General features: G+C 51.3%; 2 protein-coding genes across 2 annotated transcripts; one reads left to right on the top strand and one right to left on the bottom strand.

Annotated features, from left to right (window-relative positions):
* Positions 1 to 8,351: 8,351 nt before the first annotated feature.
* HS3ST2 (heparan sulfate-glucosamine 3-sulfotransferase 2) lies at positions 8,352 to 17,767 on the bottom strand (the record flags this gene model as incomplete). The annotated part of the gene is made up of 2 exons (XM_079542836.1): positions 8,352 to 8,970; positions 17,295 to 17,767. 2 exons carry the CDS (start codon positions 17,765 to 17,767, stop codon positions 8,352 to 8,354), a joined length of 1,092 nt encoding a protein of 363 aa, XP_079398962.1.
* Positions 17,768 to 75,680: 57,913 nt separating this feature from the next.
* On the top strand, positions 75,681 to 120,310 carry HS3ST4 (heparan sulfate-glucosamine 3-sulfotransferase 4; the record flags this gene model as incomplete). Its single annotated transcript, XM_079542656.1, has 2 exons — positions 75,681 to 76,294; positions 119,674 to 120,310. 2 exons carry the CDS (start codon positions 75,681 to 75,683, stop codon positions 120,308 to 120,310), a joined length of 1,251 nt encoding a protein of 416 aa, XP_079398782.1.
* Between the last annotated feature and the right edge of the window lie 23,054 nt (positions 120,311 to 143,364).

The raw sequence follows: 143,364 nt of genomic DNA, 5'->3' as shown, positions 1-143,364 counted from the left end.
CAGCCCATGGCACACGTTGCAGCTCCCACGTGCCCTTTGCCTGCGAAGAGCCCCATTACAGCGCATTAATAAACCATGACAGGTTACCTTTCTTCTCTAAAATAGTACAACAGCTTTTCAAACACACAAGTAATGAAATTTTTATTGCAGCCAACCTGATCTCCTGCCAGCCTGTTGTTTGAGGCAGCTCGGAGCACACCCAGAGCCCACTGAGCTGCCATCAGACTCTGAGTGGCCGCTGAGAGGTAGGGCATGGGCTCTCCAGTTCCTCTGTGGGGCTTCTCCAGCCCAATTGCTTTCGTTCTTCAGCCTTTTGATGCATGCACATGCAGTGCCCTTGCATGGCCCTGGGTTCCCACCTTTGCAGATGATGGTGCTCCTGCAGACGTGGTGTGGTGCAGAGGGGAGTAGTGGCTGCGGGATGCTCTGTGCAGGGTGCCAAGTGGCAGCTGGTGTCCGTCATGAGGATGTGTCCAGAGCCCTGCAGTAATCCTAGGGCAGTGCTGGGCTGGGGCTGAGTGCCAGGGCAACACCCAACTGCCCAAGCAGTGTTCAGGTATGCAGTGAATAATGCTCGGATTTCTCTTTCCATGGGTTGTCTTATGTAAAGGCAATGAAGCAGCACAGTGTGCCTTTTACTAACTCCATCCAGGCAGTGTTAAGGCATGTAGCTAAAGAACATGTAATTCAGTTTATCTGTGTTACTTATGCAGAGGAAGGTAAGGAAGTAAGGCATGAAGTCCTCCTATCTCTGCCTGGAGTCAAGACTGCCTAGCCCTGTGTTGCCTTGGGCCTGAGCCACTGCTCATTATGGGTTACACCACGACACCATCCAGCCAGAAGTGCCCGTTAGCTGTGCTTGGGATGCTTCATTACACCAAGGGGGAGATGATGAGCACCATCCCCAAGTGGGGATGGTGGATGCTGAGCACCCAGCGGAAGCCTCCAGCTCTGTTTCCAACTCCTCCAATTTCCCCTGGAAATTGCTTCTGTCAATATTTTAATTTCATTTGGGCTGCACAGGCAGAGGCGGAGGCAGCGCATCCTCAGCAGATCATCCGTCACCCACTCAGATCTCAGTGGGCGCCCGCCATGGGAAATGTCTGCAGCTCGGGGCTGGGGCAGAGCAGTGGGGCAGGAGGGGCAGTGACAACAGAGCCATCGGGCTCCAGCACAGCCCCACTGAGCCCAGCACATCCATGCAGCATGTGGGGCTGGGATGGGTTTTGACTGCTGCTCCCATTACTCATGTTTCCTGCAGATGCCATTTCTGTCAATGAGGAACGTTTAACCAGGGGAAAGAAATGAAGTCCTAACCAGATGGCAGGGCTAATAAATTGCTCAGGAAAAGCAAGCTAGTGCTTGCAGCATGTGCCTCCCCTGCGCATCTATTGCAGAGTGCCAACAGAAATCTGTCTCAGGAATTATTTCAGAGAGGGTAATTTCTGTTTCCCGGTTGCTTTCATACATTAGAAATATCTGAAATGCCTACAGTTGGTTACCAGCGGTGAGGAGCAGCCAGGGGCTGCCATGTATGAGGAGCACTAAAAGAAAATAAATTAGCCTCTTGCACTCAGCCCTTCCTCAGCTGCTGAACCACAAGTGTTGAGCGGCTGTTGCTTAAGTAACGACCAGAATAATGAGGAGAAGAAGCTCCACCAGGGAATATTAACTTGGAGCAGCAGCATTTTCTCTCCTTTTGAAGCTGCTCCCAGGTGTGGCTGTGCTGGGTGCCGAAGTCTGTCCCTTTCCTGCTCCGACCTGACCCCATAGGTCCTTCTCCTCCCCATCATGAGCCCACATATCCCACACCATGCTGGGCTGTGCTGTCTGCCCCGTACTGCTGGGTCCAGCTGATCCCAGCAGGGACATTTCCTACTGTTTTTGTGCTGCTTTGTACACAGTGCAGGACCTGTGCAGCCCTGTGTCGCCCTGCCAGTGCCCACTGGCGACATGTGCGAGCCTGTCACATTGCCAGGAGCACCTAAGGAAGCGAGCCCCTCCAACAGTGTACAGCAGAAGCACTGACAGTGCTCGATTCCTCTATTTCCTCTCCAGCTCCTCTATCTCTCTTGGCTGTTTGAGTCACCTGGGGAACATTCCCCTGACTTACTGCCGTTATTAGGACCCACTAGCGGTTATATGGGGGGGCAGACCTCAGAACCGCTTTGTCTCCCAGCATGCGATTAATGATGGAGTTCCCCTTCCCATCAGCAGTTTGTTGGGCACCTGTTGCACTGCAGCTGCCCGCGGGAGGATGTGTTCATTTAATGTGACATCTCAGGGAAAAACAGGTGTTCCTCTGCCAAAAAGAGGTAATAAAGCAAACCTAAATGGGGCCATAACTTCTCTTCGCATTGTTTCTCTGCAGTGCCCTTCTCCATCCCTTCCAACACGTGAGCAGTGGGTAGGCAGTCACCTTGCCACATTCTCTCCAAGGAAGAGCAAGCTCTCTGTGAGGTGAGTCTCAGCTCTTTGCCCCGTGATAAGCATCGTGGGAGCTCCCAGCGCTGAGTTTTGTAATGCTTGGCTGCTAAGGAGGGATGCCAAGGGCTGGGGGATGCAGGGCACCATCGCCCACATGGATGAGCCTGACTGCATCAAGCAGCCTTGGTTGGGCAGCAGAGCCTGATGTTTTGCAGGTGAAAAGAAAAATGACAATACTCTCCATCAAAATTGTTATGGCACTGTCCCTCAGAGTCAGCAGTCCAGAGCTGTGCGGGAGATTTCTGCCTTGTTTTTCCCTTCTAACAAGGAGTCTGAATGCCAGGCAGCGCAGCTCTGGCCACCAGGCACCCGGGCACGGCTCTCCAGCACGCAGGCAGCCCACGCTAATTGCAGCACAGCTCATGTCAGGACTGAAATTGCGTTAGCAGGTTGGGGGCTGGGGGACGGCGCTGGCATTAAGAACCCTCCGTGCTCTGATTATTTCTACTGAGATACACGTCTGAACGAGCTTGTCAAGTGAAATTTTCTGTCTGGTTAGAAATGGATTTTCGAGCTTCTTGCTCACATGTAAACATTTTTAGTGGTCCCCAGCCAAAGCAGAGCAGCAAAGCAAACATCAGAGCGAGCAGACCCAATCCCTTCAGGGAAATCATCAGCCGCAGAAGGAAACAAAATGCACGATGGCTTCAAAAGACATCCATTAAACTGTGTGCTGGAGTGATTCATGGCGCTGGTAGTTAGGGTTTAATTAGATCTTAATCACGTAATTTTATCTTTGTTTTAGAAATTAGAGCTTAATGACTGCATTGCTCTCACAACAGTGCCGTAACTAAACATGGTGATAGCACATGGCAGCACTGCAGCAGGCAGAGATGGGACGGAGATTATCTGCGCTCTCAGATCATTATTTCTTAAATAAAGTGTTTGGATCCACAAGAACCCAGCATTGCTGAGAGAGCGGGGGAGGCTGAGGGCTGCTGGGGGAGGAGGGGACGGTCTGTGGCCCCATCCCAGGAGCAGCAAGGGGAGATGATGTGTGATACCGAGGGATGGAGTGAGGCTCGTCCTTCTCTGCTGCTGGGAGACCCTGTGCCTCCCAGCTCCATGCCCCCACTGTCCTTGGGCCCTGCCGTGCCCCTGCCGCAATGCCTGCCCCCTCCCCCTCCTGTTTGTTATGCCACATCAGCCATTGAACTCATTACTGTGGCAGATTATAGGTCCCCAGGTAATCACGCATATTCAGATAATTACTAACAGACCCTCTAATAGGAATGAACTCAGCTGAATCCAGTCAATCTCTAGGTAAATATTTGTACCTGAGCCATCCTTATCGCCAGCACTGCAGCATGCGGGTATTGCTGCCGTCACTGCTGCACGCAAGGGCTGCAGAGAGCAGCACTGCCATCACCTCTGTTCCTGTGCCCCTGGTGCCGTGCAGCTGCTGTTGGGTGGGCTGGGACCAGCCCCATGGCTTTGCACTGCAACCTGTGCCTTTGGAGATGGTTTCTTTGCAGGGGATGAGGCACAGCACTGTGCTGAAATGCTTTTGTTGGGAGCATTCACAGCTGTCACTGAGCTCAGAGTCGACCACTGGCTCAGCATGGCAGTGCCCTGGCTGCAGGGAGCCGTCCTAATTGGGCATCTGGCTAATTAGCTGTCAGGTGACGAATAATGCAGGGATGCCCAGACTTCAGTGCAGTATTGATACCATCACATCCTCCCATTTTCACATGCTCTTGTTCAATGGAGCATGGAACAGAGCTCGTGGAAGAACTTGGAGAACCTTCAAAGTGAATTAACTGTGCCCATTGGTGTGCGGAGTGGCAGGAGGTGCTTATGTCATTGTGGCTGTGCCTCTGGGGGCTCACGTGGCTCTGCTCTGGCGTTGATGGGGATGGTGGTACCACTGGAGATGGTGGCACCGTGCAGGAATGCTCTGACAGCACACTGCTGTTGGCTGCTGCAGCCTGGTAAAATACAAAGAAGGAATCCTGACCTACTTGAATGCATTGCCATCCCAACTCTTGCCTGAGCGTTAATGATTTCCAAGGGGTTAGAGGTTCCTGTTAATGAGCACATTTATTTGCTGCCTGGCTCCTCTTGGGTGGAGAAAAAGGTCGTTAGAACTCTGTGTAATTCAGTTTAGAGACACAGGTGGGTAGGAGTGGAAGCAGTCAGTACCGGGCTTTGGGCAAGCACTGTGTACTGAGAACAGAGCACAGGGGGACTGGAAAGCATGATGGGACCTGGAGCTGACATCCTGCAGGGTAATTCCTGAGAGAATCGCAGGAGGGGCTGTGGACTGACCCAGGGATGGAGTGGATGTGGTTCCTAAGTGAACACAACTCCTCAGAAGGCCTGAGCTTCAGAGGAGCGTGGTCAGTTTACACACTATACTTTACTGGCTCACATAAAATAGAAATCTGATTGACTTCTGCAATAGGAGAGAGCAGCAGGTCTGTCCGTGGGTCTGTCTGTGGTTCTGACCGTGGCTCTGTCCATCACTGGGTCCATCCGCCTGGCCCAGCAGCAACCAATGGCCACAGAGCTCTCAAAGGGAGAGGGATGTGGCTGAGGTTCCCCCCGGCTCTAAGGCTCTCACTTGGCTCCTGCTCCCTGCTGCAGCCAATAAACACGGAGCCAGCAGTGAAGGTGAACTATATTAATTAAGAAGAAGTTAATGTAATTTTCTCACCGCTTACGGATACGTGATCCCACTTCAGTCTGAGAGACAAACGATGCTTCTCAAGCAACTGAAAATACTGCGGTGTCATCCAACACACAGCCCAGAGCTGGGTGGTGCAGTGTGGTGCTCATGGCTGGGACATCCCAACTTCTGGTGCCACTGAGCAGCACCACAGCAGGAGAGCAGAGCAGCCGAGTGCCCGCAGCCCTGTGCCTGCAGCTGCACGCTCACAGCCACCTTCCTGCCTTTGCTGGGGTCTTGCCATGAGAGGACAGTTTTCCTCCGACCCAGCGTGGCTCAAGAGCTCTTCAGCATAAACAGTACCAGGGACCACTTAAGTCACATTCATTACGTTTAAGTATTTATGAGCTGATAAATATTAAACAGCCACTCAAGGGACTTCAAGCCTGAGTGATCCGATCACAACACAGAGCACGCAATGGCTGCAGGGCTGCAGCACTGGGGGGCTGTGGCAGTGTCCTGAGCCCTGCAGCCTTACAAGGGTACACGGCCCTGGTCCTGCAGCAGCACGGAGGGAGCAGGCGCCCTCCTGCCCCAGGAGAACCTGTCCTGAGCTGTACTACAGGGGCCGTGCAGTCTCACTGTGCACTGAACGTGAGTGCTGACATCCATGGCTGCAGCCTGATCCCTCCTCGCGTGCAGCTGGACTCAGTGCTCTGAACTTGGCACGCATGTTAACCGAGTCACCCAAAGGTTGCTGTGCCATCCTGTCTGTGGACATTTCCATCAAGCCGTGATGCACTCTGCAGCACAGCATTCTGCCGCCCTTAACCAAAGCATAGGGGACAGGAAAGGCATACCCATAAAAATTATACAGCGGCTGTTACGATTTACATGCTGGCTTATCAGGTTCACTCCTAAAGCTTTTTCCTACCACCTATTATGACTGTTTAATCACATGGATGCTGCTCAGGACCACAGCTGTACAGCACAGGAAATACATCTGACAAAGGCAATTACCTCAGGCCGCTCTGCATGTCCCTCTCTTGGGTGCCATTGGCACTGACTGCCCCTCCTGTATGGATGTGGGCCCAGCACCACCCCACACTGTGACCAGCCCTGCAGGGCTCCAACCCTGCTGCCTGCTGCTGCATGGGAGCCCCGACCCCCATGCATCTCCTCCTCCTTGACTCTGCACGTGCTTACGGCGCTCCCAGCACTCACTAAGCCAGGGCTTTGGGCTGATTTAGCCACTGGGAGGGGATTAGTTTCTCTAATCCGGGCTGCTTGAAATCGTGCTGTGCACCAGAGGGCTCTGTGCTGTGTGCTCAGGACCCAGTGGCATTTGGGAGCTTGGGAGGACACAGCTTCATGATGGCACCTGCTGTGGCACCCAGCTCCCTCCTGCAGCTCCTCTGCACAGCACTGGCATTGCCGTGCACAGGTTGCCTGCTTGAATGCCTTTTAAGCCTTGTTTTAGGAGCTTCCAACATGATTAGCATGGTCAGCACAGCCCTTCCTGAGCCCTCATTTGCCTACCTCTTGGAAATTTAATACCTGATGCAAGCCCATTTCTGCTCCCTACATTTGTAAGAACAAATGTAGAGTAATTGTTTGATATTGCTGTGGTTTCCCCAGCCTCCAGCTCTAATTTCCCACTAATACGGTACTGCTGGGGGGATCAACCTAGCCCAGTACCTTCTGCTTCCTTGGAGTGGATTGGAAATGGTTTTTTCACTGCAAGCCTGGGATTTGTGAGTCTTGCTGTGAATGCTTTTTTTTTTTTTTTTCCTTTAAAGGAAAAAATCATATGAGAAGATATCCCATCTTCCTGATAATCCCCCCTTGGCCACCGCCTGCCCACAGCTGTCCCTGGGGCCACACTGCTGGGTGCTCCCCGGCTCCTGCAGCTGCTGCTGGGCAATGGTGGGAGGGATGTAGGGAGGGTGCTGTAAGATGGCCATGAATTACCTCCAAGATCAGAGTTCTTTGCACAGGAATCAGCCCTAGGAAGGCTCAGGAAGAGCAGTCCAGCACTGGCACACGCTGCCCAGGGAGGTGGTGGAGTCACCATCTCCGGAGGTGTTCAAGAACCGTGGAGATGTGCACTGAGGTACACAGCTGGGGGGCATGGTGGTAGGGGCTGGGGTTGGGCTTGGTGATCCCAGAGGCCTTTTCCAAACTTAATGTTTCCATGATGCTATGTATGGTTCCATGGGCACAGGGCTGCCTGCAGGCAGGGCAGGCTGCAGCTTGGGCTCTAGCTGGGATTTAGACGCTAGTGGTAAATTGCAACCTCTGACAGAAACGCCTGAGATTTACTGAGAAAATCAATAGATGATTCAAACAGTCCAACACTCAGAAAGGCAGATAACATCTCTCCAGCAAGAGCTGCTGTTGATATGCACGACCAGTGGTGCTTGTTACTGTGACTGCTAATAGCCTGCTGAGATGGAGTACTGCAGGATGGGACAGGACCGTGTGAGTGCACAACCACAGCACAGATCTGCCCCGTTGTGCCCGGCCATGTCAGTGTCATTCCTGGTGTCATGACTGGAGCAGCTGAGCCCCATGCCAAGCTCTGCAGGGCCTCCTCCCTCCCTCTTGTGCTGTCCCTTGGTCTCTGTTTGCAGCACCGGCAGCCCAGCGCCACAGCTGGGAGCAGGATGCCACGGGGCTGCCCCAAACGCAGAGGAGGTTGCCCTAAGAAAAGCCCATGCGTAAGGAGCGGTGATAGCCTCTTTTATTTACACAAGGGATCACATGCTGAACAAGGACACTAGTGCCACTGAAGTACCCGTAACAGCAGGATTCTGTGCTTTATTCACAGGACAAAATATTGGTACAACACGTTTCAAAGACGTTTTGTTTCAAGCAGATACATCTCACCCTCTTGATAGCCACACTGCTCTGCAGGGACAGAAGGCAGTGGGCAGCAGAGCCCTGCCTGCCCTGGGCACATCCTCTGTTCCAGGTGCCCCGGGTCCCTTTGGGGTGCTGAGGAGGGACATACCCTGGAAGTGGGGCCATCACCACAGCACCGACACACAGGACTCCACAGCTGTGCATTGGGATGGCAGCACCTGTGACACCTGCGGGCACTGTGGTCCTGTCCCTGCTCACCCCGCAGCAGCCTGGCCCCCTCCTGCCATGCTGCGGCTGCAGGAAGAATGGGGCTGTGCAGGTCCTGGCCCTGCCCCCCCATTGCCCCATGGAAGACTGCAGCTCATGTCACCGCAGCTCTGCTCCCGGCTGCTCATTCCCACCTGAAATCCTGCCCGACTGTTTCATAGAACTTGATGTTGTAAGGTCTGTAAAAGTCCCGAAGCTGCTCTATCACCTCGGGGTCTATCTGCACGTGAGTCCTCCCCTTGGATTTGCCCAGGCAGCGCGGTGAGCTGTTGCTCTCTGTTTTTTTCAGGCAAGGAAAGCCTTTTGTCTTGTTGAAGTAGAAGTGCTTGTCGGTGATGACGCGCCGGATGCCCAGGAAGTCCTGCACCTTGCCCATCTCCCCAGCTGGGTCGGTGATCAGCTTCTCCCCACTGACAAAGTGGATCTGAGAGAGGGGGAAGTACTGCAGCCAGCTCTGCAGGTGCACGGCGTACATCCCGATACGGATGGCGTTCCAGGAGGTGTCCACCAGCCCCAGGCTGCGGTTGCGGAAGGACAGCCCCTCGAAGGTGGGGATGTCAGGCTTCTTGGAGAGTGTCTGCGTGTAGTCCGAGATGGCGCGGGTGACGGGGTTGCGCACCACCACGATCAGCTTGGTGTCCCGTGACATGTTGAAGATCCGCCGTGGGGCCTCCTTGGTGACAAAGTAGCTGGGGGTCTTCTCCACCGTGATCTGGCTGTCAAGTGTGCGTGGCATCAGGCTCCTGCAAGCAGAGAATGAGGTGGTGAGGAGCAGAACCAGGCTGGCAGGGTGTCCTTTCCCAGCAGGACCGGAGGATAGGAGGGCACAGCTCTCTTCTGTAGTACTGCAGGGACTGCCCCAGCCACGTCCAGTCCCAGCTCCTGCAGGGGCTGCACCTACCTGGGATGCTCAGCCCCAAGGGCCCAGAGCCATGAAGGACAGAGGTGAAGGCACTGCCCTGGAGAGGTGCTATGCAGTAGCTGTGGCAGCTCCATCTCCACTGGTGCTGAATTCACCAGCTTCAGGGCAATGTGTGAGTTCACCCTGCAGCCATCTGCCCTGACCTCTGCCATGGCATTAACCATGAGAAAATCTCTGTGGAGCCTCCAGTCCATTCATCACATATTGCTACACTGGTTGCCATTCCCAAAAGAAATTACAGCTGCTCCTTCTGGAACTGTTGCAATTCCCCCTGCCATCATTGCTCTATGATTCTGCTGGTCACCACTAGTGTGAGCCAAGTGCCAGCCCCAAGTGCAGCCCCACTCCATGGGATCACAGCTGTCCCCACCTACGCCTGGCCCCCAGCAGCCCCACACAGCCCTGGTGCCCATCTCTGGGTGAAGGCAGAGCCACAGGGCTGGGGCAGGCAGCCCCACTTAGTGCTAATTAAATCATTTGCTTTGATGCGTGAACATCCAAATCAAATAAAATCTAATGGGACGGAAAGATTTATAAATTGGCCTTGTACTACCAGAGTCAACCATTAGATCCATTGCAGCAGGAGAGCAGGGTGCCTGCATTGTGCCAGGAGCTGGCACAAGCCCCCTGCGGGTCACTGCCACTGTGACAGCACTGGGCATATGGCAGCACTGCCAACAGCAGCACCGCCAACAGCAGCACCGCTGGGATCGAGGAGAGGGGACCCAAAGTCTGACTGAGGGGTCTGGGACAACACCTGTTCTGATGGCATCCTTTTAGTTGGGCTGCGAGCAGAATAGCTTCTCCTCCACCTTCAGGGCTTTGGAAGGAACAAGGATATAATGGTGCTGGACACAGGTGGCTGCAGCACTGCCCAGTGCTCTGAGCATGCACTGGGGAGTGCACCCCAAGGGCCTCACTGTGCTCACAGGCACTTCATGTTTCAATTATGTTTATTGCTCTGAAGCATCTGTTACTTCTTCCACTGTGCAGTGGAAGTTAGTGGCTCGCTGATTACAATTCAGTTGTGAGCTGTAAGGCACAGATGCTGCCTGGGGAGAGCTTTACCATGAGCTCTGAGATGTGCATCCAGGAAGGCTTTGCTGGCAACAAACCCTGCATGCTGCAACCAGGGACCTACTGCAGCTGCTCGGTGTGGGGGTTGTGAGTCCCTGGGGCTCCTGCAATCGAATAGGCAATGTCATGTGGCTGCACAGGAGTGCAAGGGAACCAGGGCAGTGAGGCACAGGAGGAGCTGGTGCAGCAGTCATCTTAATAGAGTTGGCTCTATTGATGTGTGGGCTCGCCCAGCAAAGCCTCAGGACAGGAGCAGTCACAGAAAGCAAACATCAGAGCACTGCCTGCAGCCGTTCCGCTGGAGAGCACAGGCACTGCTTTATTCATGGGATAACTCTGCATGGCCATGCCTCTTCCTGGCATACTGCAGCATGCATGGAAAGATGCACCCGCCTGCTGGCTGCAAGCAGAGACCTTCTGGGGGGGGTACCTTCAGCCCAGCACCCACTGCAGGGTCCCCAGTGCAATGTCCTCAGCCCCTGGCACTGGTGCAGCTGCAGACAGAAACCCAGCAGCAGACCCAGCCCAGAGGGGACTCATCTGGGCATGGTGCTGCTGGCCTTGCAGCCCTCACCTGCTCTTGATCAGTTCTTTTGTTTGAAAGAGAACTAATTCGCTAGCATAAATTAATAGAAATGTTTTACATAGGTACCCGAGCACAGCCGTGGCTTAATTGGCCTTTCTGACTGCTCTGCTCCAAACCCCATAAATCCAGATTATGATTCCCATTGTTTAATGACTGTCAGGAAGTGCTAATTTAGTGCCAGGCACCACTGCTGCTATCTCCATATCACAAACAAGTTTTGGTGTAAATCAGTGCAGGACAGCTTTATAAGCGAACTGCCGTTACAATATATTGTTGGAGAATCATAAAACTGCTGTTTCATTAATGGCTCATCTTCAGGCTTGTTAGACTTTCATTACGTGAGCTAATAGGTCCACGTATTTAAAAAATGAAATTACAGGTTCTAATCAATTATGAAAAACACAAAATCTCCGCATAATAAATTACGGAAATGAGACAGGAGTTGTTTTCTTTTTAAATGGACTCCCAGTGTTCGCTGCTCCTGAACAACAGAGACTGCTGAGACAACAAAACCCAGCCCGAATAGATAAATAAATCACCAGCAAAACCGTGTGAGGGGGAGAAATGTCATCCACACATTCATCTTTGTGTTAACGGCGGGATCCCCAGAGCTGCAGGAGCTGGGAAATGCATTGCAAACTTAATTACAGTTGACTTTAAAATGATATTTTTGGACTTTTGCATTCCGAAAGTTATTTGCATACAAATAGCATGTCACATAGTTTTAAGCCCAGGGCTGGCATGTTCGGGTTTGAAGGCTTTCAGCACCTGCACGGTGCTGTGGGTGCAGTGGGCTCCTTCCTGGGTGCTCCTTAGCCAAAGATGCAGCAGGTTGCAGTGCCGGACCCCTGCCAAAGCCAGTGCCAGTGCAGTGACATCCTGGTGACATGGAAGGGCCAGGCTCACTGCAGCACTCTCAGGTGCGGGATGTGCATAGGTGAGACATGAATGCTGCTGGCTCCAGGGCTGCTGCTGGGTGTTCAGGGGTTCACCTGCATGGCCAAACCTGGGGACCAGGATGATGCCACCATCATAACTGCTCACAGCACCCTGGGGCTGCAGCAACCAGACTGGAACTGTCCCTCTGGCGGCGTGTGCACGATGTGCTTTGTCCTGGTGAAGAGAATCTGCGACGCAGCAGAAATGCAGGAGGTTAAAGCTGTTGCTGAGTGAGCAGCGGGGCATGGACGTGTCTGCGGACGTGGCAGGGCGAGCTCCACAATGGTCTCACTGAAGCAGTGTGGGCTGCAGAGCAGCCTTTCCCCTCACCTGCCCCGGTGATCAGCTGTGGGAGCAGGGACAGGTCCTGGGGCTGTGGGAGCAGTCGGAGGGTCTCCTTCCAGGAGGCACTGTCTAGTGATGCAGCTCCTTTGCCACTCCCAATGCATTCCTTCAGCTTTCTCCTTCATTTGCTTTTAACTGTGCTTGCCAAAAAGGCTGGGAGTGATCACCAGGAGTATCTCATCACCAGGGGTATTGCAGCTCTCCATGCTCTTGGCTGTGGGATGCCAACATCCACTCACCAGTGCCCTTCAGTCACCCCGGCACTTCTCAGCCCTCCCTGGCACAGTGCTCCTTGCACACACATTCTGCTTGGCTGACAGTGTGGGACAGCTGACAGCCCCTTCCCCAGGACACAGCAGGGCCCTGCACAGCTGCAGACACATGGGGAAGAAGGCAGAGCCTCCGCAGCAGAGCACAGGGCTGCACTGCCAAAGTTGCCCCACTGCCACTCTGGTTGCCCAGGGTGCAACCCAGGGATGTGCATCAAACCTGCTAGGCATCCCCAGCTCCAGCAAATCCCCTGCTCACTGCACTAATCTGGCTGGAGATACAGCATTAATTCCTCTTGAATTAGAGATTATTTTTATTGTAGTTACTAAATTCTTAAAGCCCTTTAGTACACTGCAGACAAGCATTAATGCTCTCTCCCAACCTGTGAATCAACACCTGCCTGGAAGGAGTTAACTTCTCTCCAGCACCTTTCCCAGACCTGAATTATTAATTCTCTCATAATCTGCCTTTGGGCACCCTGCAGTCCCTACAACACTCCCACATTAAAGAAACATACGCTCCCTTGCTGGCTACGTTGCTTTGATGTTGAACATGCGTGAAACACTCTCCCAGGGATAAATTTGTACAAAAATTCATCAGATGATTGAGATATTGCGGATCAACATGCACGGGGGGAGCATGTGCTCAGTAATCCCGTTATGGCTCTGCCTTCAGCCCGCACAGTGCTGCACGAAGCACTGCCAGCTCCAGGCAAATATTTGCTGCCGCCACTCGCTGTGTGCAGAGGATTTGGCGGGTGCAGCCAGAGCTCTCCTCGGAGGCCACAGACTGATGTGTGCACAATCCTGGACTCGGCACGAAACCAAACTGTTTAATTTGGACAAAAAAAATCCCCCGTGCTGGCTCTGGTGGGAGGGCTGAGTGTGTTCCTGCGTGTAGGCTCTGCACCTGTAGCTGTGATATGCTACTTCGACACAGAGCGAGGTGACCATGGCTGGGAGGATGCAAGTGCTGTGCTGTGCCCTGTCACACCATACCGTGCTGTGCCATGCCAAGCCATGCAGTGCTGTGCCACCCCATGCTGTGCCATACCAGGCATGGCGGGACTGCAAACAGTGTCAGTAGATGAAAGCTCTAGCACAGCTCCACGAAGATTTTAGCAAAACTGGGTCAAGCATGCGAGAAACTGAGGTGTGAGGAAGATAAAAGAAGCTCTCACCAGCAGAGTGACATTGCAGCAGACTTTCAGGACACAGCCTACAGCAGCTGACACCAGAACAGCTGCTGCTCATGCAGGGACATGACGCTGGGAGCAGCCACAGCCCCGGCCCCAGGTGGGGAATGCGGACGGCAGCACTGTGGGATCTCTGGCAGCAGGGCTTTGTCGCTGCTCAGCCCCGCGGGGTGGGCTCAGCACCATCCCCTAAAGCTGTATGGTTCAGGGAATCTGTCCCCACTGGGAAAGTGCTGTGCTGAGAGGAGACCCAGAAAAAGCACAGCCCAGCCCCAGGCAGCGCGGGGTGTTAATGACAGAGCAGCTCCCTTTAATAAATGTTTATGTTCAAAGAACTTACACCAGTGCTCACAGACAGATAATGAGGGACATTTCAATGCATAAAAGCAGTGTGAACACAGTAATTAACTTTGTTGCTGATTCATTTTTAATCATTCAAACGCTCCAGAGATTTGCGGTGTCCTTTAAGTCAACACAATCTTTTCCAAAAGGCACACTGCTGCTGACCGTCACGCACAGAAGCACCGTGCAGCTCCCCTCTTCCTGAACATCCCTGCCCCAAATCCCAGAGCTGAGAGCTGCTGGGCTGGGGGAGCTGCAGCTCATGCGGATCCCTCATACAGCCACACACAGCACCCGGGGGCTGGGGGCATTGCAGCACAGCAGCTCCCATGGGCACTGCAGGCTATGTGCAGCCCCTGATAGGTGCCAACAGCATCCTTCGCATCTCAGATTTGGAGCCCACAGCCGTGCCGGGATCCGAGCATAATCTCACACCAAGAAATGAAGGTTAGAACAAATTGCAAGGTTACAAACAAGGTCATGGAAGACAGAACGGGAACACGCATCATTAACACTGAAGACTCAATGCTCTGCAAGGAGGTACATTCCCGTGCCTTCCCAGCACCCTGGAGGGGAAGTTCCCATGCACTGTGGTCACTATTGGGGTCAGTGCCTTGCCAGCAGTCCCATGCTTTGGTCTGGGGCGCTGCAGCCCCTGCGAGGCCATGCACCCGTCCTCTGAGCCACGGCCCTGTCTGAAGTCAAGGAAACTTCAAAGCATCCTTGAAGCTTGCTGCCTTCCTCTCTTCTTGCTAATTAACTTTAGCAAAATGCACTGTCAGTCAAGCCCACAAAACAGTATGTGTCGTTGGGCGAAACCTAATGGGCTCCCATTTGTGTGAGAGCCAACGTGGCCATTAGCAGAGAGCAATTAGTGAGGCGGAGTGCAGGAGCCAGGGTTTGCAGCTCCCTCCTGCAGGTGCAGGGGAACGTGAGCATTTCCCTCTCACCTGGGGTTCTGCTCCCCCCCCCAGGGAAGGTGCATGGCCCATAGCTGGGCAGTGCCTGGGAGTCCCAGCTGCCACAAACCACTACAAAGACAAGTGCTGGAGCATCCCATGGGGGCACACAGGAATCCTGGAAAGCTGCACCCCAAGCTGCCGTTCAAAGTTAACTGCAAATTAAATGACTCCGCTTTCTCTGTGTTCTGGAAAATATTGAAGGTTATTGGCACACTGCTGCAGCAGGAAAAGCTCCATATTGTGCATTGAGCCCAGAATTGGTGATGAATCGATCCTCCCCAGTAGCTGGCCGGTTGGTTTCGGTTGTCTTAAAACAGATCTTGCTAAAAATACCTTTCCTGTAGTGTTTCTCTTGCTAATGAGGAGGATGAGAATGGTTGATGGGTACTGGGAACGGCAAGGGTGGGTTTGGTTGGCCGCTAAGGAGGCAGCGCCTGGGCAGCACGGGGAGCAGAGGGGTTGAGCACTGGCTGCTCACCGAGGACAGCATTCGCCCTTCCACACAGCCCACGTCTCCAGCGGTCCTCGTGTGTCCCCTCTCTCCCATGGATGACAGCTGCTGGCTGTGCTGCCATCAACCCCTCGCTGGGTGCCAGCGCTGCCTTTCCCCTGCTCCCTGCTCTCCTGGCAGGGCGACAGCAGCTCATCGTGCTGAGCATTAGACCTGCTCCACATTTAATTGCTCCACTTGCAAGGAGTAAAATCAATTCCACACTTTGTACATTAGCAGCCGCCGCGCTTAAGTTTTGGCACATTTGTAAGATTAAAAAAAAAAAAAAAAGTAATAAAACCCGGGAAGTGTCATTTAATTGTTTTATCTGAAGTAATTTGGAGACTCCGCTGTCCTGATGTGATCTCTCCATTGATCTAGACACAACTCCAGGCCCCGCAGCACCCAGCCATGCTCTCATCACCACCATGAGTTTCAGTCCTCCGCTGCCAGCGAGGCTCTCAGCCCTGAGCTCCCCTGCCCCATTGGAACCCAGGGGGCCTGCAAGGCCCAGGACAGTGCCACTTCCCAGCCAGATGCAAGGCACACAGATTTCCTACTGGGCTTGGGGCTCAGCATGACCCTGCTCCTCACCCACCCTGCTACACCAGGGCCCTTTGACCAAACTGCTGCAGCTCCTGTCACTGTCTGCCTGTATCGCAGAATCATCCTTCATGGCTTTTAGACAATCTGAAGTTCCTTTAGGACAGTAAAAAAGCTTCAGAGCTCTCCACCTGCACCCATGTTAGCTCACCAGTCACCTGCCAGCAGAACTATTGCACACAGAACAGCACACCTCTGGTTACACAGCTCTTTATGATTCTGGCTGCCCGCACCCCCTGACAGCCCTCCTGCTGCAGTGTTAGGGCTGGCACCCTGGGCAGGGATGCTGCAGGACCAGCCCAGCACCCCAGTGATGCACAGAGTGGCTTTGACCCACTCGCAGTCAGCAAGCAGCATCCTGACGCCACAGGCATGACTCATGTCTGGCCTGCACAGAGACAAACACAGGGATCCCAGAAGGGCCAAGAGGGAGCATCACATCACACTGCCTCCCAATGCCTTCAGGAGCCGATGAGCATCACTCTGCTCAGGAAAAGGGGAAGAGAGCAGAGCTGGGTGCACAGCCCCACAGCCAGCTGCATTGCTCCCCACCCACCTGTGCCGGGCATCCTCCCCTGTTGCACGTTCACAGGCATTGGGTCTGACCAAGCCTCCTCTGCTTCCCTAGGCCGATGCCCCACGAGCACCCAGCCCTGCCTGAGAGCTGCCCAGGGCTCCCGCAGTGCTCACCGCAGCACGCTGAGCAGGATCCAGCCAGCATGCAGCCAAGACTGTGGGTCCTCTCTGAGCATCACCAAACAGTCCACAGAAGCCTTTACTTAAATTAAAATCTCACCATCTCCTCCTGGAGATGCACTCGCTGTTCTCTGCGAATTATGAGGGATCGCGGGCACACGCTCGCTTATCTGACTCGAGGCACACGGGGCGCAGGAGGACGTTCTGCCCTCTCACAGACCCTGAGATAAAAGCTGTCGGCAGGGGGGCTTTGAGGGACGCCGCGCAGCGCAGCAGTACCGGGGCGGTCGTGGTTCGGAGACCGCTTCTCAGCGGTGCGTGCATCCCCTGATGAGGCGGAGTCGTTGGCACCGCCCGGGCTGCAGCGGAGGGACCGGCTGGGCACGGGCTGTGGCCGCCGCGCCGGGACCTTCCCAGCCGCCTGCGCTCAGCCTCGCCCCGGGGATGCGCGGGAGTTGAAAGGCTCCGCAACCGCTCCGCGCAGAGCCGCGATTCCCCCGCCCGTCGCCCGCACCGCCGGCACGGCCCAGAGAGGTGCGGGGAGCCCGAGCTGGGCGGGCAGCGCGGGGTGGGAGAGGCGCGGGGCAACGCGGAGCGACGTCGCTCCCGGGGCCGTTCCCGTTCCCGTAGCAGCGCTCACCTGTACCACTCCAGCCCGCGGTCGTAGTTGCGGTCGAAGAAGTGGGGCTCGGTGCCCAGGGCGCGCACGTCGGGGTGCACGCGGATGAACTCCAGCACGGCGCGGGTGCCGCCCTTCTTGACGCCCACCACGATGGCCTGCGGCAGCCGCTTGCTGCCCGGACGGGCCGGGCCCGGGGCGCTGCCGGCGGGCGGGGCCGGGGGCTCCCGAGGGCGACGGGCGGGCGCGGCGCTGCCCGGAGGCTCTGCGGGAGGCCGCCCGCACGCCCGCGACTTCTGCAGAAGTTTCTTGGCGGCGGCGGCGCTGCGGGCGGGCGCGCAGCGGGCGCGGGGCGCGGCGGAGCCGCCGCAACAGCAGAGGAGGCTGTAGCAGAGGTAGGAGCAGGACAGCGACAGCGTGAAGAGGAAGAGCACCCTCCGCGCCAGCCGCCGGGATGGAGCCACGGCCCGCCCGCTGGGCGCCCTATGCGCCATGGCTCCATGGGGCCACGCCGGCGGGCATGGCGCGGCCCGGCGCGGCGCGGCTCGGCGCGGCTCAGCGCGGCGGCGGGGCGAGCCGCTGCCCCCGGGGCCCCGCGGCGGGGCCGGCGCCGCGCTCCCGGCGGGGCCGCTCGGGCACGGGCACGGGCATGGCTCGCGGCTAGGCGGCGGCTCGGTCGGGCCGCCCCGGGGGGCTGCACCCTCCGCCCCGGCCCCCGCGCGCCCGCGGCCCCGGCGCCGCCGCTCCCATCCCCGGCGGGCGCGGCTGCGGCTCTCGGCTCCGCGGGAAGTGCCGGGGCAGAGGCGGCTGCGCTGCTATTTAAGGGGCCGCCTGACGTCAGCTCCTCCCGGAGCCCCCGCGATCGCACGGCGGCCGCAGCCTCCCCCGAGCCGCGCCGCGGGGCTCCCGCCCGCCCGGGACGGGGACGGGGCTGCGACGGGGACCGTCCTCGCTCCTCCGCTGCGCCGGGCCCCGGGAGAGGTGCGGGCTGCCCGCCCCGCTCTGCCCGCCGCGCCCTCCGGGCTCTGCGCTGCCCGAGCTCCTAGCGAGCCCCGCCGACGGTGTGGCACTGAGAGGTCTCGGAGCTATAGCTCTGTCCCCACGCCCGACACCGCTCCAATAGCTCTGCCGTCTGAGCCGGGCGGGGATGGAGGCAGCCGCTGTCCCGTCGGGCCCTGCACATCTCTCTGAACCTGAGTCCTGAACTACCCAGGGGTGCAGCACGGGGCGGAATTCCTCTTGCCCCGCACAAGTCCCTGCGCTCGGAGCACGACACGGCGCTGGGTCCTGGTGGACCAGGAATGAGAAGGTCGGGAGTCGGGAAGTCAAAGCTGAGGAAGACAAGGCAGCACGGCACGGGGTCCTTCCTGCTCCCGGGCTGCCTTCACGCCGGGAGCCTGAGCAGCTCTTTCCCTGCGGCATGCACTGAGGGAGGGGACAGAGCGAGGAGGGGCCTCCCCGCATTCAGCAGTGATTTCTGTCCTCAGCAAGGGCAGAAGGAGCAGCCATCGGCTGCTGCGGTATCATCTGTAAGAAGAAAAGTCTTGAAGATGCAGGTATTGCCAGTTTGGGGATGCTTGGCCTCAGCCATTTGCTTTGTGATGCCCTAAAAGCAGATTGACCCAGGAAAACCACAAGGATTTTGCAAGATATGTATGCAGACTGTTGCTTCATCTCCAGCCCTCCAGCTCCCTCCACTTGACACGCTTCTTTCCCTCTCACACCCTTCCATCCCAGTCTTCTGCTTGGCTGCTCATGCCAAAGGACTGTGTGCAGCACCACTTAAACATTAAGAGTCACTCTCCCTGCCTTCTCAGCACAGAAAGCTTGTTCAGCTTCAGAAAACTACTTGTCGCATTACTTGGGAAGAGGGATGATAATAGAGTGAGACAGGCACAAGGTGCCAGCCCAACACAGGCAGGGATGCTGCAGGCTTCCTGGCACCAAGGTGGGGAGGAGATTTCCTCTTGTGCAACACCTGGGAACTCGGTGCAGATGTAAAGAAAGACGGAAAAGATGGCTGAAAAGCAGTGCTCTCTGCAGCCTCTTTTGCCTGCACTTGTGTGGGAGCAGTGAAATTGGACCTTGCTGGGAGTTTAAAAATAGTCACTTAAGCAACAAAGAGGCTGATGGCTCAGGAGAGCTCTGGAGTGCCAAGATGGGATTGAGCTCTCATGGGACTGGCATCACTGTAGTGGGTGAAGTGACCCAGCTGGGGCACTGGGTACCGTGTTTTCCTGAGAGTAGAGGATTGACTCCAGTACATCCGTGCAGATCAGTCAGAAACAGCACCATGTCAGCCTGAAGGAGCCCACAGGCTCATGGTGTAAACTCAGCTGTGCTTGGTGCTTCCCTGAGCTGGGCATCTCTCCTTCAGCTTGTGTGGTGCTCAGCAAGGAGGGAGGGCAGACAGAGCCCTGTCCTGGCTGCAGCCCTCAGCAGGAGCTGCCCGGGCAGAGATAGGAAGAGGAGTGTGGGAGCAGGGCAGTGAGCGGCTGGGCACCGTCAGGTTCCCTTTCTAGGGCCAGAAAGCATCAATCACTCAGCTCTGCTGCATGACAGAGTGCCAAAGGAAATCTGTGGGAAAGTTGCTTTATCCATTTTTAGCTGTTTTATTGCTTCCACGTGGTGATCCAGCCCTGGCTGCAAACACACTGCTTAGGCATGAACATTAGAGGTGTCTGGATAAATAAAGCTGGTGTGGATGCTTAGACACCCCCAGGTTTCTCTGCTTGCAAGGGAGGAATGTTTTGTAAAGCTGACAATTTGGCTTTCAGTCTCTCTATCATTGCAGGGCACGTTTGCTCTGTGACATGTTTGCTGTTTACACCCTGCTCCACACAAACAACAGCTTCCTGGTGCTTTTGGCACTCCGTGGCCCTGCTGCCTACGCCAGCACAGCCCCATGGGCCTCTCTCACCATCAGGGTTGGAAGCCACAGCCCTGGGATAGGGGAGAGCCACCCCCAAATGGCTGTGGGAGGGCCGCTGGTGCATGCCCCAACAGAGAGAGAAGCCTCAGGGAAGGCTTTCCCATGCTGCCCCTCTTATAGGGCAGCAGCAGCTGGCAGGATCACAGTGTGATCAAGGGTCATGGAAGGATGTTGGACTCAGCTCCAGCCCACAGCCGACACTGCTGGGGTCTCCTGGTGATGTGCCTTTGTCAGAGAGGACCCTGTTGAGGGGCTCATCCCAAGTGCAGGCAGCTGACAGACAAACAAAAAGAGAAGGCTGCAGAAATGTTTGGATCATTGAAGATTATTACAGAAATACACAAAGAAAAAGAGTGCTGGGAGCGCATAAAATCTATAGGAAGAGAGGAAAGCAATAAAATGCATACTGGAAATAGCAAATAAGATTAAAGGTGATATTCTACCCTTGATGTCTTCAGGTTGTAGGCAGAAGAGATCAAGGTTAGAATTTATTTCCAGAGCCCAGAAAAGCCCTTAGGGCCAAAGTGTCGTTGTTAATCCAGTTTTCTGTGTCTAATATGTATGTCATTAACAACCTTTTGATTCTAGGCTGACAAACTGCCACCTTTTCTTGTGCTGCAAATGGATGGCTGAGCAGTACATCTACCTGGACAGGGATGTTCAGTGCCACGGGGCAGATGGGGCTGAGCTGCCCCTCCCTCACAGTGTCCTTGAATGCCTGCATGGAGACTCCCCACGTGGTCTGCTGCTCCAAGTGCCTTCTGGCTCTCCCTGTTTGATGGGGAACATGGAGCTGGAATAGGGCATCCCAGGGTGTGCGGCCAGGATGCAGAGGAGCACAGCTAGTCCAGGTCCACAGTCAGCAGCCCACACGGGGTCAGTGTCTCTGTGGTCCCATTAACAAGCGCTGTGTTGGCTGCCCTGGTCTCTGTGCAGCTGCCAAGAGCTCATCCTGGTCCTGCATGCAGCCCTCTGATGTCACATCATCACCAAACTCAGCGCACACAGCAGGTCCCTCTGACTGTAGGATCTCATGGGGTCAAAGGGGGTCTCAAAGTCCCTCCAAATAACACACGGGGAGTGGAGGCCTTGGAGCTGCCTTCAGCTGAAACTGCCGTAAGCCTCATTAGTCACTGGTAAATGCACTGTACTCCAAAAAAGGTCAGAAACAATAAATTTAATTTTGACTCTGACTCGAGCTAATTCTCAGCATCTCTCCCAGCCGGAGCAGCCAGACGCGGCCCCGCTGCACAAACTCATTTGATTCTGAAATGTATTTTTAAGCAGGCTGGAAGGGTGCTTAAAAGCTAAATGGCTTCCCCGGCTGTAATCACTGCTAGCGGAGTCCTGGAATGAAAGGGATAAAGCCTGGGGGCGGGGAGAAGCTTTAATCTCGCTGAGTAGATTACAGAGATTACTTCAATTTAATCCTTAGGTATCTGTCACTGACGCTGCAAAGAACATAACGGGACATGGCCGGGTGCTCCCAGCCTTGTGCCCAGCACTCTGCAGGCACCGGGTCAGTGCAGACCCACAGGGTGAAGGCATCGTGGTCCGGGGGTCAGCGGGTTCCTCTTCCCCACCAGCATCCTCCAAACCCCTCAGAAAGGGACTGAATCCTCTGCTTTCAGAGGTGGCTGTGAGTGTTCTGTACCCTGGGGAGGCTGTATGAACTGCGTTGTGCAGAAAATAATGCAGTCAGAGTTCATCTGCATGCTGCAGCAGGCAGGGACCCCACAGCCACAGCTCCTCATCATTGCTCCATCATGCACCAGACTCTCTGTGGTGGCTGCTTAGGTTAAATCTCGTTACTGCTCCTTGGGGATCACAGGGGCAGCAGCTAGTTCTCCAATAACTAGAAATAGCTCTTTGGCTCACAGACCTTCACAATTATATTTAACTTCAAATGAGGAATCTGTACCCAAACACAGGCTGGTACATATATATATTTTTAAAGGCTTTTTTTTTGCCTTCAGTGTTGCCTCATCTCCAACCTAGCTCATGTGTAACTTTAAACCCTATCTTTGCCTTATGTAAGCCCTAGAGTAGAGAAGAAAAGGAAAGCTGCCCCATTCACAGGCATGGGGAAGAACCAGATGGTGTATATTCATCCCACCACAGCTGTGTTCTCCAGCTCTGGCTGAAGCAGGACCTGTCCTTCTCCTTGCTCATTGTAGACTCTCCCAGGTGTTGGTCAGGCTCTGCTCTCCTGTGTAGGGCCATGAGTGCATCCTGCCTGCCTTATCTTTGCAGCTCCAGCACTTGCAACGGAGGTGACAGAAATGCCCTCCGTTGCAGGACTTTCTCAAGGTCTTCCAGCATCAGGAATGCCCCACATGACCCCCAGGCCATGCTGGAATGCTGCAGCCCCAACACTGCAGTTGGCTCCAGAACCAACAAGACGGGTTTGACCTCCTGCACCAAAGGGGCAGGGGATGCTGCGTGGCCAGGGGCTGCATGTTTGTCCATGATCATCCTTCAGATCAGAGGTGCTCTCCATCCGGAACACTTTGAAACACACAGCTTTTTATTTTTAATGGGATTGAAAAGAGAACAAAACCATTTAAGAACCTGAGGAATCAAAGCAAGTGTCCCCACATCACACCCGGTGCTCACAGCTATATCCTGATTAATGACAAGCAGGAGAGGGGAAACAATATTTAATCACACCCTGTTTATACTGGAGCCAAAAATCAAAGCGCTGCATTTCTCTTTCATGAGAAAAACGAGGTGGGCATTTACCCTCTGGTGATTAAGTTTCCCACTACAAGCACATCAATTTCCGTGCCTTGGCATGGGGTCCTCTATCACACCACAAACGAGGACTTCCTTAGCAACAAAATATTACAAACACCAAGCTGGATCCATACACAAGACAGAGATGTACATCTATCATTTTGCCTGGATTATCTCAGTCCGCTTCTACTCGAGGAGCTGGAGAGAAAACAGTTGCAGCCAAACCACCGTTAACGATTGGCACAGCTACAGCAGCCCTGGGCCGAGGACACGGCGGTGCTCTGGCCCCCAAACCCATGGCCACGGACATGTGGCCTCGCTGGGGTACTGCTGCCCATGTGTGCATGGCTGTGCTCGTGCAGTGTTTGGGGTACTGCCACAGCCAGAGCCCCATGCATGGAGCGGTGCCACAGCCCAGAGAAGTGGGTCAGACAGCACATCACCCCATGACACCGCTCCCTCCCTCCCTCCTCGGCTTCCCTCCTGCCCACATTGATTTGCTCTGGATTCCTTGATTAATTAATCTGAGAGAAATGCAAGGTCTGTTAATTACCCCTGATTAATTAGGGTGAACTTTTAATTGTATCCCTAAGCTGAGACGTGCCGTTCAATAGACTCTGTAATTAGTGACCCAGCAATCTCTTTTAAACCAATTAGCTCTGCGTAACGAGCAGACCAGGCTGGAACTGCCTGGTGGGCAGTGGTACACCCAGGCATGTGGGCACAACTCTGTGGCATGGCAGGGATGTCCCCTTCCCTCCTTGTACAGGACCCGTGAGGCAGCCCTGCCCACACAGAGCTGTGCCCACCCTGCACATCCCGCATCCCAGTGGGATGCAATGTGGGGCAGACCAGTGCCCTGCTCACTGCCCCATCATGTCCCTCTGTCCTTCCTTCTGTCCTTCTGTCCTTCTGCCTGAGCTTGCTCACTCTGAGTAGAAAGGCTTTGGCAGGTGAAAGAAAACTTTCTTCCCACTGACATATTTTCATCATCTGCTGCAATTTAATATCCAGGTCAGGAAGCAGATGGAAACCAGCCCGGTTGTCCTGGATAATGGGGACAGTAACAGTTGTTTATGAGCTCTTGTTTAGCAAATCAATTAACTGTGCAAACAAAACCAGCCGCTCGCCTCCTCGTGTTCTTGCTCCCGCGTCTCCTGCTGGAGCTCAGCACATAATTACCATGTGCAGCACAGTGGTGCACAGGACAGCAACAGGCATCCAGGCTGCACATTGTCCCATGGGGCAAAAACTCATGGGGAAACAATGTGGGGAGCAGCAGGGTCTGACAACAGTGGACCCCCCACCCGCCCCCCCAACCCCCAGCTAAAATTCCCTCCAGGCTGTGGGAGTCTCATTTCTCAGGTACATCTATGCAAATCCAGCAGCTCGAGCTTCCCAGAAGACAGAGGTGAAGGCCTGCAGTGTGAGCACTGCCAGCACTGCACACTGCTGTGCTCAGGGGAAGGCAGCCCCAGGTCACCTCATGCAGCCCTGAGTGCCGCCCCGCTGCTGGCAGCAAGTGTCCCTGTCTGTCCCCTGCTGGCGCCAGGCTCTGCTTGCTGCCAGCCCTGGAGACTCATGGCAAAACTACCCAGGGCCCAGGGAAGTCATTAGTAATTAATTTGGTTTCTAATCCTCTAATCCAGCTGCTCCTTGATTTGATAAGCGAAAAATCTGCTCCAGCCACATGGTCCTTGTTCCATCTAATATTTCCAGTTGGAGGCACTGGCACAGACAAGTGTCACCCTGCGCTCTTTTTGTTGCATTCCCATGTGCAAGGGCCAGCCTGCTACACAGCTTGCCCAAGGTCAAAGCACTCCAGGGTCCTGCTCAGCCATGCTGCACCATGCTGTACCATGCTATGCTGTGCTGCTCTATGCCACGCTGTGCTATGTTGTGCCATGTCATGACACGCTATGCCATCCCCACTGCCCATTTCATCTGTCACCAAGGCTCCTTTCTCTCTAAAGCAGTGCAGAGCAGCAGGGCCGTGTCCCTGCAGTGGTCCCTGCTCCCAGAGGCACGGAGCCGCACACCGCCCACAGGGATGTGGCCTTGGGGAGCGGGGCTGTGGCACACAACGGGATGAGGGAACATCACAGATGAGAGGCTAAATCCTTCATTAAATCCCACATTAATCTCTAAGAACAGTGATGTCAAAAATCTTAGCAGCAAAATTAAATTTTGTAGCTATATTTCAGCTGCACAAAATCAATATTAATTACAGTGAGAGAGACATTGCTGAGAGAGGGCCTGACCCAGTATTTCCCCACTGCAGTAAAATCCCAGCCTGGTAACATGTTTATATAAAATTACTGTACATCTTTCTGTGGCACACAGCGTCCAACCTGATGGACTGCTGGGGCTGAATGCTAACTGGAGCTGGAAACAAACAGCAGCTTTGCATGTCCGTGTTTGGGAACTGCTCAGCTCCAGGGCACACTGTGGTGCTGCAGGTGCCCCATGGCACCGGGTTGAAGCGGCAGTGCTCAGCAGTGCAGGGCAGTGGGTGTGGGGCAGCTCCATGCCTGTTGGAGGCAGTCTGTGTAGTATTAGGAGGTGATCCAGAGTGGGGAGGTTGGGGCCAAAGGAATTGAAAAGGGAGGGAGAGTTTTAATTAGAGAAGGAAGTCGGAGCCCAAAATCAGCCGGGTGAGTGACTGCCTGCTGTGGGGAATTCTGCGTCTGTCAAATGGCATCAATCAGAATCCTGCATCTTATAAAACTGCCTCTACGTGGGAGGAGAGGCTGCTCTGTCCCTGCACCCAGGGCTGTCCTGTGCCTTGGGCAGCACATCCCCCCAGCACTCCATTATGGCAGCAACATCCTGCAGCCAGCCCTCTGCCCAGGGCTCCATGGGGAAGGGGGAACTGGTGGAGGGGAGCTGGAGAGGAGCACTGGTAGTTCTCATCAGGCTTCTGCAGCCAGATCAAGGTTGGGGACCATGGCATGAGGAGTACAGCTGCACCCCCGGCCCCCAGCCTTGCTTGGGACTATAGCCACCTCCTGTGCCTATCTCCAGGCTCGTCAAAGATACATTAATTGCTGCAAGCTTTTCCAGAGGGCTCTCAGGGAATCCCTGGGTTTTTTTTTATGGCTGATGAGGCCCTGAGAAGGGAGGTGGGTGCAAGACAAGGTAAGCTCTTGTTGTGTGCAATAAATCTATGTAATGAATATGGCCTTGAGGAAGAAGAACTGCAGTGAGTTGGAGTTTCATAAGGAATCACAGAGCATCACACCCTACTCATAGAGAGATGCTGCCATGGTTGCTGCTGGGTGGGAGTGGTCGGCACAGAGCATCATCCATGTGTCTGTCCATATGCAGCTGGAAGGTGCAGGAGGATGCTGCTGGGCAGTGGGTGCCATCAGGCAGAGGCAAAGGGCTCCCAGGTGTCACTTCATCTCACAGGATAATGCAGCCACTGTGCTGCTGTCCCAGCCCAGTGGGAGTTGGGGGTTGGGTGGACACACTGCTCAGTGTCTTCTCACTCTCTGGTGCGTTGGTTCCACTGACCTCCTGCCCACTGCTGGGGTATGCTCAGCTGCCATCTGCAGGGGTTCCTATAGAAACATGTTTCATGCACCAGTTATTTAACAGTAAGGAGTTAAAACAGTTCATGTCCTGGATTTCTCCGAGAACACAGTGGTTTTCTTGGAGATGGAGCTGTTGGAAATTGCATGCTGCCATGCTGTGCCAAAGAGAGGGCAAAGTTTGCTCTGGGTGCACATAGGGCTGAGAAATGCTGGTAAGGGGCTCACGTTGGCCTTCAACCATGGGCAGGAAGGGGAGGGGAGAGAAAGGGGCAGCAAAGGGAGCACAGTGTGGGACCATGGCTGTGGGCAGAAGGCACAGTGCACGGCCACGTCCCAGCTCCTCACCAGCTCTGTGCCGGCTTGGGCTCGGTCAGTGCGGGAGTGCAGTGGTCTGGGAGCTCTCTGCTACTTCTGCTGCCTGGGGCTTCTCACCCCATGTGCCTGTGTGCAGGGCACTCGCACCCTGCCAGCAGCTGAGCTAAACACTTTTGACTCTATTTATTACTGAAAAAATTATGCAACTGGGTCGTGTGCTTGCTATTTTTTATGCATGAGCCAAGCAGCAAATTCCATTATTTAAAAAAACTGTTTTAGCTAGTGATGCACTAGACCACGCAAGTAAATGCCCAAAATAATTCCAGCTGACACCTTTATGAAGGCAGAGTGAAGTTTAAAGTCTACACAAGCCTTTCATTTGTAATCCAACATCCCTGCTAACATGCTGCCGGGAGCCCCGCTCTCACCCTGCTCTCATCCTGTGGCAAAGGGTGCCTGTGTCTCCGTGAGGTCGTTCATTGCCCCGGGTGGGGGTCCCAGCCTGGTGGGAGGTGTCTGCAAACGTTTGGAACATTTCCAAACGTTTGGAACATTTGGAACATCTGCAGACATTTGAGAACGTTGGCAAAGAGTTGGGAAAATTTGGAACATTTGCCTGCAGCATCCCGGACAGAGACACCAATCAGGAGGATCTTTAAGGGCAAAAATGTTATTTTGGTGACTCCGTGAGACAGCGAGGCTGAGCACTGCGGGATCCTGTGGGATGGCTCCAGGTGCTGCTGACGCTTTGTTCTGAGGCTGGCTTCACCCTCCTTGCTCTGTGGGGAGGTGAGGCCACTGCTAATCGCACCCACCTGATCACTCCCAGCAAAATTCCACCCTTTAGAGTGACCTTGCAGCTTTAACGAATGGGACGCTGAGGTTCTTCGTAGCATAAAAAATTTCAGTTGACCCTAAAAGTAACAGACGACAAACAAACTGTGGCATAAATAACCTTGCTCCTGGAAAAAAGAGCATTAAAGGTAACTTATCAATTAGCCCTTTTCTCACCAATATATCACTGTACTGCTGCACCTGACCCTGAATAGCTGACGTTTCTATAACCCATTTGCCACTGTTCACGTATTAAATGACTTCCAGTCACCCTAAATTTGGAGATTTTAATCTCTTATATTAAGTCAGTGGTTCTTAGTAATTCAGTGAATCTATTTTTATTGGCTTTGTAAATCAGAGTTATCCATGTCAGTGACCATGGTCAGGGAGAGAAGCGTTTGTCTGTGAAATTGGGTTGACACAGACCATTGACTGCAATGATAACAAGTGATTTGCAGGGCTGGGTGGACAAGCTATTTGCACTAAGCAGATTATAATGTAACAATAAAAAAGTTTAATTACTGGAAAAACAGGATAAGCTGTGGCACACCTTGATGAAGGTGCAGGAGAAGTCAGTGTGGGACAGACGGAACTGTGGCCAGGGAACAATGGGGGACATTGGTCAGAGCTGGAGGGAGAAGCACCGCTCTGCTCCTGCTGCAGGACTCACACAAACCTGCCACATGCTGAACACATCCAGACCCAAAACAGCATGGACCTGGGATGGAGATCAGGGGGCATCTCAAGAGCATTTGTGATAATTTAATCGACTTCAGGCTACACATTGATGACTGCACAGCACTGTAGCACTGTCTGAGGCACCTGTGGCTTCAGGAGGCTCAGGATGCCCTGGCATAGCTGCAGTGGTGCTGCTCAGTCGGTGCTGATGCTGCAGGTGCAGCCACTCCGTGGCACCCAGCAGGAGCAGCTCCCTGGCAGCACTGAGTAATGCCATCAGCTGCTGAACACGTGTCGGGTGACCTTTCCCTGCACTCTCCACAAAATCCCATTAATCAGAAGAGCTGAGCAGAGCTAAGAACTCTTTAACAAAATTATTGTAATCTCTGGGTTTCTCATTCATCATGCAGCAGCGTAGAAGCCTCTGTGCTCCCTGGGGGTGTTACTGGATCCCCATCCTTGCTCTGAAACACTCTTTCCCTTTCTTCCCCTATCCTCCAGTTCCATGCGTTCGTGGCTCCTTTCCCAACAGGAGCTTCCCAAGCTCTCTGCTCCTCAGGCAGGAATCGCATGGCCCCTCCTGTCCCCTTGCAGAGCAGCAGCATGCAGGTCAGTGTGGGCAGTGGGAGCGGGCAGGGGGGCCATGTTGTGTGCACTGCTGCATTGAAGCAGGAGGGAAGCAGCCCCTGAGTCCTGGCTGCCCTGGTGCACTGCAGCCCTTTCTGCAGTCAGTCCCATGTATGCAAGGTGCACAGTTGGGATATGGGACTCAGGCTGCTGGCTGCTGGTTTTCCAAACTAACAAGAAAAGGACATCAGCCAATGTAACTATTTGCCTTCTTAAAGCTTTGCAAGCAACAGAATGCAGCTCAAACAGAGAAGGGGCTGCTCAGGCTGTGGCTGCCTGTGTCAAAGTGCCAGGTGTCCTGTGCTGGGAAGTTGTGGGGAGAACGAATGCAGGAACTGTGGAAGGTCCCCATTGAAACACCTCAGCCTGATAACATAACCATGATAATATCTCATGGAAGAGGCAATACTAGAGGAAAGCTGGAACAAAACAGAGAGGGAGAACTATAATGAAGTGTGGCATTTATACTTCAAATCATCTCAAGTTTTCCCATTGAGAGTTTCATCAGTGCTGACACGTTCCTTCACATCCTCTCAGTGTCAGCACACGGTGTCCTGGCGGGAGGAACAGTGCTGATGGGAGCTCCCATGCCAGCCTGGCCCTGTGCCCACAGCATACCTGCACCCAGAGCACTCCTCTATGGGGATGGTGCTGCACGCACAGTACTGCCCAGCCCCTGCCCTGTGGCACATTTCCTGTATGCACTACAGCCAGGCACAAGGCTCTGGCACCCTCGGCTTTCCTCTGGTGCCTGGCCATTGGGGCAGAGCTGCTCCTTTGGACAGTCCTTGCCTCAGAAGCAGCTGCTCTGTGGGTGCCACTGCAGACCCAAATTACCAGCACTGCTTTGCCCACACCTTGAAATTCACACAGCATCTCAAAGAACTAATTTTTAGCTGTAGACTGGCATACAAAAATACCTGCTGGCATCTTCCTTTCCAATAAGCTCCATCTTGCAAGTTCTGCGCTAATTAGTGAATTAAATACTCCAGACCTCAGACTGCCTTGTTGTAATTCACATCCTCTCATGGTCCGGTTTCACTGCACACCACCTGCTTAGGGCTCCCATTGCTCTTCCAGTGGTGGCTGAACTCACAGCTGAGGGACAGCCCCAGCCCTGCACTGCACCACGCCAGGCACCAGCACTGCTCCTCCTTGCTCCCATCTGGTGGCAACTCACCTTCCTGCTGAGCTCCAGATGCAAAGAAGTGGGATGCAATGTGCAGAGTGACTGCCCACAAAGTGAAACGCCAATGACTCAGATCAAACAATTTTGAAAAGCATATATCACAACAGCCCAGTGTGAACTCTGGCCCTCAGCAAAGGCCTCTTCTTCATGAGTAATCACCAAGTATAATGCAGTACATCAATAATGCACGCATTGATCGGCTCCGACGCTGGTCCACATACGTGCATGAATCGATAACGCTGTTTAAGTACATGTGCCACAAAACTCTCAAGAAATACCACTCCTACACTTTAGCAAAACACTGGCTTGTCCCTTGGCAAATATATTACCTGACAACACTCTCTATTTTGGGACATCTGTAAAAGGAAATCTTTATCGATGGAAATTACTTTAATACAAACACCATCAGGCTCTGTATTGGGGTGAAAGGATGACACGCATCTTTTCTTTTACCACACGGGATGAGCGCACAGAGAGCTGCACTGTCTGCATGTTTGCAGCATCCCAGGGCTGTGTGTCTGCTGACTCTGCCCAGCCCAGTGCTGAGGGACAGTGGGAGCTGGGGGTGCCTGCGGGCACATGCTGTGCTCAGCCCTGCACACTGACACCTGTGCAGCCAGGGGAAGCGGATGGGATTAGCTCCATGGACCACAGAGTTCAACAGTTTATTTCAGGGCTGTTAAACACTGTTTTACATATTTATTAAATTGAGGATGGTTTTTTTTTTTTTCCTGTGAAAGCATACCAACAATTACCCTGCCTGACAAGCAGCCTCGATCGCTGGGAGTTGACCCGCACCACTCTCACATCCTTGTTATCTTGCAATGAAGTTCCTTCAGCTGCTCACAGAAGAAGTAAGGAGAGCTCAGAAGCAGCGTCTGAAGGAGAGATTTAAGGGGAAAAAAAAAAAAAAGTGATGATCCTGGCAGCAGGGCGCAGCGCTCTGCGTGCCCGACATGGCACTCTGATGGATGAGCCCCGCGCTCCAGTCCAATCTGTTCAGAGTTAGGCAATGGCAATCATTTTTTTCAAGCCTTGTCATATATAAAAGCAATTGAGTCAGCAGCACCAGTTGTCTGGCACAAGAAGAGATTATATTTTTACAAGGTTTTGCAGAAGGTCTATAAAAGTTTGCCTCTTTCTTTAAAAAATAAATACAGATATGTCAACGCCTCCCTGAGGAAAAAAAAAAAAAAAAAAAAGAAAAAAATCAAGCTTGCAAATTGAAACTTTATGTCTGCAAAAGATATGCTTAAAGAGCATTTTTATCACTTGTATTAAATGACAAGGATTTCATGTTTAAATTGTATTTTGGGCCAATTCCTTTGGAATTTCCCTGGTGTTTCTGGCTGCAGATTGTGGAAGAAGCGCTGCTGCTGAGTGCTTGATGACAATGGCCCTGGGGACAGCTGGAGGAGGCAGCAGGGGAGCTGTGGGACCTGGAGCCAGGGGGAGCCCCTCAGCCCACGTAGAAGGAACGGTGGGGATGTGCCCCTGGGGAGAGGAGCAGCACAGCAGAGCTGGGACCAACAGCACCCATGGCACCAGTAGCACCAGCAACAGCAGAACTAGAAACTAGAATTAGCAGTACAGTTGGCAGCCCGGCCCCAGGTGAGCAGCTGCTCCTGCCCTGCAGTGTGGGTCCCAGGGGCTGCGCAGCACCGGTTCGTTATCACTGGCTGCTGAAGGGTTGTTAGAGCTGTAGGAAACGCCGACATGAATCTGCAGCTATGGATTTATTTTTTGACAGAAGCTGACCCCTCGGGATTGCTGTTCATTACATTTGGAGAAGGAGCTACTGTAGTTATAGCAAATCTTTTTATAACGATCTTTCATTGTGGATGTGGAGTATTAATTATCAGAAGGTATTAAAAAAAAAAGCATTAGCCTTCTGACCCCAGGAGATTCACGTGGGCTTACTGAGTGCTTCCTGCAGATCTACTGGGGCTGCGGGTCATGCATCAAGGCACACATGGGTGCTGCAGCTAATGGCTGACCAGCCCCAGCAGCCAGACAGAGTGGCCAGAAGTGCCACCCGTGCCCCAGCATCACCATCAGGAGGAGCCCGCAGCTCCCCCTGTCCACCTCAGCAGAGCAAGGTCCCATGGTGCCCCAGGGGGGAGGTGATGGGTGCTGCAGTCGTGGGGCAGCTCCATCCCCATGGCCGAGTTCCACCGCAGCCCAGCACACTCCTGCTGTGCTTTGAATGCATGTTAAAAATTTGTCTTCACCTTCATTACTGCCAGTGTTTATTGCAGAAGAGAGAATTTCTTTATTTTAAAAAACCTGTAGGTGGAACACAGGCAAATTGCTAGCTTTTACTAGCATATAAACCGGGAAAAACCTTTGAGATACATCTACATTACACTAAACTGCATCCATAATTCATACCTAAAGGAGAAATTTTTAGCTCCCTTGGAGGTTTGCTGGTATCTATTATTGATAGGACCATGTTAGGCAACAATAGGCTACTTCTTATTCACACGCCATTTATTGCTTAAGTCAATTCCAGAGGAGGCTGCAGTACCTTTATTTGGCAGAATGAGCTCTCAATTAGATTTTTGTGAGGATTTTGAGGGGATTTAGTTAAGAAGCTGAAGTAATGTGGACTGAGTTCGGAGAGTACTTCTGGAGGGATTCCTGCTCCCAGGTTAATCAATAGATCAAGAATGTGAAAGCTACTCCAAACAATTAGCTCCTGTTCGGATCTCTGAAAGCTGCATTTACACAGCAAAACTCTGGAGATGTCTGGTAGCATCTTCTGAGCTGGGAATGCTGTAATCCATTAATCGCAGGCAACTGGGAGGCTGCTGGCCTGCAGCAGAGCAGGGACTCAGGCATAATCACCGAGCATTTAACCGTTCATAATGCATGCAGGCTGCAGCTCCCTGTCTGGTGGGTAATTACTGACATGATTGCACTATTTGCAGCCCTTTCACAGTGGGCTGGATGCAGCCCAAGTGCTGCAGGAAGTGTTTGTCTGTATGTGCCTGGGCAGGGGACGCAGAGTCCAGGGCTGCTGGGGGCTCGGTGGGCACTCGGTGCTGGTCTCCCCTTCACGTGGATGCTGCCCCCCATGGGCTCATGGCGGGGAGCAGTCAAGCTTGCAGCCACCAGAAGGCACTGCTCCAGTGCCCAGGTTGATAGGAAACACTCAGAGAGAGGAGAGGAACAGGCATCACTTCTCACTGTTATAAATTAAGGAAATGTGTCGAGCACATGCGCGTGCTTACGGAACACGTGGCACTTTGTTTAAATGTGAGATAAAAATTGCTGTTAGCATAAAATTCCCGTCCTTCCAAAAACGTCAATTCTGAATTGAAGTAGATCCAGGCACCACGATGCAAATCTCAGGGTTACAAATCTCTCTGACAATATGTTTTGTGCCAAAAAACAGATGGAAAGCCAACTATAAAACCACACAATGATCCTTATCTGACAGATTTCCCTTTGATTAGCTTTTAATTGCTCATTAAGATTTGGGTGACTTACATCTTGTTGATGAGGGAGCATCACTGCTGGACCTCAGGGCCCACTTGCCTGCAGGAGCAGCTCTGAGCCCCAGCCCTCGGGGTGCTGCTCTCCTCTCTGTAGTTTCCACTCTCTGGGCGCTGCTCTTTTTCTCCCCATATTTTCTTCTCTCAGACTCAGTTCAGTGTTGGAAGGGGATATTCAGCAATGATGGAAACAAATGGTTTCTGAAGGAGCTTGCAAAACAATATATTGCTGGAACAAAACACATCAATCATGGCTCAGAGCCAAGTTAGTTATTGAAGAATTTCTCCAGCATTACCCAGATCTAAGAGATTGTTATTTCCTTCCATTTGGTGCCCCAGTTGGAGAAGTGAGCACAGCATGTGGCAGAGCAATTGACATGGAGTGCTGGTGCCCTGCTCAGCACTGCCCTGCCACAGTCCCCTCTTACTGCATGGGACAAGTACCCAAAGGACTCCTGCACACCGGTGGGACTACTGCAGGCATGAACACAGGCTGAGGGAGGTGGTGGTCTGGTTCCACTCTGTACTAGAGCTGGCATCGGGATTAGAAGAGACAGCGTGACAGGCGTTCTGGTGTTATTGTTTATGAGAGGTTTGCATGAAATTTTAGGATTTACAAAGTAGTCGTATCATTTAATCCTCTTTAATGAGGTTTAGGGATTTATGGGCCAGACATTTTCATTTGCAGCTCGTACAATTAACCTTGGTTAACCTATAAAGAAAACTTCAACACTAAGTTTGCTTTCCTCAATTATTAAAGCCGGGGATCCGAAGAGCGACAGGCAGCCCTCAGCGCTCCCGGCGTGCTCCCAGCGCTCCGCGACGGCGCCGCGCCGCCGTCAGCACCACGGCCCGCGGACAGCTCCTGTCCCCGCGCTCAAAGCCGGAAGTTCAGCCGAGGGACGTCGAGCCCTGAAAACACCGCAGCGACACCAGGAGAGCGGTGACACGAGGAGCACGGCGATGCGAGGGACATGGTGACAGCTGACACAACTGCAGAGCGAGGCACAGCGCAGCCCCTGAGTCCCCGGGCGCTGCTGCTGCTCCCTAGGATGCCCTTGGAGCTCGTGCACTTGAGCAGAGCTCTGTATCTGCTCCCCGCCACCCCCAGCAGTGGTTTGGCAGCAGGTGCTTTCCTGGTTGCCATCACAGGAGCTGACCTGTAGCATATCACAGTGCTGTGGGAGGGGAGGGAACATGCAGCTCTGGAGGGAACATCTGGGCAGCGGCTCCAGCCCACAGGAACATCTGGGCAGAGCTGGCACCCTTTTAACTTTCTCATAATTCCACCATAAATCAGTATGATAATTTCTCACTGCAATAAAACCCCTGTTCCCATTGCAAGCTCTCATAACCTGTGCCTCGATCTTTCCGTGCTCTTTGCTCTTTATTACCTTTCAATGACTTAAGTCCCTGAACTGAATAACTTCATCAAGGTGTCAACCTAAACAGATTTTTCCCTATAATGGCCCAACTCTCACAGGTTCTTAATGAAAAATATTGATTCTGAAGGATTAGTTGCAGATTTATGTGGTGGATGCTGATCCCTCTGTCACCTGATACCTTATCAGTGGATGAAGGAACTGATCCTCCCCGCATGGTTTTAAAAAAGCAATCACAGACTGTGTCAAGCAGAAGCTTATTCCCAGAGAAATGCACGTGTGCTGTGTCTGGATCAGATACGGCCCTAACAGGCAGCTGATGGCGATGGCTGAAGGGTCACTGCTGTGGCCATGCTGCAGTTCCCGTTGTGCTGGGCAGCTCAATGGGCCTGCTGTGTGCCCACAGTGCCTCCGTGCCCTGCCAAACCCCCACTGTGTCACCATCTGGGGGTGTCAAGAATGCCTGGAGATGTTCAAGAACCATGGAGATGTGGCACTGATGCACATGGTTTGGTGGGTGTGATGTGGATGGGCTGACAGTTGGACTTGGTGATCTCAGAGGTCTTGTCCAACTTTAATGGTTCTACGATTCTATGACCCTATGTACAAACCAGAGAGAACACAGGGATAAGTGAGCCCTCTGCCAACACACACTCAGCAAGTGGTGCTACTGCTTTCCTCCTCAAGTTCCCTGGAGACCCCAACCAAAGCCCCCAGCCCGTGGCCCCAGCAGCAGGACCAGTTATTTATCTTCTTTTTTTCCCCTCCCTTCAGAAACTTGGAGCTGAAATTAATACATAAATTACAGCCTGGAGTGAGTTGTTATAAATAACAGCAGAAGGGCTTTGATTATTTACATTTTTATGGAATCTGAACTGATCAAATATATAGAAGTCACCTGGCACATGGTAGAATTATGTCGTGTTCAAACATGATTTAAAGGCCACAAGGAGGGACCCCTCTATGAGAAGTGATCAGGCAGGGCTGGTGGCTCCAGACAGATGAGCAATGTGTGAGCACCACAGAATAAACGTACACCCTCTGAAGCTTTGGGAGGAGCAGGGAAGGCAGCAGCCAGTTGTGCCACCAGCACAGCCCTGCCACCGCCCCTTTGTCTCCCTCTCACTTTGCTACGAGCAGGGCTGAGGTAATGGATGTTTTGGCAGCAGCCTTGCTCACAACCTAATGAAATTATTCAGGGTTCTGTGAGGAGCCTTGGAAATGGAAGCTGTCCTACAGCAGTGCAACACAATGGCAGCGAGCTCTGCATTTTGGGGTTGATTTAAAACCTCATTCGTTTTTCATTAGCTCGGAATTGCTGCAGACGAAGGTTCATTTTCACTACGTGTGTGGAACACGAACGAAAATCTGGATTTTATTTTTGCCATTGACTCAGAGCCTGCAGTCACTGGATGCCAGGGCAGGGACACCCCCTGCTGTCACACTGCTTCCCACCCTGCAGCTGCCCCTGGACCAGCACGTGGCTGCCCGCCGCTGCTCCTCCCGCTCTGTAATTCGCACCATAATCACACTCCATTCACATTTCCAATTACTTTACAGTTCAAGGCAGAAAAGACCTCCTCTGCTGATTAAAACGGCAATAATTAAAATTGAGGCTTTGTGCTGCTTCTGACTTTTAAATATTTTACAAACTCTCCCCCAAATTCCCGATTTCAAAGCTTCTCTCAGGGTCCCAATTTCATGGCTAATTTGCAAGGCCATTGCCTGTGTAATCACGCAATGCAGGCGCTGGGCAGGGCTCATGGCTGCGTTCGGCTGGCTCACACCACTGCCATGCACTCATCTCCTCACCTTCTGCATTACAATCCCGCAGGAATCAGCTGCAGTGAGCACTGCACTGGGGGTTGAGGGCCCTGCTCACTTCTCACCCATTCCCTGCTCTTGCTGGCCCTCCCCTTTGCATGCCCCTGGCTGTGGATGGAGAACGAGGCCTGGGGAAGCGGAATGTATTTTGTTTGCAAGAGCAAATGAGAATGGATTTTAATTATTTCTAATGGAGCCTCTATAATTTAGACAACTTCCACATTACCACCAATTAACATTGAATATCTGATATCCCAAACATTTAATTAAACCTCTTAAAATAAAACCTGCAAAGCTCCCTTTCCAGCTTCACCAAGATGATCCTTCAGATGCTGCACCTTAAAGGTATCTAGATGAAATCCCATACCAGCTGCAAAGCTGTTTGGTAGAGCTGAGCAAGGCCACGGCTGCCCCTGAACACCCACAGCATTTGGAGATCTGCCCAGCACCCATCACCCTGCAGAGCTGCCCAGTGAGTGCCCCCCACACCTCACTGCTGCCCAGAGAATGGCCCTGGTGCAAAGCAGTGCATGAGCACAGTGCCCACATGTGGATGTTGTCCCCTTTGGCCTCACGCTTATCACATTGCACCGCCTGAATGCCATCCATCTGTGCAGTACACACATTAGGTGAGAGCAACTGACAGGATGTGGCTCTGGGAATAAACGTCTGGTTGAGAGGCAGCTGAATAACTGCTAACAATTGGTGTTTTTCTGCTTGTCGCCATCCCGGATCACAGCCCTTGTACATACGAATCTCTGCGGGATGCACATTTCTTGTCCCTAACCTGCATCTAAGGCAGAATCCAGCTGTGCTAAATCATATTTCACTATATTTAGTGTCATGGAAACCTTCACCTAGACAACATGAGGCACAATGCCTGCTACATGGTACAGGCACCAAGAGCTGTGCAGCAGAGCACGTGGCCCTGCAGCCTCCCATGCCCCCAAGGTTCTCACATCACTGCCCTGTGCTGCACCTGCTCCAGTCGGTTTGGGGTCTGAGCCCCTGAGGGGGGCTGGGGAAAGAGGAAGCTGTAAATACTGAGTAACAGAGACCGCCCAGTGTGCTGTGATGGGCTGGTGTGGCACCAACAAATGAATGGCATAGACATGAAGATCTGCCCTCCAGCCTGCCCTGCACTGTGACAGGCTGCTGGCTTCCAGCTCACAGCTGCAGCAAGTGCCAGGGGATGAAAACAGCAGAAAACACCAATTAAATATTAAAGCTCACAAGTGTAACGCAGACCAAGGAAGGGGAAGGGAGCAACCAGCAGCCTGAAGGGGAGGGCTGAGCACTGGTCCCAGAATGAATAGGTTTTCACCATCTGCAAGCAATAAGGACAATTTGTATCAGAGATTAAAGAACTTTGAAGCTCATATATAATGAAAACATTCAATGTTAATGACAGCATTAAGGGTGCAATTGAAATCCATTTACCTTTGGGAGTTTCTTATTCACTTCCTTTTCACATCTGTCTGGCTTCCTACTCCTCCCAGCCCCATTCTGCTCCCCAGCAGATGGAGGCAGAGCCCTGCAGCCCCCATAGCACTGCTGGCACCAGGCACCCCTGACCTCTGGGGGCAGCCCCAGTGCTATTCACCCACCCAAGAGCAGAGCTGTAGGGGGACAACACCTCCAACAAACCCAGTTAACTCAGAGCTCCCTGATGGAAACGAGGCTTTAATTAGGCAAGGGGGAATAATCCTCCTCATAGACAGGGGGAAGTCAGAGGCTTCAAAAGCAAGATTTGGCTGGGATGTTTGCCTTTTGAGCATGGAGATCAGAACTGCAGTGAGGAGTGAGCAGAGGAGAAGACTCACTGAGCCCCGCAGGGGTTGGAGGTGATGCCAACATTGTGCTCCTGGGGCCATGATCCTTCTGGGGGCAGCCCTATGCTACATGGATCCTGCAGTGCTCGCAGTGGGATCTGAGGCAGTTCTGGGGCATTTCCATCTCTCCCAGGGGTTCTCCCCACCCCCATCCCTGTGTCAGTGTGGACTTAGGAGAGGTGAAGCAGAGAAAGGGCAGTGCAGTGTGGGGCGGGCACAGTGTGGGACCCCCACGAGGTGCTCGCCAGCAGCAGAGTGTGCAGACAAAGTGCTGGAATACCATAAATCAATGGAGCACTCCACTCTGTTTACAGCTTTCACAGCGCTGTGTGCCGCGCTGCTCCCCAAAGCTGCTCTCGGCCAGACTTCAATGGATGCTTTTCAAAGTGATTTAAAAGGTGATTTTTAAAAATCACATGGCAACAAGGGAAGTACTTAGGAACAAAGCCCACAGCAGGGCTGTGACAGAGTGCTGTGGAGCAGCTCCCCCTGCAGCGCTGCGTTCCTGCCCGGCTGGAGGGGCTGCGGAGACAGCCACACACTGCTCAGTAAATACAGCGCATCAGGACAACTCCACTGCTCACATGTCTTGGGGATCAGTGCTGCCTTGGAGACTGCTGCTGCCAGGGGCAGTGCTGGGGTTGAAGACCCACTCTAAAAACAGGGCTAACAACGGGTTAGATATCAGAAGAATGAACACTTTGCGTCCTTTAACCATGGACATTGAGGAGGATGTTTACCAGGATGCCTTGAATGATGTAGCCAGCTTGACAAGAAAACCCAAGTTTCGTGTATCTTCAGCTGAACTGCCTTCATGACAATACTAAAGATGACATCCATAGGTCAAAAAGACTCTGCCCAGGTGAAGACCCCTCCACTGAGCAGGCACTGTGTGGGGCAGGGGCTGTCACTGCCCTGCAGGCAGTGGGGCAGCACTGTGGGCACAGATCAGCAGCAGACGCCGCTCCTGGAGCAGTGCAGCACATGGCTGCTGCGTGGCCTTTACAGCCTTATCGCACCTCAGAAACAGGCATAAAGGTCAAAACCATTAGTGTTGGAGTTCTGAATTAAGCCCGCTGCAGTTAGCCCTGAAAAGAAAACTGGAGATCGTGCAAGATAGCTGTGCAGGTATCTCCTGTAATTGATAATCACCTGGTGTACAGACATGTGCACTTGCTTTGAAAAATGTAATTGTTTCTCATCTGAAGAGACTGCTTTATTTTAATGGTCTGCAATTATTTTTATTTTAGATGTACCGATGCCATCTGCAGCCTCAAAACCGTCCCATTTCTGCGGAGTATTGCTGCAATTTGCCACTTTTCCCCCTACTATCTTTTTCTTGTTTTAAGGGACAGAACTGGGGCTATTTCCCAACCCATACAAATCATTCCGACATCAAACAGGCATTTGTGAGTATTTGGATCCAATTTTGCTTCTGGTGTGCCCAGAAACATGGCAGCAGCAACACTTCTGCTTCCCAGGCTGCTGGCAACGGGAAAGAGAGGCACGGGCTGATGGAACGGGGAGAGGAGCTCCGTGTGAGCAGTGCTGCATGTGGCGGGGGGGCTGCCTGCACAGCACAGCCTTCAGAGCTGTTTCATCACCATGAACAGGACAAGCTTTGTTATCAGTGCTCTGCACTGTGATTGCCACCGATGCTGGGGCTCTGTGCAGTTGCCACTTCGGCTGATAGTATCCTGATATTATGGCCTTAAACAATCAGTGAGCATTGATCGTGTCATTAGTGCACAGCCTGATCAGAAAGGAGCCCGGGGCTGCGAGGTGCCTGCATTTCCTACGGCACGGAGCTCGTCTCCCTCTGTCGTACAGATCACTCATTGCCTGCACCAGGTGTTACAGCTTTCCCCATTTAACTTCTCTCATTTTTGTGTTTGCAAGTCCATAGGCTGAGCTTAAAAACACCCAGAGTTCATCACAGGCTTGAAATCACAGTGCTCAGGAAGATGGAACTGAGCTGGAGCTCCGTAGGTCCTGTAGCTCTGTGCAGAAGGGTGTGCTTTCATTCATCCCCTGCAAAGTGAACCACCCCAGCTGGGTGTTCTGGCAGCAGGACCTGCACCTGGCTCAGGGTGCACTGCAGCATCAGCTCCCAAACGAAACTGGAGTCCTGAGAGAGTCAGGGAATCCTTTGGGCTTTTCACAACAGCTCTCCAGGATTTCACATGGACAGGACAATTTGTGTCAGCCAAACCTGAAAGACCCATCCCTTAGATTTCCTTTATTTCAACTGTCAGAGGATTCCTTCTTTTAATCCTGAGGATGCAGGACCAGAGCATCTCCATCCTGCAGTGCCCTGTTGTGGTGCAGCACCACCTGGCCTGTTTGCCATGTGCAGCAGTCAGGTCTTATTTAAATATTTGTTCTGCTTATGCCAAATAGTTGTTCAAAATCTTTGGGGACATTAATATTTATGCATGAGTTTTGAGTAAATCTGTTATGATGGAAAGGTCTCGCATAATTGTGGCTGCCCAGGATCTTGCTGGGCCCACACAGAGCTGGGATGGAGCTGTGCCACCACCAGCCCTGTGCTGACCTTTGCAAGAGCGCATGTAGGGCCCTCCATACCCGCAGGCAATGGAGCCGCGTGCCAGCAGTGCTCCCATCTGTCCTGCTCCTGTCCCTGCCAGCAAGCAGTAGTGAAAGTCTCTGGGCTGGTGGGGACCAGCATATCACATTGACCATTCCCTGCGTGCTGCAGCTCGGCACAGGGAGCTGTGTCCATCTGCCTATGATGCAGCCCCATGCAGCCCCCAGCTCTGCACAGCTCTGCCTCTGCAAAGCCCCACCAGAGCTGCAGGGTGAGATGTGTCCGAACGGGTTGTGGGTGCTCCATCTCTGCAAGTGTTCATGGCCAGGTTGGATGGATCCCTGGGCAGCCGGATCTAGTGGACGGCAACCCTGCCCATGGCAAGGGGGTGGAAGCAGATGACCTCTAAGATCCTCTCCAACCTAAACCATTCCATGATTCACACGATTCTGCGAACGCTTCCAAGCAATTGCTGCCCCGTGCAGACAGCCCAGCTGTGCCGCAGCCTGGTGATGGGAGCCGTGCTCTTTGCCCAGGGTAGGCTGTGATTAAAGAATGATTCATGTGTCACACGGAGGGTCCTTCCAGCTATCCGTCTCTTGAATTAGTTTCTCCTGTGAAGAGGTAACTAAATCACAGTGCTGGCAGTGTGCTGGGCCGGACGGTGTCACGTGGAGGCTCCTGCCCACAGTGGTGATGGAGGGCTCTCATCAGCGTGGCCAGTGGGGCCTTCCTCAGCCTGACGGGGATTTATCACGGTGTGGTGCTGACACAGTGCAGCTGGGGGAAGCAGTGCCGGTGTAATTATTCTGCAAATATAATTAGGTACAGATGTACTGAATAAGTAATACTAAAATATATTTCTTTCCCCCTATTCTCCTGACTGCTGCAGCCCATTAAAATGCATTATTATGATAATTTGTCAGGAAAATGACAACATTTATTAATGCATTAAAGCTAATTCCTAGTAAATTAGTAATTGGCTAAACAATGCCGCTCAGATTATTGCATTGGTGTTCACAGTGAAAGAGAAAGTCAAGAGGAAAACCTTGTTCTCCTCGGGATCTCCCCCTCCTGGCACAGGCTCTGGATGGCCAAGAAGGTGCAAATATGTATTTGCATTGTTGCTGTCAGCTGCCTGGGCCCGCAACACCGACAGAAATGGGATCTTAAGCAGGGCTGTTTGGGATTTAAATGTTGATACCATTTCTGTTTGCATGCAAAGAGCTGCAGCTATTTGTTATGTCCAGCTCCTCCCGCCCCCGCGCTCCAGCTTGTTTATTATACAGAACATAGCAGTGATGTATGAGTCATCTTCCCCCAGCACCGGGAAGGGAATTTCAATTACACTCTTTCTTAAAACATTCACACAAAGTAAACTCAAATCCTCGGAAACATTTGTGAAATGCGGCCAGAAAAAGCAGCACGACAACGGAGTGCCAAGGGTTCCTCGTGCCGGCACCTCGTTTTGCAGCTGCAATTAATGAGACTTTGAGAACAAAACGCTTTGTCTACTGTCAGTTTGTCATGCAACTGAAGCATCCATTTGCAACACCAACGTGAACACTGGAGCACTGCTTTGAGCACAGCTGTGACTTCACCCAGGGGTTGGTCATGAGCCTAGTTTTGTTTGACATCTTAATCAGCAACCTGGATGAAGAGGTAAGAGTCCACCCTCAGCAAGTTTGTGGATGGGACAAAGCTGGGAGGAGTGGCTGGCACACCAAAAGGCCGCGCTGCCATTCAGTGAGACCTGGCCAGACTGGAGAGTTGGGCAGAGAATGACATGATGAGGTTCAACAAGAACAAGTGTAGAGTCTTGCACATGGGGAGGTGCATGCATTGATACAGGCTGGGAACTGAGCTGCTGGAGAGGAGCTCTATGGAGAAGGACCTGAGTGTCCTGGTGGACAACAGCCTTTAGCCTTTAGCCAGAAGTGTGCCGTAGCAGCCAAGAAGGGCAATGATATCCTAGGGTGCATTAAAAAAAATAAGGCCAGCAGGATGAGGGAGGTGATTTTCTCCCTCTACTCTGCCCTATTGAGGCCACATCTGGGGCACTGTGTCCAGTTCTGGGCTCCCCAGTTCAAGACAGACAGAGAACTGCTGGAGAGATTCCAGTAGAGGGCATCAAAGATGACTGGGGGCCTGGAGCGTCTCCTGCACCAGGAAGGGCTGGGAGACATGGGGCTGTTCAGTCTGGAGAAAAGAAGGCTGAGAGGGGATCTCATCACCATTTATAAATACCTAAAGTGCGGGATTCAAATCAGTGGGAGTGGACTCCCTTCAGCAGTGTGCAGCAATAGAACACGGGGCAATGGGCACAAACTAAAACACAAGAAGTTGCATGCTAACACAAAGAACTTTTCAGCTGTCAGAGTGACGGAGCACTGGAACAGGCTGCCCAGAGGGGCGGTGGATTCTCCTTCTCTGGAGATGTTCAAGACCCACCTGGATGTCCACCTGTGTGACCTGCTTTAGCAGGGATTTGGCTCAATGCTCTCCAGAGGTCCCATCCAACCCTACAATTCTTTGGTCATCCAGCAGCAGTCCTGCAGCACAGTGCCAGTATGAACACCACTGCCCTTCATTCCCCCCAGCCCCTGTGGTGCAGGTGGTGCAGCTCCCGGGGGCAGGGGCTGTGCAGCCCAGGTGTCTGCCGATGGATTGGGACTGACATTTGGCTCCACCACAAAATACAAATTTCTGCTTATGACCTTTTCTACATGTTTTCCACGTGCTGTAAGATTTCATTCAGAAAGGTCACCAACGCCCTTTTATCAGCAGCAGCAGAGTGCAGATGCCGTATTTATCACACAGAACAGGCACTCCGGGCTCAGGTGGTGCCAACCTTCAGAGAGGCTGAATGACCAAATCACAGAGGTGGCTTCAAAGGTGAGAAGACTGCTCACTGCAAATGACTCCTGGCTGCTCGCAGACAAACGCATGAATCCCAGCAGTGCAGAGGGACCAGGATGGAGAGCCTCGGTCCAAGGGAGCACAGCTCTCTCCTCGGTGCCCCCGCACACCCTGCACTTCAGAGGAGCTCCTTTCTGTCTGTAGCTGCGGTTTGTTTGCTCCCCAGGTCTCTGCGAATCACAGAAATGTCAGCACTCTGCCTGCAGAACATGACCCAATTATCCCAGCCTCGCACACAGGCACACTCAGTGCAGCCGAGCCTCCACCGCGCTCGGAGCCGGCAGCAGGCGGGAAGAGCAACAAGCACAATCAGTGCAGTTAATCAATTTCCCTTAATGAAAGTGCCAGTCACAGAGCAAGACTTGGGCTAAATAACGATTTCCTCCCTCTCTCCTTTCCTCTCATACACAGGGGTCCCATTAAAAATCCACCAGCCAGGGGGAGAGAGAGGGAAAAAGAGAGGTTTTCAGCAGCCGACGTACAAAAAAAGTTAGTGGAGAATCAAAGGTGACAAGGAGGGAGCTGGGCGCCTGCTCCCTGCACAGGGGAGGAAGTGGGAGTGTGGGCAGGGCAGAGAGAGCCGTCCCTGCAGAGATCCCTGGTGTTCAAAGAGCAGAAACAATTCCAAGAGCAGCCCCTCGTGCTCCTGTAGGAACACAGCATTTCCTCGTGTCTCTGCCATCCTGCACGTTTGGGGGGATGGAGTTATGGCAGCAGGAAGCCTGGCTGGCCGTGTCAGGCATCAGCGGCTTTGGCAGTAACAGAGAAGAATAAAAAGGGTTGGTAGATGGAAATAGAAATCGATAGCCCTGAAATATTTCACCCAAAGCCTCCTCCAGGTGACTTCAGAAAATGTAATGTCTAAATCAGATGGCCCTCCCTGTTAGTTCCTACTAACACAGGTTGCACTGTTTGCTGCTCCTTCATGCTTTTAGACAAGGCACGAGTTGAGGCACTGGGACTCGAGGAGCCCACAGGGAGGCGGGAGAGGGGCACCCCCAGGAAGAGGCTGCATGGCCAGGGCACGGCATGGGACACCCCCAGGAGGAGTTTAATTGCTCCCACTGGTGGCCATGCAGCATTACACTGCCCGGCTCCAGTACCACTCTCTCCTTAGAATCATAGAATCACCAACGTTGGAAAAGACCTAAAAGATCATCCAGTCCAACCGTTCACCTATTACCAATAGCTCCCACTAAAACATGTCCCTCAACACAACATCCAGTCTTTCCTTGAACACCCCCAGGGTCGGTGACTCCACCACCTCCCTGGGCAGTCCATTCCTCTCCTTGCTACATGCTTCTCCCATTGAATTTCATTTTTCAGTGTATTCAGTGCTGCTGTTTTGCTTCCACTGTTAAAGTTTCAGGGCACGTGTCCACATTCAACACAGAGAGCAGCACTGCCACTGCCTCCCTCTGGCCTCGGGGAAGGACGGAGGTCACACAGATGCCATCTTGCGCCCTGCAGGGCTCCAGCAGGCAAAACGTTTCCTAAGTATCTCTCAGATCCAAAGTGACATGGAAATGTTCTTTATAAGAATTGTTATTTTTCTCCAACTCATTCAGCTGAAATGTGGCAAACACTGGTTTCACGGTGACATCTGGTCCCCCACCCCCAGCACCCAGAGGAGAGGGCAGCAAACCCTGAGCTGTGGGCTGGGGCACAATGCAACTCCAGCACAATCATGTGTTGGCTCATCGCACAGTGTGAGCTCAAAGCTTTCCAAGCAAGGCATTAACAAAGGCTACAGGTTCTCAACACTCCCGTGCGTGGCCCTGGGGAGCCAATTCTTGGTTGCAGAGCTGCCCACATCCTTTTCTGATCAGGCACTGAAATGTTGCTGCAATCCCACATGCTGAAACTCCACCGCTTCGCTGCTATGCCACAGGCAAACACTCCAAGAAGGGGACAGAGGGACTGGTTTGTTGAAGAGTCCCAAAACCATGGAGAGCACCACAAGCAGTGCCCAGAGCTGGTGGTAACCCTTGGGTGGTGGATGTGGGCCTTGAGGTCTGGGCAGGCTGTGGGGTGTAGACAGCCCCTCCTGGGCTGCCGCCTCAACTGTTTGGCCACTGGATGCCTTAACCCTGTGGTGGATGGACCAAATGTTTGAGAGTGAATTATGGGCCTAGCATGATCTAAATAGTTACTGACTGTAAAATAAGTCTCTGTCACTGAAGCCTTCAGAAGTCTTCAAGGGAAGAATGAAAGCTATTTCTTAAATATTAAGTGATCGATATATTAAGTGATAATGGATAACTGTACAGGGCAGCCTGCTGCTGCAGAGCAGGGAAGTTCTGCACAGGACACAAGAACCCCGCTGGGGGGCAGTGACTCACCCTCACCTCCCATCATTAATGCAGACAGTGACAAACTTATGGTACAGGAGTCATAGATAGTAGCAACTGCAGTCACATTTTTTTCACCATTCAAGCAAAACCAGTTTTTAATCCCTCCCTATGAAAAAACACTATGCTTTTTGCATAAATAAATACCTATTTGCTTAAAGAAATATGCCGATTGCTCTTTTTCCGTTAAATGTGATTAACTGGAGGCTTTTAATTCTTGACCCGGAGGAAAATCGTTTCTCTCCACCCGCACCCACTCCACGCACCGTACGGGGCTCCGAGACCCCGGAGCGCACAGCAGCGCGTGCCGACAGCGCCCCCTGGCGGCCGCGTCGCGGAACTGCCCGGCCCCGGTTCCAGCTCGGGACGCCCCGGCCCCACCGGAACCCCGGGGAGGGGCAGAGCCCGCGGGGCTGCGGGTGCGCCGGGGACCGGAGGGCGGCCAGCTTCTCGCAGAGCCCCTCGGAGCCCAGCCCGCGCACGGCCCCACTCTGCCGGACCGCTACTAACGGCAGAGAGCGCTGCGCGCCCGCCTACGGCACTTGGAGATAAAGGCTGAGAAAAGGAAAGTTTGGTGTTACCTTTTCTCTGCAGCTCTTCGAACTGAAGTTCATAGAACCGTAGAATCGGTTGAGTTGGAAGGGCCCCTCAAAGGTCATTGTCCAACATCATTAGTCCAACTTGCACTAAGCAGGGACATCCACAGCTCCAGCAGGTGCTCAGAGCCCCGTCCAGCCTGACTTCGAATGTCTTCAAGAATGGGGGACCACAACTTTTCTGGGCACTCCGTGCCACTGCCTCATCGCCCTGACTGTAAACAACTTTTCTTTATATCCAGTCAAAATCACCCCTTCTAGTTTGAAATCATTTCTCCTTACCCCATCACAACAGACACTCCTAAAAAGTCTGTCCCCTTTTTTCTTATAGCCTTCCTTTAGATATTGAAAGGCCACTCTCGGGTCTCCCCAGAGCTTTCTCTTCTCCAGGCACCTTGCACTTGGATTTGTTGACTCTCATGAGGTTCACCTGGGCTCACTGCTTGAGCCTGTCTAATTCTGCTTCCCTGGAGAAAGTCTGGTTGAAAGAAGGCAGATCTATCCCCCTCTTTCACCAACCCCCTCCCAGCAACAACACAGCAAACTCCATCCAGCCCCCTCTTATAGCCTACTGTTGCAGGTTTTTATGGGGCTCACCTGGACCAACACAGTTCTCCTCCACACAGCTGGTTGCATGGAGCTCCTAGTGCTGCTGCTCATTAGTTCCCAGCCCCAAAGCAACACAGCCCTGTAGCTGCAATAGCAGAATCCCAGAGCCGCAGGGGTTGAAAGGTATCCCTGGAACTCCCCCAGTCCAACCCTTCTTAGGCAGATTCCCCAGAGCAGGTTACAACCTCCTCCCATAAACCAAACAAAATATTCATGAAATCACCACAGTGTACTTCTCACAAAGCTATTTCAAACCACGTAGACGTTTTCTTAGGAAAGGGAAAAGAAATACAGCAGTGAGACAGCTTCTGTTGAACCCTGCTCAGTGATGGGCTGCACTGAAGGTCATCAGATCTATTCAGTTGCTGTCACACCTACAGAAACCCAGGGGCTGCTGCTGTTGGTGTGGGCCTGCACTTGGCCCATTCCCTCTGTGATTGAGTGTGGTGGAGTCTTAGCTGCTATCATGCTGCCTGGCTGTATGGGTGCAATATACTCCCACAGAGCAAAGGCGGGTTGCAATTACATCTCCTTTTATATCCTCTACCCCGAGGAACAGAAAGAAAAGCAACTCTCTGCTCTGGGCTTAGGTGCTCCTTAATTTTGTGCAGCATTTTATGGCTGTGTTGAAGGTACTTCTTAAAATCCCTCTGGAGACAGATGGAGGCTCTCAGCCCCAGCAATACAGGTGCCTCTCTCCCCTTTACAGACAGCAGCAGCTGCAGCTTTTAAGGAGGGCATTGGGGCTGCAGGCAGAGTGCTCCAATGCCCCTCACCCCCAAGGGCTATTCCTGAGTGGGAGCCCCACGTCTTGGTGGAGAAAGGGAAGGATTTTGCTTGCTTTGTGTGTCTGGAGGAAGCTCCACTGGTTGTGCCTGGGGTGTTACATCAAGGCAGAGAATCCAGCATCACTCTGTATGCTGCTGTTGGCTGCTGTCGAGGCTGCCTGTGTTTAGGATCAGCCACTTGTCTGCTCTCCTGTTTGATTCCCGAGCAGCAGGCGACGATCTGCCCGCTGTGACAGTTCAAGTTGTGTTTGTTTCTGCCTTTCTTCCAGCTGAGAAATTCACTCTGTGAACTTTTCATCCTCCTCTCTGGGGGAAGGTGGCGGTGAGGTGCTCGGTGTGAGCTGTGCGTTGGATGCCATGCAGAGCCCTCCCCAGCAGCGGGAACCCCCACGGGTAGCAGTGCTTCCTCACTCCTCATGGTACCCGGGACTCCCTGGCTGCACGTGGCACAGGGAATCGTGCTAGAAAGGTCTGGGGGCTCAAAGAAGAGCAGGATGTGCTGCGTTCCTGCAGGGCAAGTTGAGAGAGCCTTTCAGTGGGAGGATATGATGTGGGTATGGCCAAGCCACGCTGGGCTCAGCAGGACAGCCCCCACAGCACTCTGCAGGCACCCAGAAGTGTGGGCACGGCGGCAGGCGGCCCATCAGCATCCCTGTCCTTCCTGCTAAAGGATGGGTTTGTGAGGCGCGCAGCCCGCACCTGCCGCCCCATTCCGCCTGGTTAAGCACCCTGTAACTATGACCGATGGCATTTCCCTGGGCAGCTGCTGCTGTGTGCGTCTCAGCCGTATTTTTGCTGTGCTGGCAGCGTGCAGCCAAGAGAAGGACAAATGTAGTTGTGTAGAGACATTGACTCAGTCTCCTTAAGTAACACCGAGGGAGCTGCAGCAAGAAAAGCAACAGCTTTGTAGGGAAATTTGGAGGTGGGGAAAATATCTCGCAGCAAAGCTGCTGTGGCTCAGCTCACTGGGCACTGGATGGAGCCAGGTTCCTGCTTGGGCACTGGCCCTGCCAACAGGTCTTCCATGCTGCACCACCCAAGACACCCTGGCCTGTCCCCTGACAAGCACCAGCGTGAGGTGACCTGGTCCCCCTGTGCACTCATCCTTCCTGAACTCTTCTCCCCATATGGGCAGGACCACTCTTTGCCCCATGGCACTCAGTTCCTTATGCCACAGCATCCCCCGCCTGTTGGGATAAGGGCCACCCTATGATAGTGTGACCTTGGGAAGGTGCCATCCATCCCCAGGGCCCAGAGCAGAGCACCAGCCCTGGCACAGTGCTGGCACAGCACTGGTTCTCGCAGGGGTGGGCTGTGCTTAGAAGTTCCAACCTGCGGAAGTCTTCATCGATGATTAAAAGGGGAATGGATGTCTGGTCTCCCCCAGACAGTCACTTGATGGAGTGCTGCGAGGAGGTGCTGTCCTGATAAAGTGCCTCAGGGACTTTGCTGTCTCCCAGTGAAGACAGACAGTGAAGCACCCGGTAACTCCATGCACACCAACACTTCCGTACAAGAGGAAACAGATGGTGGTTTGCATTCACACAAGGCGAGAGGAGAGAAGTCTCTTCTGGCACTCAAAGTGTGAGCTGGGAGAGGAGCAGAACTTTTTATCTTTGGAGAAAATCTTCCCCTAAATGTGCTCATGTTCTGGCAAGAAATTAAAAACCAAATCAAATCTTGGCTGTCCTTATTGGCGCATCAGTCTTTGCCATGCATTCAGCATGGAGCAGCAGACACCTTGCTGGTGCAGGGTGTGGGCTATGTGGCTGTGGGTGCCCGGGCAGCTCCAGCCATGCCATGCCTCTCCAGTGCCAAAGGAAACTTGGGAACACGTTGCTGGTTTGTTTTCTTTGCAGCAGCCTGCAGCCCCAAAGGATGAGAGCAGGAACCTGCAGTGAGAGTCTTCAAGTTGGCTCTTTGCAATAAATCAGCATCTCATTGCATTTGTAACTTATCTTATCAGCTTAATACAATCCTTATCCAAAAGCCACTAATCCAATTCCTCTAGAGAGATGCATCTGATTAGATTAATTAATCCGTTTGTACCGGAGATTTTCCTAACGCTTGAACATCTTTGGGGCAAACTCCTCTCCACACCCAGAGCTGGGGAATAAAGGGGGAGGAAGATTTGGTGCTGGGCAGCTCCTGCTGAACGCAGAGGGGAAGGCTGCAAGGAAGGGATCTCAGAAAGCAGCAGGGCTGCAGAGCACCCAGTGCACTAAAACACCGTGGATTCAGACTCCTGATGTTTTAATTGCCAGGTGGGATGGGCACACCTATTTTTAGCCATTATCTCCATAGCTGCCAACATAAAAGCTTTGGAAAATTAATAGTTTTCGCTCAAATACTGGCTTAATGACATGGTGCTTACTGCACTGGTCCACGAGGAGCAGGGTGCACAGGGGTGGGAGGGCAGTGCTGAGTCCCCTCCTACAGCCACACCACGGGGAGCTGAGCACAGCGATACGGGCAGGCTGTGCCACAGATACCCTGGGGATGGTCCTTGGTGAGGAGCCCCTGCAGCCCGCTGCCGTCTCTCTGCAGAGCCTCTGCAAGGGGCTGAGCTCCAGTGCAGTCACAAGGCATGGGGCGTCCCTGTGGGTCTCAATGGAGACACATCACTGAGCATCATTCCCAGAGCAGTTCCAGCTCTCTGACGAGGGCTTAAAGATATCTTTAACGTTTGTATTCAGGTCGGCTCTCGCTGCCCCTTCTCACATACAGCAAAAGAGGTGATTTAGAATTTATCAGCAAGTGTCAAGATAACCTATGCAATTCAGAATCAAAGTGCAAAGACTGGCGCAAAATGACAGCCGCAGCATCCATGGAGTCACATGTTTTGTACAAGTAAGTACATGAAAATTGCAGTGTGCTTTTCTGCTATTCAGGCTGAAGGGCTCCTTTAACACAGACCATCTCCTGATATCAGAGTGAATGATTTCTTTCATTATTCCTGGTTATGAAACCTATTTTCATGTTATTTGTCATTTGTGAAGCAATTTGATTTAAAGATGGCTCAAAGCTTTTGTACTGAGCAATCAGGGAGAAAGTAGGGAAGGAATAACTAAGGGGAAGATTGGGATTCTTCATCTGCTCTTGCATAACCAAATGCAGGAGAGCTGCCCTGTTGCAGAGCAGGGATCCATTCCTCACCAATTGCATTATGTGAGCACTCCGGGCCCCAGTGATTTGCAGGCACGTGGGCATACAGGAGAGGGGACTCAGCTGCATGGATCTCAACTTGCTGAGAACTAACAGCGCCTCTGGGACACGTGGGGGAATTTAAGTGACTTTGGCACCAGCAACTTTCTGTAGCTCACAAAGTTGGACTTGAGAGCCAATCAATTGTGTGGTTGTTTTCACGCCATGAGAAATGGAGCATGGATCTGCCAGAGGAAAGTTAGAGGGACTTTTCATCCTCCCCTCTGTGGCTGTTCCTCACGCTGAAAGCCGTCCTGAAGCCCAGCCCTGTGCTGCCACTAGGCTGATATATCACTCACCAAGGAGCAATTCCATGGCACCAACCAGGGTAGAATCAATTCTCCAGCAAGTGTTCTTTGATTTTGTCATGAAAAACTAATATTCTATATTCCATATATGTTCAGCCTTGAGATGAAAGCAGTGGCACCAAGATGCCATGGAGGGAACCTGCAGGCAGCAAGTGCTGGTCCCTGGATGCTGCCAGGAAGGCAGGAGCCACATGCAGCACACAGTGCTCTGGCACACAGATGGCACCTCCTTACCTTCCGCTTGCAAAACATCACAGCATCGCGTTGGGTTCTGAGCCCATCTGCCCAAAGGGTCCATGCAGCCAGACCTGGGCTTTGCCCATGCATTTTGGCACCAGAGAGCCAGAGGCTCTTTGCACCCAATACAGCAGCATGCTCCAGATGCAGAAGAAAGGATTGTGTGGTTTCCAGAAGAATATTTTTGCTGGCCACTTGCAGGGAAGTAGCACTGTGAGTCTAAAATAGCAGCTGATGTAAGAGTGACTGTAGGAAGTTTGCCTGCACCTCCTAGCAGAAACATGGAGCCCATCTGCTCCAGCACCAAACGTGTTTCAGAAGTCTCAGTCCACTTTCAAGGATTTTGTTCTTCTGTACTTCATATTTCCTGACTGCAACAAGACAGGGTGGTGTGAGCGGGGCTTTAACTGCTGGGGCAGGTCAGGCTGAGCCCTGTGCCCGGAGTGCAGCCCCACTGATGTACTCGGTGGGGCCATGCTCCCAAGCACCCTGGCTGTACCTCACCTCTGAGGGGGGTCCATGAGCAGCTATGGGGAGCATGGAGCTATGGGGCTGACCCAGCGCCTTCCCCATCCCAACCTGCAGCCATGGCAGCTGCAGGCAGAGGAGCTCTTCTGCTCTTAACGTGGCTCTCTGCAGCCCCATCTCTCCCTCGACCCTTCGCTGTCTGTCCCAACCCCACCTGCAACATTTGCTGAGAGCAACACAAACATTACGGCCCCTTAGAAATGTGCTTTGTCAAACTCAGCCTTTCCCCAGCAAATCTGCAATTAATTCTGTGCTGATTAGAAGTCACTGCTAATGAAGGAAGCTGGTGGAGGTGGGCTGGGCTCAGCAGGCAATAGCTGCACCGGAGCGCTCCACAATTAATTGTAAAGGGAGCAGAAAGGTAAAAGAGCTGCCGTAAGCATAACAAGCCAGAGAGCAAAGCACCAGCTCCAGTGCTGCCCCAGTGGAGCCAGTGTGTCCCAGCCTCAGCTCCCCAGAACTCACTAGAACCCTGCTGGCCTTGTGGCACCCTGCACCTTGGCACGTGTGCTCAATGCTTCCCTTCACGCTGGGTCCTTATAACAGCCCAGAGACAGAAAGAAAGCCCCATCTGTTGCTGAAAAATAAAGGCACTATTTCCTGATTGTCATAAAATTCACTTCTGGAATAAGACACTTAATTAAATGTATCCATTCTTCTGATACTGCTCAAAAGAGTTAAGTCCAGAAGAGATGCAGAGATACCACGGGTAATGTATTCGTGTGGATGGTTATCTGTCTCATAAAGGCATTATGAAAGTAGCAAAAGTAATTGCATTATATTTATGTCAATTCTCTTATTTAACTTGGCTGCAAATGAAGTATTCTGTACTGAACTGCAACCCATTTTAATTTACCAAACCAGCCCCGCTTTGCTCAGTACTATTGCAACTAATGAAAAATGACTCAAAGGAACAGATCTTTTCCATATGAATGTTGGAACGGACCTCCAGCGGGCAGACAGACAGAGACCAGGTTCCAAGGGCTGAGGAACAGACCCACACTGAGGGGACACTGCAGTGCCAACCCACTGTGCTCTGTGCTTTGCACCCTACACGTGTGCTGATCCATCCCATGACGGCGAGAGGTGCCATGCCAGCTCCATGCAGCAGCACTAATCCAGCCTGATGTTCCTGCAGCGTTTCGCAGTGTGCTCAAACACGGTGATTTCTTGTTATTTTTGTTTACAAGAGGCAGAATGCCTTCTGACCTTTGGGTCCCTGCTGGGCAGGCTCTGGAGCAGCTGCTCTAATATCTTCTTGCACATCCAATGAATACAGAAAGAAGTGTTTTGGCCACATCCCGCTGGCACCCAAGGGCTGCTGTGTTTGCTGTAGCCGAGTGCAGCGCTCACCACACGGCCACAGGCAGCTGCTCTCATCTACTACAGGGAATGCTCCACCAATCCAGGCAGCCCTGCACTCCCCCTGCCCAGCTCCTGAGTGCTCCATCCCATCCCTGCATCCTCGGGGCCTCGTCAACCAGCAGTCCCCATGTTTTGACCAATCTCACAGCACTTGGTGTGAGCTGGTGGAGAGCAAACGGCCCTGCGTGCAGCATGGGCTCCTTCTGCCTCAGCGTCTCCAGCACCTGAAATATCTCCCTCCTGAGCAGCTCAATTCCTCAGTGCTGCATCACTTAGTTCTACCCTCCCACGGAAGCTGGGGAAGTGGGTGCACATGTCTCTGGCTCCCTGCAGACTCAGTACCTTCATCCTCCTCCTTCCCCGTCCTCGTGTGCTCTGCTGATTCCTGACACCTCAGGGATGCTCTGCCATGCTCATTGCCTTCATTTTGGTGGAGCAGATCATGGTGTGTGGGTGGTATGGGATGGGGCTCTTTGCTCTTGAGCAGCCCTTGCTCAGGTAACCCCAGGAGTGCAGCTCAGAGCCTCAAGTAGTTGTGGGTGCTGTGTCCGCTCCCAGCACCCTGCCCAGCCCCATGGGGATGGCACAGGTAATCCCCACACATCTCAAGGCATCATATCCCCATTCTGCATGGGGTTCTTCTCTCCTACTTTCATTGCAGCACAGGATTCTGGGTGCTTATTAAGCACTATTTGAAGGCCACCATTTGCAGACAGATGCACAGATTTTCATTGCCAGTGACAGTATTAATGCTGCGTGATTTACAGTCTCCTGAGTGCCTGCGATTCTGGCAGCAAAGTACCTGTTCCAGACCCAGTTTGGGTGTTTTAGATCTGTCCTTGAGGCTGTAATAGAGTTATTGAGAGGGCACAAACACTGATAGATTTGTATTGACTTGTTCGGCAGACAGCCCTGCATGGCAGTGCAGTGGGAAGCAGCCGGACCTGAGCTGACTGGGTGCTGCCCCACATTCCCACACACAGCAGAGCTGGGGCAGGCAGGGAGCTGGTGGCTGCAGGGCCCATGCAGGGCTATGTGTATGCGTAGTCAGCCAGAAGGGAAGGACAGCAACTTCCTCCTTCCCTGGGGCAGCCACGTTTTTCCACCCTCTGTCTCTGTGCTCCTCTGGCTGCCTAACACTCTGGAGACATTTGGATGAATAGAGATGAAGAGAGGAAAGAGATGTCCACAACAATTCACCCTGCTCAATAAGCTGAAGCAGAGAGACACTGAAATCCATCATCTCACAAAGCCATCTCTATTTTAAACCTCGCAGCATCCTCAGGTATCAAGGCCTGTGGGATGCTGCACACACTGGGAAGCGGGGCAGGAGGCTTTCAGATGGAAAATTCATGCAAATCCAGCCAGCCAGCAGGCAGTGAGAAACCTCCTTAGACCAGCCCTGTGCAGACACATCTCAGAGCAGTGCTGGCACCCAAGGTTGGTCTGTGGACACACTGTGAGGGTGGGCACTGCACCCAGGCAGCCCCAGTGCCCATGGTTCTGGGACAGTGTCAGCTCCAGCACCTTGCACCCCTGGGCTATCCCCACTCACCCCTGTCCCCACTCTGTGGTGGCTGTCACACCAACCACCCCCTGATTTAACAGGCTCTGGAGCCACGGCTTCTGCCATCCTAGAGGCTCCCTCCAGCCTGGGCTTCTTGGAGAGATTAATGGCCAGGCCCTATTCATTAGGTGTCCCTCCTGTGAACTCTGACAGCCAATCCATCCCCATTTTAATGGCATGCTTTCCATTGTTCCAGCCAGACATCCAAGGCAATTATGGATAAGCCTCCGGTGTGCGAGCTGCAAGGGGCAGCGCTAGAGGAGAGGGAAAGTTGTGAACATATTTCCTGCCAGCATGACTGACTGAATGACAGATGCACCACACATCCTGTCCTCTTGCCAAACAGCCCTAATAACCCCGTGCATACAAAGCTGTGACCGGTGCAGAGCAGCAAAATAAGGGTTGGGGGGCTGCAGTGTTGGGGTTGGCTGCTTGCAGGGGCCTGGTACTGAGCACTGCTGCCCACAGGTCCCCACTGGGCTCCCCCCCATCACCTCCACCTGCCTGCCTCCCCTGGGGACCAGGGCCTCGTGTGACCAGCAGCCGGCCAAGCCTCTCCATAGCCCACTCTGGGCACAGCTCTGTGACCCCCCCCAGCCCACAGCTCCACTCCCCTCCTGCCTGCCAGTGGCTGCACGCACTGCAGCACCCGGAGACGTAATTGAATTCACACTCTCGGATTTAACTTGTTATCCTGTCAAGATTTTGGCGTTTCGAATGATTCACAATTGCTTCGATTACAAGAATTGGGGTGTTGAGACAATCCTGCCTGTCCTGCCTCCCACCCCTCCCCGTATCTGTTCCAGGCTGACAGCAGTGCCATGCAGGGCTGCCCACAGCTCCCAGCACAACTCAGCCCCACAGCAGTGGCCCTCTCTGGCCCCACATGGACAAAGTGCAGCGGAGCAATGAGAGCCCCCAGCCCCTGCGATGCATTTCACTGCCTGTTCTGAAATGGGTAAAATTTACTTAAGGCAGCATCCATTCTGCCAGCGCCCTGCAGACTCGCAAGGAAATTAATAGCTCTGTTTCCTGCCTTTGTGGTGCAGAATTGTAATTCTTCACGGCGCTGTAAAGAGCTGCTGAGAGTGGCACAGGGAGGGATAAACAGGAGCAAGCCCTGCAAGGGAAATGCAGACCTGACCTCGGAAAAGTGTTTGTTATCACAGTGGGACTGGGCAGAGCAAGGGGCAGCGTGCTGCAGGCACAGGAGCTGTGTGGGAGCAGCGGATGGAAGTGCTCCAGCAATGCTGAGTGCAGAGCCCTCCTTTGCAATAACATCTTCAGACATCCCATATCCGATCAGTACCCCAGGTCTGGCTGCCCCAAATAGACATTAAATTGCACCTCTGAAGGCAGTTTTTATACTAAGGTCTTTTGTTTGGTTCTTTCTTTTCCCTTCTCTTGCATGCTGGCCTTTCCTTTTTGTGCTCTGAAAACATAAAACAGCATTGCAACACTTGAGTTGTACTCAAAAAATCATCAGTCAAAAGTATGTAAAATTTGTGACAGGAACACCAAATTCATCATATAGCGTGCACTAATATTTCCTATTTTGAGATCCATGACAAAGCGTGTATCAAGATACATTATGCAAAATGGGCAAGTTAAATCCAATTGGATCCGTGTTAACATGGGCATTACAAACTGAAATTTTGCCTTTTCTAACTTTCTCACATTTTCAATCCACAATTTCACCGTCGAGCTAAGGTTGAAGAGATTGCTTTTGATGCTTGTGTTCCCCAACCTCCACTCAGATCATGCTGAGCCATTGCATCAAATGCGTTGCACATCGGCGCCCAGCACTCCCAGCTGTCTGCTTACTGGCACACACCACTGTTCTCTATAGGATGCATTTGTTGGATGCCCCCAGTGGTCGGATACAATTGGGAAGCCTGTGTGGGGCAAGGTGTAGGGGCACAGCGCTCTGTGCTGCTTGGAAAGTGCAGCTTTGGGGCGCTGGGGAGGCACAGTGCTGTGAGCACCAAGGACAAATATGTACAATGCAGAGGCAGAGCGTGGCATTCATTTGCTGGGAAGCATGCATTAACTATTAGCTGTATACACACCATCTCCGCAGAGTTCACTTCAAAGAGTCACGCTCAAGAGAATTGCTCGGAGGCTGTGTGGCCTGCTGGCTTGTGTATAATGTAAGAATCTCTTACATGCTTATAAATATTTCACTTGCTCCCTTGTTCTCAGCCCCTTCCCAAAACAGAACAGCACTACAACTGCCTGCTGCCTCACCTGCCCTGCCCCAGGGGGCTCAGCACCCATTTGCAGATTAGCATCCTGTGCAGAGGGGTCAGCAAGGCCAGGGCACTGTGCTTCCACCCCCACTCCCCCCCCCCCAGCCCAGAGCAGCCCTGTTTGTGCTCCGTATGCCCAGCGCTCATGGCTGCCTGCTTGCAATCAGTGTGGAGCTGCACCTGGGCACAGTGTGTGTGCACCCCTGGGGACTGCAGGGAGAGTGAGAGACCTTCCTCCAGCAGCAAAGCTGCTATCAGATCACAGCTGGGTAATTTGCCCAGAGGTCCCCACAGCTACCAGCTCCTAACCCCTGTCTGTCCCTAGCAGAAATCTGTTTATGCCCATGTCTGCTCCTCTGTTCCACAGCCAGGCTGCTGTTGTATCCCGGGGGGTTTCCAAATGCCGGTCTGCTGAGGACAATGCTCACACATGCCTGCTCATCATTAACGTTCTGCAGGTTCTTTTAAATGGTAACTGCAATTGTGGCACCGTGTTATTTTTCCCCAGCTCCATTCTGGAACACATTGCCTGCAGCATGCTCCTCCTTGCAGGAGCGCTCAGTGCATGGCCAGCTGCATGCCCACAAGCAGTCTGCAAGGAGGGGCTCCCGAGCAAGTGTCCCTCTGAATATCTCTGCCAGAGAGCAACAGCACTGACAAGGGATGGGCAACTGTGCAACTCTTCCTATGCCCTTCCTCACATATTTCAATTACCAGCACAAGAACCCAGTATCAGTGCCACAGCTCATTAAACCAAAGGAAAGAGAAGGCAGATGGTGATCATCTGCAGTTCCTATTCCACAGGCAGCACTTGGATCTTCTGACACTGAGCTTCTCCTGCAGCCTGTGAGCCCAGGGCTGACCCCAAAGAGGCACCCCAAGGCATCAGCTGCTCACAGCAAGATCTCAGTGCTGCCCTGCAGAGGAGTGCCCACAGGCCTGGTCACCTTTGGACTTTTCCATGGCACAAAGCTTTGAGTTTGTTTTGTTAACCCATGCCAGAGAGGTGTTCTGAGGTTGGAGAATGGCCCTGTTTGCTCTCAGCAGTACCAGGCACTTATTTGCAGCCTATTATTCAGAGGCTTATTCAGTTTGTTTCTCCTGCTAATGAGTCCAGAAATGTGTGCACCTGCAAAGAGCTTTTTCTGTATCAGCTGAAGAACCCTAGGGTCAATGGATGCTTCCCTCCACAGATCATGTTCTGATGGAGCCATTTGCTTTCTCTCTGCAGTCACCGAGCACCGCAGCCACAGAGTAGCAGGAGGTGGCAGGAGTGGGCAGGGAGGGGTAGTGCAAGCAAGGCAGGCAGCGGGAACGAGGGCACTACTGTGTTGGAAAGTCCAAGCCCTGGGTTGGGACAGCAGCGCTCCCTGGGCATGGGCCACCCCTGCAGAGTCTGTGGCTCAGCCTTTCTGTGGGGCCAGCAGATCCTTTTGGTGGTGGGTCTGGCTCTGTGCTGCTTCTGTGACCACTGCAAGTCCCCTCGTGTCTGAGGCAGCACTCTCTCCCTCCTTCACTAACAGAGAGTGGAGGCTGCTGCAATACATCCCGCTTCACCAGGGAACAGCAGCATCTTAGGAAGTGACTTCTCCAATCACAAAGGAAAGTCTTCACCTGGAGAATGTTAGCTCAGAGCCCCTGATGTAAGTTTGGGCATTGAAATCCATCTCAACTCTGTAATAGAAAAGGTGGAATTTCCTCCACTATTCATGCCCAGAATTTATATAACTAACCCTGGAGCTGAGGTACGCTCTGAGCACTGATCTCAAACAAATGCTTATTCAAGACTAGAGCCTTCTTCACTACTTCTGAAAATATAATTGTTATTTTTCTTATTCATATTCCAGAGGTAGAGGCAGAGGCACTGCAGCAGGTTTCTCAGCCAGACCTGGATCTGTGGCTGTGCCCATCTGTGCTGCAGGACCCGGGGCTGCCACTGCCACCAGCACCCAGCCCTGCACCCACTGCCAAAGCAACAGGGCACCGTAGCAGTTTCTATTTATTAGGCCTTAAATTGTACTACAGCGCAGACAGGAGCATCACTTGTTTGTTTTTAAACAGGGCACATGTCACTGTAAATGCCAGCAATCCCAGTGCTTAGAATAATAAATGTGCAAATAGCAATTAACAGTTGCATCTTCTGCTCAAATGCAAAAGGCATAATTAGCTGGTTCCATCTGGTAATTATACCTACCACAGTTCAGATACTCATAGGAGGAAGGTGAGCCTGTGCAGGCAAAACTGCTGTGTCCAAACACTGGGACCCAGGAGGTGTTTGTCTCCTCTCAGCCTGCTGCAAGGTGCAGAGCTGAGCCTCTCTGCCCCTGTGCCCACACAGACCCCTGCACCCTCCCAGCGGCACCCCACCAGTGTGGGGACCCCCAGCAATAGGTGCTCACTGACAACACCAGGAGAGGTCCCAGGAACAGAGCAGGAGGGATGTTCACAGGTGAGGACTGACAGCCCTGCCCTGACCCCCATCCAGAGCCCCTGCCCACAGCTGCAGGATTCCTGCACCTCCACCCCAAGCCCATACGATAAATGCATTTAATGGATTCACTGTTAACTTTATTTTACTGCCCCGAGCAGGAGGGCTGTTGCTCTGCAGAGCAGCTGTAAACTTCAGTGCTGGCAGCAGCATTTTTACATCCAATTCCACTGCCCCGATTTGCACTCCTGATGCACAGCCCAGCTCCTAGCACATCTTTTCCCTGTGCTTCCCCAGCCCCAAGACTTCATTCCCCCATGCCCACCACCACCCACTAGCACCCAGGGACAGCCCCGAGGGAGCCCCTCTGCTAATGGAGCACTGAGCAGCTGCTGTGCCATGAAGGAGTAACTAAATTCAGGCGTGGAAAGTGAGGAATGGAGCCCTGGTGCAGCAGACGTATTGCTGTATGCTAATTTCAAACAGACTTTCAGGATGTGCTCTCCTGGATCTAAGCAAGCAACAGAATCTTAACGATCAGAGTTCCTCGCTGGCTGATAAAATATGGATAAAGGAGCCATCACTTCGTAACAGCAGGAAGAAAAATAATTGCCAAGGTTGGCTCTCATTTGAATATTGTTTAAAATCCTTCTAGCGTGGCTGTTGCAGTCTGGTTCTCCCCGTGTGAGTACCACTGCCGCACAGCATCCCTGCTCAGTGCAGCACAGTGGGTAACAGGGAGCTCAGTCACAGCCCCATGTGGGTTGTGGCAATGCTGGGATGGGACAGCCCAGAGGAACCCATAGGAGCAGCATCCTGGCATGGTTGGGTTTGGGGTAACGTGATGTTTTGTTTTTTTTCAACATGAGACGCTGCAGAGGCTCGCAAGGACAGTAAAGTGACACTGACTAATTGAATTCTGAACTAGCAGGAGCAATGCAAATATCTGACAAATTGATTTAATTGCGTTCACATACAATAAAGCTGAGATCTAAAAGGTCAGCGAGAAAATGGAAAGGGTCCCCGGAGTGCTAACAGGAGGAAGCTGACTTTAATACACATTCATCACATTTTATCATCTAATTAGTTCACACAATGCCAGACTGATAGACAGAGGCCTAAACAAAAGTATTGATTGATTATTAGCCACATATCTATCATATTGTCTTCAGCTGCTGTCAGAGTGCGCTGGCAACTTCTGCTTCGTGCATCAGCAGAATGGGAGGGCAGCGTGATAAATAGGTTTTCCATAGCAGAATTTGGACTCTGGAAAGTGTTTTACACAGACACTGAATGATAAAGCTCCTGGTGTGAGCTCCCACACGGTCGCAGGCAGAGCCCCAGCAGCCCTGCCCGCACTTGGAATATTGATGGCCCTGTGGGCACCCAGCTCTGCTCTGCAGCCACCATGCAGCTGTGCCCCACTGCTCTGTGTCCCATTGCACTGTGCCCCACTGCACCACCCAGGCACAGCTCCCATCCATGCATTGATGGAGCAAGGTGGTTTCAATGGGCAGAAGGAAACCTCCTTGTCAGCCCTCCTGCTAACTGCTGTGCACAGCGCCAGTGCCAGGGCCCAGCAGCAGAGGTGTAACTCCCCTGAGAAGTAAATCTTAGCAATCCATTGCCTCTGTGCACAGAAAGTTGTGAACCCTCTTGCAGATGGAGCAGGCTCATGGCACCGCGGCACAGCGGCACCAGCTCCACTTGTCCTCAACAAAAGCATTAGCCAAGCTGCTCATAAAGGCTCTGTGTTTGTTTGGTATTGATTTGTAGGGCAGCAAGTGTTATGAACGGGAATTTCATTAAGCACAGAGCGGCTGTGGCTCCCGGCAGCTGTGGGGTGAGTGATGCCCAGGGTCGGCCTGCAGTAGGCAGGGAGGGCTGGGGCTGTGGGTACAACCACAGCATGCAGCGGGTGCCTGGCGCACAGGGAGAGGCTGACTGCTGCCATCTGGCCCTTGCAGTCTCACTGGGATGGCCATTTCCCATGTGTATTTGCACAGGGCTGGGACTGCAGCCTCGTTGTGCCTGTATTCAGCCCAGTGCTCAGAGGTTCCTCACACTCTGGAGCTTACCCTGACTCCAATTATCTCTCTGAACAGACTACCACAGCTAATTTATTTTGAACAAAGCTAGAAATAAAGGATAATCAGGTTATCCCAAATGACAGCTGCAACATCTGTATTTTCTGGTACACTGGGCACATTTGATGTACTGAATATTGTAATGAGGCTGAAAAATTTGTCAATGATATTTCCTTTGTCCCTTTCTCAGAGGAGCAGTGGTTAGCTCTCCAAAAGAATATTAATTGCCGTAAAGTGTGGGAAACAGCACCTTCCTGCAGCAATGTTTGCTGTTTGCTTGTGGCTCTGTGCATGGAACCCTCCCATGGCAGCATGCTCCATCCCACACTGAGCTCCCAGCCATCGCTGTGCTGCAGGGCACCCTGCACCCCACGAGAGTTTTTAGAAGGCCCCCAGGGCAGCAGAGCCTGCTGAACAATTGCTCATTTTCTGCTCATGCTCATTCTAGCTCGCAGCTTTTTAGCTGTGCTTATTCTGCAGAGAGATTATATGCTGCTCACCATCATGTTATTTAGATTTCTTTTTGAGCTCTCAGCCCTTCCCTCCTCTCTCCCAGAGAAGGCTGCAGCTAGCACAGATGCTGCTCCGTGCACCAGGCTGCAGTCAGCTCCCATCCCCTCCCTACAGCTTGGACAGGAGGGGACAAAGCCCTCACAAGGGGATGATTCTGCCAAACTGGCCTGAAACCTGATAAAACCAAGGGCAGAGCTGCCCATCACATGCTCCCATTACAGCTTTTCTCTTCCCCGGAATTGTTGTTGCTCACACATTTTAGCACAGGTTTGGCTGCACCTCCTATTAATGCTGGAACCTTTATGGAAGCAAACATGCAGTTGGAACTATTTATAGCCACAAAAACTGAGCTGCAGTCCTAACAGACAGCCCTAAACAGACCCAGCACACTCCAGCAGCAGGGACACCATCCCAAGCTGCACGGAGTGCCGCAGGGAAGGGCCTGGCACAGCACAACCCTGCTTCCCTCTGCCACCCAAACACAGAAACACAGCCAAAGGGAGCATTGCTGCACTCTTTCTTTTATACTAATTAGCAGTTATTGCTTTCCTCTCTGTGCCCAGCTGCTGCTCCTTGGCCTTGATCTAAACTAAAAGCAGGTGGGGAGCGGGATCTCCACTGGTTCTGTGCTGGGAACTGCTGTTCCCCTGGGAGATCTCTTCCTTTAGGTTCATGTTTTATAGCTATTAAAGGTATTCTGGGACTGCCTGCTGATGTGCATCACCTCTGTGCCAACTGGGGAGATCCCAGGCCCGAGGAACTGAACTAGAAGTGGGCCCCCATGACAGACCATAATTTCCTCATTTTCATTTAAATTGGGCTTTGTGCTGTTTTGATGAAGGGACGTATTAAAGCCACTGTGGCTGACGTTTTTAAAATAAATTCCAAGATGAATTCCATGCATATCCTGCATTAATGTGCAAGGTGGAGATAGAGGCTGGGGTGAGTTGAAGCAGAAAGTATCCTGTAAATTGAAGCTTGGCATTGAATATAAATGGCAAAGGTTGCTGGCTGCCAATAACAGTAAATCAGGTTCGAACACCACGAGGCGATAAGGCTATGAGATGAATTGTGCTTTGCCTGGGGTTTGGGGAATCGCTCAGCATCCGATGGGCTGCGGTGGCCGTCAATCACCTGCGTATGTTGTCACACCACAGACAGCAAGGCTGGGGCAGCTGAGCCCAGGGTCAGCCCTGGAGCAGGAAGGGGCAGTGATGGGGACAGGGCAGTGACAGGAGCAGGGGTTGCAGCAGTGTCCAAGCCCACCCTACCGAACAGCAGGTGGAGGGGACAGGTGTGAGGCTGTTCCACCCCACAGAGTGGAGCCAGCTGAGATGCCTACCCTGCAACATGGATGCAGGCCCTCTCCTGTTGCTGGAGAGTTCATAATTTTTTGCATGATGCATTGAGTAATTTCTTGAGAGACAACAAAGATAATTAATATTTCCTTCATGCCTGAGACATAACTATACTGTCAGAGGGATTCCCAGAGCTGCAAGGGAACATGCTGGGAATTTTCCCCTATAGGGCAGCAGCCTGCACCTGGAGAGAGCACGGATCATCCAAAATCACTCCCGGGCTGCAGAGCTGTCAGTGCAGTGCTGCAGCAGCTCCTGAGCACAGCAGCACGGCTGGCAGCTGGAGGGATCTGCAGTTCCAGAGACAGGATGATAATCTGTGAGTGAGGGCCTCTCCACACGGCTGGGTTTGCAGTGGGATTGCACAGGCGTTCTTATATCAAATGCACTGGAAGACTTCAAAGCTCCGCAGCTGGGCTTTGTGAGGACAAAACCTAGCGGTGAGCAGAGCGAGACAGAGAAAGCTCTGAGCCTGCTGGGTGAGGGCGGACAGAACCAAAGGGGCTGTGGGCACCTCACTCCCCCCCATCCCTCCCCAGTTCCCACCTGCAGGGGCTGTGAGGAGGGGGTGAGGGCTGAGAGCTGCTCGCCCCTCCCTGCTGGGGACTGCCCCTTGCTGCTGCTGTGACCCCTGTGCCTGGTGGCATGAAGGAGCTGCGGGCATCCCCATGGGCCGTGCTGTTCAGAAAGGAGATGCTGCAGTTTGGAAGGTTCTGAGGCTCTTGGTCAGCAGGCCTGCGCATGAAGGGAAGGTAATTTGTATAAGCAGCGTGAAGTGAGTGGGGAGAAGAAAAGAGATGACCACAGAGAGACAGTTTGAGAAATGAGAAGACAGACCGGAATGTTTTTATAATGAAGAAGGAACTTGTGCTAAATTGTTTTCGATTAATCTGCAGCTAACTGAGCTCATTAAATTGAAATTATTTCATACAGGGCCACGAGAGAGCACCTGAGAACAGCTCTTCTGGAGAACAAGGAGGTACTAAAACCCCGCATTGCTGCCAAAGTTTGGCCTCACGTCCACTCAAGCAGGAGGTGGAGGAAGATCAGCTCCAAGCCCTGCGATGGGTGGGTGGGGGACCAGCCATGCTCAGCCATGCCCAGGGGGCACCAGCTGCCTGTCCCTGCCACCACCAGCCATCCCTTCACCGTGGCTGAGCACTGGTGCATGCAGTGCAGGTCTCCATGCAGGCAGGAATCTGCCCAGCGTGTACCCGGAGCGGCTCTGGCAGCCTGAGGCAGGGCTGGGATGGATGGCAGCAGGGCAGAATGGCAGCGGGGCAGGATGCAGCTCTGCCAGCCAGACTCAGGACCTGAGCTGGCCTCAGGTTCCCCTTGCAGCAGCAACCAGACTGTGGGCTGTGTGAGGCTCCTGGCTGCAGCACGCCATCCTTTCAAGCAAAGCAGCTTCAAGGTTACACAGAAGTCTGTGTGTCTCGGTGTAAGTACTAATCCCACATCTGCTTCTCAGGAGCATGCCCTGATTTTGTAAAAGTATCCCCCACGTTATTGTTGTCTGCACTCTCCTCCCTAACCAGGCTTTGCTCTGACAGCAGCGTGGTGGCTCTGACTTGCAGGATGGTTCCACACTTGTGCTGGGATGTGAGAAAACCAGGACTGAGCAGACCTGGTGGGAACAGCAGAAGGCAAATCCCAGCTGTCTTCCTAACATGTCCCTAATAATTAAAACCTTTTAACATGATAATTTTGCAAATGGATTTATCTCAGAGGGTTCTGACAACCCATCTGCACGTGGAGTGAATCCTTCTAGCCCCAATATGGAGGAACCCAAAGCCAGGAAGCTATTACTGCAGGCAGGGTAAGCTCATTGGTGCTGAGCACAGAGCAGCAGGAGGATGGGAGCTGAATTCCTGAGGTGCTGAGAGTGCAGAAGAGCATTTTGGGATGGGAGCCCCAGGCCCACAGCAGGTGGCAGTTCCCCCAGGGGAACACTGAGCTCCTTGGAGGTGCCATTGCTTCTTCTCCTTGAGGATCAATTTCCACTCTTATCACCACAGTAATGCTCTCTGCGAGGCAATATGATTTTCTTCTATGTAAACAGCAATAACTTCGGAATTACTTAGGAAAGACAGAGACCTCAAGAGATGTTTAAATTACTGGCTATCTCATTAATCAAACACAAATGCAAGACTAGCAAAGGCTCTAGTTGCTGAGCTGGAAAATGCTTAAATTCGTTTATCGAGGCAGCAGGGAAAACAAGAGCCCTGCCAGAGGTGGGGGGTCTGAGGGCGGGAGCTGGCTGCTGATGTGCAGCTGCTGCTGTGGATCTTCGTGGGCTCCTGGGGCTGAGCTGGATTGGCATGGCGTTGCCCTGGTCTGGGCTTGGCCCTTAGGGCTGGGTGCAGGCAGCTGTATGGAACCGTGCCCTGCACTGTCCTGGTTCCTTGGAGGGGATTTCAAGCTATGGTTGGGAGCAGCAGGAGCTGGGAGCAGAGGAGCTGGGCAAAGCAGCCGACCACGCCACGCTGCATGCAGATGGGACGAGAGTCACAAGAGCTGCAGCAAGGCTGTGCCGTCTATCCTCCTGGGTTGCCATGCCAACGGAGAGGAGACAAGAACAGATTTAATTTGCAGAATCACCCTCTTGACACAAAATCCAAGCAGCTTGTGAGGAGTAGGGTGAGAGATGTCAAGGGAGCAGGGAGAGATCCCCTGTGCCTCTCTGCATCCAGCACACAACTGTGCCACTGCTCCTAAAGGTCTGTGATGCCTCTGCTTGCAGAGCTGGAAACATAGGAGCCAGGTGCAGCCTGAGGGGAGGTCCCCCCTCTGGGAAGCACTTGGAAACCTCTGGCAATGGCAGCACCAAGTACAACAGAAGCTGAGCACGTGTTCTTGATACAGCGTGGCTACACGACAAGTAGGAAGCAATGTCCAAGGCACGGAGATGTCTTCACCTCAGATTCTGTTTCCCCCCTTCCTCTGACAGAGCCATGTAGTGGGCAGTGGGGATGTCCTGTGCACAGCTCTCACTGGACAGCTGCAGGGCCCTTGTGCTGCCTGCTCCTGCTCCATCCTGCACTGCCAATGGGCCTGTTCTGTGGCACTGCGAAGTACAAGGGATTTGTTCTGAAGCACCAGTGGAGATGAAGATGTAAAAAAGAAAAATCTCTTCCTTGAACATCATGTGGTGATGCTCTGTCTTCCTCTGCAGTTGCTCCACGCTGCCCTTCTCCCCCCCTTTGTGCATTCAGCCACACTGTGCACCTCTCTCTGACCCACTCCACAAACCCATCAGAAGGACCTCAGCACCAGGTGTGTCCACGAAAGGGCTGAGATTCATCCCATAGTTCTTCCATGCCAATGTGATGGATGTAACCAACAAGAGAAACAGTGGACGTGGCGTCCTTAACAGCACAGCTCTTAATTCTGTGTTCCTGCTTCTGCTGTGAGATCTGAAGAAATAAGCTTTCCTCTGGGAGGGGCTTTGGAGTTCCCACTGCTATCTGGAGCACCTGGGATCTGGACCTGGTGGTATTATCTCAGCAGTGCACCATCTTTGTCAATCAATATCCCAAATCATCTCGTCATATAGAAGGTGCTTTGCTAATTCTCATGGATCCCAGGTGCTTCATGCCCTTGGTGTCCTGTCATGCACTGATAGTTTTAGTCCACCAGCTACAGTGCAATATGCTTATGAGTAATAGCATCTTATTGGAGTGTAAAGATCTTCCTATTTCACTGATTTATCCTGCATTTAAACTAATACAAAATTCACTTACTTCAAAAAGTACTGGAAGCAAAATGCTCTCTGTAAATAGCCTGGCTTTTCTAAACTGATAGCGCTGGAAGGGGAGATGGAATAACTTGCACTATCTATTTTCTCTTGGAGGTAGCATCGCTGTGTTATTTTGACTGTTTTCCATAACGAGGGCCATAGTTAATTCTTTTCTGTGTGAGAGGCTTATGGGCTGGCAAGGACTGTCTGACCTTTATGCCTGAGTCTTTAGAAACCCAGCACAGATTAATGTGAAGTTGGTTTAAGTGGGCAGTGAGGCAGTCCCTCTGCTTTCAGTTCACTGCCTGGTGGATTTCTGGTTCGTAAAATGCCAAACACTGAACCCTATCCCCTCTCATTCATGTTGTGGGGTCTTTTTTGCTCTCCCTTTCCCAATACGTTTCAGATACTTTCTCAAGTTTATGAGCTGTCACTGCTCACATCACAGAAGAAAAACGGAACGCAGCCAGGACCGCCCGCATTGCTCAGCTGTGGCAGAAAGCTGCAAAGCCAGAAGTGTGGGAATGGAGCAGGAAACAGTCATGGGAAGAGGAGCACCAGAGTGGTCAGCAGGGCCATTCCTGTGACCTATGGGGTGATGGGTGGAAAGCAGGGTGGGAAATCCTCACTAGAAGAGTCACAGTGGTGTGGGCCTGCCTGCCTGCCTGCCCTCTTGCCCCCAGCCCTTATCTCTCCATCAGCTCCTCCCTGGATGCTGAGCCCATGTTGGCAGTAAACTGGACATCCAATAATGATGGAGCCACAGACAGGTTTGTGAAACACCGTATCACAATGATATTTCTAACGAGAGAGAACAAGCTTTCTGAGAGAGAAGAAATGATTTCAGACTTTGGTAAATGCCATCCCAGCAATTTTAGCTGCTGCCTCACTCAGAGACTGCTGTCTGGTTGGTCAGATCAGGCTTGAAGCATAGCTCAGGTCCCCACTTGCAATTGGGCATTATTTGTCACACTGGGTTGGGGATACCTCAGCACAAGTTTCTTCTTCTAGACTATGAAACATACCTGACCCAAGGAAGGCAAATGTAGTAGCAAAACCCAATAAATGAAGAGTCCTAATCATTTATTGATGCTATTTCAAGCCCAAGAAAGATCATTCAAAATCCTATAAAAGAAGAGTCCCCGAGCATCCAGGAGAGCAGAGCCCATGCGGGAGGTGGCATGGGTGTTTCTGAAGAATAAATCTTAGCAGAACACTCTGGGTACCTCGTTACCAGGCAGAGAGTGATAAATTAGGCAGCTCACGGAAGAGCTACAGAAATGATGAAGGAGGTGGAGGATCCATCTAATGAGCAAAGATTAAATTACTGAAATTGGCAGGGTTTGACTGAGTGGCAAGTGAGGAGAGGAGGAACTGTGCAGGGGAAGGAACATGTGAGGAAGAACAGAGATGATTTAGGGATTCCCACTGGGCATCGCTCCTGCTGATGAAGAGCAGCAGATCGTGGGCTGCTCAGGGAAGCCTCGTGCATGAAGTCCTGCAGCACCCAATGCTCATTCTGTGGGGGCAGATTTGCACCTAGCAGCAGTGTCACTGCCCCCAGCTGGGCACCTGGCAGCTCCATGACACCACAAAGCAAGAAGCAGTGGGAGCTATGCTGGAGGGCACACGGCTCTCCCTTACTGCAAGAGCACAGGTGCCAGGAGCTGAGCCTTGTGCAGGGCAGAGCAGCATCAGGAATGCTGGGGAAGGGAAAGAGTGCACAGCCTGGTAGGGAGCAGTGCAGCTTTGAAGCAGAAATCTTTTAAATAGCCTCGGGCAGCTGTGAGCACACCATGCAGCAGCTCCATAGCGGTCACTGAGCATGCACATGCTTATGGCTCTCACAGTGCTCAAACCCACGGCTCCCTCTGGGGCCTCTTCCTTCAGAGCCATGCTGCAGCTGTGTAAGCCTCACACTGATACTGGGCAGTGCACGTGGGTGGGAGCCATTCTGGCTCCTATGGGCTGCTGAGCTGTGCAAGTACCAAGGATACGGGCCCAGAAGGTGCTCTGAGCCAGCTCCCTGAAATGAGCTCTGCTCTTCTCTGCTCTGTGCCTCCTCTGGCACTCGGTGCCCTCTGCTCTGTTTTGGTCTGCAGCTCATTAGGGATGAATAAATTATGATTTTTGAAGAATTGGAGAAGGAGCAGAGCTTCTTGTTTTATAACTCAGATGCAGCCTTCCCAGCTCTAACTGAAGAAATGTTTGAGCTGGCAGCACTGCTGGCACCAGAAGTTCTCCCATGGGGAGAGATGAGAAGGGTAGGGGACAGCACCTTTGCTCTGCGGCACCTCAATAGGCATAGCCCCGGAACAAGGTTCTGGGGGAGATGCTCCCCTCAGGCACGCTGCCAGGGCAGGCTGCTCATCTCCCCTCCCTGTCTGCCTGATAGCTATGGTACCACAGCCTCACAGTGAGAACCTCAGAGCAGTGTGAGCCAAAGCACCTGGGACAGAGCCAGGAAGACAGTGATGATTCAGTGGCATCCTGCTTTGGCCAGACATCTGTGGCCATGGGCACGCACCATAGACGTCATGCATTAAAGGAGTGAAGCTGTGAGAGGCTGCTGCCCAGCACACACCTCAGCAGCCAAATCACATTGTTTTCCTGGAGGGAAAGGTGCCACAGGTGAGGGGTATTTCAGAAAGCACAGCATATGCTGGGGCAGGCAGGTAGCGCCTCTATTCAGCATAGCTTTGCTGTGTCATTCCTTGGTGTGATCAGCAAAGGGCTTCCTGTGCAAACCCTGCCCTAATTCTGCAAGAGCCAGGATTAGAACAGGAGATTATCTTCTGATCGTGTGCAGATAATGCCACTCACCCACTTACTCTGAGTAAGCACATGCCAGATGAGATGGTCCTGCAATGACCTTCCTATAAAAAGCTGCAGACAGCTCCTGCACTGCTCAGTGAGGGCCATGGGGTGATGTGGGGCCTTCAGCCCTGAGCCATGGCCGAACTGCAACCCTGAATGATGGGCAGAGCCAGGGGCTTTCACGGGGCTGGTGGGGCCCTAGGGGCCATCGAGCTGGCTCTGTGTGTTTGTCACTTTGTGCCTGCCCCTTGTCCAACCTTGTCTGTTTCCTCCTGCCAGCATTCACTTCTCCAACAAAACGGCTTTCCCTCTGGCTACAATGTTTGCAGAACTATTTGCTTTATAAATCATAGACCGCAACGTATTCATTGCACATACACACTTCCAAGCTTGAGAGATCCAAAGTGTTCCCTCTTTTATAGCAACCGTAACGAGGCACCAGTAAAACCGGGGATTTGGCTTGCCTGGAGATGCTCGTCCTCAACCTTTTGTTAATTTTAGGCAACAAAGACGGATGTAGGCTCCTCAGATTCACAGGAGCCACTGCTAAAAGCCATCAGAACAACAACTCATTTTAAACCTGAAGCTGTCTCCATGAATGGGGAAACGCTTTGACATTGTGGAACGCCACTGAAAAACATTTTGAGTGCCTTCCTGGATGAGAGTTTAAATGACATTGCGTTTTTACTGTTTATTTTCTATTCAGCTTATATTTACAGACTTCATTCATTCCCTGAAGGAGGCAGAGCACCGGATGAATTAATCTCCCTCATTTCAAGGTGTTTCACTGCTTCTGCTGACAAGTAAATAATGAAGAAGAATTATGGGAATTTTGAAGTTTTCTGAAAAAAAAAAAATTTTCCAGGAATGATTATATTTAATGTGTGTTTGTAAACACTGGGAAATAAAGACGACGATCTGTAAAAGCGTAATTGGGATAGCAGCATGCAGAGATTCACAGGGCAGACACTTCTGTAGGAATCCTGCTCCACTTTGCAGCTTGGCCCAGTTCAACTATTTCCCATAAGAGTTCCCAGGCTGCTGTGTAAAGCCTTCAAAGATGGGTAACTGCCATAACCCTTCACTGATTATTAAGAGTAAATTATTGTCCTGTTAAAAATGCACACTTTTCCTTTCACTCATGTGTCTAATTCCAGTTTGCTATCAAGGAGCCTTGTTTATCCGATAGGTTAAAGACCCATTCCCATTCACAGGTCTTCTCACTCTGTGAACCACACCAGAAAAATGGGAGGGCCAGTGTGGGCCATCATGTCTCATTCCTTCCCATTGCTGCCAGCCATGCTGTCAAGTCCATTTTGAGCTGAATCTTAAATCTAATTGTGTCTTGCCCCCTGTGTTCCTGTCAGGAATCTATTCCAGAACAACATTTCTTCCAGTTAGGAACAATCTCACTTCCAGCCAAAGTGTTGGTGCCAACTGATACCTATTCGTTTCTGTGCCAGCACTGCCTGCTATCGAGGGTCATCTCCTTCCTTCTCAGTGTTCTCCCTCTCGTGTGCTGGGACAGGCAGGCAGCCCCAAGCCGTACTGAGAAGTGGGGGCTGGGAGGGACTGCAGTGAGCAGTGGCTGCTCAGTGGCTGCACAGCATGGCATTCCTCCACCCTACTCCAAAGTAACAGGGCTCAATCCATGCCACAGCAGTGAGGGTGAATCTGACAGACTCCAGTTTGATCTGGCGATTCCTGCATGGGACTGATGGCACCTCGCTGGGCTGGGCGCTTCCTGAAGGTCTGGGAAATGCTTCTGCTGCTAATTAATGTGAATCGAAGTGTGTGGGTATGCAGTGTAAATACATGAGCCTTTAAAAGCAGAACTGTCAAATAAAGTGTTACACTCCATCGGCTCCCGCTGCATCCGCTCACCAAACAGCAGCAGCCACTTGGATAACACTCGGATCTGCTCATGGATGCGTTTGACATCCATAGTGGAAAAATACACATTTTATGATGAATAAAAAGAGCCCAGCCCAGGCAGCAGGTACTGAAGGCTAAACCACTTGTTTTAGAGGGCTTTACATTCCAGTTGTAAAATTTCCTCTGGCTGGAAGCTGGTGCCCAAGAAGAAATACTCTTTCTGTTATGTATGATTTGCCTGCAAATCCTATTAGTCTTCTGCACAGCACATCACAGGAGAAGAGGCACAGGAATGTCAGAGCAGGGCATTTTGCTAAGCGCTGTGGTTTAGATGTGCGCTTGGTACAAGGAAGACCAAAGCACTGTCACTTCAGTGAATGGTGCCTATTTTGAGGTTTATCTTCTATTTTTGGAACTGAAAACTCCAAACTATTTTAGTTTTTTCTATGCAGAGGGGGAGGAAGGGAAACACTGTCTTGCATAGTGAGAATGGTGCATCCGTTGAACTGAATGTTGGTGCTGACTTTCAGGCAACATCGCTCAGTGTGCTCCTCATACAGACCTGCCATAATAAAGCAGAGCCCTGAACCTGCAGAGCTACTGGCATTGGCATGGGACTGCGAAAATGAGAGCAGCCCTACTGACTTCAGTAAATGCTCAGTGGATTCTCCAGTTTAGAATGGAAGTATCTCTGTGCATGAGGAGGACTCATCTCTTGCAAGGCAGACCCACACATACCATAGCACAGATGCGACATTTAGGATAAGGACATATATATGAGCTCAGCAGAGTGCAGAGCAAACCCATGCTGCTCAGGGCTTCCCATCCCAGCTCAGCGCCATCTGCTCCTCTCCCCAGTGACCCAAACTTGGGGATCTGGTTTCAGGTCTAAGTCTGACCTCCAGCCTTGCAGAGACCTTTCTGAGGGCTCAGGCTGCCCATGGCAGGAGCTGTGCCACCACACAGAGCCCTTGGGAAACCCGGCACTTGGATGTGCCCCCCAGCTGCTCCTGCTCCCAGTTCTGGGGTGGGAAACAGGCTGAGGGATGCACGACTTTGCTTCTGTCAGTTCAGGTTAGTCCCTCAACATTCACATTACTGTAATGCAGTTGAAAAGGAATCCACTAGTTACAGGAAATGATTTACAGGACACAAGGCGCAGCATTTCAGAGGTCTCATGTGTACCATAAAAAATATATTATAAAGAAATAATCTCTTTCGGAACTGGAGCTGCACAGAGAGAACACATGTCCAGCTGAGAGCAGCATTGAGCTTTTGTTCATTATGAGAAAAGTCTGCGCTCTTCATCTTATTTGATGAATAATTTTTCTCAGAGCTCAGTATCTGGTTAATATTGGCAATCAATATTTTTTTCCAATTGTTGCTTTTGCCGTGAGATCCAGCTCAGCTGAGATTCCAATGGCATTTGCTCCAAGGTGCTCCCAGTTGAGCATCATAAAGCAACAGTGAGATTCAGTGCCGGCCTGGAGCTCCCTGCAGGATGTAGCCATGAATGAAGCTCCCAGTGCTGTGGCCACATGGGGCTGGGCATGTGCTCTGTGCTTCTCCAGCTTATTCTCAGCAGCTGGCGATGACTCCAGGGTTGAGTTGATGTGCAGCTCCTCTGCAGTGTATATCACTCAATTCAGGTGCTGCCTCTGTTAGCAGTGTGCAGCACTCAGTCCCAGCTGGAGGTTGGGGACAGCAGGTCAGGTAGTGCTCATTCACCTGTGAGGGCTTTGGCAAAGTACTGAGCGTCTCAGCCACTGTGCATCGCAGCAAGAGCAGAGCTGCACAGCTGGGGAGGCATGGAGAGTGGTGATGTGCCCCAATGACACAGGGCAATGCCTTTGGGAGAGACACCCATAAGACACAAGAATGAAGGGCAGGAGCAGCTGTGAGATACTAAAGCACAAAATCTTTGCTGAAGCCATAGCTGAGATCTGGAGGTGCGATGTGCTGGGACGTGAGGCTGGGAAGAGACGGTGGCTGCTCCAGAGAGTTGCCATGGGAGGTTTTTGGCCACAGCCTGTTCCAGGACACTGCTCTCTGAGCAGGGTGTGGTGCAGCCTCAGCTCTTGGCCCCCCTCACTGCAAATCCAATACACTGAGAGAGGCACCCAGCACAACAGCTGCCAACAGCCCATGCTCATGGGCTGCAGCCCATCTCTCAGACTCCATTGATGGAATCTGCACGCTCCGCTCCTCATCTGCAGAGGAACAGAGCTGGGGGTCTCTTGTCCCCTCTGCACACTGCAGCAGGAGCAGAGATTCCCGGGGAACCTCTTTGGCGTGCTCGTAGGTGGGGGCTGGAAGAGTTGGAGAGGAGCAGTAGGCTGGGAGCACCGGGGGGTCTGACAATACAGGATGTATTTTGGGGCACCCAAAGGGGAGTAAGCGGGGCTAACGTGTGAAGGAGCTGCCGCAGGGCGATTTCTGCTGAGGAACAGAGCAGGCGGTGCAGAGGGCAGCGGGCGCGGGGGTGCAAACGGAGCGGGCGGGGCGCGGGGCCGCGGACCCCGGTGCTGCCGAGCGCCGAGCTCCTCCCGGCGCCGTCCCCGGTGCTCGCCGCGCTGTCCCCGGTGCTCCCGGCGCTGCCGGCGCGGCGTTCGGCGGGGCCCGGCGCGCTCCCCGCGCTCTGCACCGCGGCCGGGGGCGGGGGCGGGCCATCCCCGCGCCGGGAGCGCGCTCCCGCCTCCCACCCGGCACAAAGTTTCGCGGCAGGAACTCGGGAGGCAACAGTGCGGAGCCGGCGGCGCTGAGCCCAGGCGCGCCCCGGTGCCCGGCGGGGGCCGGCGCCGAGCGTGCCATGCGGGGCTCCCCCCCGGCAGCGGCGGCGGCGGGGCGGGGGGGCGGCGGCGCCCCATGCGGCCGGGGCGGCCGGGAGGCGGCTGACACCATGTGCGCCCGCTGCCCTGGGCGAGGAGCGGGGAGCAGCCATGGCCCCCCCCGCGCAGCCGGGGGTGCCGGGCGGGCGCGGCTCTAAGGTGCCCCCGGCGCGGAAGCTGCTCTGCATGTGCAGCCTCTCGCTCTGCCTCACCTACCTGTGCTACAGCTTGATGGGGGGCGCGGGCCCGGCCGCCCTGCGTTCCCCGGCCGCGCTCCCCGCCACGGCGGCCCCCGGCGCCCCGCGTTCCCCGGCCGCGCTCCTGGGCACGGCGGCTCCGCGCTCCCCTCCCGGCCCGCCCGGCAGCGCCGCTGCCCCCACCGCCTCCGCCGCTCCGCCGCGGGCCTCCAACGGCAGCCGGGACGCGGGCGCCTGGACGCGGACGCCGCTGGCCCCCGGGGAAGCGATCGCGGCGCAGAGCGGAGCCTTCGAGAGAGACCCGCAGGAGTCCAGCACCACGGACGAGGAGCTGAGCCGCGCCGGGAGCCGCGGCACCACGCCGGACTACGGCGAGAAGCGGCTGCCGCAGGCGCTCATCATCGGGGTGAAGAAGGGCGGGACGCGGGCGCTGCTGGAGGCCATCCGCGCTCACCCCGACGTGAGGGCTGTGGGCACCGAGCCCCACTTCTTCGACCGTAACTACGAGAAGGGGCTGCAGTGGTACAGGTGAGCGCGCGGAGCCGCGCCGGGAGGGGCTGCATGGGCTCAGAGGTCCCGGCGGGGCGGGAGGTGCCGGGGGGGCCTCCTGCAGCCGCGGTGGTTTAACGCGGTGCACCGGTGGCGTGCGGAACCTTCCCCGGCTGCTGCTGGGCGCTGAGCAAAGCGCGGCAGTTCAGCTGCACGGCGCCCGAATGGGTCAGAAATCAACAACTGCGGAAAGAAGGAGGGGAGCGCGTTGTTCCAGGTGATGCTGTGGGTTTTCGAGTGGAGAAGGATGCTTCTGTCACACCGGCTGCAGAGGATTCACCCCACAATTAAGATTTACTCTTTATTCGACAAGTTCCACATCCAAAAGTTTTTGAAGATTTCTTCTTTTCGTTGCAGGATTTAATTAAAAATCCCAAAATGTGTTTGACATCGCGTAACACTTTAAGAGACTCTTATACTAAGAGTTCTGACTACTAGAAAATCCTGAACCGCAGTGAGGGAAGGCTGAGTGCCTCGGCAGGTGTAGCAGAGCAACGAGTTGTGCTGGCTCAGGGGTTGGCAGTGGTGTTTTTTCCCCTTGGTTTCTGCCTTCCTTCCTTTTTCTCTCTTTGATCTCAAACCAAAAGGCGTGCAGTGTGTTAAGTGTAGCTTGCAAGTTACTGTGGCTCTTTAGCTCACAGTTATGAGAAACCCGTACTTGTTTCGTTCCAAGAAGCAGTGGCTAAACATATGGGTTCTGCATTTTTGTTACACATGTGCTCTGAAAATTAAGGAAAAACAGGAGCAGCAAGTTGGTTACTGCATGCCTCAGCCAGGCACCCTTTATTGAAAGAGCACTCACTGTTTTAATGAAATCAGTATGTAAATCTGAGGAACTCTAGCCAACTTTGTGTGGTTATTGTAAAAGCAAAGTCTTCGCAACACCCATTCGGCGTGGCATCCGATTGGCCTTGTCAAAATGCTGAGGGATTTTCTTGAGGGACTCCAGTAAAGTGGAGATCAGTGGTTTGAAAGTACATTTGTCTCTTTTCGGAACGCTGTACCAACCCAGAGAAGGAATAAAGGAGTGGATGCCATTATTTTATTTATACACTTCAGCAAAATAATTTCAGATACGGTTCTCTTTTTTAAGATTTTTTTCCCCGTAGGAAAGCTTTTCCACGACAAATAAGTTCAGCAATTTTGCTGGAAGAGGCTGGAGAACAGCATAGAAATAAACGGGTTTGGTTTTATTCAAAAAGGGTAAAGAAGATCAAGCACAGGATATGACAAGCTGCTTTTTCATCTCGAAAATCACGCTGCACAAAAAAGGGCTGGAGAGGGGATGGAACCGCTCTCCTGGAGCAAACAGCACACGCGGGTTTTCATTTGCAGAAAGTGCTGTGAAATTTTTCATCCCTGCGGTAGCTCCGTGGCCAGCCCAGCTGGTTCCTGGTGCTGGTGATATGCTGTGCTGGCAGGAGGCGTGAGATGAGAAGATTGGGTCAGAGCTGATTTGTGAGGTCCTGGGCAGAGCAGGATGGAGGATGGATTCTGTGGTCATGGGGTAAATAAATTACTTCACTGTTTAATTATCACTGTGGCCCTGAGCATTTGCCCCGATGGTTTAACCTAAACCATCTTCCACCTGCCCACCCCAAGCACCATTCTTCTCCTTCCCCTGAGAAGCTTTGCAGCCGTGTAGGAGCAGGGCAGCGGGTCGCACAGCGTGCAGTGGGGACAGCACCAGGTGCACCTATAGGGATCACATCCTGCCCAGGGCTGAGATGAACTGAGATGAACTGACTGCTCCCTGCATGAGTAACTGAGTTTTCCTATCAGCAGATATTTCTGTTTTCTTTTTATTAAAGGAAAAAAAAAAAAAAGCAACCACTGAAGTGTTTATAGCAGCATCTCCTTACAGTGACTTTTATCACTTGTTTACATCTTGAACATAACACTTCCTTTTACAAATGATAAGCTGTTAGTTTTTAATGTGGTCAAGTTTATTTTTTTTTCTTCTGCAATGAAATAAAGAAATAGCAGTTTGAGTTCCTTGCTTTGTCACTGCTGCTGAGCACATCTCCCATCGCTCCGTGGAGCCGTGGGGAGGAGCAGCTCCTCCACGTGCACTGGTGTGAGCTGGGTGTCAGGCAGCTCTGGTCTGTGCTGCCAGGGTTGCTCTGTGCCTGTGATGTGCTCTGGGCTGCCTGAAGGATGGGCTCGGTGATGGAGCTCTCCTTAAACTGCACCCAACGCACCATGATGTGCATTAGCTTTTGTTGATAATTTCCTAGGGATTTTCAGTGTTGAATGTAACTCCACTACTATAAAACACTGTGTTAGAGGGGTAACTGGAAGTGAATTTTAACCTTTTGTTTTGTTAGCAGTGTGGCATTGCTTATATCTGGTGCACGTGTTACTTGCCCACCTTCAGTTCTGGAGCCATGATACCCGGCAGCAGGCGTTACCTTGGATAGTGGACCCTTAACCAGTGCTCTGTCTCACCATGGAACAGGTTGTTCTGGCAAGGAACAGGTGTTTGCCTTTCCTTTGGAAGCCACTGGTGACTCCTTCTCATTTTACATTTTTTCCTCAATCATGGGATGTGCTGTTGTTCTCCATTGGAATCATTGCTGACTTGCAGTCAGGCAGGTGCAGCGTGGCTGCTGCCCTGCAGCGGTCGGAGCAGCTTCACACCAGGGTTGGAGGGATCTGGGGGCAGAGCTGGAGCTCAGCACCTGGGTAAAGAGGAAGAACCTGATCAGAGGACACTCAGCTGGGTTGCTCTGCTCATAAGAGTGACCAAAGCTGTAGGTTTGAGCACTTCCAGCATCTCAGCCTCTCTGTGGGCTGAGTGGGACAGTCCAGTGCTATGAGAAGCTGCCTGCGGGCTCGGGAAGGCGAAGTGGTTCCATTCTGCCCATTTGTGTTTTGCAGGCTGTCTTGACATCTGGTGTTTTAGCAGAAAATTGAGGACGTGTAACCGTATTTTGAAAGCAAATGTGTAGTTTTAACAAAAATGCGATCTCCATAATGCAAGGAGAGCACTGGATGGAGATTTGAAGTTCAGAGGTTTGAAGATTATTCTAAAACCTCACTCTTGGAGCTCAGATCCGTGTACATGTGCCAGTTGTTGGCCAAGCCTTCATCTGTGGCAGTGTCTCTGCAATCAGACCGTGCTGCTGGTGCTCTGCCCCAGGCCCCCGGGTGCTGAGCAGTTACATGGGCGTAGTGCTGTGCGCGCTGTGGTCCCGCTGCAGCTGCTGCAGGGAGCACTCACCATGACAAGCAATGAAATGGTTTGCATGTCTAATGCTATTTTCACGGCCTGTCTGGTTTGTATTTTCTTTCTCTTTTTTTTCTTCCTTTTTTTTTTTTTTTTTGAGTGTTTTCCATAATGGTCAGACCTGCATGTTGCTCTGTGAGCCACTGCCTTGGTACAAATAATGCGTACCACGACCAGGAGCACAGCCTATTCAGAAAACCAAACCATTTCCGTCAGCTCTGCACTGATGGGCACTATAGGAACACCTACAGTGGAAGGACAGATGGTTTTTTTTCCTAACAACAGGCACCGCTGCCTGGTAACTGCTCTATTTCTCTGTAAAACGCCTTCCTAGTGGGCTGTGCCCTCTGCACTTCTGGTAACTTGGGGAAAGGGTATTGATTTTTTTCCTGGACCTGCTGTGAGTTGGCTTTTGCTGAAATGTAGTGACTCAGCTGCCCTCCCACCTCTCTGGATCCAATATATTGGGATTTATCTGGTTTGAAGGCTGCAGAAGCATTTCCATGTAACGCAGCTCTTCCGACACCTTGTTCTCATCACCTTTCCCAAACCTTTAGGTATGGATCAGGTCCTACCATTGCATTACTTTTCCTAGCCCAAGTCTTCCATGCAATGCAAGCACTCCCATGCACCACTGACCTTCTGCCAGCGCCTGCATCCAGCTGCAGCAAGGCCAGCATGGGTGCTGCGGATGGCTTGTAGGCTGGTGGCTGTGAGCACAGGACCAGGATATCCTGAGTCTGTCCCTGCGTTTGCCCTTCTGGAGGTTGAGAAGAGGCCACTGAAGCATCAGTGAAGCATCAGGACTGAGGATAAGGAAAAGGCGGAGGTTCTGAATGCCTTCTTTACGTCTGTCTTTAAAAGTCAGACCAGTTATCCTCAGGATACCCCTCTCTCTGACCTGGTAATCTCGGCCGGGGAGCACACTAACCCCCCTGCGATTCTGAAAGAAACAGTCAGAGACCTACTGCTCCAGCTGGACTGTCACAAGTCAATGGGGCCAGATGAGACCCACCCAAGAGTGCTGAGGGAACTGGCGGAGGTGATAGCCGAGCTGCTTTCCATCATCTGTCAGCGCTCCTTGTTGACTGGTGAGGTCCCAGATGACTGGAGGCTTGCCAATGTGACTCCCATTTATAAGAAAGGTCGTAAGGAGGATCCGGGGAACTACAGGCCTGTCAGCCTGACCTCGGTGCCAGGGAAGGCTATGGAGCAGATCGTCTTGAGGGAGATCATGCGGCATGTGCAGGGTGACCGGGGGATCAGGCCTAGCCAGCATGGGTTCATGAAGGGCAGGTCCTGTTTGACCAACCTGATCTCCTTCTATGATCTAGTGACCCATCTGGTGGATGAAGGAAAGGCTGTTGATGTGGTCTACCTAGACTTCAGCAAAGCCTTTGACACTGTCTCCCACAGCATTCTCCTGCAGAAGCTGGCAGTCAGAGGCTTGGATGGGTACACTCTTGGCTGGGTAAGGAGCTGGCTGGAGGGCCGGGCGCAGAGAGTGGTGGTGAATGGAGTCAAATCCAGCTGGCGACCGGTCGTGAGTGGTGTTCCGCAGGGGTCGGTGCTGGGGCCTGTCCTCTTCAATATCTTTATTGATGACCTCGATGAGGGCATCGAGTGCACCCTCAGTAAATTCGCAGATGACACCAAATTGGCTGGAAGCGTGGATCTGCCTGGGGGTAGCGACGCCCTACAGAGGGATCTGGACAGGCTGGAGAGCTGGGCTGGAGCCAATGGGATGAGGTTCAACAAGGCCAAATGCCGGGTCCTGCACTTCGGCTACAACAACCCCAGGCGACACTACAGGCTTGGGGCGGTGTGGCTGGAGGACGGCGTAGAGGAAATGGACCTGGGGGTATTGATTGATGCTCGGCTGAACATGAGCCGACAGTGTGCCCAGGTGGCCAAGAAGGCCAATGGCATCCTGGCTTGCATCAGAAACAGTGTTGCAAGCAGGAGCAGAGAGGTGATTGTTCCCCTATATTCAGCACCTCGAGTACTGTGTCCAGTTTTGGGCCCCTCACTGCAAGAAAGATATTGAGGCCCTGGAACGTGTTCAAAGAAGGGCAACGAAGCTGGTGAGGGGTCTGGAGCACAGGCCATATGAGGAGAGGCTGAAGGAGCTGGGAATGTTCAGCCTGGAGAAGAGGAGGCTCAGGGGAGACCTCATTGCTCTCTATAACTTCCTGAAGGGAGGCTGTAGTGAGCTGGGGGTCGGCCTCTTCTCTCGTGTCATTAGTGATAGGACCAGGGGGAATGGTTTCAAGCTACGCCAGGGGAAATTCAGGCTGGACATGAGGAAGTATTACTTTTCAGAAAGGGTGGTCAGGCACTGGAATGGACTGCCCAGGGAGGTGGTGGAATCACTGACCCTGGGGGTGTTCAAGGAAAGACTGGATGTTGCGTTGAGGGACATGGTTTAGTGGGAGCTATTGGGAATAGGTGAACGGTTGGACTGGGTGATCTTTTAGGTCTTTTCCAACCTTAGTGATTCTATGATTCTATGATCAGGTGTGGAATTTCTTTCATGCCCAGAGCTGCTGTGTGCCAGACCCACAGCCCTACCCTTTCCCTGCGTGCAGAGCCAGGGGAACCCCCATCAGCCTCCCTGGCCAGCAGTTTTCTCCAAGCCTTTCCACTCCGTTTCAGATCAAGGATTGGGATGCAGGAACGAATCAGGCCTCTTTGCAGTGTTTTATCACCTGATGATGGTTAACCACAGGCTACTTGACTGTAGCCATGGGAATGGCAGCAGCTTTCAGCACCCCGTGCCTCTTCACGCTGTGCTCGCTCGTTCTTGCAAAGAGTGTGAGATGAGTGTGAGGACAACACGCGGGCAGGGGATTGCTGCAGGAGCCCAGCCTGCAGAGCCCTGTGTGGCCACAGCTTCCTGCTGCTGGGCGAGGCAGCAGTGGGGCTCGGTGGCTTTTGGAGCATCACTTAGAGCACACAGGAAGCCTGCAGTAATCTCACTATTACACTATGTCTTCAAGCACATACTTTCTGTAGGATTTTGCTCGATAATCCACTTAAGTAAATGCTACAGTGCTTTGCCTCTAATGGTTTAAGTGTTATTTGTAGTGTCAAAGTTTGTGAGCTTCGCTCTGTGTGTGAATGCTGTATCACTCAAGCATGTAGACGCTACAGAAAATCCAAAAATAGGCCTTGGGAAAAACAGCTGCCTTGGAAAAGAGAAAGGCGAAGAGTCAGTTGGTTGTATTCATGGGTTTAAATGATGAGTCTGACCCCGGCTCGTTTTTTTGATTTACTGAGGCTTGTTCTGCTCTGTTAGAAGCACCGACTGGCGGCGAAGGAACAACAGGTTCTCAGGGAAAGTTGTGGACAAAGCCTTTTGATTTTCAAAGTAAAAATTCCAGTATAAATTGGTGACACCTTGTATTGAGAGAGGTTTGAGTCCTTTGCTTTTCATGGATTTCTCTTACCTCTTGTTGTCATGGGGACTTCTTTTCCCTGAGTTATTATATCATGCACTTCAGCAGAAATTTTATTGCTTTGGGGGCTGGAGAGGCTCATGTGGGACATTTCTCACTGCTCATGGTGTAATACACAGAGGTAATTTCTTTCAAATGATTTTTGCTTGAAGTGGTTTCAATGAATTGAGAAGGGTAAGAGTGTGAATGAATGGCTGAAATGTTAGTGCTGAGTTCAGGTAAAGAACATACACCATCAAACTTTCCAGAGCATTAAATGCGGGTATTATAATTTCACTGTGGTATGTAAGTAGGCAGCAGTCCATTTTATCCTTTTATTCACTTTAAAATATGTATATATTAGTTAGGATTTGAAGTGGGTTTAAATTGGCTTCCAATCCCTTTAAAAAAGTTTGGATAAAACCCTGAATAAAAGAGTCATCTCAGCTTCAGAGAGGAACTCGGGACCCCAGTGCGAGAGGCTGGGGCTCTGCTGCCTGCGTGGCCATATGGGGCTGGTGCAGCCATTGTGTGTTTGTCGGTTGGGTGGCCAGCTGGGTGAGCAGATGGGTGGCTGGTTGGATCATTGGTTGGGTTGTTAGCTAGTTGTGTGGTTGGATGGGTGGGTGAGTGGTAGGTTGTGTAGTTAGGTGGTTGGTTGGGTGATTGGTTGAGTGGATGGTTGGGTGATTGGTTGAGTGGATGGTTGGGTGATTGGTTGAGTGGATGGTTGTGTGATTGGTTGGGTGGATGGTTGGGTGATTGGTTGAGTGGATGGTTGGGTGATTGGTTGAGTGGATGGTTGTGTGATTGGTTGAGTGGATGGTTGTGTGATTGGTTGAGTGGATGGTTGTGTGATTGGTTGGGTGGATGGTTGGGTGATTGGTTGAGTGGATGGTTGGGTGATTGGTTGATTGGTTTGCTTGTTTGGGTAACTGCTGATTCCAGGCTGAGCAAGAGTATTCAAAAGCCGTGAGTCTGAAGGCTGTGGGAAGGATTCCTATTTATGGAAAAACTACCAGTATTTTCAGATCTCCCATTTCCATCCCCAGAGTCAACACACCAATTTAGTAAATGTTGCAAGGTGCACTATTTTCCCCCTTGTCATATTATACATCCAAGCATCAAGGATGGATCATAAACTTGCTCTTTATGGCTTTAACATTTCAATTGCTAGTCACATTTTATGTAAATGAAGGTATTTACCTTGACAAGCTCTCCTGTGAAGTACAGTACTTCTTTAAAGAATTTATTTGGCAATATAAACAGGCCAAACGCTGAGGGTGGATGCAAAATTCACAATTGATTTCCCAGCTAAGTGCTGCAGGGTCCTCCCAGGTATCCCAGAGGCTGCCTGGCCTGATCCCATCAGTACCGGGGAGAAACTGAGGAAGGGCGGCTGAGGTCAGAGGAAATAGTGAAGGGACGTCAGTTGGAGCCACCAACTTACTGAACAGCACTGATTTCAGATAAAAATAACTCCATCTGCCAGACTTTATTTTGTATTATAGTGATCGCTGTGTCACATTTCGGGCAAAAATCTGATTTCCATTCCCTTCAGAGCCAGACTGGAGGAGGCTTGGCCTCTTCCTTTATTAGCAGGCAATCATTGTGGTTATGAGTAGCTCTGGTAGTCTGAATTTTTAGCTCTCCTTTGTTTTATCCTTTCAAGAATATATCCTTTCATCTTGCATTGGGATTGGTGCAGTAATATAATATACTTTCTATTAGTGTTCATCCACATCTGCAACTAACTTTATTTTAGTCTCAGTTCTGCCCTTTCTGCATTTGTTCTTGATGGACGCTCATATAATTAAGCTGAGCAAGTGAGCACGCTCATGGAGAGCTAACGTCAGAGTCAGGAGCGTGTGTTAAATAAGCATTCGGATTCAGCAGCTGACAGCACAAGCTGAGATCACCCAGCCAAGAAAAAGACAAACACATCTGTGTGAGCTGGGGGAAGGGGCTTCAAGAGGGGACAGCGCTCCTCTGGCCAGCTGCCCCCTGGATCTGGGAGCTCCTGGGTAAAGGAATTGGCATGGAGGAGGCTGGCTGGTGAGACAGGGCTGCACGGCTTGGGCAAGCCATTAATGAGGAATTTCTCAGCTCCAGTCCCACTTGTTTAAAGATACACCAAGCCTTTTCCATCCAAAGTGCTGACTCATGAGGGGCTGATGTAAGACCATGGATCCTGAAGTCGTTGCTGCTGGAGGTCTTTAATTGGCATTTGGTTCCTCCTCCTTGGTCCTTCCCCCAGGGAGCACAAGCATTGATTCCGCTGCTTGCCTGCACTGTCAGCACTCGCACCTCCCGGTTCATTTCTCAGCTACTCATTTGGAGTGCACAAATCCCAGATCATCAGCTCCCACCACCATGTGGGGACCAGCGGGGCCAGGGGCTGCACTGGGCTATGGGCCCGGGGCTCTGCAGAGTGAGCTGGCACTAAACTGGGGGGCCTGGAAATCCTCAGGCAGCATTTTGGGCCACCTCCCAAAAAGAGCACCCACTCTGCACCGTCCTGACTGAGGGTCTGGGTCTCACCCTTTCCTGCGGCTGCTCTTGGGCTGCTCTTCCCCTTTTCTGCTCCTTGGTGGCTGCTGTGTGTGGATCAGCGTGCGAAGAGGGAGTGCTGCTGGGTGTGCTGCACATGCCTACATCAAAAACAATAAAGGTTCCTTACTCAGCTCCAAATCCTCTAGAAACCCCCCCCCAGAAATCAAAGCACAGTGGAAAAACGCCGGAGGCAATAACTTCATTGGTAAACTAACACATTTAGCTAAAAATTTCTAAGACCCAGCAAATCGTAATGCAATTTCCTATGCAAAAAGGGTTTATCTCTATCTAAATATTATTCTGCATCGTTACTCATTGTAGGAAAGCTATTGCTCTCCTAGGTTAACTGATTGAACTTTGGAAATAAAGCAGCAAGCTTATCGTACTGGCGGTAGCTTGACTTTTATTGCTCCTAAATTGTGGTGATATTGTTCGATGTGAGTAAACGCATATTCCATTAGAAAATATTAAAGTTTGGTACAACTTTAGAATTAAAGAGATTAAAAGAGGCATTTCTGCAATCTAGTCCACCATGAAATTGGAGTCTACTCGGTATGTAAAGTGTGTAATACAAATAATCGAACAATTAATGACAAAAGGAAGACTGGCATGGATTTAAGGCACCGACTACCCTGGATTTCTTGAGGCTGGAATGGCAGCAGGGGAAATGTGTTATTAGATCATTACAGCTGTTCTGCTTGAGCCACTGCTGGTGAAAGTACCTCAAGGTGCTTCATTATTACCCCATTCCCATGTAATATTCCAAAACCCAGGCTGTGGTTGTCTCTGCAAGTCATCCATGTCTGCCATAGTCTGGGCAGCTAAGATCCGAACAGGTTTATTTGGGATGCAGATTTGTGTCCTGCAATTGCAGTGATGTCCTACAAACAAACACAAATTGCATTACCAGCCCAGCCCTTCTCCAGCACGTTGTGTAGCAGTCATTTTGCACGTTGGTGCCCCTGTGCTTAAACGTACAGCACAGACTGCATAGTTCCTTCTTCATTAACAGGATTTATATCCTTGGTGTTTCTTGCTGCCTGACTTAGTGTTGTAATGAAGAACACGAATGCTGCCTTAATTAAAATGCAAAACCCCTACATTTATATATATGTCGCCACTGAAAATTAAGGTTCACTAAAAATTAAGGTTTGCTGAAAACAGTGAGTTTAAAAGCTTGTGGCAGGTTTAGCTGCTGCCTGTGAAATGGGTGGTTTGGGAGGAGCAGCTTCTGAGGCAGGCTCAGCAATCAGTCTGTTTGTCCCTGGGCAGTGGGATGGGGACATGGGGCTGGGACTTGGTGTGGGTATGTGGGGCTGGGACGTGGTGTAGGAGTTTGGGGCTGGGACACAGTGTGGAGACACAGCGTTTGGATGTGGTGTGGAGTACATAGCTGCTGGCTCCAGCCCAGTCGCACATTGGCCAAGGATGAGCACCGGTCCCAGCCTGCAGTGCTCACTGTCAGCCTGCTGTTTTACCACGGAGGTGCAAAGCAGTTTAATGAACCAGAGAAATTCTTCTATAGTATTAATACAGAAAAAGTAAAAATTGTAAATGCAAACATTCCAGACTTTCTCTCTCCAAGCACTGTGCATGCATTGCCTGTGGCAGTATTATCAGTTATGAAGATATTTTGCATTCAAGGATTTGCAGTTTCCAGGCCCATGAATATTCAGACCCCAATTCGCCCTTTCTGTCTGTGCACTGGACCTATCCTTTCCTTCTCTCCATTTTTTCCTTCCAGCAGATTCAATTAGTTCTATTTGCTGCTTTAGCAATAAAACAATTCCCTTTGTGGCATTAAAATGAGTTTGTTTCATTATTTCATTTGGCTTCTTGTTATATGTTGGAGGAAAGGAAGGGGCCGTGCTCACTGCCTGCCCCTCTGCGGGGGAAGGGCTGCCAAGTGAGGATGCTGGATGCACTTGGGGCAGCATTAAGAATTAATGAAGGGCATTTGCTCGTGTGAGGCGTGGGATTCTCACTGACAGAGTCAGTCTCAAAGCTACGGGTAAAATTGGACCAGTCCCAGAGATTTTCAAGATGACTTTGGCATCTGGCTTGCCCAAGTAGCTTTGGGCATGTTGGTCTGTTGGAAACATTGGAGGAGCTGTTTCTGCTCAGTTCCTAAGCACGCAGACCCTTTGCCTTGGCTGTTAGTAATGAAATGCAGAGGCTGTACCCACGTTTATTTTAGCTAAGGCACAAGTTAATCTGAGCTGAAACATCAATTTAAATCCAGCATCCCAGTTTATTGAACTGTCGCTCCGTGGTGGCTGGGTGTGCGCTGTGCTGGGCTGGGGCCAGGATGCTAGTGGCATTTTCTCCCCAAAATGCACAACGTGGCGTAAGGAAAGCACACAAGTGTTGTGAGAGTCGGAATAGCGGTGATTATGTGGGCTGGGTTTATAAATAATTATACAGACTGCCAGAATTCTTTTAGCAATCTGCTCTTGGAGTGCCCTTTCAGGGTCTGTGATGGCGTCAGGTAGCTGCGCGGTGTTAACAGACCCATAAATCATCCTTGTTTCACACTGTGCTAAACACAAATCATATTAGTTACAACACTGAGGAGCATCTAAGTAGAGAGAAGAGAAAGGCAAGGTAGAAAGAGGAAAACAGATTTAAATCTAATTGCTTTCTCACGTGTGTTGGCTGGGACACAACGGAGGGCTGCAGGAAGGGAGGTCAGCAGAGGCTGGGTGCTCCACTGCCATCACACTGTTAGCAGCACACACTGCTATCGGGGGTGCACGAAAAGCCACGGGGCTTTGCGTATTCCTCTTTGACTAGGATAGTTTGAAACAGTGGCACTGGTTCCAGTTCCTTTTTCATTATGAGATTAAATGTAGAACCAAATGAGAATTTCCAGGCCCGTGCATGAGCAGCGAGTTGGGCGGCGCTGGGGGAGGCGGGTGCCCATCTCCCCATGGGGAGAGACGTGTGCTGCGTCCTCACCTTCACTGTAACGGGGAACCAAACTCCATTGGCTGCTGGGGGAGCTCTGCTGCAGGCTGATGTGATGGGTCGTTAACGGCGAGTCTGAACGGAACGGAGTACGGGAGCTCAGAAAGGAAATATGTCTATTTGGGGTGGGAAACTCTTTTAAAAGGAAGAAAAATTAGAGAGTCCAGCGGGGTAAGCAGGACTGCAAAGTTAAGTAATTAATCACACGGGTTGTAACTTGGAAAGGAAGTAAACGTGATAAAAGGATTTGTCTGAGTAGATTACAGACAAATTAGAAAAAAAAAGGAGGGGTCATCACCGACCTGGGAATTGTGCTCTTTAGAAGTCTTCAATCATTCTCACAATCAATTCTGCATTTCCTTAATAGCAGTGTGAAACATGGCTCGCTCTGCATTGTCTTAGATTAACCGCTAACTGCAAACCATACATTAAACGAAGTATTGAATATTTGTCTCTCAACAATACACTTGGAAATTGTTTATTTCCCTACTAGGTCTTCTGCAATGCATTTAGGTACTGTAACCTAAATTGTAAAATATATACTTGCAATATCCGCACTCGATATTCTCCCATGCACCGCTCTGACAGCAGCTGTGTGACGGCCCACAATTACAGTGAGTTTTTTTCTCCTAAACTGATTGTTTGTTTCTGGAGACAATTACGCTGACTTTATTATACAACCTATGTTTCTCTGCAGCAAACAATCAGCTTTATGGGTTTTCTTTGTAAAATACCAAGTCGGTATGCTCGCTAATATGATTCAATTGTATTGTGTTATCTGACCTTTAAGGAACTTGCAATCTATAACAACATGGTTCTACAGCAGATCCGCTAGTAAAAAGCCGTGACTTCTGGGAAATTCAGCCTGCAAACGAGTGCAGCCCTGATCTAAAAGGAGCAGTGAGGCCTTTTAATCCTTTTGCTGCTGGTCAGTAGGGCTGGTCTGGACAGTCGCATGGGATGGGCACTCAGGATGAGGCTGGTGGTAGGAACAGGAACCCCCATCCTCATGCTCAGCGCCAGGGATACACCTTTCAAAGGTGATCAGATGAGTGAAGGAAATGAGATGTTGGATATGGCAACAGGTTGGATATTAGGGAGAGTTTGGTCCCCGAAAGAGTGGTTGGGCACTGGCACGGGCTGCACAGGGAGGTGGTGGGGTCACCGTGTCTGGAAGTGTTTGAGGGAGGTGTGGGACTTAGGGATGTGGGTTAGGGGGCAGTGCTGGTGGTAGGTGGATGATTGGACTGGATCTTTCCAACCTGAATGATTGTATGATTCTGTGTTCAGCAGCCAAGGCCCTGGAAACTGGCGGGAGCGTGGGAGCTGCTGACAGAGAGAGAAACACCTCTGAAGTTTTAATGATCGTTTCTCAGAAGCCAGAGGACGATCTGTGCCCAACGCTCAATGTTGTTTTTTTAAGAAAGTTTTCTCAATGCTCTGCATGGACTTTCGGCAGAGATCTTTGTGAAACAACTTTTCCACTGAGGAGCCGGAGATCAGAGGACCATTCCCTTTAATGCTCGAGTGTGCGTGAACTCACAGGGTATTATTTGAGGCTCTGCTAACCTTGTTAAAGGTCACCTTTTGATCCCATCAAATACCCTCTTTACCTGGAGATAAGATTTAGAAATGAAAGATGAGAAAGAAAGAGCTTAAGGAAGAAGGAGAACCTGGCAGCTCGCTGCTCCCGGGTGGGGTGAGGGGGTGAAGGCAGTGCTGGGGGTGGCTGGGAGGGGAGCACCGGGTGCTGGATCCCTGCAGCCCCATGCACTGCACAGCACCGAGGAAGCAACTCCAGACCAAGGTCACGGCCGAGGTCAATAAATAATACATGACAATTAATCTTAGAGACCTGCTCCTCTGGGAGAGAGGAGAGGACACTGCGGCGTGCGGGTCCGGGCTTCCAGGCTGCTGCCTTGGCTCTGTGTCAGCCCTGGCGAGTCAATGAAAAATGAGCCTCTGCTGGGAGAGCTGGGCTGGGCATTGGGCTCCATCCTGGCAGCCCCGCACCCGCCCCATGCCCATCCTACCAGGATTTCTGCAATTGTTTGCTTCTTACAATCAATTCCCATTGGAGATGTTTTAAAATGTATAACTGTCTCCTTGAGACTACGGTATCCAGCAGGTGGTAACACTCAAAGCTTTTTCTTTTTAATCGGCAGCAAGGATTTACAAAGGAAACCTTGACTTTTAGATTGATTTTTAAATAAGCATATATTTAGCTGTTAGTGCTTGAAGTACATATTGGATTATATTCTTCTGCAAACAGAATATTCTAATTGATCTTGCTAATAAATAATGAAAGCCAGCCCTGGTACGTATAATTCAAGGTTACGCTGCATTTGTACCAGCTGTATTGGGGAGTTTTTTAATGCTTAAAAGCTTATTTCTTAAAAAAAAAAATAATAAAAGCAGAAAAAAACACCACAGTGTAGATGTGGGGAGGAAGGCGAAACACTATGCTTTTCTTTAGAATTTCCTTTTGTTATTTCCTACAGTGTAATTAGCAGGTGTCACCATTTGAGATCTTCTTATGTGAACAGAAGCAACATGAAGGGAGCGGGCAGCAGCGTGCAGATCAGCCCTGGGTTCCACCTTGTGATGCAGAGAGCCCGACCCTGTGTGCTCACGGAACAGCATCCTTGTTTACCAATCATAATGGGAATTTGTGGATATCGTTGGGCTGGGGGCGCAGGAATGCGAGATTGTCTGGAGGATCAAGTTAGTGTTCATCCTCCTATTGATCAGCACCCTGATGGCTGTGGCAGGAGCAGCTGCACAGAGTTGGGACACACCAAAGGTGCAAAAGAAGCTGAGAGGTCCTGTGCTGTGCTTTGGGCTGCCCTGAGCTCCTGCCTGGTGCTCCCAGGATCTGCTGTGTGCGCCTGTGGCCGGGTTTATCATTCAGAGCAGCCACACAGCACAGCCCGGCACCAGTTTGCGCTTAACCCAGGGGGTGGCTCTTGGACTGAGCAGAGCTGCAGCTTCTGGTACTGGTGCAGAATGCACTTTTTTCATAAGCTGCTGTCCTGCTGGAAAAGTTTTCTGGCAAACACGGATTGCTCCCTATGTTAGCTCAGCAGAGCCCATGAGCAGCAGTGACAGTTGTAACACAATGGAGATGGGTAACTGCAGTTCGCAAATGCGTGGATTCTCAGCTTGAAGAGCATGAATTAATCACTCAGTGACATTGCAATTACCATACAAGATAGGGCATTTATTTGGCATTTAACATGTAATTAGGGGAAATAACTGTTTCTTCCCCATGCTAAGGTAGTGTGAATTGCAAATGGCCAGGTTTGACCTGGTGAGCGTCTGCAGCTCGGCTGCAGTGGCTTTGCCACAGGGCAAAGAGGTTCTTCGTCCAGCTAAGGTGAAGTGTGCTATTAAAGCTGACATTCGCTGCAGCCATCCACGCTCTGAACAAAATCCTCCCCTGCTGGAGTGACAGCAGCGCCCAGAGCAGTGCACAGAGAGTGGGACTGCACTGACTGTCATCATGGGGTGGGGTCCCCAAGCCCAGGATCCTGCTTTGTGACAGCAGCTGTGGGCTGATGCCCTAAGGAGAGCATGATAGGGCAAGCGTTGGAGCCTGGTAATCTCCAAACATCCTCACCTCAAGGATTAAGACAGGGGCCAGCTCGGGACATGGTGCAGGGCTTCTATTGCTGGCTGCTGGTGAGGGAGGAATCCCTTGGACAGGGCAGCCTCAGCCAGGCAGGGCAGAGGAGACAGTGAGGTGCACTGGTGCAGAAGGCTGTACTCACTGCCGCCCCTTGGAGAGCAGCTGTTTCTGAGCACCATCCCCCACTGCCATCCTGTTGCCCACACCAAGGAGCCATTCTTAAATAAAGAGTGATTCTTGCAGAGTGGCCAGCACAGGTCCTCCAGAAGTGAGGGAACGCTGCTGGATGCAGTCTGTGCCTCTCAGTGCAGGGAGAACTGGGACCCACACACTGGCTCCTGCTTCCATAGGGCTGCTCATGCCCAGAGTGCTCTGGAGCTGCCCAACACGGGGCTGCTGGCAGCCCCAGGTGGGTGCACCAGGAGAGGAGTGCAGAGACGATGAGGGAAAGACAGGGATTGTGGCTGGTGGCTGCCCATCAGCAAAACTGCTCCTTGTGGTTTTGCCTTATGTTTGTTTCAGGAGGTCATCATGAATATGGATGTGAGTATAAGAAGAGCTGGGATGGGTAATTAGAAGAGAGCCCTGGAGCTCCTGGACTCCATTGCACTCCACAAGGGAGCTGCTCTTCTGCCAGTGAGGTCCTTGAGGTCGGGTGCTATCCCTGCACTGCTGTATGGGGACCAAACTGCTGCTGCCTTTCCCCAGGACCGTGCTGTGCCTGCCTCGCCGGCGTGTGGTGCGAGTCTGAGTCAATTAATGCTCATAACACCACTCCACATCCTTTGAGAAGAGCAGAATACCAGAGCTGCTGTTATGATTTGTTAGGCAATGCAATTAGTTTAATATCAGAGAGCTCCCAGCCAGCCCACCCGCTCCCCAGCCTTGCACTGTGCACGTCTGGCAGAGATGAGACACACATGGGTCATGTCTGCTCCTTGCCACCACCTGCCCTGCTCCAGCTCCTGAATCATCCCCTGCTGTCACCCTTCTGTTCCATTAAGGCCTGATGTCATCATGACCTGTGGCTTGGTCGCAGCCAGCCACCGGTGATATCACGGCCAGATGCAGAGTGTAAGCCATCGCGTTTGTCCTCAGCTGTTTACCTCCATGTCAGCCCTAGAGGTGCCGATCCCTCCTTTCTAAGTGCAGCAGGCTCTGGGGACATGTGTTGTCCTGGATTTGGCACCACTAGGAGCCCATGCTGAGGATGCGAGCTCCAGCTCATCCCTGCCCTGGGACACTCTTCTGTGTGCTGCCCTTGGCCACAGACACACCGCTCTGTCTGCAGGCACAGTGTGGGCTGCACCTGTGAGCTGGGGATGGTTGGGGTGCACTGTGCACACCGAGGGATGCCTGGGGACACCTGGAGTGCAGGGGCTGCGTGAGCACTTGTGCACTTCCAGCTGAACCCTCAGCAATGAGGTTGTTCACTCCGTTTCCACCTGCTTGAGGAAGGATCCCCGGCCCCTTGTGTTCCACCTGTGTGCCCCCTGTGTGCCTTGTCTCTTCTTAAACCTTTGCTATCAGATCTCATTCCTCGCAGCACATGAGGGCTGGGGGCAGTTGCCTTGCACTTTTCCCTCGCAGCAGATGAAGACGTCAGGCTCCTGACAGGCATTCTGAGAGCTGCCATTACATTTTTCCTCCTCCAATTCTTGAAATCATTTCACAGGGATTCAATTTTCTCTCTCATATTCACTCTTGCAAACAGATTTGAAAAACTCTTTGTTAGTTGAAATAGTCTCTGAAATGTGCTGCTGTATTTCTTTTTGCTATTCTAATTAGCCTTTTAACTCAGTGCTGCTTGTATTTATAAACGGCTAATCCTCCCTCTCCAGTCCTCCTCCTCCTCCACAGCAGAACATTTCCACTGTTTAAAGCCGTTTGCTCTTTCCTGTTTTCTGTTTCCAGGTTCCTTTGCTATTGCTGGTTAAACACTCAAGCTCTCGACGGAGCTCCCTGATCAGACACGGGGTCTCCTTTGCTGCAGCACTTTCCCTGAGCGAGATTCAGCTCCAGGCTGGCACAAGCCTTTGAGCAGCTGCCTCACTTCTCTCCTTCAAGATTATTTCCAGACCGCCTATTTTAGCTGTTCAGCTCCAACCATGCAGCTCCTGCAGAAATGGGCAACCAGGGAGGGGGGAAGATGGGGTGCACAAAGGCAGATCCGGTTTGCTGGCACCGGTCTAACCATGCCTGTGGGGACACAACCCTGCTGGGACGGTCCCTTCTCTCCATGCACAGCCTGTGTCCTGCGGCCCCCACTGCTGTGCAAGCCGCCAGCATCCCGAGCAGCACCGTGTTCTGAACATCTTGGATCCTTCCGCTCAGAGCAGCTTTTGCGTTTGTGCAAAGGAAGCAATGTAACCAGATTTGTGTCCCTATCCATCATTCTAATTAATCACTGTAGTCTAAAATGCATTTCTATTCTTTGGTGCTTTTACATACTTAGGAGCTGGGGTGACCTGGTTTGGGTAGGGTTTCTATAAGCTCCTCAGCTTAATGTTGGTGAGTGCACCACCCCAAGGCTGGGAGTATAAGCATGCACTTATCCCACCAAAGCTGGTGGGAGAGTACCCCATAAGAACATTTTGTTGTGCGCCTCTAACCCTTGACTTAGGAACACTTTCCCCATTAATGCTTTATCTCTGCATTTATGAAGCTTAAGATAACTCAGAGCTCTTCTGGTGCAATGCCAAATTCTAGCATAAAATATCGAAATGTCTTGTATGGCTCAAAGCTTTATCTGCAGGCTGGAGATGTAGGGCTTTCCTTTAAAGTAGCCCCGCTGCCAGAGCATGGTTTCAAAGAGCAAATATGCAGGGATCTGCTGGCTTAGCACAATTCCTAAATGCAGATAAGGCTTACAGCCCTCATTGCAGGTAGGAAGATTCCAGTGACAGTGAAATGTGTTTGATTGTGCAAATCTCTGGCTGTGGCAAGGAGAGATGGGGAGCACAGACAGATGGTCTGGCACAGAGCACACGCTGGGAGCCTGCTAAGCACGCTCTCTAAAACGCATCCTCATTGCCTCGTGGCAAAGTCCTTTATAGACATGAAGGTGAGAGTGACAGGAGCCCTGACTTGGGCATGCTGGTGGCTGGGCTGTGATGTTACAGTCTGTGGGTTCTGCAAGTCCTTTGGTGTGCTGTGTTCCCCTGGAGTGGGACCAGCTCTGCCTGCATTGCCTGCACTGCTCTGTGCTGCACTGCCTGGGCTCGGAGCTGGGCAATGCTCTTCTGCGGGAAGGGATGGAGGAGGGAAGGAAGGAGGACTGTGCAGAGATGCAGTGCTGAGTGGAGGTGGAAGCTGTGCTCCTTGGGGACTCTGTTGAGGAGCAGAAGCCAGGACTTTTGTCCTAATACCACTTTTTAAAATGCGTATCTGTTACCAGTGAGCAATTTGCTTCACATGAAGTATTAGTCCTTGTCAAGATATATCTTTCCCATGCATAAACTGCATATTTTGATGCCTTGTTTCGTTATTCAATCTCTCCACTCCCCAAAATTCATCTCTGTTTTGTCATTTGCTCAATTCTTTTCATGTTTGTGCGGGGTTTATGAGACAGCAAGAGCATTCATTTTCTGCTTTGGGAATCTTCACCCCAGCAGCATGTGAGCCACCCCAGCCCCTCCCTGTCCTCTCCTCCTCACCCTCTGTGGTCCCTGCCTGGCTCTGGAGCACCACACAGCCCTGGAGGATAGGGCAGCCCCCCCCCCCCCCCCCCAACAACCCCCCCACTTCTCTGGGTTCAGGCTGCTCCCAGCCCTTTTCCTGCCCCTCCCATTGACCCTAGGATCATTTCCCCAAACTGGCATTCCCTCTGCTGGGTATTTCCTGCTCACAGCCTCCTTAAGACCTTGCGGTAAAACTTTACACATCATTTATCATGAGATGTATTAATGGCACAAACAATCTCTTAGCTTCCTTTTAGCTCAGCATGCCCGCCATGTGGTCTACTCATGACTATTAACAGCACAGATGACAGACCAGGCAGTGAGAGGATGTTTTCTAATTTGCTTTCCTCGCCCCATTATGTTAGGGGGGTTCTACCACCCACCTAATTCTGAGAAGCCAGGGAAGAAGCTCGCAGTACATGAGGGGTTAAAGCTGTGTGTGTCATTATGCACAGACCAAGAAGATTTCTGTCCGTTTCCCAGACCAGTCTGTATTTTTTAAGCATCATAAATCTGCCTCCTTGCTGCTAAAGCCAGCAAGAAATCACGCCTCGACATGTCAGTCTCCAGTCAGTCTCTTGTCCTGATTTAAGCTAAACCATGCAACTGGTTGCTACTGTACGCGAATGCAAAAGTAAATGCCTCATCTGCTATGCTGTCGGTGGTTCTGCAATCATTAATCTAATGAAACTGATAATAACTCTTGGGGATGTGGTTCTGGGTGAAATCTCAACCAGAGATGCTTGTGCAGCCTGTACTTTCAGGAGGCGATTTGTCATTTGCAGGATGGAGGCACCTGCAGTGAGCCAAGCGAGTCCTAGAAAAGCCAGTTGCTGCTTCTTGTATGGAGGAAGAGGCTTTTGTTGTGTTTGTCACATGGAAAGATCTGTCGGTGCCTGAGGATGGTGCACCCAGATTCCCACTGTGGCACCTGCCCTGCTGATGGTCAGAGCAGTGCTCCCATCCTGGGGATGGCAGAGAGCACTGAGGGTCAGCAATGCCTGAGCTGCCACGGCATATCCCAGGGACACAGAGCCAGGAGACCACGCTCTGTTGAACATTTTACCATTTTGTCTTCCTAATGGCTGGAGGCTTTTACAAGAACATGCCGTTTTTGTCTGCGCTCCAGCGAAAGGAAGAAGGATGCTTCTAATCCGGTGCTGGAGAACTTGGCTGAGGATCAGAGATGTGTGCCAGCCCCTTGCTCTCCCAGAATCTTCAGCAGAGACGCCCAGGAATGTTCCTCAGCCATTCTTTAGCCGCAAGAAAAAGACAGCCTCTAAGTCAAAGCCTGAGCAGTTTGCAAACTAAAGCTGATTTTGATGAATGTTTGGATTTTAAAATGTTTTGGGGAAAAGTTTCATTGTTGACAGAACACTTTCTTTCAGTTACTCTGGTGAACTGGTTTGAAAATGACAGTCAAAATGTGAAGGTTTATTTATTTCAAATCTAGAATATGAAAAAAAACCACCCACAAAACACCAATAGGGCTGAAATCTGTCACGGTTGCATTTCTATAGACCTCAAACAATGCACTGAGAGCTCATAACATTTTCCAGGATGTTGTTCTTTCATCAGTGTGGGAAGAGCTTTTGATGTTTCAAAATCTCTTCAGGAGATGAAAACCGCTCCTTGTTGGTCTGTAACCAGCACTTCCTTCCAGGCAGCTCTGAGCTGCATCAGTGTGAGCTGGGCAGGTGCTGAAATAGATGGAGAAGGAGCTGACATCCCGCCAGGCAGTCCCACGGATCTGGAGGCCACCTGCTCCCAGCACATACCCAGCCAGCAGCGTTGCCTATGGAGACCTTCCAGGCTGCAGCCGCAGTTGCAGAGACTCAGGCTGGAAATACATCTAACAATCGAAAGAGCGTGAAAATTGAGGCCGGGAACTCCCACTGCCAAGAGCTGGAGGGCTGAGGGACCATCCAGAAGGAAGGGAGAGCAATGGGCTGCAGTGAGATCCCTGTGGGCTGCAGCGTGCTGAGTGCTGGTACAGGCTTTGGGGTGTGCAGCATCCTTCCAGTGCAGAAGTCCATGCTCCTTCACTTTGCATTTGTCCTTACTTCTCTGCTAAGGCTTGTGGAAGGGAGGAGTGGTGGGGCCAGGTCCTGGGGCCCCCCCGAGCCTACCCCATATCTGTGAGCATTCTGCTGGATCCTCACTGACCGCTTCAGAGGGGCAGAGGGAGGAAAGTTCATGGCTGAATTTATGAGGAGAAAGAGATTATCTGCAAACGCTGAAAAAAATCACAAATGCTGTGTTAGGAAGGGAAAGTACCATCCCTGGCAAATGGAGCAAATTGGTATTAGCCTGCAGTCAAAGAGGATCTTAAATTATTGTTGTCTTTTTTGTATTGCACAGTAGTTTAAAGATAAAAGCCATCTGGGAAGAGTTCAGATAAGTTGTTGCTGACTGCAGCGCACCGAGGTGAACCCACTGGCTGTGGCATTGCTGCGCTGCTGGGCTCGGGCTGATAAAGCCACAACACCCAGGGGCAGGGCAGGGTGATGCAGCTTCCCCCTCTCTGCTGTCCCCTGCATCCTCAGCCCCGATATCTGCCTTGGCAGAGAAGCAGTGCCTCTGCAGATCCTGCTGACTTGAGCTGCTGGTGGAAACACCTGCTCATTATGCAGTGCTGGCTGTAAATTTACTTTCTTTGCTAAGTGTGTGTTATGTTTCACTCTCTTCAAAGCAGGAGCTGGAAGCAGTGGCCAGAGGGCTGTCCGCTTAGCTCGAGTGGGTTTGTCCCAATTGCTCTCTGCCAGTGCCCACCACTCACCTGGGGCAGGGACCTATCCTGGTGGCAGCCTTGCACGCTGAGTGTCATTGCCAGGTCTGTGCCAGCCATGCTGGGACTGCGTCATTGCCCTGGGACCTGCAGTGCAGGAGCAGAGGCTCAAACCAGACAGGACGGGTGTGGGATGAGAGTCTTTGAGGAACTGTTTTACTGATTCCCCAATGGCTTCAAAATCTGTCTTTGTTTGGTGCTGCTTTTTCTCAATTGCTCGCATTGCACGGCAGCTTGAGCAGAGTGATAAGGCTTATGAATATGGAAATAATTCTCAAAGGGTGGGAGGGGGCTTTGCCGTGACCTGGGGCGTTTTCCTGAATCCCTCGCAGGAACAACACGCATCTCATGTCCGGCAGCCCCAAGGGCAGGGAGCCCACATGGCACCGCGGGCACCTCCTTCCCCAGGGAGCATCCACAGTGCCCAGTGTGCAGCCAGCGCCGTGCCCAGTCAGGTGCTCCCGCATGCAGCTCCAGGCTGCTCTGCATACATCCGCCGGTTATTGATCGCTCTAAAAATCTTTAAAGATTAACTTCTGGGAACAAATATAACATCTTTATGGAGCGCCGGGAACAAACTGCTTTCGCATTCGGGTGGCTGCTCTGTTGCACAGAGACATCTGTTTGCAACAGGACGCTCAGAGCAAATGATCTGTCAGCGTTCGAGGGGACGTGTCCTACACACGGCTGCCTCCCCGGCGGTGGCAGGCAGAGGTAACCTTGCCATGTACTGCAGCTGCATGAGTCGCACTCCAAGACGTGTTAGTGACACTTGTTACTACACCAAGTTCTTGGCATTTACTGTAAAATCAGACAGTGCATTCTCTGCTTTCAGCGTCAGCACAGGCAGGGCACGGCCTTCTGGATGAGTGGAGGAAGCAGCTGGCTGTAGCTAGATAAGTTCCAGGCCTTTGGGTTAATATATATGAAGAGCTTTGTCAGTCTGTATGGCTGCAGGGCACACCAGGCACAGGAAGCTTCCGTTGTGCCTGCACCACACTTCGGTTTAAGGAGGTTGGGGATGACAATGGGCATGTGTTGTCACCTGGAAAAATGCACAGAGTGAATGGTGTGTGCTGCAAACTGGCTCTGTGCAGCACCCTCAGCGCTGCTGGAATTGTCCTGCATAGGGCAGGGATGTGACGCCATAGGCCACGAATTTCAGTGTCATCTGAGAAATGTGAGATCTGTGATGAGGGTTTGCTGTATCTACAGGTGAATCCTAAGCTCTCACACTACTACAGCGAGTCCAGATTTTTGGAAAATCTGCTGTAGAAACAGAATTTATGATTTGTGGTAATCATACTCCTTCACCTTGCAGTTTTTGCTCTTTCAAAGTCTGGCTGGGGCCCAGCACTTTGCTCACAGCTGCTGTGCCGGAGCAGCCCTGGTGCGGGGCTGCATGGTGCCCTGGCAGTGGGCAGGCGTGTGGTTTGACCAGAATCATTTTTCCCGTCTCACTTTCCACGAGGCTCAGTGTAACCCCAGTGCAGTCCCAGTGCAGCTCCAGCACAGCCCCAGCACGATCATCCCTGCCCTGGGAGGCACAGACAGGCACGCAGGGACCGCATGCCCAGGAAACAAATGCTCTCACCAGGGGGAAGACCTCAGTGAGAACATTACTGCTGTGCTGTGAGTGAACAAGCCTTAACTCAGAGCACTGAATCACCGTCAGAAACCACTCAGTGACTGATACAAAGAGACGGAAGCCCGATCTTGGGTTGTCAATCCCATAAGCATCCTGCTGGGCTCTCTGACCTGCACCGTGCACTGAGTTTCCCCTTTTCCCTGGATTGCAATACTCTGATTAACATGGGCTGCTGCCAACGAACTTTCTCCAATATTCAGTCTGTGTTTTCCATATGTTAATTTCTTGCCATTACAGCACCCTGATTAATTACACTGTTTATGCCTCTAGAATATTTGCAGGCTGTTGCCATTGATGCAGGAACGCTTTATAGAAGAGAAATGTCTGTAGATCTGTAATTGCTTAATAAAATGCTGATAGAAGTCAAGAATGCTCACTATTACCCTGCGTTTTGTAGGACCAATAAATGCCTTTGTGTTCTGCAGAAGATTCAGATGTGCTCCTGGCGGTGATCACCTCTTGGCCAGGCCAGGCTGCTTCCAGCCTGCTGACCCCAGGGCAATGCTGCTCCACAGCTGTTCCCTCTGGGCATCTCCCTGGCAGTGGGAGCTCATGGGTCAGAGGCTGCTTCAGCTGATGCTTTCTGAGCCTCAAAGTAAAAGAATGCTCAGAAGGGTCCCCTGACTCCCCCACAGTGCCGCCTTCCTAAGTGACAATGAAAAGGACCCATTAACATTTAGCTTCATTTCTGTTTATCGGAGAAAAGGAAGCTTTTGTCAAGCATCAAAGCTGGGATTTAGGACACAAAGCAAACTGCTTTGCTCCGGGCTTCTGAGAAACCGGAGGAAGAAAAACAGTTGTTTGAAATTCCCAACTAACCGGGTAAATCCAAACCCTGCAATTTGTGTTCAGCCAAACAGAAGGGGCTGAATAAATCACCTGTGTGCCGTAAATCTGATGTCTGGAGCTCCGTTCAGGTCTGAAATTGGTGGCCCAGAGCACGAAGTCTGAGCCACACTGGGAGCAGTGCAGGATGCCCACGGGCATGGCATGGAGCAACCCCAGGAGAGATGCAGCAGAGCAAAGCGACTGTAGGGAAACGTAAAACAAACACATGGCCTGGAGTCCGGATGTGCAGTTTATTTTAAAAGCTAATAACTCCAGATAATTGATAGTGGAGTGCAGTATTTCCAACGTGTTGGATTACGAGCGTCTGTCGCTCACAAGAAGCTGTAACCTTGAGCTATGAGACATTATTGGCAGTATTTAACACAAATCTGTTTTCCATCATTGTCAAATCCCACTTCAATATGCACCACAGGAAGAAAGTCGAATACTAAATTGATTTCCTTAATGGGAAGTGTTCTTCAGGAGATACCAACCTGTGTGAAGATGCATTAATAGGATTACAGTGAAACCTCTTTATTTTGTTTTACTTTTTATGGAGATATTTTATGGAGATTTTCTGTCCTGAGATGCCTGCGATGCGTTGCTCCATGGCACACGCTGCAAGGAGAGCCCACTGCAGGAGCTGTTTGCCTCTGGAGATGGAGCTCCTGAACTTGGGACTGTTTCTGTGCTCAGTTTGTCAGCCCACCAGGGCACTGAACCCAGAGGGAGCACAGCAGTGAGGCCGGGTGTTAAGTGCCAGGCAGTAATTTGTGGTGCAACTGGAGGAGCAATGTTTGCCTTCTCTGAGTGTGGGAGTACCGTAAGTGATAAGGTAATTACCTACTCCAGTGTAAGCTAATTGACAGAGAGCTAATTGACTTTTTAAAAGTTGCTGTTTCCCTTCGCAGTGCAGGGTGAAAGCCCCTTGAGCTCCTCTCTGCTGCTCTCCTGGGAGCAGGCAGCAAACCTAGAGCTCTGCTGGGAGCTGAAGGCACACAGCAGCACCACTGGGCACAGCAGTGGTGTGGAGTGTGGCTCCCTGTGTGTGTGTTGGGGCTGCTCTGGTTTGAGGAGAGCCCTGCAGCACGGTGTGTGTGGGAGCTGCTGACAGCCTGAGCATCAGGAGCACAAAGTGGTGCTGTGTTAAAGCATCCGTGGCAAAATGGTGGGCTGCCACCAAGCTCTTGCGTAGCAGAGCTGTGCCTTTCTTTGTGATGCACTGAGGATTGATACCTGTAAGCTGCCAGGAATGCAGGGAGGCATGGCTGGCGTCGGGCAGTGCTGAGGGGCAGAGGGAGGTGACACAGCTATGGGCTCAGCATGGCGAGGGGCTGGGCATGCTGCGCTGCCTGCGTGCACCTGTTAGCACATGTTGGGCTGTGTGCTCTCATCAGAGATGGAGGCACACGGAGATCTGCAAACATTTTTCCCCGATGAGGATTCTAAATCCTAATCCCTGTATCAGAGCAGTTTGCTGCTCCCTTGGGGCAGCACGTCTCTCTGCACGTGCTGAGGTCAGAAGCTGATGTAAAATCTCTTTGGCATTCCCGTACCTGTCCCAGAATCCAGGCACAGACCTTTCCCAGGCTCACAGTTATAGTGTAACCCCCCAAGAGAGGTGATAGATGCCCCTGGCAGAGATGCTGAGATTCAGAAAGCTGAGCACAGCATTTCTGATTGCACGCTAGCTAACATACAGGAATGTGTAGACTCACAGGAGAGCACTGCAGCTTCCAAAGTAGTGCCTTCTCTGGAGGTAATGTGGAGCAAGGCATCGCATTGAGGGACATGTCCCAGGTTTCATTGACAGAGAAGGAGTGAGCTGCAGTGGAGTTGTGCTGGGTGCCCATGTCTGCAGCAAGGCAGTGCGGCTCAGACCTTGTTCACCTGCCTGGGTCCTGTGCCACAGCCCAGGCTGCTCCTCTGCAAACACTGCATGCTGCAGCGCGCAGCAAACTGCTTGGAATGGGAGGAAACACGGAGCTGTGGCTCAGCACTGCTGGGCTGCTGGGGTGGCAAGGCTGCAGGTCTATGCTGAGCATTGCTACCTGGAGCCAGCAAAGGCATCTTGTCCTTACAGAGGAGTATTTGTGACTGGCCAGATAGCACAGAAACACCTAATGGGATTACCTGGGATGCTGGGATGTGAACATGCAGATAGCTTTGTCCCATGCAAAGCACAGCAACAAGAGGGTACATCTACCCAGAGGCAGAGGCTCTCAGAGGGCAGGGAATCAGACAGATCTGATGGCCCCGGTGGAAGAGTGGGCACTGTCAGGGTTTACATTCCCTGGCAGTGAGAACAACTTCCCTTGGCACCAGGCTAATTCCAAGCAGAAGCTGCATGGGGAGCACAGTGCAGATAAGTGATAGCAGCAGGGCAGGTGCAGAGCCTGGAAGCAGCCCTATCCTTGAATTACCAGTGACATGCGGGTAATTCATCTGCTAAAAAACGCCCTCACTGCTGAGCAGAGCACTCTCCCTCTGTGTTCTCTGCACAGAAGTTGGGCACTTCAAATATTCAGCAGCGCCCCGAGGCCCCAGGAATGGGCTGACGTGAAGTGCATCACCTGCCAGACAGAATTGATTCAGACTCTGTCTTATCTGAAATAGCACCAGCCCGAACCAAGTGTGAGAAAGACACTCCACTTAACAAGCACAATTAGGGCTGCATGGCTGTGTAATACAGTGGTAGGAAAGGAGCTTAGCAAGAGTGATTAATTTCCTTGTAATGCCACGCGCTGTGGCTGGACTCAATGTCTGCCTCTGGCACAGCGCAAGCTGACCCCAGCTGTGTTTTATTATAACCCCAATTTGCTGGAAACTTTCTGGAAACTTTCAGGTACATCAGGGTGATGTTTCCTCTGTGTTTTTTTGTGACTGGTGGGAATGCAGTGCAGCTGCCAGGCTCAGCCCTGGGCGCTCTGTGCATCGCACCCAGCACCAGGTGGGCACAGAGCCAGGGGGGGCCTCTGCACCAGAGCTGTGCTGGGTGTGCATCAGACAGGGATGGTGGTGGTGTGGCCATGGTGCTTTCTGGGTTTGAATTAAGCTGTTCACGGAAAGGAATTAATTTTCTGCTGGGCCATGGTTGTTTCCTTCCATGCAGCTTTGGGGCTGCTCCCTCTCCTTCCCGCTGTGCTCCCTTGGCTCTGTGCACTGAGCCCTCTCCAAGGCACAGAGATGCACTTGATCTCTGCAGTGCTGGGTCCCTCCTTCTCTTGGCAAGTGCAGGAAATTTTATTGGCTGTTTGCTAACGAAGATGGAAATTAACGTGATTATTTTGCATCGTAATTGGCAGCGTGTGTGGTGAAGAGATCAAAATGCAGAGAAATGGAGAGTGGTGGGGTTTAGTGAAGTGGAGCTGAGGTCAGGGTCCTGGTGGTCCTGGTGCAACCCCATGGCCACAGGTGGAACATGCTCTGTTTGTGCTATAGATGGGCACTGGGTGCTGTGGTGCAGCCCTGGGTGCCACGTGGGCCCCTGCAGACAGCGGCAGTGGAAGCCTTCCTTCCCATGGGTTCTGCCATAGTGCTGTGATGGGGAGAAGGATTTGAAAGGTAAAGGTGGGTTCATCTGAACTGCATCCAATCTACCCACCTAAGAATAGCCTCACTTCAGGGGGTGACTGGTTTTCACCCTCCCCCTTTCACACATTTATAGCACTCTTGGTTCTCCTTCTGACTGTCCCAAAGCTGCATCTGTTACCAGAGGCAGTGATGGCTGGTGATCAATGCAAGCGGTGATTGGCTGTGATTTATGCCCTGGAGTCATGCAGAGCCTGGTTCTTATCCTTCAGCTCAAACCTACAGCTCTTCTGCATGGAAGCAGAAGTCCCAGATTTATTCACCTGCTCCTGTCCCTTGTTTATAGCAGGCCCTCTGCCTTCCTCTCACACCTGGCTATATTAGCTTTTATCAGATCATAAACCTGGCTCAGCAAAGCTGGGCTTTGTGTCAAGCACACTGTAATATTCTCAAAACACAGCCCTGGCAGCGCACATCCTAATGCCAAATGTACGGATCTCAGGATTACGTGGCAGAGCCCCTAACGTTCTGTCAGTCAGGATGCAGCAAATCCTGTAAGTGCAGGCACGGGTGAGCTTTTGTTCAGAACATCACAATGGCAGGAAGCTTTCTCCCGTGTTTACTTTCCATTGCAGACATTTACATTTGGACCAATGAGCTGGGGATGTTTTCTTGCTGATTATAAGCGTGGCATTAGTATGCAGATGGAAATGCAAATTGGCCTAGATGAGACTTCCCGGATGGCAGTGGAAGTCAAGGGTTTCATCTAACGTAATCTTGGACATAGTTTAAGCTCCTCATAAACAGGAACACATAACCCGATGCAAAGACTTCACCTCAATAAACCTCCCTGTCAACAAATGCCGGGAGCCTATGTTTGCTTTAGCAATTGGATCAGGTAGTGTGCAGTGCAGGACGTGTCTGACGCCCAAGCCTCACCTCCACCAATCTCCTGCTGGGACGGCTCCTGGCATCCTGCAGTGTCCTGGGGTTTGGATGTCTGTATGGGCTTTTCTTGCGGCCATCCAGGAGTCTGACCTCGCTGTGTGGTCTGCTTGGCCACAGCCCTCTGGGTAATTGTTTCATGGTAAGAAACTAATTATCTTCTCCGTGCGGGGTACGGGGATTGCTGGCAGCCCCTGCTGCTTTCCTTCAGTGCAGTGGCCAAAGGAGCACACAGCCCCCAGTTCTGACAGGAGCTCACAGTGCCCCATGTCGTCGGGCTCCAGTCTCCAAACCCATCAAGCACTCAGGAGCTGTGAATCCCATGATGTGAAGGCACGTGAGCCTCATCCTGTGGTGCAGAGGATGGCTGTCCCCTGCCCCTTTACCCCCCAAGCATCTTTCTAAGGCATTGCCTCAAGATGGTATCTCCCATGCAGCAGTGCCCTGGTGCCATCAGGCTGCTGCTCTGGGGCAAGCAGTAGGGTCTCAGACACAGAGCCGCAGCAGTACAGAAGCAGAAGCAGAGCAGCCTCTTGCTGTGTGAGCACTTAATTAGCCTCTGTGCTCATGGCCCAGCCCCCAGGAGTCTTGTGTAGGAGTTGTGGGGACCAGAAAACTTCTTCAGCAACAACAAGCAAGGAGGCTGTGCACTCCCCAGCCTTCCTTCCAGCTCTGGAAAGCCTTCAGACCCAGAGCGTGAGCCAAGGAATGCTGGCAGCACCAGGCAGCTGAGCACAGCCCTCACTGCTCCATCCTTGTGCATAAATTACCTCTGGGCTCTGAGCTAAACAAAGGGACCTGAAATAATTCTGCATTTTAATAAAGTCAGCATTCGTGCCTCTGTTGTCCTTATAGAATGAGAATTTGCATTTCTTCCTGCCAGCTCGCTCTGCACAGCCTGCTGGTACTGGAGATCAGCTGCATGCTCCTGCGCTCCCCACCATGGACAGAGTTACATTTTATTGCTTAATCACTGTTACAACAGAAAGACAGGGTAGAGCTGCTCCAAAACCCCCAGAATAGAGATCCTATGAATGTATTAAAAGTCTTCCAATGGGCAAGTTCCTCTAAAAGGTGGCAGTCCCCAGAACAGTTCTGCTAGTGACCTGCATGTCCCCCACCTCTCCATGCTGCTCTCCCCCTGTGCCCAGAGCTGCAGGCAAGCCTGCACCCAATTCACCCAGCCCCTTCTCTCCAAATGTCCCTTTCTGTCCAGATCTCTGCAGTTTTGGCACACATTTCCCTCGTGACGAAGCCGATGCCACTGCATCAGCTCAGTACTGAGGATGGCACAGAAGGGCTCTGCCTTTCTCAGTGGGATGCGGTACTGTGGTTACAGCACCAACGTGTCCCACCAAAGGCTGCGGGGCCATGTTGCAGTTAGGGGCACCCTGTGTGCTCCCAGGATGATTCCCTTCTCATCACAATGTGCTGGTAGCCTGCAGACCCCATCCACCAATGCCACATTCCCGTGCCCCTCTGCTGCACGGCTGCCCCGGGGACTCTGCTGCAGGGAGAGCCCTGATGGTGGCTTTCAGCATGTTCAATTACTGTCAGTTAATGATGATGAATTTGCAATTAAGGGTCTCCAAAGGGTACTGCATATGTTAAATAAATATTGATCTTTCATTTGTGGCCACAGATATATTACCCCAGTTACAGGAAATGCAGCGGTGGTGGGAGCGTGGCTCGCAGCCCCACAGAGGAAGGTGCCCCTGAGCTCTCAATGACTGCCAGAAGTTCTGGACCTGTATGCAAGGAGCATCCCTGAGACAACATCACCCACCAGCTGCTGTGTGAGAAACCCCAGTGGGGTGAGGCCTGGGCTGGGACTCCTTGGGCTGAGGCTGCAGTGGGGCTGCATGATGCGGCACCCAGAGGCCTTGTTACCAGCTGCCTCCCGCTGCCTGGGGTCGTTAGGAAAAGATCAATTACTCCCTGACTCGTTTTCCCAGAACAGGAACAAAGAATTCAGTTTGTCTTTAAAGAGCCCCAAAACATCATTAAATAACCCAGAGAGCAGACTGCAGACCTCCAGGCTGCACATCTGACGTTCGTCTCTACTCACAAGAAATAACTGGGTTGAAGACATTTTCCCAGCTGCAAGGCAGTGCCCGGCTGAGCCATGTCCTCTTTAGCCTCTGCTCTGTGCAGGCAGTTCCAGATGCAGCTCAGAGTGTCTCAGGTCAGATACTTGCATTTCCCTCTATATGGAATGTGTTTTTCACCCTGGTTTTGGCTTTTGGTTGGCACTGCAGCTGGCTGAGCTGCTGCCACCAGTCCAGAACGCTGTCATCTCCTCATCCTGTCAGACATGTCTGCAAAGCTTTCTTCATGCTACTGTTTTCTGACATCTTTCTGACTTTCCTGTCTGTAATGAGCACATTCTCCAAGATGCATTTTTCTAAAAATCTTTTATCAGTGAGTTGTTAGCTATACTGCTCTCCACATTTTCCAATTCCATCCCTATTTTTAACTTGTGCCTTTGAAGCATTTGTGACTGCTTTGTTGGTTCAGCAACGCATATCGGTGTGCTATCAATATTTCCATCAAAATCTGCCCATGCTTCTCAAGAGCCCCTTCCTGCAGCGTGTCACAGGCCCAGCATGGATTGGAGCACGGTGGGACAAAGCTGCAGCATGGCAGAGTCCTGCCTGGAGCCACCGCAGCAGGGAGGGCTGAGCAGCACGGTGCAGAATTGCACAGGGACAGGCACAGCAACAGCACCGATGAAGGGAAGGAGTAAGGGCCGGGTACAGCAGTGACAAGAAATAGGGTTGTCTCTTCTGTATTATTTTCCTCTGGAGACACAGGGTTGGTTTTTTTTTTGTTTCTTTGTTTGTTTTCTGTGGTTGCTTCATCCCTTACAATAGCTGCATGGATACAGCCTTGCATGCAGACGTCTTTGCAGCACATCCATGTGTGAGCACACATCTGGAGGCTCTGCACATCCTCTCACATACCAAGGAGTGATGTCCACAATGACCATGTTTTTTTTTTCCTGTAAGTTCCCTCTGATTCCTCAACAAGTGATACTCAGCAGTCTGTGCAAACACCTAAACATGGTGTGAATCTATCCGAAATAATCACAGCCCATTGCTCTGCTCTTCTCCCAGCACATTCCCCACTGCCACCCCATTGCCAGGAGCTGGGCTCCCTTCTCAGCAGTGTGTTTCTTGGAAGCAGGCTCGCAAGAAGAATATTGTCTCTGGTTTTCTCTTTCATTTGAGGCATGTATTTAAAACGATGCTTTTGTTCCAAATGAATGAGTTGATTCATTCAGAAGTGCAGTTTCTGTTTTTGAATCAGCAGAGCTGTTTATGCTCACAGTGTCCATAAAACTGTTATTTTCGTCCTGACACTGATGCTTATGAATAAAATTTAGATCTCATTCAGAAGTACATTAGCTGTAGCTATTTGGCTTCTTGTTAAAGCATTAATTTTTATTGAGAAGACTACATAGCCAAGCAGTTCCTTCTCCATCTTACAGCAAACTAAGTACCTCAAAGTACAGAGTGCAAAGAGACAAAATTGCACACGTGCCTCCCTCACTGCTGCTGCTGCTCTAAGGCTGCAATGTTTGTTTCTGCTCCAGGACCTCCCCAGCTGTGCCGTGCTAACAGGAGGGGCTGGAGCATCCACATGGAGGTGAGCAGGGGCTCGCAGGGCTGGCACTGTGTTCCCATGCTGAGTGCTGGGTGTGCCGAAGCCAATTAGCCATCCTGTGTATTTATTGCACTTACTTTGCTTGAAGCAAGCTGTTAAATGTCAAAAATACTTTATGATTTTAGCAGAAAGATAATTTTTAATAGATTCCACCTACAAAAAGGAGCTGACTGGCGGAATATTGAACTCGGGGAGATTTATTTTTAATTCACATCTCCAAACATCTGCGATAACCATTTGTTGCATTGCTCCCGGCTGATTAACGCTGCTGTCCCTCACCTGTCCTCCTCACTTGGTTCTGTGGCAGCCGTGGCCTCCCACATCCTATTAACCTCCTCTGCAGAGGGACAGCTGGCCAAACCCGAGGGGTCACCAGCAGTTGGTGCCATTCGCTGGGACGGCACGGTGAGACCTGAACTCCTTCTTAGAGGAGCTGATGAATGTGCGTAGTTTGTGTCTGACACCACAGGAGCAGTGCTACTCCTGATGGTGGCAGCGGGTGCCTCCTGGACCTACAGCCTGCCAGCGTAGCACCAGGCTGCTGTGCCAAGTGCTTCTGCAGCAAAGTCAGCACAGAGATGTGCTCTTGGCACCTCTGCCTCTGGTTCCCCTGGGTTCATTCCACAGCAGTATCAGCAGTAACTTCCTGGTGCTGGGTGGAGCAATTAAGTGCTGTTCATAATGCAGCAGCTTCTGAAAATTAAGGTGATGTCCTTTTTTTCCCCTCAATAATTTGATGAGTTATTTTGAGTGATGCTAGATTTAATGGCTAAATCAATATGTGTATTTAGTGTTAGGCTTTATTTTAGTACTAAGTGACATGAGATAAGCAGACTTAGTGTTAATTGGTTTGTATTTAGCATTTATACTAATCAGAGTATGCAGTGCTGCCCAGGGCTCTTCAGCACTGGTAATTCTGTTTATCCAAACCAGGCGTTGTTTACTCTATTGACTGGAGTGGATTCAGTCTGTTTTTCCACCTACTTGAATGTTATACTGCATGTGTGAACTCGAGAAGGAATCCTGGCTAAGCCTGAGCTGCGCTGCACGCAGTGTACACAGTATTGGAAGAAATGGCTGAGCAAACCCTGGAGAAACCAAAACGTTAACATGCACCGGTGCTGACAAAGTCACTACATGGAGACTCCAGTGTTGCAAGTAAACAGCATTTATTTTCACTTCCGGACTATTTCTCTGCCTCTCCCCTGAAGCCCACAGGAGGTGCGATGAGCCATGCTCCCCTTCCAAACTCACTGCCTGCCACAATCAAGACAGAACTGCTGTCACCCTGTGCATCGGATGAATCCACAGCTGCAGCCAAGCTCTGCTTGCTGGGGTTGCAGTGCTCTGTTTTCATGAACCATCAAAATGATGGCCTTTATCCATAAGGCTCAGAGCACAGCTCCATGCTGCTGCCCAAGCTCCGGCTTCCTGGGGCAGTGCTAAGCGCCTGGAAATGGGGGCAGTGCCAGCAGCCCCAGCAGCTGCATCCCGAGCCCTTCTCAGGGTCTGTGCTGCACACCCCACACACCTCACAGAGGGACAAGCAGATTTATGGGCAGCAGCAGTGCAAGCAGAGCCCGCAGCGCTGCTCTCCCAGCAGAGCTGGTTTTTGGGAGGGAGGTCAGGTGCACTGCAGACAATTCAATCTGCTCGCTGCTCGGAGCTGTGCTGAGAGGCAGAACAAGATGAAACCGCTTTTATTTTGCAAAGTGTGATTTTATTGATTTCAGCCAAACAAGCCCTAACCTGGTGGCGGTGCCCCTCTGGCACCCTTTGCTTGGAAGGGTCCATGCACATCTGCAGAGGAGGGAAGCCCAGAGCCTCCCATGTCGGAGCTGCAGCAGCATTCCGACAGTCCCGAGATGGACGTTACATCGCTGCTGTGAGGACAGTGTGGGGACGTCGCTCAGTGAGGGGAGGAAGCTCTGCTGCACCATTCGCACTGACTGTGTGATCCAAGTCAGAATGAGAATCATAAATCTTGATTATTCTCTGTCTCAGCTGATTTGAACCAAATGCCTTGGACAGGGATATAGTTCACATCTCGCTGAAAACTGCAAAAAAACTGATTAAATGTACAAACTGATATAAATAGCACTCTATCTGCGTTAATGCCCAAACTGTCACTGCTTGGGGAGAAGATGCTGCGTGGACGGGGCTTTCTGTCCTGGCCAAGAACAGCTCCATGAGTATTTTTGGAAGCGGCTTTCTCCCTGCTTCCATTTATTTTGGTACTTTGTTCCTGTGATGCTGGCTGTTATTATGGTGCTGTCAATTACAGATGGCATCTCTGATTCTGATTGCACTTTGCTTACAATTAAGCATCCTATAGAAAAATGGAAATGCCGGGTCATTAACATAAAGTAATAATAAGGTAAACCATTCAATTATGGAGGGAAAAACATTTTGAATAATAAGGATATTGTATGCCTAAAAGACATTCAGATGCCAGTGTATTATCATTTTTGCATACATAATAAACGAACTGAAACCCCAAAATAATCGACATGAGCACATCAATGGCTGTGCACTCTGCAGCAGCCCAGCTGGCATCGCTCTCTCATGGGTCAGAAGAGCAGCACCTGGGTGGGAGCAGTGCAATCCCAGGTCTGTACAATCCTTGGCAGGGCTATGGGAGGACTCAGTCACCCTGGGGCTCACCTCTCTCCTGACCAGCACAAGGTGTGCTGGCTGCAGAAGCTGGATGCATTGTGCCTGCATGTGCCTCGCTGCACACATTAACAAGTGAAAAGTTGTTTGTTTTGGAACAAGTGAGAGGTTAATGCAAGAGGGGAGGTCTGGCCTCAGTGTTTAAATGCAAGGGTTTGGGACCGGCCCTTCCCTTCCACATCTGTTGTTAACCCTGTCGCTGTAATGCAGGAGCCTGTCCTGCCATCCACATGGCCAGGGCATTCAGTACTGCTGGACCTGCACTGATCCATCTTGCCTAAACCAGAAATCAAACCCATAATCACACAGAGCTAGATGCTCCTGCCCTGCCTCTGAAAAGCCCGGTGCTTCTGTGACAGCATTTGGCAGCTGTTTTGTGTCAAACCTTTCTGTGTCAGTGGAGTGGGAGCCCTTCTTTCCACGTGGCTCATCAGCGCGCAGAGCTTGGCACAGGCTGCGTACAATCACTGCTGTTATTCAGCCTCTTCTGCAGATATTGCTGCTCTTGTTGTCCTTCCATAACAATTCCATCCTTTTAGTTGTTGATGGCTCTCTTATTACTCTGGCACTGTGTTAGGATAACATCCAGATACATCTGAAAAGTGCAATTTATTTACTGTTTTGTGGTGTTTTTTTTTTTCCCTGCAAAGCTTTTAGCATGATATAGCAGCAGCGCTTGCACTTAAGCAGCCATTATTTTCAGGATCTTTTCCTGGTAGAAGTAAATTTTTCCAGAAGATGAAATTCCTCATGGTGTATAGATCTATATTAATACATCTTAATGTTCTACTTTCGTGATCTTCCTTCTCAGGAAGGGCCCATCTCTGGTAAACAGGAAAGATCTCCCGGTTTTGTTCCATCAGTATTCAGAGTGGTTTGAGCAGATGGGGGAACAGCAGTGAGGAGGAGCACCCCGGTCCCCAGAGGGTTGCAGTGCTGGTGACACTGCTGTGTGCTGCTGCTCTGCTGCACTGCTTTCCTTCTCCACCGTGGGAAGAACATCATCAACATCCAGGTCTTCTCTCTTCCTTGTGTGATGATATAAAAGCAAATGAGGTGCCATGAAAGGGACTTGCACTGAAGAGAGGTCCATGCCTAACATGGAAAGCACAGAGCCAGACCCATTGCAGCAGATAAACTTGGCTTGGAAATCCATCACCAGCAGTTGCAGCACCTTCACTCTTCCAGCAGTCCGTGTTTGTGGCATGTGCAAGAGGGGGCATTCATGCTCCTTCTTTTTTGCTATGGCTGTGATTAATACAGTAATTAAATCTGATAGACAATGCTGACATATTCCCCGTGAATAGCATTGCTACACTTCTGCAGGGAACAGCAGTGAGAGTCAAAACAGTTATGACTGCAGTGGGGTTTGCAATATGTGTGCTTCCAGGCTTCTTCACTACCTGCTTTGTGACTGAGCAATGACCAGCAGTAAGTCAGACATGAAAATTGGAGAGATCAGGTCGAATTCATCCTTGATGAAACAGCGTTGTGCTGAACGTGCATCTTCACCTGCAGAATTGAGACTGTTTTGCAAAGCTAAAGCTGAATGATGCTGAGGGCCATGGTTCTGCAAAGCATCTGCCAGCAGCTTGCAGAGTGTTGATGAGTGTTTATAAGGCGGGCAGCTCATGGGGACAGCAGTTCACCATGGCTTCTGGTGAGGAGGGCAGCTCCTCGCCATAGGAAGGCACTGAAATTGTAGCAACGCTCATCTGAAACTCTGTGATTTCTGTGTGAGCCATGCTGTCAGATGGGCAAGGGATTTCAGAACAAGGCAACAGCCATGCCCCCAAGGAGATCCACTTGAGGAAAGAACAGAAGAAAGCAAGATTTAGCATTAAGATCATAATTTCAGATTACATTGTGCTCACATCAACCATCTACATACATAAGAGTCTTTGAGGAACACAAGGCAGTAATAGCTATCCAAGCCAGCCTGAACAGCGAGGGTTATTTTTAATTGCAACTGAATGGATCTAACCTTGTGATGTATGCTCATAAAGCATTGCTGGATTAATATGGGTTCCATAGTCGCTTCTGCTTAAAAGACTTTAATGGATCAGCTTAGTTCTCTGCTCCACGATTATAGCGTCCTTACCCGCCTATCATGCATGAGCCAGATGGTCCTGGTGAAATCAGAGTGTATTTATATTTTTGTCTGCTCTCAGCCAGCTGCCCACTGATTTTGGTGCTCAGTGGTAGGAGGAGAGGAGCATCCCTGGGTGAGGTTCGCATCCCTTTCCCATAGTCCCAGCATTTCCTCCCCAGGAGGAGCCAGGCTGAAGAGGGTTCAGCCGCGTCTCAGTGTGCGGGGGGATGCTTTCAGTTCTGTTGGTGGTGAGAGCCATTAAGATGGTACAAGCACTGTAGAGATCCCGAGCGATGCCTATAAACCTCTGAATCCCTGACAGAATCAATAGTGGGCTCTCAGGAGTCGCTCCTTATCCAGGCCAACACCAGCACATGCCAATGAGCCATTAAAGATTTTGCGTTTTGCAGAGACACAAAATTTGTTTCCATGCGTCTGTTGGGCTCTGGACTGTGCTGGCCAATGAACTGTGGCATTGAAAATAGCCCGCACTCCAGTGTCATTGCCCTCTGCCACTGAGGGATGCAGGGATGGGCTGGCAGTGCTGTGTGTGTGGGCATGGCCCCGAGGGCAGCTCCACCAGCCTGGCAGCAGCACGCAGTGCCCACTGGCTTGGGCCTTGACCCCACTGTTTACGTTTGGTTCCTCTTTGATAACTTTGCTATTGACACAGTTTCAAATTTGGCATTTTGGTTACCATAGCAACTCGATACTTCCATTCTCTGATCAGATCGGCTTGCAGTTAGTCAACACGATGTTAGCACCTCCGTTGTTATGGCAACCGGAGACCATTCTCCATCGCTCCGCTGCCGTGGTGCAGGAGGGGGCTTGGTGGGCACACATGGGTGGTGGGAACGATGCTGGGGGTGTTGCCATGCCCTGGGTGCTTCCAACACATACAGCCCAGGAGGTGCTGGGGGGAGGCTCGGTGGGGAAGTGATTGGCACGAAGAGAGCATCCTTGGGCTTGCACACATGGGCTCTTTCCAACTGCCCCTCATGAGAACACTTTGCAGGGCTCCATGTGGCTTGGTGAACTCTGGGACAAAGGAAAGCTGCTCGTTTGCTGCAAAAGCACAGTCCCATGCACTTCTTATTTCTGGGTGTTACATCTGCAGGAGCAGAGCTACTGGTGCAGGGCTGGGGTCTCCCCATTCTTCCACATTGGGGTTGCAATGGCTCCCAGGCCGTGCAGCTGACACGGAGCATCTCCCAGGGATGTTTTGTTTCCCTCTATGCTGGCACTCGCTTTTCTGAAAGCGCCACACAATTCATTGGATGTTTTTTATTAAAACACATGTGCAAGCCATTTGAATTAGAGCAGCATGAATCTATTAGGCAGCGACAGATGCAAGTTTTGTGTCTCTTATTAGAAGGGATTGGATTCTGAGGTTTAGTGATGTGCAGAGGATTGGACTTTGGAGAGATTAAAATTATTTTCAGTGTTAAGCACAATATTTCTGAGCTAATGCACTCAGTCTTGAATATAGATTCACAGACCAAAAAGATTATAAAACATTAAACCTATGTAAATTCAGCTGTAAATTTATGTTTGAACGAATTCAACAAGAGATTTGACTTGGGGGCTTACAGCAAATAGGTTCTGCTTTTAATGCGCGCTGCAGCCCTCGGTAGCAATGCCGTTCTCCCCTTGAAAGTCCCACGCCTGCTGAATTACTGGCAGGTCACAGTTGACAGCTCAAGCAATTATACCAGAATGTGTTAATAATAAAATGGAAAATGACTTCATGTTTGTCTTTTGAAAGACAAAAGCAGATGTTTGCTCCGTGCAGAGGAGCTGCGGAGATGAGCTCCATGTGCAGGTGCTCCGTGGCAGCCCCTGGCCATTGCCTGCTTCAGAGAGCATCATGCAGGTCCATGTCCTTCTCTGTGGTCCTCTGAGCCCTGGGAGCTGCCGTGAGCTTTTTCTCTCTTGTTGGGAACATGAAAATACCGTTAACAAAGACTCCTTTTGAGTGGGATTGCAGGAAACCTGCAACATCGTGCGCAAGCTGCCTACACAGAGATAAATGACAGCTGTGACTGAAGGAATAAACAAGATAATCTGGATTTAAATAAACCACAAGGGGATTTTGGCAACATGCAAATTCACAAATTTATAAAATGTATCCTTTGAAAATAAAGAGCTTTCTGAAGGCAGCAGTTAAGAACAATTACTGCAGCAGCCTTTTGCAAGGAGAGCTTACAGCTGCCCTTTGCCACCAACCATCAGGGATGGGGCAGCAAATGCACTTTGTGCCCATCGCCACACAGCAGCCAGAGGATCTCTGGGAGGAGTGAGAGCAGCAGGTCCCTTATAGGGCTGTGGGGTGCTTGCCCTGTAACTTGCTGCCAGTGTACTGTCTGGAGCATCCTCACTGCAGAGAGAAAGCTTAGAGGCTTTTTGTTGTTGTTGGAACAGTTTATTGAAACTGTAATTTAAAGTAAGAGTGAAGTAAGTATAATACTAAGGCTCCCTCCTGGCTCCAGAGCAGAGGGAAGCAAAATCCTTGTTTACAGAACTGCCCATGAAGGGGTTTTGCCACAGTGTCACATTGGTGGTGGGGGGGAGCTCTACTGCTGGCTGGCACCCAGCGCCACAGGCAGCGGATGCTCCAGAATGACAGCGTGGGTGCAGGAGAGCAGCAGTGCTTCCTCTGAATTCAGATTAATTCTCATCTGTTGTAAAGCACTGTCATCTAAGAACCCACAAATAACAGTCGCGTTCTGTAATATGAAGCAAACAAATCTAATGCTGGACTCCGCTGCCCAGGTAAATGTGGCAGCGGCTGCAGGGTGCTGCTGGTGTTGGAGCAAATGCAGTGCAGCTGCTGTCAGCAGCCCCTGCTTTCCAGCTGCACAGCATCAGCGCAGGGTGCAGAGCCCAGCCAACTCTTGCTTCTCAGAGCTTTCAGTTCCAGCATCCACAGACATTTGCAGAACAGCATCTTGTCAGATAGGAGCCCAGATACAAAGATGTATTACTCTGAAACAGTCATTTAGTGGTTGTGGCCGGACTGATTTGTGTTGTAGTGGAGATGCCAAGCGGCCATGAGCGATGTGAAGCAGCGCTGGGAGCTCCCCAGGGCCCCACAGCTCCGTGCTGCAGAGCAGACTGGGGTGGCAGGGAGGGCTCTGCCCCTGCCACACCAGGGTCATACCAGGTGGTGGCAGGGGGCCCCTCGAGCACTATTGTCTGAGTGTACATCACTTACAGGCCAGCAGAGCTTTTAACATCTCATAATTGCCACATTTTGACATTTGACAGCCTGCTGCTTGCTGCCAGCGTGTCTGACTCAGAGGAGCCTACAGCAGCCAAGTCTGTCTGTGCAGGCCCCTCCGTATGCTCAGACAATTGCATAGGAAAACACTTATCCTGTCTGAGAAAGCATAAACAAGTGTGCATGGGTCTTGAGTTAATGGAACACCACGGGGTAATGGTGTTCTCTACCTGTCTGGCAGTCCATTTGCACCATAGAAGGACTTCTGCACGCTGCTACTTCTATTAGTGACCAGTGTCAAGCCAGGGGATCCAGGAAGGACACCTCCCAGCAACTGCCTGGTGGCGGACCCCAGTTGCCCCCAGATCAGCTGTAGTTAATTTGCACTGTACACAGAACAGCCAGAAGCAGTGAGCTGTGGTTAACTTGTGATAGAATCAGTTAAAAAGGAAACACAGAGAGATTGCTAGCTGTACATGATGACAAAATAACTATTTTGTTGAGGAAGGAACAGAATAGCAACACATCAATTTTGGTAATTAATGGTTCAATAGAAATCTGTTGTTGGAACACCCTGGACAAAGTCACAGGAAGAGTCTTTATTCCCTGGTTCCAGTTCTTCCCCTTGCTCCCCTCCCTGTTCCTGAGGCTGTTCCCAGCTCCCAGCTCAGTCCCAGCCATTCACTCCTGTGCCGTTTGGCTGCTGCTCCTCCTGCAGATGTGGGCTCTTCTGGAAGTGCGTTGGTCTGTCAGAGCAATATTATCTCCCTGGGCTGCAAACTGCTGCCAGGTACTGCTGACATGGCTGCCAGGTGCCGTCCTGAGGGCTGCAGACTGGAAGTAGCATCACACCAGAGCCATTCTCCTTTCCTGCAGGGATGTTTGTGTGGGTGCTGGATCCTTTTAGGAATGCCACCCTCTGGTTCTGCAGCATCTCCAGTCTCCTGCTGCTGGCTTCATGTTAATCCCTTCTGGCTTTTCTTAGAGGAAAACATCTTGAGATGCATCGTTGCACTGCTGTGGTCGATGCCACTGCAGGGGCGGGGTGGGCTGGGATGAGGCACAGGGCAGCTGCTGGCATTCAGCAGGTACAGTCATGAGGCACAGTGACAGAAATATGTGTCTGGGCCTCGTCTGGCAGAAAGCTCTGCTTGGAGCCCTCAGCTGTGTAATTCCATGAACTGATTGCTTCCGAGTGCTCTGCTGCTTGACGTCAGCATCGCTGCGGTCGCTGGTGCCCAAGGTGCTCTCACTGAACCAGTCGCAGCCATTCACATTGTTTCCTCAGCATATGTTTGAACTAAAAATAGTGAGAATGCAAAGGGATTATCCTGCAAGACCCTGAGCACCTCCTTCTGTGCTGCTGCCTCACACCTGCTCAGTGCTGCAGGATCCAGTGGGTCACACAGCCAGACTGCATCCCCCCTCGCCCCCCGCTTTATCCCCCCATCCCGCTGCATCCTCCCACCCTACTGCATCTCATGCCCAGCATCCCCATAAGGCAGAGGGTGCTTGGGACAAATTAGCAAACAGCACGTTAAACAAACTGCACTTGGTGTGGATGTGCATATGTGCAAGTATTTCAAAAGGTTAAGAAAAAATATTGTTGGAGCACACTTAAAAAACAATCAGTCCTTGTGCATGTGAAACCTTTAAGCATACACGCCGTGGTACTGAATGCTCGCACAGTGAGACTGTGACAGCTGCCAGGGCTGGAAGGGGATGCAGCACTCTTGCAGGGACATCGCTTCACGTCTTCTGCCTTGCTATGGGGGCAGCTGGGACAAGTATTTACCTCTTTGTTTTCTTAGATATAACTGCTATCTTGTTGCAGTTTCATTTTACAGTATGGTAATATGCTATCCAGGAAAGTCTTGCTACATGCTAATTTATCCGGTAGGCAAATTCCTTTTGGCTAATAAAAGTGCTTGCACAGGAAGCTCAAAACCCAGCAGCAATTAATTATTGACAGAGCATGTGAATTAGAGATAAAAGAAAAGTCATTCTTTCACACACACAAGATAGTAAATAAATTTAATTATTGTACTAGAAGCAGGGGATCTTACTCTGTATTAAGTTTTATTAGCTGAGACATTTAAAAGCATGTCATCATAACAAAAAGGTCTTGTGTAATCCTAACTGCACCACTCTGGTACAAGGCTCTGAAGTGAATAGACTTAATTGAGCAAATGGAAGCAGATGGCTTGTTGAACAGACAGGTATTGTACAGGTTTATTGTCAATTAACTTTTGTCTACACATGCCTATGGCGAATTGACTGTATAATGTGTTACCAAGGCTAATTTAACACTTTGGGTGCCCACCATATCTAGGGTCCGAGGGAGGACAAAACCAGAAGCGCTTTGGTCCCCAGGCTCATGAGTTGAGTGGTGTCCCCATCGTCATGCATGGGGCAGGAGGAGCTGCCAGTGTCTGCCCTCAGTTACTAACCCCCTCCCTCTGCTTCTGCTCAGGGACGTGATGCCCAAGACGTTGGAAGGCCAGATCACCATGGAGAAAACCCCCAGCTACTTTGTGACCAACGAGGCCCCCAGGCGCATCCACTCCATGGCCAAGGACACCAAGCTGATCGTGGTAGTTCGCAACCCAGTCACCCGCGCCATCTCGGACTACACGCAGACGCTCTCCAAGAAGCCAGAGATCCCCACCTTTGAGGTGTTGGCCTTCAAGAACCGGACCCTGGGGCTGATTGACGCTTCCTGGAGCGCCATCCGCATCGGCATCTACGCGCTGCACCTGGAGAACTGGCTGCAGTACTTCCCCCTCTCCCAGATCCTCTTTGTCAGTGGTGAGAGGCTCATCACAGACCCAGCCGGGGAGATGGCCAAGGTCCAGGACTTCTTAGGCCTCAAGAGGATTGTGACAGAGAAACATTTTTATTTTAATAAAACCAAGGGGTTCCCCTGTCTAAAGAAGCCGGAGGACAGCAGTGCTCCCCGGTGCTTGGGCAAGTCCAAGGGTCGGACTCACCCCAAAATAGACCCTGACGTCATCCACAGACTGCGGAAGTTTTACAAACCATTCAATGTCATGTTTTACCAAATGACAGGCCAGGATTTCGAGTGGGAGCGGGAAGAAAGTGAGAAGTAGAACCAAGAAATCGGGAAGAGAGCTCTTTCCTTTTGAGATGTGAATCATCCTTAGAGACCCGGAACTCATGCAGGGCTGAAGGCATGGGCTTGTAAGCACAACACTTGCGTGGTTGGGGCTGCAGCTGGAGGTGAACAGCATGGCCAGCTCTGAAACCTTGGTGATGTGTCACCTCTAGGGTGTTTGGCCTGAGCTCTATCCTCCTGAGGGATCAGGGAATGGGCAGGAGGAGAAGGTGTGGTGTGGGTGATGGGTGCTTCGTGTCCACGTTCTGCTGCTGGCGTGTCCCTGTGCCACGCAGGCAGCAGCAGGAGGTATGCAGAGCCCAGCAGCACCACAAACCAAGAGGTCTGATTTCCCCTGCCCTGGCTTAAAGTTTTGCTCACGCAGCAGCATGAGATCTGGTGAATTCAGGCCGTGCATTCACAAGCACCTTGGCATTTGTATGTGGAAGGAATAAAGCCAGTTATGCTGCAAAGGAACTCTGTACAGAAACATAATTTGCACCAGATGTTCCAGTTACTTGTTGCACTAAAACTCGTATTTACCAAGTGCCACAAATCCTGGGCGCGATTCTCCTCTCACTGGTGACCGCTGCTCCACTGATGGAAGAGAACCGTTCTGATGTATGGGGAGAGAACCTTTCTAATTTATAGGGCTGCTCAGTGAGACCAGAATCGGGGCCTTCCCCCCACATCCCAAGGCCTCACTGCAGGTCTTGGGCACTGCCTGGGGGCCGGGCACTCTCCATGGGATCCCGGCCATGGGGACAGCTTTCCCACCGTGGCCCTGGGATTGTGGCTCATGTGCACCTCGTGGACCTGCTCCTGCTGCTGGCTGCTGCCAACAGGCTGTGCGAAGTCCCAAAGCAGCCTTTGTCTTCACTTCAAATCCGTTACAAAAAAGCAATTAATTCCCAGGGTGAGCACTGCTCCACAAACATATGTGTGTGTTCTAGTGGAAATGACCGAGTCATACGCTCAGCCAAATTTGCAAATCCTGGTAGAAACTATGGAACAAACCCATATCTTAACTGAATCCTCAGCAGTGCGCTGAGAGCTGCGCGCTGGGACCGGCGGAGAGCAAGGCAGCAGCACTTGGAAACAGCTGCTGCTTTCCTGACCATTATCGAGAGAAAAACAGAAAGGGAGAGAGCAAAAGAAAAGTGAAGAGCTATTGCTCCCCTTGTACGGGTGATTTCTAGCACAAGTGTTGTTCCTGTCCTCCTGTAGTACTGCGGCTGCTGCACAGCTCCCAGTGCCTCACGGGAGCAGCAGAGATGCAGTGTGAGGTGGCTTTGGGAGGACCAGGACTCAGTTCTGATTATGGTGGGAAGAAAACCCCACTGATCCAACTAACCAAATGAAATCAGTGTTTCATTAGCTAAAAAGCTGAACCTGCTCTGGGTTTCATGGTCTGTCGTGTGGTTCATTACACTAAAGGCAGTGCTGGTGCCTCGGACCGGGAGAAGAAAGAGCTGGATTCATTCTGAAAATCTGCACTGTGGTCCGTGCTGTAGGGGCACAGCACAGCTCTGTGCTGAGCAGCTCCCTGCTGAAGTTACATCAGCTTCCATCGTTCTGGATTAGGTTTCAAAGCAGCTCCTGTCCTGGCATAACAGTTTTTTACTGATCCTCAGACCCCCAAATTATTGTGTGATAATTGGAAGTGTGTAATAGGAATAACCTCATGGTGTGTCACATTCTGTTAAAATGTCATACCTTCTCCTGAGCGTGGGCTGCCCCAGTGCCACACAGTGTGAGTACTCAGCAGGAGGACAAGGTCTGGGGCACTGCATCACACATCTCCTCCGTGACAACACCTGGACTCTCCAGGAGACCCACACCCGCGTCCTGCCACCCTCCTGGTCCACACTTTTTGCCATATTTGCAGAGTTTTATTTTTTATACCGGCCACAACCTCGAGCCCAAGGCTGGGAGCACACGTGGCACTGAGGGGTCGGGCTGTGGGGCTGTGCTCTGCTGACTGAGACGTGGCTGCTCTGTGCCCCAAACGCGTGCGTCTGCATCGCCAACGTGGAGCTTTGACAGAGGAGTTATTTGGCCAGAGAGCGGCCTGCCAAAAGAGAGAGTCAGGTTAATAATACCTTTTTAAAAAACCTATTCAAATGTCAGCATTACAATACACAGGAAATTGAATTTTGTATTTGATTTCAATTAGCAAAGCATAAATTATATTTAATTTTATACACAGACGGGTGATTCATTGTTCTGGAGGGCTGGTGCTGCATGGTGCAGAGACTGAAAACGGAGTGTTGTTGGTCTTTTCTGAACCCCAATCACTGTGCTCTCACCGCCTCCCAAACGCGTCTCTGTCTGTCCGTGTCCCTCTGTACTGCACAGTGTGAACATCTCCAACCACACACTGGAACCCGCAGCACTAAACAATAAAACGGTGTAGCAGCTGCATTTCTGTGCTCTGTTCCTCCTCAGACCCACACTGAGCCTGGGGAGACCCCAGCTGTGAACCCCCCCCAGTAAGCCAGGCCCCAGGACTGCGCGGCCCCTGCAGGTGTGGACCGCTCAGTGTTGAGCAGGCAGCAGAAAGCCCCAGCTGCAGCCCTGCAGTGGGGTGTCCCTGTGGGCAGGGGGTGTTCCTGTGGATGTCCCTGCACTGGGGGCTGCCCCCCCTGCACACTCGCTGCTCTCCCTGCTCGGGAGGCATTGCCAAGGTCATGGGGCACGGATCCCTCGGCAGCACGTGGGTGGTTTTCCTCGCTGCTGATGGAGGATAAAGCAGTTTGTAATGAAAGCAGGGAGAGGGCTGGCTGCCAGGCAAAGAAATTAGGGGGAAATTTTTTTCAATCCTATTTTGTGTGCACAATTTCCTGCTCACTTGAAAAAAAAAAGGAGCTATTTTGCAGCACGGCCTTCTTGTGTCATCTGATAAAACCGCTAGAAAACTTTTATCAACAAAATTAGGAAGTAGTGAACTATAAAATTGCTAATTATTTTCTAGTAAATTTACTTTTAAATAACTTTAGACACCAATTACAGGCACCATTAGGCACCATTAACACTGGGTGTATTTACCAAACAACAGCGGAATGCTTATTATTCAAATCAAGACCATTTTGGTGCAGATTTTGCTGTTTGGAAAGCAGTCCCATCTCACCAGATGTTTAAAGAGTCATCAAAAAATCAATCACACCTGAGGGGTGCTCAGATGCACAACACCTGGGCTGTGGGTGCACGCAGTCCAATGCTTGGGAGAACCTCTGTGTGACCGCTGCCGTGCCTCAGAGCTGCAGCTTCCTCTTCCCATTGGGAGAGGCTCTGGGTGAACCTATGCAGCTCTGCTAAGCATCATGCAGCTCTGCTAAGCACCGTGCAGCTCTGTTAAGTGCTGTGCAGCTCTGCTAAGCCTTGCTCGCTGCAGGATCCCAGAGCCCCAAACCAGGCTGAGCGCAGTGCCCTGTAATTGCACGTTGCCAGGTGGCTGTCAGAGAGCTGGCTGCAGAGTTGCTACCTGCTCCCATTCCCTGCTGTTCTCTTTGACATCCTCATTATTTATTAACTGCCCTGTACCCAACAGGCTGCCACCGGTGCAGAGATGCTCTTATTATGCAGCTCTGCTGCTCTGCCTGCCGTCCAAGGTCACCTCCTCCAGGACGTCTCGCAAACCAGATTGAAGAGGTACCGGCAAAAATGCAACATGTTCTCTACATGTTGGTGCCAGGTTTCAAACAGAGCCCTTTGAATGAGGTAGCATATAAGATGATGATACAAGACCCTGTTACTGCTTTCCTCTATCCTGTGTGCAGCGCTGAGGCTTCTGCACCTACGTCAGCAAGCAGAGAAAAACAGAGCATCAGGCAAGGGCTCCAGCCTTCAGCTTTCACTTGCTGGAACAAAGAGCTGATCTCTAACACCAAGCCCAGGAAGACAGCAACACAAGGATCATTTTGATGGCCAAGTTGCAGATCCGTGATGACCTGCTCTAGCTGCCAGCGCAACAGAACTGCTCCTTCTAGCCCCTGTCCCTGCCCCCCCAACCTGGTACAGCACCACCACTGTGCCCGGTGCCTAAAGGTGCAACCCTTGGTCTCCCAGGCTGGCTCACCAAAGCAAAGCGATGCTCTCACTTCCCCTGCTTGGCACAGTGTTTTCTGCCACCCTCAGGTAGAAGACTTGAACTCAGAAGAAATTCTTTAATGATCACTTCACTGCAGCTCTGTACCAACAACAACGGGCATATTTTGGAAGGCTTAGGTGCTACACGAGGACTAATGGGCGCATAGATCTGAGCACTTCTCTTGTGCATTTAGGGTAGGGATAGAGCTGCTGGATCAGAAGGCTTCTACCCAGAAAGGTTTCCCTATAGATTAACAGGAATTCTGCTGTAACCCAGCAATGCACTGGGACATTGGAGATCAGCACAGCTATAGCAAACACTGAGATGCCCTTGCTGCCTGCTGGGACCCAGAGTCCCACAGTCACTGCCCCCAAACTGGGCCTGGGAGGGAGATGAAATGGAACTGGGGACACCCAACACCACATTTTGCAGCTGAAGTCTTTATGTGCAGAGATGGATGGGAAGTTGAAGAAACAAATTAATATGGTAAGTAATCCTCTCCCTTTAGCAATAGCTTTCCGCTTGAAATAATGGCGTAATGTCTAACTTTCTCTCGCATGCACATTTCCTCATAACAAACTTATATGACATGCAGCTATTTATATTTCAAGGCAAAAACCATGTAGTGTAATGGACTCTGTTCTGACTATTTGTCCGTAAAGAAATCTCACCGTTTCATGGGAAACAAGGAAAAACATTATACTCAGAGACAATTTCTTTCTGTTAAATCCATTCTTTACCCTTCTCCTTAGTTCTGCTTTAGAGGAGATGTCTGCAGGGCTCTGCTGCCTCTGCAGGAGTGTCTGCAGTCAGGACAGTAAGGAGAAGGAAGCACTCAACTCTGCTCCTTGTCTCTCTCCTTCCACAAGATTAATAGCTGGAGTGGCAGGGACAGAGATTTGTCCTGTGCAGGGACTTGTCTCTATGGATGTTGCTCTCCACACCGCTCTGAGGCAGATCCTGCAAACATCAACATCACGCAGAAGAAATGAGCTTTTCTCCGGTGGTGACACACTGCTCAAAAGCACTGATCCAGATAACAAGAGAGATGTCTGTGTAATGAAGGCAAATGACACATCTGGCAATTTTCCACCCAACTGACAGAGATAAACAGTTATAAATATACCCCCATTAATGGGGTAAGCATCCTTCACAGCCTGTCTGGAGAGCCGCGGGGCCGCGGTGCAGCGACGCACGGTGCTGCGGCACCAGGTGCCACCGAGCGGCCGGAGCCACATCGCAGTGCTGATGGAGGCACAGCAGCGCCAGGTGGGACGAGGGGCTGCACAGCCACACGCACACGGGGCAGCGCGCCCAGGGCAGCGGGGCGGCCCTGCGGGTGCCTCGCCCTCACCAGGAGATGCTCCCAGTGGCACCAGTGATGCTTGTGGTTCGCTGCTTAGAGGTTTGATTTGGCTCAAAAGTTCTTGGCACCCCCTGAGCCAACTGCAGTGGCTTTTTAGGGCTAAACACCAGCACAACGGTCGCCCCTTGGCATGCTCGCAGTCTGAAAAAGCAGTTCATTAGTGACTCTGTGAAAGGGCTTGATCTGGGCTGCAGTTTGGCCACTCTCCAGATCACACAATCTGTCTGAGTTCACAAAGTGCAGGTCCTGCTGAGGAGGGCTTTGCAGTTTCTAGATAGCTGAAGAGCAGATACGACAACAAATGCTCTGCTCATCCATTTGGTTGGAGGACATCCCTATAGAGTAAGGCTGAGAAATGGTGCAACTGACATTTCCTTATAGCAAGGCTTAATAACAAAATCATAAGTCTGGTGTCTTCCTCCAAGGCATGACAACTTACGTGGCAAAGTAGGTTTGCTGGATTTACAACATGAGAATTACTCACAGATAGGAAAAAAAAAAAAACCCTATGTTCTCAGAGATACACACTACAAATATTCTCAAACTCAGAGAACTGTGAGTTTTATCCCCATTCTATATATCCTCCATTCTTTGAGTGGAGAAACCCTGGAACTGCTACCCAGAGAGCTGGGGTACCCATCTCCAGAGGTGCCCCAAGCCACAGAGAGCCTTGGGCTGATGGTTGGCAGAGGGGTTGGATCTATTGGATCTAGATGATCTTTAAGGTCTCCTCCAACCTAAGATGTTATGATTCTGTTAGGAAAAATGTCTTTTCATACATCTCAGTGAGGCAGTGCCACTGGCACGTCCCACTGTCTTGCTCTGTTTGCAGCGGCAGAGCTCCCAAACCAGTGAGGTCCCATCAAAAAAATTCTCACTTTCAGATAATTTTTTTTTTCCATTTTGAATACATAAGCAAAGAGCCAGGCCAAATGATGGACTCACAGCCCCATGCTTGTGGTGTCCCTGTGAGCTCTGCAGGAGCACGGGCCTTCTGGAGATCTAACCATAGGTGCTTGTGCAGAGGATGCCTTCGGACCTAGCACACTGCCTGCTTGCTTCCTTCCTTCCTCTGCTTGAATGCATCTCTCCATCCTTAGCTTCTTCAGTTCCTGGCCTGATTGCACCTGTCAAATCCTTTCTGTTAGAGCCTTTTTCTTCCTGGTTTTGAAGCACTCTCCCATCCTCCCTTTTCAGCCCAGGTGATAGCAAACGTTCCTGCTGTGGGCCTTTGCAGTTTTCTGCTCTGGAAAGCACCTGCAGCTCCATCAGTCATTTTGGTGGGGCTCTCAGATGATATTTGCAGATCCCTTAGGATTCTCTTGGCAAGCACTGGGTGCAGACAGAGCTGTGGGTAATGGAGGCACCAGCTTGCAGCCCAGCAGTAATGGAGCTGGAGAAAGAAGGTGCAGAGCTGGAAGGCAGTGGGCAGAGATGGTGCTCACAGCCCAGTGCCCAGTGCCATTTACACCATGGGTTTCTCACAGTTACAAACAAATATTGGCATGTTTCAGCATCACCCAGCACATATCTGCTGCTGGAGCCCTCCTGGTGCTCCAGAGGAGTGCTGCTGTCTGTGAGGCCTGCTGCTTGCATTCAGCCCACACGGTACCTACAGCATCATTCATATTCACATTCTTGTTCAGTGTTTAATAAGTTCAAGTAACTTTTTGTTAAGCAGCAAGAAAATATTTTCCAGGGGAAGCTAATTCCAGCACATCCTCCTTGTGTAGGTTTGATGTTATGGAACAGTGAGCCTGTTGAATTAATTAGCATCCTGCACTGCACTTCCTCAGCCCTTCTGCATACTTTGGGCTGAGGGAGGTCTCCAGGTGCCGTGCACCCAGGCTCCAGGTGGGCACACACAGTCCCAGCAGCTCCCCACATCTACGGGCTCTGCAGGGGTCACCTCACCCTGCTCTCAGGTCAAACTGTGGTGAGCGGGGTCAGTGAGAGGCAGCGCTGTGTTCCTCCAGGATTTGTGTCTGTCTGCTCTCATCCCATACCCAGAGTGGGGCTGCCCCACAATAGGGCTGTGCCAGCCCCGTGACCCCCAGCTGGGCCGTGTGAGGAGGAGCAGATCCTCCCACAGCTCCTTTCTGGGCTGTGTGCAGAGAAAGGCACGCGCGCGCTGCTGGGAGCCTGGCATTTTTTCATCTTGGCACAGAATTCTCCCAGAGATGATTATTTGAAAGATGAGTCACCAAATACAATAGCAAAGACACATCCTTGACTTACTGGCAGAGAAGAGAGATGTGACCAGCATTAAGTCTCTGTGCAATGTCTCCATCACACAGCGTCTGGCGTTTATTCCAAACAGCTCTCAGTCTTGAGCAGGATTGTCCTTTCACATCAGATATCCAGCTGCTTTTCTGTCTGAAACGCTCCTTAATGAAAGGAAAGGCATGTGCACGGATGCAAAGAGCACTGCACTGGGGTGCTTCGCTCTGCACAACACAGTCTTTAAAATATGTTTGTGGCAGCACACATGCACACGTGGATACATACTAACCTCTGTGCATTGAGGATGTGTTCTGAGATGGGGCATACATTCCAGCTGTCTTCTGAGAGCTAGTGGGTTCCTCGTGTTTTTTGCAATTCTCTCAGTCTTTCTAATTCTCTGCCAATCTATTTCTGGCAGTGTCTGGTTAGGAGCAGATCTTGAGACAGTGAATGGGGATGCAATGCAAAAGAGATGCTGCTTTGCACCACAGAGCACAGCGTTGGATGCACACAGCAGCCATGGCAGAGGCATGGCGCCCTCCAGGCAGCTTCTGGGCTCTGCACTGCTCCTAGAAACCTGCGAGTGCCACGGAGGGGGGATTGCTGCCTTCTAGACTATTCCAATTCAACAGCATCTCTGACCTTGATGATGTTGGTTTAACTAGAATATGAAATGCAAATATAGCCTCAGCTCAACAATTCTGGCACCCAGCAGAGAGACTGAAGGGTGGAACGCTTCCCAGAAGGGTCAGCGAGAGCAGGAAAAATTATATAGAGCAAATAAACAGAATAAAATGCTTCTCCATTATCCTGATGTGCAGGGCTGCAGCTCCAGGGGACTGCAGGAGCCTGCACTGCTCTGAGCTTACACTTAAGGACAAGGGGCTGATCAGGGAAGAAAGGAGCTGAGGGCAAGGAGAAAAGCCACTTAGGTTCCTGTACACCAGGACAGCCACCCTCTTGCCCCTCAGCTGTCCTCACATTCTCCATCACTGTGCCCCACAGCCACGGCAGCCACCCCGGGAATTATTTCCCTGGGATCTGGGGCCAGACCTTAGGCGAGGGGTGAAAGTGCTGCCAGGTCAGGCAGGGCAAAGTGCTTCTGCCCTATTGCTGAGCCTCCCCACGCCTGGCGGAGTGCCATGCAACCCTGTGTTGACATCAGCTCCAGGCACTGCCGTGACCCACCAGCAGCAACCGAAGGGATGCCAACCTGCAGCAGCCCCTGCCTGCACGGAGCTCCCGGCTCTGCCCCACACAGGGGCACAGTCAGGGTCAGACAGTGCCGGCAGTGCCTGAGGGCCGGGTCCAGAACCACCTCACCGAGCATCTGCAGTGCCACCATGACTTCATTAAAAATTTAGAACACAAATTACAACATTCACCCGGGAAGAATTGCTTTCCTACCAATTACAGTTAATGGGGTAAAATTAATGTACCAATTAATATGGCTGCTTCTAAAACTCAGTCTAATATGTTAAATACTGTTCCTGCCTCTGTAAATGCAGCAAAATAAAGTGATGATCAGGATGGGAGCTAATAAAGTTTTGCTCCTCTGTACTTAAACTATTTGGCATCGCCGACTTAAGGCACAAGGAAAAAGGAGATTATTTAACATTTTAAGGTTTGTAGGACCCATAAATCATTTCATACATGCCATATTTGTTGAAGAGGATAGAATACATTCAATTTTACAGTATATTAAACTTCATCTAATTTGAACGTAAGAACAGACCAGCAAAATAAATGACCAATTTCTGAAGCAGAAATTACCATTTGGCTGCTGCCATTATGAAGCTGCTGGTATTTTATCATGTTCTTAACATAATATTGCTTGTCTATTGATGCATAGTTATAGTGCTAGTCCAAATTGGAAGGCGGTGAAAGAGGACAGTGCGGAGTTTTTTTTAATAGGCATCATTTGTCAGATGTTATTTCAGAGGTCTTTGCACTGATGATAATATGCAGATTAAAGCAGAAGTAAATAGGAAAAGAAAAAAGGAGAGAGAGAAAAGAGAGAGAAAAGAAAAGCAAAAAGGGAATGAGAATTTCAGTGCGTTCCGCTGCGGCAGACGAGAGGCAGGCAGGTGGACCGGGCCCCAGCGGGTACAGATAACAGTAATTAATCTGGGTTGAAGGGTTTCTTGTGAAGCCCCCGTGGTGTCTGACGAAGGGAGGAGTCCTCCGCTGCATCTCAATGCCGTGAGGCCGGGCGCAGCGCTCAGCCCCAGCTCCGTGCCCGCCGTCCCTCCCGCCCCGCACCGCCCGCAGGAGCCACAAATCCGAGCGCAAATAAAAATTATGTTTAGTTTGCAAAACAGGAGGAAGGCATCTCCATCCTCTGGAGTTCATTGTTCTGCTAGACTTGGTATTATAGCGGCAATATATTAAAGGGAAGAAAAATCAGCTGGCCGCGTTGCGTGCGGAATGACAATGGGAAGCCACAAACGTGATGGAGGTGCGGCGGGTGGAGGAGGGCGCTGCGGGCGCTGGGAGGGCCGACGCTCCAGGGCAGCGCCCACAGCCCGGGGGCACACAGACATCTTTCATTGGAGCAGCTCCTGGGAGGAGGTGCTGGTAGCCGGGCTCTTGTCCTGCAGCACGGCTCAGCTCTCTGCCCGCAGCAGGGCAGTGCCGTGCCCCACACTGCGCCCACAGCAGAGTGCTGCTGACACCGGACCAACTCCGGTCTGAATGAAACTCCTTAAGACCAGTGTGGTGCTAAGAAGCAGGCATTTGTCATTACGGTGCTGGCTGCACAGCGATCGCTCCACCTAAGGTGCCGGTGTGGCACAGATCTTCAGCTTGTATCCGTTACTTGTGTTACATACTTAAAGATTTTCCCAGAAAGTGCATACAGATTCAATATTTTTCCCCCAGATCATTAACGTAAGGTTCCACAGGTCAGGGAACCACCACAGAAGGTGTAAATTCCCTTTTGTTTGCCTCACGTGATTGTTTTGTGCTTGCAAATTGCATCAGCAACCTCTGAGTTATACAGATGTGCCCTCAGGATACAGGAACTAGGTGGTCAAGGAAGCAGATGTACCCTGCAAGTCACAAAGCAGGGAGTTGCTTTGCAAGAAGGTTTTAGGTCACCCCAGCATTTAACAGAGCCACCCAGACCCTGCATCTCCTTAAACCAAATGAATTGCTTGGATATTTGAGCTGAAACTGTGCTCCATGACTGCATATCTGCGCAGGGATATATTGTGCTATAACATAGATTTCAATTACTTCCCAACCTTCAGCGTGATGATGCGACATTACGCTCCACTGTCAGAGTTTGCCAGCATGCCCTTACTTTTATTTCTCCTGTTAAATATGGTCTTTGTTGCGCTTCATTGATCTCTGAGCATATTCTGCTGTTTACAACTTTGATAATCTTTGTGTAATCTTCAGGGGTAATTGAATTCCGACAAACATAGCTGAATTTTAAACACTGCACTGATTTAAGCACATTGAAAAGCCAAGATGTGAAAGTCAAGCCGGAAGAAAGGAGCCAGCACTGTAAACCTGGGAGTGAGCTGAGCCCAGGGAGCACATGAGCAAGTTGGAGGACACAGGTAGGGTGGCACAGACCTACCCCAGAGTTTAATCCCAGGCAGTAAATATCACTGCATTTAATGATTGTTGTATATGCGAACGTAAAAAGCCTCATCACTATTGCAAAGTTCCAGGGAATTCCACAGAGCTGCACTGCTAGGAGAGGACACGGTCAGGAACTATCAATCTTGCCTTCAGTGCCCAGGGAATTGCCCTTGTACAGATAAATTATTGTTTTTATGGGCATATTTTGTGAATTAGGCAAGGGGGAAAATGTTCCAGTTGGCTTTCAGTGTAAAAGTTTCTTGGCAGAGCCCTAGGGGCACACGCACAGTGCTTTCATAATCATTATTGTTATTTACTACTTGCCTCTCAGCAGGACGGCGCTGAGCGCAGCACTGTGCAGTGCAGCCACGCACCGCTCCACCCCCAGGCACTGTGCTCCCAGGGATGCCAGCACCGAGCCGAACCCCCACCTTTGGCAAAGGCCTCCCTCCCTTCTCCGCTGACCACGACTGTGTCGGTGTTGTCTCCCTTTTGGTGGGAGGAGAAACAGATGTCTTGCTTGAGGACATAAGATTTTTGATGCGTTTCCTACAAACTTTAATTTCCCAAACCGTCCTCGTTCAGGATGCAGAGGGATCGCTTGGGTACGGTGTGAATTAGTATGCGAGCAGATCTCCTCCTGCAAGGGGAGAAGTTCTGCCAGACGAGAAGGAGCCTCCAAAATCTCAGTGCCGGAAGGGAAAAGCTGCCGCTTTCGTGCTGTTTGTGCTGGAGCTGTCTCCAGTTTATTGCAGTGGCACATGCACAGCCTCTGCACAGCAAAGATATTCTGCTGAAGGGTCTGAGGAGAATGGAACGGTCCATGCACAATCGAAAGAAAAGGAATTAAAGGGCCTCTGGCTGGAGGAAAAGGAGGGTGAATCTAATCAGAGCTGCTGTGGTTTGCAAATCCAATTGCACCTGTCCGTCAGCAAAGCCAGCACCAAGGAGGGGCACCCAGAGGCCATGGGCAGGGATTTGGGGTGCAGCTCCCCTGGGATGGGAGGCTGTCCTACTACAGCAGAGCCCAGGGCTGCACAGCTCTGTGGGACCACGCAGAAGCAGGTGCTGAGCATCCATCCCACTGCACACTGCAGGAGAAGCACTGGGGCAGAGCTGCTCTCCCTCCCACACGTGCTGTATTTTTCAAATTAAAGAGTAGAATTACAATGAGATTTGACATTAAATTCCATAAAAAGTCAAGCTAATCAGTGACCAAACCTGTAATTGATTCTTTTGCTAGTTCAATACTTAATGCCACATTTTAAGCAATAGGATTCTACAATTTGCTAGCACTTCACTTACAGAGAATTAAGCATAAAAATCCATTCTGAGCACAAACGGCAAGAAAGGAGCCGCATGTGCTGGTAAGTGAATGAGCCAATAAAGCAGCCCAACTCTTCCAGTATCTTGTTTTTCAGAGAAGATACTCTATATACCCCTGTATGATACATGAAGCAACTTTAAGAGGTGCAAGTGCAGTTGGAAGCCCTGAAGGTCATCTGGGGACATGCAGTGCTGCTAATGAGCCCAGCGTGGCAAACATCCGTGCCTTTGGGTACAGGCAGGCAACAGTGCCCCAGCATGAGGAGCACCAAGAAGCCCTGGGACTGCCCAGCCTCCCACATCCCCGTCTCAGGTCTCCCTTCTGAGCCCATCTGTGCTGGGCCCTGAGCAGCAGAGACACGTTTCAGAAATACAATTACTGTAGTGGTGACGCCCACGCTGCAGGGCTTGGTGGGGGTTGGACACCCTGCTGAGATGATTCAGGGAATCTGTCCAGGCACATTTTATGAATTCCACTGAAGCTGTGGAATTGCTGCATTAGGTGAATACCTCAATGGTTGTCATGTCAGCCACGTGCTACCGGAGCTGCTTCACGCTGCCCAGACCAGGGAGAGCAGCTGCCCACAAACAACACTCTGCTGCTTTCAGCACTAACCCTGCGCTGTGTCTCACCCAAAGCCTTCAACAGCACACACTACAGACAGATTATCTTTTCCAGGCTCTCTTTGAGGGCACTTTCCATGTGACAGCAAAAATGCTGCAAAGGTGCCTCCAGAGCTGCCTTAGCCATACCCAGAGGATGCGTGGTATTGGGATGAGCAGAACCTTCCCAGCATGGAGCCAGCCAACCTGCTCGTCACACACAGCTGCTCTTTGTAGAAGAAAGTGCAGAGCCAAGAGAGCCCCATTAAGGGCCAGCTCCACCCCTCATCCATAACCCCTTATCCAAACCTCAGTTTGAATAATGCAGGTTAACATTGCTGAGAGATGCAGCAGAGCAAATCAAATCATGCTGAGCTGGAGGGGAAAGCAGAAGTAGAACCACACCAGGAGGCAACAGCAGGCAGTTGCTGGGTGCTCAGCAGTGGCACAACCCCACAGGGCAGCATCACTACTGCCTGAACACCTGCAGACAGCACAGGTCAGCCCTGGAGATCCGATCCGCAGAGCACACCTGGCTGATGAGTTTGTGCAACAGATGTAAGCATCAGACATGTGTGCAGTGTGAAGATGTGCCCAAACACTTGTCACTGAAGACACAAGGCAGTGCTGTGACCACACATCTGACATGCACTGTATCTGTTACGAGCACAGCCATCACTTTCTGCAGGCAGGCTGTGTCAGCAGCTGAGGAACACAATGACTGCTGCTGCCTTGCAGACCATGCACTGAGGACATGCAGCCCAGCACCCCTGTGCACATACCTGACTTGTGTGCATCTATTCCACACATTCAGCAGATACTTTTGTTCTGTCTCAGAACCATTATGCCCATTTATCACACACAGATAAATGGTTTCCATCAGATATTTGCTGAGGTTGTCACAACACTAGTGGTGGTGATTTTTATGATATCCAATGCCTGAAAAATTTGTGTCCGTGAATTCTTAGAAGCAGCAAATGAAAAATGTGTCCAACTCCTGTGTTTGTTTCCATTCAGGTTTGGAGTTAAGGTGACATTACGGTGCCCTGGAAAACTGTAAGGAGACAAATAAGGAGCTTGATATTTAGAAAGGATGAACAGAGGAGCTGCCCTCAGGGGAGTTACAGAGATGTTTTATAAACTACCAGGGAGTAACTGCAGCCAAGGAAAAATAATGGGAAAACTCAGGGGGGAACCTATAAAGATTTAACAGGTGGGACAAGTCCAGTTCACACGGAGCAATAGAAAATAAGCTTGTCAAACAACCCCCACTCCCTCAATGAGATTACAAGTTTGGCTGATTAAGGCAATTACATTGATGTAACTGAATTCCACTAGTTGTTTGGCTCTGTAGCACATGCCATTGAAATATTGCACTCCACAACAGCCTGCACTGAATGGATTGCAGCATCTGAAGCTCCCACGATTGCACAGCCCCCACCAAAGCAGTGCTTGTGGGGCACAGTAAGATAGATAAGATAGGAAATCTGACTACATTGCTTTGGGGACACTCCAAAGGAACACCTCATGTCTTCTCCTTCTGTGCTGCAATAAGGTGTGCAAGTTGCAGAGGGGGAGTGAGAACCATGGAACACAGTTGAAAAGCTAAAGATAATAACTGCTGTTGAAAAGCAAAGCCCAGCTCAGATAAGCCAAAGAGCAAGCATCAGCAGCAGCCCTGGAAGTCAGTAAGTGAGTTCAGGTCCATCCCATGGGCATTTGAAAATTTCAGCGCCACTTTGGCACTGTCTCATCCTGCCTGGGAGCAGCAGGCAGCGCATGTCTGTGCCCAGATGTGGAGATCTGAGAGCCCAGAGCACTGCTGAAATAGGATTCTGGGGGCAGGGTCAGCTCTGCCCCCCATCCCACCCTGGCCACAGCGGGTGCCCAGGGCCATGCCTCAGCCCTGAGCATTCAGTGCTGTCAGCGGTGCTCCCCAATGGCACTGAGGTTTCTGCTGCAGCCCGGAGTCCTCAACCATGAAATTATATGGCTCTACCTTGACCTCTGATTTTCTACAGTTAATATCTCCTAGAGAATATACACAGCAGCTCAGGGCCATTTCTCTGAATCAGCCAACGAGAAATGCAATCTCCAAGCGTGCCCCTGCTAATTCACTGCGATGCCATTCGCACCCCATCCCCTCCCCAGGCACTGCTCTCCCTGCATGCAGCAGCAGGGAGCCACGGGGCCACCCCGAGAGCTGTCAAGTGCCACAGAGCAGCTTCAAAGTGCTGTCTCAGGCTTCAGGGAAGGGAAATCTCGCTTTCCTGCTGCTTTCACAATCAAGACACATCGGATCTTCCAGGAGACTGATAGAGAGGGGACGCTGGTGTCATTATCGAGTTAATTAGAAAAACTCAAATGGAGCTTTAAACATTTTTATAATACATTTGTGGGCCTTTTTGGCAGGATTATTGCATCTTTTGGGTTTCCATTTCCCATTAAAGCATTCTCAGTAGTGCATATATAAAAGCCATGTGATCTCAGCTCCGTGCTGCTTTTCCTTCTTTTTTCTTTAAGACTTTTTTTTTTGGGGGGGGGGTGTAAGATTTATGAAATATTGTAATCAGTTAAATTCTGGCAGCTTAAACATTTTCTTTAATAGCCTTGTTAAATGTGGATTAGATTTAAAATCTCTGCCTCTGAACTCCTGAGCAGTAGTATTTATACGCAGCGTTAAAAAAATTAAAAGCTTTACAAAGTGGTAATTACTCCTCTGCTGTAGGAGAAAAGAGACTGACTCTCCATGTTATTTTATGGCAACTTTTGCCACATTTGCAGGGAATGCTGCACAGAGATGCGTGTGGTGTTGAACCCCAGGAAAGCTTTCAGATTGCACATTGAGGACAGCTGAAGCAGGAAAATCCCATTCCCATTTTACTCTGCCCGTGCCCCTTGCAGCAGCTCTGTGCTGCCCCAGGCTGCACACAGTGAGCTCTGCATGCTGCAGACAAGCAGCTTTGCACTGCTGCTTCCCAAGAACAGGCACTGCTGTGAGCAGAGCTGATCGGTGCTGAGCATTGCTGCAGGAATGAGCAGTGCTGCGGGGATGAGCAGAGCTGCAGGAGAGGGCAGAGCTGCAGGGCACCCCCTCAAGGAGAGCATAGCACTGCAGAGGACCCCACAGTCTGCCTCAGCCCCATCTGGGCAGCATCATAACTCTTCAGTTTATCTTGTTGAAAGCAAAAGTTCTGCTGAATATTTTTGAGGAACAGAAGGTACCTTTGGGAACCTTAACTGGGTTTTAATGAAGCTTTTTGCCATTGAATGTAAGTCAATTTTCTTGGAGTGACTACCCTATCTCTAGAGGGTATTGTAGGAATAGATGAGAACTAGAAAGGGACAATAATAATATCAGGGACTGAAAAAAAACCTCAAATAAGGACAGACAGGAAAACAAGGTAAAAAGAATGAAAAAAATAATGAATGGTCTTGAGAAGACGATCCAGAAGCTCCTCTTATCCCACACTCATAATAAAGGAAGAGAAAACATGATGTTGAATTAAAAGCTGGAATAAAAGGGTAACAGAAGGAAGTACTTTCTTTTCTCATGTGAGCTGTAAGAAGTGGGAGGTCTCAGCACTGCTCAAGCACCACAACACAACCTGGGTGTGCTCCGCAGAAACCAGGGCGCTGTGGTGCCCAAAGTGCACGCAGCACTTCTTCACACCGGGGCTGCTGGGGAACAAGCAGGGAACTTCTCATTGCTTTTGTCCAGGCTGCAGCCTGGTCTGACTTTCACATTTTGTAGGCAATTAGCTGTCGGCTGCACTGGCAGGCAGGGTGACTTGTCTGTAAATGGCAGACACCCTGCCCTTCTCTGTGCTTTGCTTGTTAGACACAGTGGTGAGCACAGCAGGCAGTAGAGCGGGGTTCCACAGCCTCCACCACGTTTACAGTTGCCTGTATTCAGGCTGCTCCAACAGCGGTGTGTGCCACCCCTCTGCATCTCTGCCCTCATCGCCTGCACAGTCCTCCAGAGGCATGCAAAGGACACCACAGCTCCTCAAAGGAGGGCAGGAAATTTCCCTGTGCAAAGCAGAGAACTATGACAACCGAGGGTGCAAAGGTGGGGATCCCTCCATCCTTCCTCTTGCACATGGTCAGCCTTCAGTCCTGTCCAGCACAGGCACTGATGTCAGGAGACAAAAGTGTGGAGGAAGGATGCTCTGCGCTGCCCCACCGCATTGGTGCTGTGTGCCCCCCCCAGTGCCAGTGTCCATCCTCAGCACTGCTGGTGGCACATCACTGAGCTGCAAATAAAACACGGGGACAAACAGATGTAAAACATGCTGGTGTGGAAAGAGCTCTGTGAGAGCATCTCTCCTGTCTCACAGTCAGGAGTCAGCTCTGGGGATGCGACTTCAGGGAGAATGAAACTCTCTTCAGTGCCAAACTAGAGAATGAAGATTTTCTCCTTTTAAAATTCATAAACCAACACAGGCTGTAAGTTAAAAAATAAGGTTCCCCTATTTACATATATCACTGAAACAACCACAGTGCTTGTTATGAATTATTTAGCATAATGCACTTTCACATCAGCCCTGCTTACTCTGCGGCCTCCTCTCAATTAGGTGGTTATGGCAGAGGGGTCAGTAATAACAGGTCACTTAAAATGTAAATAAAAGTGGCAGCAGGAAATATACTGGAGCAGTTATTTATACTGTTCTATTGCTGCAGAAGTGTGTTTATGAAGCCCAGCATGTTTCCTCGTCATGAAAAGATCTGTTTAGCAAACTGAGAACTGAACATTGCACACTGAGAGCAGAAGCCCTGCATTCAGGTGCTGGTAGCTGGGGTACAACACATGGCCTGGGGCATGCACTCAGCCCTGCCTGTGCTGGGGCCCTGCACAGAGCCCTGCCTGTGTCAGGTTGTAAAAAGGACAAGATTCAAAACAGAAGTTGGGAGCGTCCACCTGAAGCAATTTAGTATTCTTGAGAAGTAAATTCAGTGAGGAAACAGTTCTCCGTTTTGGCCCAAATTGATCTCTTTGATCACATAGGAAGGTTGGCTTCTTTTTGGGTTTTACAGTGCTTCTTGCTTTGCCAAAGTTTTTGAGAAGTTGTTTAATGTCAAGGCAATGTTCTCGGGCTTGTTGAGCTGCAATCAGACAGCAGAATCAGCTGCTGCACCCCTCCCTGGCAGCTCTCCCAGCTGGCAGTGGCTGCTGCTTCACTCTATCCTGCATGGCATCTCCCCATCCTGGACCTCTGTTGGAGCAGCTCTCAGCTCTGTGCCTGCAGGAGCACAACTGCCAGCTCTGCTGTGAGCACCTGACACTACAGCACTGTCACTGGATGTACAGGAGGTGGGTTCCCAGGGATGGGACTGGCAGCAGCCTGGTGCTTCATCCTTTGTCTGGGCAGGAACTGCGCTGGTCTGCCTGCATCATTCTACAATTGTATTTATCATCAGAGGGAATGAAATGCATCGAAAATCAAACTACTGCCCAATGGAGCTTCTGGTTAGCAGGCAGCAATCCCCTGAGATTGCCTACAGCACAAAGGGAAGCAGAGAAAGAGGGGCATGGGGTTTCCCCACTGGCCCAGCACACATCTTTACAAGTACATTTCTGGCTCCATTTGCCTCTGGGAAAGATGCAGTAGGTGCAGCTTCGCTTTTCTTTTCACCTTTGCAAAAGGAAAGTTCTGAATTACAAACCACGCAGAGAGGGACATCTTCATAAGCAGTGCCAAGGCATTTCTTCCCCAGAAAAGGCAGGAGGTCCCAGCAGGGCCAGGATCCAGGTGATGGGGAGTGGGGCAGCCCTGGGGATGTGGCCATGCCCCACACAGCCCTGCAGCCAGCGCTGGCTCTGGGCCTGGATGCATTTTTTTCCACGAACTGTTATTAGCCCTGTATGGGATGGTGATAATAACGAGCCATTAATAGGAATCTGTTTGAGTGCCACTGTGTGGCAAGATCGTAAATTAACGGCCATTTCATTTATTGTCATTTTACCCGTAACAAGATGCTGATTTTCCTCCTGGGATAAGGAAATTGGTCTGTGAGACCCATAAATCCTCAGTGTGGTGGGAAGCTGGAGCAAGGTGCGGGATTCATGGGCTAATGACACAGACGTGAAGGCTCTTAAATCGCACTGCAGGCAGGGGCTGGGGGAGCAGCATGTGCCATCCCTGGTGCCAGCCGTGCTCCAGAGGTTAACAGCAAGTTCCTGTAGGTGTCAGACCACAAGGGTCCGGATCTCTCCTCCAACACACCCTCACTGTTTGTATTTTCTGCCCATGGAAAAACAGTTCTTAAAGGCAGATCTGTCAGACCAAAGTGGCTAAGGATATCCTGCTGATCTGCACCCCATCAGTGGTGACGTGGGCAGATGCTGCTTGCTCTGCCCACGGCAGCTCAGGGTCAGCCATGAAAGAGAACTGATTACTTCTGCTCCCTTTACCTGGAGCAGAAAACAAAAATAAATGCTGGAATTTATGGGGTCCGTCGAGCTGAAATGTTCCCTTGTGCTATGTGCTCCCTACAATTCCTGGGACCTTCTGCCGAGGACCCTCACTCAGCATGAGGCAGGAGGTCCTGCTGGACACAAACCCTCCATGTGCTCAGAACTGCCCAGAGACACCGGGGGGTCCCACAGAGAGAAGGGAGATGTGAATGGTAGCCTGGAGAACCCAGCATGGGGAGCAGAGCTGTGGTCCAGCACCAGACCAGCATTCTGAGAAGGGCACACAGTGTTCACTTCTTCTCTCCTTGCATAATTCAGCAGAGTTTTCATTTTAAATGTTGCTATTTTCTCACTCAGATGAGAGAAATATTAACTGGCCAATTTTTGCTGTTGCTGTCACCGTCCTTTTCGTAGCGTGATTGCCATCGGGGGATTTATAGTCCTCCCTGCACCTGGGTTATTTGAGCTCTGCTTTGCTGCAGGGCCAGGGCAACAATAAATTTCTCTCTCCTCTCAAACATGCTCTAACCTCTCATTTTCTAATATAGCATTAAACCTTGAAGCAACCCATGCTGGTCTGGGTGCCTGTGTTACAGCCGAGCTGGTGAGCTGCTTGCTGCTGGCTGGAGCGCTCCTTTCTGGAACGGAACTGGGCAGTTCTGCTTCCCTTTCCCATGACAGCTGCATCCCCAGGCTGGGCTGTCCCTGTCCCCATCCCCAGGCTGGGTTGCTCCTGCAGCACAGTCTCCATCAGCAAAACGGCAAAAGGAGTCGTGGCAAAAGGGATTCTAGCTGGAGTTGGCTAGCACTGTCAACAGGTGTCCAAGATGGACAGTGTGTAAAGGATTGATGGTTGGATGGATGGATGGATGGATGGATGGATGGACAGATGGGTGGATGGGTGTTTAATCTGCTGCTCATTACAGTAAAAGAGGTGGACACAGCATTAGGCTTTCACTGACTGAGCTGTTAGGTGAATTACGGCGAGGTTCTGTATTGTGGTAATATGATTTTTTCAATATATTCTGTTTGGATTGGCAGGTTGGTCTCACTCTTTCTCAACTGACTGATAAAGCACTAGACAGGGGATTAGTCCTCTTGGAAGCTAAAGAAAGAGGTAATTTGGGTTGTTTATAGCCTGCAGGGGCAGAATCAAAATGTACAATACCGAGAGAGTCAAACTTTTACAGCATACGGCACAGCTATAACTCAGAGCAAGTATCAAACATTACAGTCCTGTGAAATGCATTCCCGTGACAAAAGGCTGGAAAGGCAGAAAGAATGAGAGGAATTAATCTGTTCTTGGGACAAATATTGTAATGAAGACAGGAAGTGCCAAACAAATTAACCCTTGCCTGAACGAGTTTTAGCATTAGACTCTTGGTGTCTGTGCAGGAAAGGAAGGAGACATTGGGGAAGCTGCTGCTGGTTGCATGTAGCAGCAGCTCAAATCCAACCTTGGCTTTTCCGCACTAAAAGAATAACAGCTTTTCCTTAACCGGGTTTTGCTGGATTTTCATAGCTATTAAATCTAATTGCTGAGATATAGTTATAAAATTATAATTTTAACCATGCAATTTAGATGGAGTAACCGGTCGTCTCTTTCTGTGATTATCCCTGATTATTAAATGAACAGCTGCCTCCAAATATGTTTGCAACAAACTAATTCAATGAGTGCATGTGCCTGAATATTCATGCCCCTGATTTGCAGCACAGAGTTTTAAGACTTTTTCATTGTGGCTTTAAAAGTTAATTTATCTTGACAATTTAAATAAATACACTTCCATCAGCTTTGGTTAGTGCTCCAGACTTCAGCACTATGTTTGGCAGCTAGCAGAGGTGTTCCAGTTCTCGCTTTGACGTCCACTCACAGCAGAGCATATTCAATGGAGATCGACATCGGTGTTTGTGTTGCTTTCAGGCTTCTCCCATGTCTTCTCTGCCAGCGTGACAACCCTTCCCCTTGCAGCACTAACAGAATGTGACACTCTACAGTCTGTTTGTTTTAGCTCTTCCACTAAATTTTGCAACCATGTCAAGCAGCCAGGAAATAACCTGCCCTCCCACACACTGAAATATGGATCAGGTTGGCCCAGGTGGCACGCGGGGAGCAGTTCACACACCCTGCCCATCTTGTTCCCCTTCTGACCCCAGCACATGGAAAACACTTACCTGGAAGCTCAATCCAGAGGAAGTCCCCTGCCCTGCCTATACCCAGCATCCCCGCCCATGGGGGCACATTGCCATGGGACACAGCGTGGGGCTGAGCACCAGCACCTGTGCATGGCACCCACCTGCTCCAAATAGCCATTCACATCCACGTGAGGTTGCAGAGAGCACAGCTGGAGCAGAGCTGTGCAGGTCTGTGTGCACTGCATGGACACCCACCTCCCAGCACGGCCCACAGGTATGTTAAAGTGCTGCTGGCTCTTACACTTCTGCACTCTGTTTAGAGTCAGCTGCAATTTTACTGACTGGCAGAACATTTTAAGAGTATCATAGAATGATGCAGTTTGTATAATAAAGTGTACTGCCCCATTCCACACGTATGTGCCCAAGATCAGCTATTCCACATAGTGCTGCTCACACTGCAGCATAGCAGCTGACCCTGGGGGTCTTGCAGCCCCCACAGCAGCGTTCAGCCTCTGGAGGCTGGCAGCAACGCAGTGCACTTGGGAATGTGCTGGGATTTACGTAGTTACTGGAGAGAAACAGCTGCCGCTCAGGAAGGAGGCACAGCTCCCAGGATGCATTTCCGAGCGCCTATTAGGCAAATGCTTGCAGCCTCGGTGCCTCGGCTGTGCCGGCAGTTCCCCCAGCCTCCCCCATGGGCACGCGGAGCTGCTCAGCTGGAACAGGTGAGCACCAGCCCAGAAAGCTGAGCATGGGGCAGTGGCTGGTGCAGCCTCGGGCTGCAATGCCTTCCCCACGCCCTTACAGACACCTCCCTTGGGAAGCAATCACCATTTTAGAAGAGTATCTCTTAAAAGCTTTTATTAAAGATCCAAGAAAAAGAGAAGAGAAAACCCTGTCAAAGTATTTGAAATGTAAAGTAGGGCTTTCATTTTAACAGCATCCCTTTCTCCTTTGTCTTTTTCTGTATAGAGGTTTCACAAGAAAATACACAGTTTGACAGACTTTCAGATGATATTAAAAAAGGCAACCTCTGATTGAGGGGAAAAGGAAACAGTTTAATTGAGACGGGCAGGAGCTATTAGACCCTGACCTGCTGCTCTGCAGAGCCAACCAGCAGTGGGTGGGTACACACACAGCCCACCGCTGCCAACCCACTCTACCCAGACCCAGTGGCCTTGTTGCCTCCGTAGCCACAGCCCTGCAGCAGCCCTGGCCCCAGAGCCCGGCTTGGTGCTGCGGGAGGTGTCCCGGGGCAGGGGTGGGCACGAAGGGGCCAGCAGTGCTTCCCCAGCTCTG

This window comes from Tetrao urogallus (genome assembly GCF_951394365.1).
Source record: "Tetrao urogallus genome assembly, chromosome: 15".
Lineage (NCBI taxonomy): Eukaryota > Metazoa > Chordata > Aves > Galliformes > Phasianidae > Tetrao > Tetrao urogallus.
This window is presented reverse-complemented; position numbering and strand designations above follow the sequence as displayed.